Source organism: Anabrus simplex, chromosome 1 (genome assembly GCF_040414725.1).
Source record: "Anabrus simplex isolate iqAnaSimp1 chromosome 1, ASM4041472v1, whole genome shotgun sequence".
In the NCBI taxonomy this organism is placed as follows: domain Eukaryota; kingdom Metazoa; phylum Arthropoda; class Insecta; order Orthoptera; family Tettigoniidae; genus Anabrus; species Anabrus simplex.
This window is the reverse complement of record NC_090265.1, coordinates 1,162,333,554-1,162,477,732: the sequence shown is the minus strand read 5'-3', so window position 1 is coordinate 1,162,477,732 and position 144,179 is coordinate 1,162,333,554. Positions and strand designations below refer to the sequence as shown.

Here is a 144,179-nt window from a genome sequence, read left to right as displayed (position 1 = left end):
AATTGCCTCAATTTATGCTGCTTGTACCACTTAAAGTGTAGCACTCGTCTTACAACACACGAAATAAAATATTGTAGAGAATGTCCTCCGTTTCGCGAGTTATTAATATATATTCTGAATTCATTATTGTTTATGATGTAGTCAGTTATCGATTTTATTTATTTATTTATTATTTATGTATTTCGGAGGTAAATTGTACTATGTCCACGTTTTACGAAATGGCGGTTTTGACATTTGTCTACTGAATTTTCTCTGCTGTTTTATGCGGTGCGAAACACTCCTACGAAAAGAGAAAAGGAACCAAGTCCAGTATACTTCCAAAACAAATGAAAGAATAACAATTTGAGAAGTGGGTGTTAAATAACAGAAAATTATTTGTATTATTATGTAAAAGAAATGTACAGAAATTTCAATACAGGAACTCAACCATTGGCCGGTCCCAAGTCCGGAATGAGAAACGAGGAGGGTTGGCTGAGTTTGCAACCAGCTGCAAAATTGCTACGTGGAAGGTAACGGGTTACTATAACATTATTCTCCCTAGAAAACAAAAGAATGTCTCTCTTTGGAAAACTAAACAATTCCTCATTCGGATTTCGGAGAGGAGACTGCATTGATACAAGATGTAGATAAGGAAGGAGAAGTGTGACTGCAGATTAGGTGAAACAAGATAAGTTAAGAACTGGAACGTCTTCACACTTCTACAGGCTGGAAAGCTGGAAAATAATAATAATAATAATAATAATAATAATAATAATAATAATAATAATAATAATAATAATAATAATAATAATAATAATAATAATAATGGAGTATGGCCACCGGAGAGGCCTGCTACGGGTCTTTTTGTCGTAGAATGCCTATTAGGCGACCTGCATGTCTGTGAAGATGAGGGCCCTACGAAGGATGATTTATAATGCTGAACACATTTACACACACCCAGCCCCCGAGCCAATGGAATTAACCAATTAAGGTTAAAATCCCCGACCCAACCGGGAATCGAACCCGAGACCTTCTGGACCGAAGGCCAGCACGTTAACCACTTAGCCATGGAGCCGGACAGTTGGAAAATGTCTAGCAGGAGATGAAAAGTAATAGACTGGATATATTGGGAATGTGCGAAGTGAGATGAGGACATGGAAGACAGCTTTATGGCCAACTGGGAAAAAAAGTGTAAATGCCGTAAGAAAGCTGCAGGGGAAATCAGTCAAGAACTATAAGAAAATAATGGGTAGCGAAGGCCACGTTGAGTAAAATGGGGGAAAGAATGGAGTGGAGGACTGTGGGATCGGAGGACGGAAAGCAGGTGGATAATGAACCAAGAAGGGAGACAAAATAGGCAAGAGAATCATGGCTGGAAGAGAAGTGAGAAGAAATTGATAGGCTGAAAAAGGAGGAAAATGGATGAAATGATGCATCGAATGACTATGGAGATGGTGTTCGATGGTAAGAGGATAAGAACTGGAATGGAAATACAAGGAAAGAATGATCCGTTACTCAGTGAACTTCGCGATGTGTTGAAAATATTGCAATAATATGGAGAATCTACACAAGCCCGACAAAAGACAAAATAACATTAAGATTGACGATAAAGTATGAGCAATAAAATATGAAAAAGGATACTGTATTGTGTTTTGGAAGGTGAGATGAAAAGGTCATTAAAGGACATGAAGAATCACAAGGCAAGCGGAATGGATAGACCGCCGACAGAAGTGTTTAAAAAGTCTTGCAGACAGAGGTGTGAAAGACATAACATACCTCTGCAGCGAGACATACAATATAAAGGAATGGCCGGATGACTTCCCTTCAACAATAATGATACCAAATCCAAAGAAGAAAAATCCCAAGAAATGCGAGGGTCAAAGCATCCATAGACTGATATCCAATGCAGTCAAAGTATTATTAGAGTATTGGTTAGAAGATTGCATGTAAAGTTAGACAGTTTTATTGCAGAAGACATTATAGTTTTCGAAGTGGTAAGGGGACAAGCGATGGGATGAGAAATGCATTGAGAAAGGATGTTTATGGTGTTCTTATAGATGTAGAAAAGGCATTCATCAGAGTGCAATGGGATAAACTATTGGACAAGCTAGTGAGGAAAGGAGTGGATTGGAAGGATAGACGATTGATCTGGACCTGTACTCACAACAGATGGACAGATTACAGGTAGGGAATGAAATATCAGAGGAAAGCAGAATTGGAAGGGGCGTCAGACAGAGTTGTTGTCTCTTTACCATACTGTTAACGTTTACATGGAAGATACTGTATTGTTGAGAAATGCCTAGATGGAAGCTCAGGAGTACGTATGGTGGCAGGTAACATGAAATGGGTTATGGCTTTTAGTGCCGGGTTGTGTCCGAGGACTTCGGATCTCCAGGTGCAGGTCTTTTTATTTAACTCACGTAGGCGACCTGCGCGTCGTGATGAGGATGAAATGATGATGACGACACAGACACCCAGTCCCTGTGCCAGAAGAATTAACCAATAGGGAACATGCATGATCCGGGGTTTTAATTAAAAATATGCTAATCTGATTCAAAATTTCATGCAGATTTCAAAAATGTGATCAGAATGTACAAATAATAACTCCAAACATGATCAAAATCTAAATTAAAGTACGAAAATGTCACGTCACGCAAGTACGCGATCTCATTGGTCTGACGTCATCGTACAGGTTGACTGAATTAGCAGACGAAATAACACATAGTGTGCTGTGAGAAGCAGGATACACTTTGCGTATTTCTACTTTATGTTAGTGTCTGGTGTAGTTAAATTCGAAGTCTATACATTGGATAATAATCTGAGTGGTATATTTTAGACTTAAAATGAATCCTGCGCAGACAGTGAGGCAGAAAACTTATAAATAGTGTATAGTTCCGATGTGCAATAGCACATCGCATACCATTCCAGACAAATTGTTTATAAATGTTCCAAAGACGCTAAAACTAGGGAGAAATGGGTTTTGGCGAGCCGAAGAAATGCTGATGATATATCGGTAAAGTCTACAGTTTATTTTTTTTAAAGAACATTTTAACGTAAGTTGAATTTGTTTGAATTTTCAATCACTTTTTCATGTCAGCTGTTCTAGTGGTAACACTTTGAATTTTAATGTATGATGCTTTAATTAAATGCTTCAAATACATCTTGGAATATGAAAGTAATAAACAGTGCATTAATTAATGCTGATTATTAAAGTATTCTCCAAACCTAACCTATGTTTTGGGTGATCCATGTCAAGGTAATAAATCAAAGGGATTATGAACCATATTGACAGCTCTAATTATACCAATTTATCTTGGCATGTGACAGTTATTTATGTCTTTATTGAAGAGCTTACATTTGTAAAGAAACGTAGACTATAGCTAAATACTCAATAATATAACAAAAAATAGGCGCGTACGTCATGAAAGAAAACAACGTGAGTTTAACAAATGTATATCTCTACACAAAACCAATGCTTTTCTGATGGGGTTTTATAACTTAACAATGCTCAATTATAATAATTATCATACTATTAGTAAAATAAATAACATAATTGCATACAGGTGAAAATAGTGATGTTGGTGTTTAAAATATTATCCAACTTAGCCTAAGTTTTAGGTTATACAAGCCAAGTCAATAAACCGAAGGGTAAAAATACCGGGCGAATGTAATTAATGTTATTGGCTTTACACCCGCTAACTACTTCTACGGTTTTCAGAGACGCCGATGTGCAGGAATTTAGTCCTGCAGGAGTTCCTTTACGTGCCAGTAAATCTACCGACACGAGGCTGACATATTTGAGCACCTTCAACAACCACCGGACTGAACCAGGATCGAACCTGCCAAGTTGGGGTCAGAAGGCCAGCACCTCAACCGTCTGAACCACTCAGCCTGACTTGTGAAAACTAGATGAAGTCATATTTATCTTTATCATGTTTAACTTTCTCCCTCCACCAAGATATTTAATGTTTCTCTTTCATGGGCCCCGGAAGTGGGTAGGCCAGTTGCCCCAACCATAAATATATATTTTTTCGGGAATGATAGATTATAGACCTATAGTACTATGATCTTTCTTTCCTTCTTTCTTTCTGTCTTAATCAGTTTACTTTCAGGTTTGGTTTTTCCCTCGTATTCAGCGAGGGATTTCACCTCTACCGCTTTAAGGGCAGTGTCCTGGAACGTGACACTTTGGGTATGATGATACAACTGGTGAGGAGGGCCATTACCTCGCCTAGGCGGCCTCACCTGCTATGCTCAACAGGAGCCTTGCTGGAGGATGGGAAGATCGGAAGGGATAGACAAGGAAGAGGGAAGGAAACGGCCGTGGCCTTAGGTGCCTGGAGGAGAAGTGGGAAAATACGAGAAACCACTTCGAGGATGGCTAAGGTGGGATTCGAAACCCCTCCACTCAGTTGACCTCCCGAGGCTGAGCAGACCCCGTTTCAGCCCTCGTACTATTTGTTTTCAACTTTCATGGCAGAGCTGGGAATCGAAACCGGGCCTCCGGGGGTGGCAGCTAATCACATTAACCACTACACCACAGAGGCGGACTAGTACTATAATGCTACCTATATGTTTATGTTAGTGCTGAAATCCGATTTCTCACTCTACTAATGCTGAAAGCACGAAAATGTAATGTTATTCTTTAATATGGGAATCAGTCTAGAAGGAAATGTTGAAAGTGATGTGATTTCTATCCAGGTTCGTTGTTATCCTATTACTATGAGTTACGGTACATTGCACGTATATAAAAGATGCCACTTACAAAAGGTCACTATTTTTCAAGAATGATGATATCTACACATGGTAGATTGTCTGACTGTGCTGTTTTGAACCTTTCTTGTGTCATTTTCAAGTTATTCGCGATCACGAATAATAAACAATCGGCTTTTAGCAACGGCTGATGCACAACGGCTGGTAGAGCTGCATGCGGTACTGGACCGTGACGTCACAGCGCGCCGCTTATGTCAGAGGCCGTTTCACTCACCTTGCGGAAAGGCACTTTTGAACATTTTTTTAATGGTAGAAAACAAGGCAACTTACCACATTGTAATAGATTTACGTACTATTTCACTGGTGTACTTTTCAAAAAAAATATTTTTGAAAATTATGCATGTTCCCTATTATGGTTAAATTTCCTGACCCTGCCGGGAATCGAACCCAGGACCCCTGTGAGGCCAGCACGCTAACCATTTAGCCATGGAGCCGGACATGGTGGCAGGTGACTAGAGTGTATTTGATTTCGGGATGACATGGTGTTGTTAGCAGAGTTTTAAATGGAATGCTAGCAGACCTGAATACAGCAATATGAGCAAAATGGAATGAGAATTAATAAGAACAAGACAAAGAGCGATGTAATAAGCGCAAGGGGAACATGGCAAACATCAAGGTAGACAAAGATAATATTGAGCAAGTACCAGCTTTCAAATACCTAGGAATAACAGATTATATGAGAAGTAGTAAGGAAGTAGAAAATTGGATTGCTGTTGTTAAAGAGCCTTAAACAGAAAAAAAAAAAAAAAAAAAAGACGCAGTGCATACCACCCAACAATCGTAAGCAATAAAGAAATTAAAACAAGGCAGAGACAGCGAACTGAGCAGAAGGAATCGGAGTACTAGTATAGGCCGAGGAATTTCAACCAGAGCACACATAAGATACAGTCCGAATTTGAATCCAATTATCCTATATAAATAATATCTAACTAGGGCAGATTGAGCTACTAAATGAGGAAGGATATACCAAAACATATAGTTTATTAAAAACTAAAAAGAGCAGGTTAAATCAAAAGTCAAGATAAAAGAAACGGATAGACCTGAAATTAAAGATGAGAGAAAATACAAGGTTACTTACTCACAGTCAAACATTTGCTTAGGTAAGATAGGGCTTTCACACGTCTGAAAAACTAACCAGAACACACATCCACCAGAAAGCAGAATTAATCCAACCCGCTTCGACTCATACGATAATCACTGAGCCTGACCAATTCAGATTTTATCGAATAAATGAAAATTTTGTCCCATGAACTTATTTCACATCAATTCATGAGACGGACCTCAAAGAAGACACGCCCCAAATAACAATCAATACATCACGGAATGTCGAAAATTCATTATAACTTAAAGAAAGGGAAACGTGACGTTAAAACAGGCCCAAGCTTGGAGAGAAAGACGTGACCTTGCGCAAATCAAAACACAAAGATAGAAGACACACGAAATTAATAAAAGAAGGTAAAGAAACGAAAAGTTCCATGTTGCCATACATAAATAAATAAACAGAAAAACAAAATATGGAGCCAGGGAGAAGAACACAAGAATATAATAATATGAGGGAAATAAGAAAAAGGAGCTAAATTAAAATAAAAATTATCCTCGGAGTGCGAAAAATAATATGATTTACCATTCATACTAAGTTCACTCGCGACTAGGAGCCATTACACGTAAAGAAATGCAACGCACAAAAAGAAGTCGAACTGTTCTCACAGATCAGGGGATACAATATTGCGGCTGGCCCTAGAATGAGTACTCGTAACCAATGACTTCCTCAAAGGCATCATAACCGAGCTCGATAGCTGCAGTCGCTTAAGTGCGGCCAGTATCCAGTATTCGGGAGAGAGTGGGTTCGAACCACACTGTCGGCAGCCCTGAAGATGGTTTTCCGTGGTTTCCCATTTTCACATCAGGCAAATGCTGGAGCTGTACCTCAATTAAGGCCACGGCCGCTTCCTTGCTATTCCGAGGCCTTTCCTATCCCATCGTCGCCATAAGACCTATCTGTGTCGGTGCGACGTAAAACAAATAGAAAAAAGGCACCATAATAAGACGTAGCATCGCAGATTCCGCCATAACACACAACACATCATTCATTAATCTCAATCAATCAATCAATCAATCAATCAATCAATCAATCAATCAATCAATCAATCAATCAATCAATCAATCAATCAATCAATCAATCAATCAATCAATCAATCAATCAATCAATCAATCAATCATCTACATTTAGGACTGTCGCCCAGGTGGCAGATTCCCCATCAGTTATTTACCTAGATTTTTCTTAAACATTTTCGAAGAACTTGGAAATTTATCGCACATTTACCTTAATCTCATTCGTTTACTTATGTCATTCCATATCAACTCTCCACTGACAGCTCGAAACGTACCACAGAGTCGAGCATCTCTTTTCCTTACTCCGAAGTATTCCTAGCCCAAAGTTTGCAACTGGAGCCATACTCTAACTGTGGTCTTACCAGAGACTTATACGCCCTCTACTTTACATCCTTACTACAACCCCTAAATACTCTCATAACTATGCGAAGAGATTTGTTGCTTTTCTTAACAGCCTCGTTAATAAGGTTACCCCAATGAAGACAATTCCTTACTTTAACACCTAGATACTTACAGTGTGGGGTAAATAAAACGAAGCTTACTTTAACGGCTTCAATAAAATATGCCCGTCACCACGGGAAAAGCACAACATTCGGAATACAGTATAGCCTTACTTACGAAACCAAAGTGTTAAAAAGACACAGGTCATTATAAGTGAGTCATCCCGTTTCTTAAGACTTGAAGCGACAAAATATTAAGTAGTAGGCCTAGCACAAAAATGCGATACTAGAGATTAGGACCTCCATCTTTTCTCTCAGCCTACGACAGAAACCCCAGAGGAAACATAGGAATAAAACCATATCCTTCCACGAGATCGGAATCTTGCTGGCGTCTGGTGGCGGAGAGGCGAAGTAAACAAATAAACAAAGATGAATACAGAGACTGTCTGACTGTGTGCAAAATAATTTGGACACGAGGTTAAGGAAGAGTTTAGCGAAAATCTTTGTGTTTGGAGTGTGGCGCTCTGTGGAACCGAGACCTGAACGCTAAGAAAGGAAGATGAAGGGAGACTTGAAGCATTCGAGTTGTGGTTGTGGAGAAGGATGGAACGGGTATCTTGGGATGAAAGGGTAAGGAATGATCAGGTATTGGAAAAAACTGGTGAAAAATGGAAACTATTAAATATCATACATGTAGGGAAAAGAAACTGGTATGATCACCCGCTGCGAATTGATGCTTTAAAATGGTTAGTAAACGGAAGAAGTGGAAGAGGACGGATAAGATATCAGTTGGTGGACAGTGTCAAGACAGCAGAAGCTACCAGGAAACTAAGAGAACTGAAGACGTGACTGCATGTCTGAATATTTTCAGCTCAGCCAGGATAGAAACATTCCATGATGATTCAAATAGTTATGATTCTTTAAAGGCAGTTATTTGAATACTGGAGGCATACAAAAGCTTCAGAACGCCCTGAATTATGTAATAAATCTTTCTATCATTTCCGTTATTTTTTATATTTTCATTTTTACCGCATCGCGAATAACACTTTTCGTGTGGTTTCAATTATTGTAAACAGCACGTGTTGCCATACTATTCGTTTATAACCACGTCGAACGGTTTGTTGGTTAGAATACAGGACACATTTATGTCCGAATGATATATTATTACATAATTTTGTTCGGTACAATTTTACATATAAACGGTACAGGGTTATTGTTGACGTTGTAATGTACATTTTTCCTCACTACTGAACTTTCAGTATTCAAAACAAGGACTTCAAATATTCGACGAAAGTTGGTGGTATGATTATTTCTCAGATATTCACAGTCTGATTTATACTTGTCCTTTCTCGTCAGAAAACGGAAAACGGTACCTGTTAGAACGACTCTTACAATGTAGCAATTTTCATACAAAAGCTCAGAAGAAAAAACTAGTATATCAAGTTGTTATAAAAATAATGGCGTATGGCTTCCGGAGAGGCCTGATGCAGGTCTTGTGAAGATGAGGATACCGAGCGAGTTGACCGTTCGGATAGGGGCGCGCAGCTGTGAGTTTGCATTTGGAAGATAGTGGGTTCGAACCCCACTCTTGGCAGCTCTGAAGATAGTTTTTTGTGGTTTCCCATTTTCTCACCAGGCAAATGTAGGGGCTATACCTTAATGAAGGCCACGGCAGCTCCCTTCCCACTCGTAGCCCTTTCCTATCCTGTCGTCACCATAAGACCTGTCTGTGTCGGTGCGATGTAAAGCTAATTGTAAATAAATAAATAAATAAATAAATAAATAAATAAATAAATAAATAAATAAATAAATAAATAAATAAATACCTAAGATGAATTATAATGTTGAAGACGCCACAAACACCCAGCCCTGAGCCAGAAGAATTAACTAACGAATCGAACCCAGGACCTCTTAGACCCTGCATGCTAACTATTCTATTTAGCAATGGAGCCGGATTAAAAGAGTATTATACTGTAAAAAGAAAACTGATTCTTTGGCATTATTTCTTCCGCGTAGTGTTATTGAAACGACGTACCTAAACATCCAAATGAGATATCATATGAGGAAGATGTAGTTATCAGCTAAAGTATGTGGGTCCAGGTTTAAGCCAAGCTTTACAGCGCAAGAGATATCTCTAAGGCGCTGGCTCCACACCGCTATAAAGATATTGATGTGCGGCCTCACAAACTTGGGTGATGGACGCGTACGAGGCACATTGCCACCGTAGAGATAAGGCTTGTTAGGACAGCTCATCTGTTAGACTGGGAAGAATCCAGTAGCTTATTCTAAAGCAAACGAAGAGAATATTAATAACAGTATAAAAAAGCCTTTCAAGTTATAAGGTATGAGGATCAGACAGGTAAGCTGTCTCCAACGTCGATTCGTGGGCTTCTCGCAAGCTATATATTTCGAATTTGATCCTCGTCGAGGTCAATTACTCACTAAAAAAATGGAAAACGATTTTAGTACATAATTAACAGGGAAGGAATCTGTCAAATTTTTGACTTCGGAACAAATATTGACTAAAGCGGAAGAGCTTTTTGTAACTAAACACCTGATTTCTTTAGGTAAGTTTAGGTTGCGTAGCAGCTAATTTAGCGTAGACATGATTTTTACCTGCCGTCTTGACGGGCACAGTTAATTAGTGGTTGGCCTTTCATTCCAGAGATAGAGAGTTCGATCCCTGCTGATATTAGATACATTTACATGTGTTTAAAGGCGACAACATCGTGTGGGCTTTGAGCACGTAAAAGAGATTGGTACAACATTCCAACATCTATTTAGAAATGACGTAAATCATATAATAAAATATGGCTGTGTTTTACTCGTCATGTGAAGATATTTTACGGAATGTTACAGTACACATATCATACATCTTCAGAATATGCTATGACTTTCAGTGTACATTCTCCGTCCCTGGAGAAAGAAGTTTCTGTCTTTCTATAATTCTCTATTTGCAAGTATCACTATAATCTCCCCTTACATGATTTCTTGGTCCAATGGTCAGCGTTTGGGCCTTCGGTTCAGCCGGTCCTGGGTTCGATTCCTGGTCTAGTTGTGGATTTTAATCACGTTTGGTTAATTGTTCTGACTCGCGGACTAGGTGCTTCTGTTTTCCTAACTCATTCCTTTTCATATTTGCACAACTCGACACACTACCAACCACAAAAGGAGCACTTAATTATGAAAACCTCTGTCCTCACAGGATTGGTGTCAGGAAGGGCATTCGGTCGAAAAACAGGGCCAAATCCACATGTGCGACACAGGTTGCATATTAAACTTCAGCAGGGTGTGATATGAGTGGTTGAAGAAGAATAAGAAGACTGTGATCTGTTACTTTAGAATCTTCCAAGAGGAGACTAACCATCGTCACCTAGGACTTACCCCTCTTACACTTCATCTCTTGGGTAAGCTTTGCTATTAGCTACTTGCTTTACGTCGCACCGACACAGATAGGTCTTGTGGCGACGATGGGACAGGGAAGGGCTAGGAGTGGGAAGGAAGCGGCCGTGGCCTTAATTAAGGTACAGCTCCAGCATTTTTCTGGTGTGAAAATGGGAAACCACGGAAAACCATTTTCAGGGCTGCCGACAGTGGGGTTCGAACCTACTATCTCCCGAATACTGGATACTGGCCGCACTTAAGCGACTGCAGCTATCGATCTTGGGTAAGCAATCCTCCTCCATTTGCTTCACATGCTCGCATCTCAGAAGCTGATTCATACGTACAGTTTCATCCATCGGGTTCATTCTCAAGACCCACTTTCACAGTAGGCTCCAGGAGTTGATCTCCATGTGACGACGTGGGCGTCGGTAAGGGACATGTTTACCCGTCATTTTGGTTCCTAGCGCGCGAGGGTCGTGTGACCAAACTCTTGCAAACGCTCACTTCTCCATACTGAATGCATAGCGTGAATGTTATGTATTTAATTTGTAACTGTGACGCTTTACGCGGGTCTTATGGGTAATATATAATGCAAATTCGTGCGAATTTTCTAATGGTAGGAATTGTGAAGGATAAATGTATATCTTTCCTATGTGTCGTGATTTGAAAGAACACAATGTTGAACATTTCTTGAAAGTTCAATCAGATTCTGTGGTGGATTTTAACAGTAGACAGGAATGGGATACAATGTATGGGACTGTATCGGCAAAAAGGAAAGAAGAAAATGTGGACGAAGAATTCAATGTGATTTTTAATGCTCTAGTAACAGAAGAATGTAAACTAATAGCACATTTCTTTAATTTGATGTTAATATACTTTGGACTACTGCCTGAACAAATTAACCAATGTTGCAGCCTTTGATGTTTAACAAGGTGAGTTCAGGTCAGAAGTCAGACTATTTCTTCCTTCTCCTGCAACTAGAGGTTTATGTCTGCGATACCATGCCGGCAACATTACCGGAGTTTTCAGGTTTTCAGTGTTCTCCTTTGCTCATTGGTCACTTTACCAACTATTTCAGAGTCACTGGTAACTGCTTTTCAGTGCTAGATGAGAAGGCTCGGACTAAGAAGTATCCTAAACCTACCTTCTCTTTTCTCTTCAAATACAGTTTTTAACTATAAAAACATAACACGTGTTTCATGAATATTCAGTTGGATAAGTGAAAGGAATTATAGATAACTTCATAAACTGACAAGATTCATAACCACTCACCAAATGTCTAAGTGTATTTAATACATAGGACGTCCTTTAAATGAGTAGCAAAGTGGACAAACGTTTTGCAAAATAAGCTTGTTGTGTTCGTTTCGTACTTCACATCTTAGCGTTACTTTTAAAATTTTTTTTTCAAAATAAGGTGTATTTTTCTTATTATTTTGACTGCATTGAACGTTGTATGATATCGTACGGTATCAAAATATGGAAGGATCTGACTTATCACCGTTTTCTGTCTTCAGTTTCTTGAGGAAGGAGTGATAAATTACCACCTCAAAACTCACGACTAAATAATTACAGAACCCATGGAGTACCTCATTTCATTCATTCGGTGGCATCGCGTGCATAGTTTGTGAAAACCTGTCGTACTTATCAGTTATACTACTACTACTACTACTTTTTTTTTTTGCTAGGGGCTTTACGTCGCGCCGACACAGATAGGTCTTATGGCGACGATGGGATAGGAAAGGCCTAGGAGTTGGAAGGAAGCGGCCGTGGCCTTAATTAAGGTACAGCCCCAGCATTTGCCTGGTGTGAAAATGGGAAACCACGGAAAACCATTTTCAGGGCTGCCGATAGTGGGATTCGAACCTACTATCTCCCGGATGCAAGCTCACAGCCGCGCGCCTCTACGCGCACGGCCAACTCGCCCGGTACTACTACTACTACTACTACTACTACTACTACTACTACTACTACTACTAATACTAATACTAATTAGCAAACGTACCCGTGTTTCGCTACGGTATTCTACCTTATGTACGGATTTCTACGTCGATTAATTTACTCGAAGTGAGTAAGATTATATTAAATTGCATGTCTGTTAGCGCTATACCAAAAAACCAAACGGGGAGGGCCCCATACGTTGTTTACAAAGTAAGGTGCGCATTTGGGAAGTTTTGATCATAATGGCACGCCAAATTTCCTACTGCCATTCACAATCGAGCTCGGGAGTTTCTACTATAATGGCAGGCTCACTTGCCAACTGCCATTCACATTGGAGATTGAGAGGTTTCATTATGAGAGGCATCTTTCCCTAATGCCAGTCAAAATGAGTTGGAGAGGTTTGATTATAATTGAGAAATGCAGCGCTATCTAACGTACAAAAAATTAAAATACGGCAATGAGTCATGGGGCCAAAGTTGAAGTTCTCCCCAAATTGAGCGGCGCTTGTGTCGTCTTCTTTGTGAAATGACACCGTTTAGAAAGCAGTTACCCTGAAACGAAAATGTGCACCTACATTGAAGTTTCTGTTGTGAATAGATGGGTAAAATAAATGTTGTAAATAGATGGGAAATAAGTTACCGTGTACTTTACGTAACACACTATTTTATTCAACTACTTATTTTACAAGATGACTACCGCTCAGATCATATATATCAAAGGATATCCAAAGATATGTCTCTCACGGGAAATAGCGTCTTTATCTGTTCATCTCGAATCCATAACATCCTCCCCACCATGGTCAACCTCGAGAGGTATGACCAGCTGAAGAAGCCTGACAATGCGAGCGCTGTCCATCTTGGAGCGTGCAACTGTCGGGGCGTGTGCGTTTTGTTCATGACGTAACTCCACGACACAAGCCTTATTGTACATATGACGTGGTCGGTGATCTTCCTGCAAAAGGATAATGTCTCCTACTCTGACGGCAGGACGTGTTCCTCTTGGGAGTCGTACTTGGTGGAAGTTCTGCAGTTGCAGCAGGTACTCTTTATTCCATCGTTTCCAGAAATGATCCGCCAGTTGTTGCTGGAGCCTGAATTCTTTAATGGGAGAGTTTACTTGTGGTTCAGGTCCAGAAGGTAGTGCAGTGAGTTGTCCGCCGACGAGGAAATGTGCTGAGGTAAGAACATCTACGTCCTCATCCTTAGTGGTCTGAAGTTCAGAGCGGCTTCTATAGATGTCAGTGCCGTCTGCAAACTGTCTTGATCTACTGAGGATCGTCCCAGAGTCTTCCTCAGACATCGCTTGATGGAGCCAATCATCCTTTCCCACCAGCCTCCCCACCAAGCCGCGCGTGGTGCAATGAACTTCCATGTGATGCTACGCTGTGATAGATACTGGTGAGTCTTTGCATGCGAGATCGTTGTCCATAGATCTGACAGTTCTCTGTTTGCACACTGAAACGTCTGGGCGTTGTCAGAGTAGATAGTGTGCGGAATGCCACGTCTTGCCACATATCTCTGTAGTGCCTGTATAAACTTGTCGGTGCTGAGATCTCGGCATAATTCTAAATGAAGCGCTCTGGTCGTCGCACATGTGAAAAGGACAATGTAGCATTTTTGTGCGGCGTGCGCTTCCTTTACGTATAATGGTCCGGCAAAATCAATACCTGTTACCGCAAATGGTTTCTGTGGAATGACTTGCTGCGGTGGAAGTTGTGCCCCAATTGCTTGTTCAGCGATGCCTCGGACCATTTTACAAGGTAGGAAGCGGTGTAGAATCTTCTGAATGGCGCGGCGTGCTCGTAATATCCAGAAGTTCGTTCGGAGTTCTGACAAAACTATTCGCACTCCCAGATGATGCAGGCAAATGTGCGTGTCCCTAATCAGCAATTGCGTAAAGCGGTGATCACCATCAGGTGACGCTGTTCGTGGGTAATTTCAGCATTTTCTAGTCGACCACCAAGCCTCAGAATTCCATTTTCCAGAAAGGGATTGTAGCAACGCAGTTTGGATCCTTCTGGAAGAGGGGCGTTGGTTTGTAGCGTTCTCAGTTCAGCAAGACAGCAGTCGATTTGGGTGACCTGTATCCAGTAGTTGCGTGCGGCTGTAAGTTCTTTAACAGTGAGTTCTCAGTATTTGTGACAAAGGATACGTGCCAGGCGAACTACCCAAGCAGTGACACGCAAAAGGCATACGTAAGAACTTAATTTTGTGCAGTTAATTGTGGGCAACGGCAAATCCACGTGGAGGACCTGTTGTGCAGTGCTCTTCATCTCTGGAAGTGATGAAGGTGACAGCAGATTTCGAGGCCAGTGAGAATCTGTTTTTGTTAACCAAAATGGCGCATGCCACCATATGTTTATGGACTGTATCTGATCTGCAGAAATTCCACGAGATAGGTGATCTGCAGGGTTGTCAGATCCTGGGCAGTGTCGCCATTGCGATGGCGTTGGATAAGATTGGATCTCCGTCACGCGGTTACAGACGAAGGTCTTCCACTGATTTGGATTACTACGTACCCAGCCCAAGGTCACGGTAGAATCTGTCCATAAGATGGCTTGAGAGACGTCACAATCAGTCGCTTTACTGTAATATCGTGGAAGTCGTGTTCCTACTAACGCTGCTAGGAGTTCAAGGCGTGGTAGGGTTACTTTCTTCACTGGAGCTACAGTAGTCTTGATTTACTACAGGCTAAATGAACTTGCACAGCACCCTCATTAACTGTAAGAATATACAAGGCTGCCCCATAGGCTCACTGAGAATCGTCACAAAACGTGGATTTGGATATCTACCTCGCTTGAGATATGTACACAACGAGGCATGCGTACTTGTGGGAGAGAAGAGACACTTGATATCAATATTTGCCACTGAGCAGCAAGATCGGAAGGTAACAGGTACGCGACAGCTGTAATCGCTCAAAGCGTAGCCCTGCCTATCTTAATGTGGCCAGGCGCGGGTAAACGGCGGGAGTAGCCTGGACTCTGGGAGTAGATGGGACTCTCTTAAAGGTACGCGACAGCGTTCATTCCAGTGAACACCCCGACACCAAGTACCCTAAAATATTCGCTTCCGGATGAGTGACACCGGTGTTAACAAGCCAAGTGGGTCGTAAAAGCTGCTCGCGATCTTCAAAATCTGTATCTTGGTCGTTGGTCCATTTGAAATTTTGCGCAGGATTTCGTCCGTATTTATCGAAAAACAATCGCCTGAAGTGCACCAGTTCATGCCTAGAACTTGGGTCTGTGGTATACTGTCTCTTCTTTCGGCCTTCTAGGTGTGTCGCAGCTCAAACGAATTAGTAGCCCATTTTTGCGAGGGGGAGGCCAGTGACCTTCATCAAGGCGGTGAGTTCATAGAAAATCGTGATCACCTTGATGTCATCGCTCGTTCCAATAAGGATGTCGTCCATTAAGGTGTTCCTGTTGATTAATGATGCAGTGTTGGGAAATGATAGTCCTGTTTGTCCGCATGTTCCCTGATAGTTTCAGAGAGTAGGAATGGGCTGCACGTTAGGCCTAAGGGAAAACCGATTTTTAATTTTAATTTATTTAATTTCGTGTGGCTATTTCTAGCCGAGTGCAGCCCTTGTAAGGCAAACCCTCCGATGAGGGTGGGCGGCATCTTCCATGTGTAGGGAACTGCGTGTTATTGTGGTGGAGGCCAGTGTTATGTGTGGTGTGTGAGTTGCAGGGACGTTGGGAACAGCACAAACACCCAGCCCCCGGGCCATTGGAATTAACCAATGAAGATTAAAATACCTGACCCGGCCGGGAATCGCACTCGGGACCCTATGAACCGAAGGCCAGTACCGTTCAGCTAACGAGTCGGACAGGGAAAACCGAGTGAAACGGTAAGTAATGATGCCATTCGTAGTGCGATAATGTCCTTCGTTCTGAGTCACTTTGTACCACAGAAATCTGGTAAGGCCTCTGTCTTTCTCATCGAGAACTAACTGAAGGAATGCCTGTTATATATCAGCGATGACTGCACGTTGGTAAAGTCTGAAACTTAGGAGAATGGCGAGGGTCTATGGTAAGAGATTAGGTCCCATTTCAAGCATGTCATTCAGAGAGTGTGGATTAGCCTGATGAGCCGAGGCATCGAATACTATTCTTCTCTTGGTCGTCCTACACATTTCTTTCTTTACGGCTTGATGTGGGAGGTAGTACATGACGTCGATCGGTCTCGCTGTATCCACTTCTTCCACTTGTTGTTTCTGAATGTAGCTCAACATCTCTAATTATCTTCCTGTAGTGATCACTACCGATAAGGATTTCAACGGAGAGGCCTTCATGTGAGGCGGTTTTAGGATCTGCCAACTGTAGCTTCCGAGCGTGTGTCAATACGGTGACGTTTCGCGGAACACATGGCTGCGGCAAGAGAACGCGAGGACTTTCGAAAGCAGAAAGAGAAACAGTAGTGTTCGTCCAGGCTCCTTTCAAATTCAATCGAACAAGTTTCCGCTTGTTTGAAGTCGTTGGCTTTGACTCAAATGCACATACAGTTAGTTCTTGTTGCCTGATTACCTCTAGCTGAAGATCATCTACCAGTGATTTGGCGATAAAGCTTAACCGACTGCCTGCATCGAGAACACAGCGAGTGACTCCGGTTAAACCCATTGGACCAGTAATCCACATCTGAGCTGTTTGCAAATAAGTAAAAGTGGGTGACATAACATTTAACTCCCCCACCCCCCCGCCTACGGCAGTTTGAGAAGGCGGAGCAGATAAAATCTTCTCATTTTTGTCACAAATTGCCCTATGGTGTGATTTCTTACATTTGGTACACTGTGCTTTTCCTTTCTTGCTGCACTTTGAAATTGTGTGCCCAGGATTTAAACAAAGAAAAGAACGGTTATTTGATTTCACTTTCTGGATTCGATCGTATACGATAGTTATCGTTTTGCGATCTTGACCCCAATGACCCCGTTGTTCACAGAATACGAAGGATAGATCATCGGATGGTTTATTCTTTTTGTGGGGCCCTTTGTCCTAGAATGAACTTCAAATGCGGCTATAGTTGGTAAAACATTACTAGAGCTTAGGGACTCTCCTCGAATCTTCTGTGTAACAAGAGCGCCTTCCACATCTTCTCCTAGGAAATCCATTCCATTAATTGTATGATGTCAGACTCCGGGATCTCGTTTCTTTTGGAATGAATTATCCACCGAGTACAAATGTCGTCAGAAAAGGCTCGGAGAATTGTTGGAGCTAGCATTCGTCCACATCCGTTGACATTTTCACCTAGGGCCTGTAATGAACGAATGCGCCGGTTACATTCTATGTAGGTAGAGTTGAGTGATTCAGGTGAAACACGTGATATTTGTTTAATTTCTTCCAAATAATCGATGTGCGCCTGAATAATTCTGCTTTTATTTCCGTACCTTGCCATTAGTATTTTTTGTGTGTCTTCGTACGTAGATGCAGTCACAGCGATATCGTCGACAACCATCTTAGGCTCTCCTCGAGGTAGCTGCGCAGGAAAATGTGCTTGCTTATTGTCGAGAGGGTAGGGTTTTTATCAACAAACGATTCAAATTTTTCCCAGAAGGGCATCCACGTTTCTACGTTGCCTGCGAATGGTTGTAGTCTAAGTTGGAAGTTTAACAGTGTGAGTCATTGCTGCGTCAGACGTTGAAATAGGGGTACTGTTCAATGCCAGTTCTGCAGTGGTAGTGGACAGTGGACAGTTTATTTTCTATCTCCAAACTAGCCTTTTGAATACCACGTTTTACTTTGTCAATATAATCATCGCAGGTAGGTACGTCAGAAATAAACTCCGAATCTGACAGAAGATCATGAATTGAGTCATCCAGCTGCGTTAAATGTGATAAAGATTCCTGGAGTCGATCTCGGTAATACTGGTAATCGTTAATGGATGTCTCTCTCGTAAAGCTGTCAATAGCCGTGAGGAACAGAGTAACGTTATTCCTTTCTCTTGTCCTCTTTCTTTTCAAGTTGTAAATTGTTGCGGTCGAGTCAGGAAGTCTAGCGGCTGCATCTTCTGTATTTGCCATAATGGCCGTGTAATAAATCCTGATTGACAGGTGCTCGGCCGCTGGGTCTGTTGTTTACGTGAGTAGTACATCGTAGTGGCCCGCAGAGTGTGTCATTCTCTTGAAGTCTTAACAGTCTCGTCGTGTAATACAACGTAGTTTAGTTATTGCTGGTAGATGGCACAAGCATGTAGTTGGAAGCGTCTAGTGTGGCAGTGATTTGATAACAAATGAGATACGAAATTACTATCCTTTATGACGATAGGTTATAAAGTTTATAGTTAACAAAATATTTCTATCAGTCATGCGAAAACTTCAAAATGTTCATGCTAACCTTTCGTATACCTAAAAATATTCCCCAAATATTGTAGTCTAATACTGTAGGTATCCTCATACGTTGGTAATTTCCGTCAATAGCCGTCTTCTTTCGTGAGGTCTAGTGATGATTTCCCAGGGTACCATACATCAATTCACTACACTTCACACATCGTATTTTCGTGTAATTCTGTGCAATACCTGTCTTCTCGTGGGTATGTGGTCCGTATATTGAAATGAAATGTTCCCGGGTTTCGGCACCAAAGTAAATGTTGTGAATAGGTGGGGAAAATACATGTTATAATTAGATGGGGAATAAGTTACCGTTTATCTTACGTAACACACTTTTTTATTCAACTACTTATTTAACAAAATGGCTACCGTTCAGATCATATATAACAAAGGATATCCAAAGATATGTCTCTCACGGGAAGTAGCGTCTTTATCTGTTCATCTCGAATCCCCAACAGTTACCTTCATACTACGATATTTTCCGGGGCCAAAATATTATACATTTGAAATCTTCACTCAAAGGAAAGAGTCTCCAGTGACAAAACGAAATTATGTATATAACACAAGTTGTTTAATATGAAGGGAAGTTTCACATATACTGAAGTTCACGGATTTTACAGAAAATCAATTAAAATAGAATGGAAGACATTTGTTGTCCTATAAATCCCAATTATATTCAGTGATTTTAAAATCATATCATCATCATCATCATCATCTGTTTACCCTCCAGGTTCGGTTTTTCCCTCGGACTTAGCGAGGGATCCCACCTCTACCGCCTCAAGGGCAGTGTCCTGGAGCTTCAGACTCTTGGTCGGGGGATACAACTGGGGAGTATGACCAGTACCTCGCCCAGGCGGCCTCACCTGCTATGCTGAACAGGGGCCTTGTGGAGGGATGGGAAGATTGGATAGGATAGGCAAGGAAGAGGGAAGGAAGCGGCCGTGGCCTTGAGATAGGTACCATCCCGGCATTCGCCTGGAGGAGAAGTGGGAAACCACGGAAAACCACTTCGAGGATGGCTGAGATGGGAATCGAACCCACCTCTACTCAGTTGACCTCCCGAGGCTGAGTGGACCCCGTTCCAGCCCTCGTACCACTTTTCAAATTTCGTGGCAGAGCCGGGAATCGAACCCGGACCTCCGGGGGTGGCAGCTAATCACGCTAACCACTACACCACAGAGGCGGCTTAAAATCATATACGACCTACATATCTAAACCTTCCTCTGGATAAGTATGCTCCAAATATGAAGTTTGGTAGAGATCTATCAAGCCGCTTCGCCATGATGGTGGAACAGACGGGCAAACAGACATGAAAGCTAAAAACCACTTATACCACCTTGAGTTGACCCAAATCGCATAAATATCCAAAAAATTGGCAAAAACAAACAAACAAACAAACAACGAGAGTACAGACAGCGGACCCCCTAGAAATTTATTGATATAGATAAGCTAGGGCTTGTTAATAAGTGCTGACCTTCATTTCAAGATTTACTGCCTTTAAACGGTACGTCATATCAAGAAACGGATTCTGCCGTCAGACGCCTCTTTTAGTCTTCTACATGGCTGGTCTTGCGACATTTTCTCGTATCTCTATATTTATGAGTTTGACTGAGTTAGAAACATGGAATGGGGCGAAATTTTGGTCCAGTGTTCACATATAACTTTTTTTCGGATACTTATGTGTCAGCTTGAATCATAAAGTTTGGCTGACATATGTTCACCGGTCGTGTCAATGTGGGTACCGAATTTGACGATTCTATCTTTCCTATAAGTATGTCAAACCATATCATATACGTGTCAAAAGCACAAAATTAACTTAAAATTGCGAAATGCAGCTGTATATATTGTACTCTTAGGAATGTCGAATCAGCGGTAATCTTCTCTATCAGTCTTCTGCCACGGCGCTCTGTAATAAGCTATACTTATCGCTTTGAGAGTCTCATTTGCTTAGGGCGCGATCGGTTCGGTATTCTTCTTCTGGTATATAAGGATACTAAGTACTACGGGTACTAACACTACTAATTATAATGGACCAGTTTAAAATTTTTACTCAGTTTAATTTATTCAAATCGAAATTAATTAAAAATCAAACAATTTAGTAGGCAAATAAAATCATAAAATGGACTCGGACTGTAAAATAGCTATCAATAGTTCGGTTACGAAATAAGAAAGACTTTTCCATAACCGATTAATTAAACTGAAATTAATTATTGACAGCACAGGCGCGCAATATTAACTAATGACTGACGTAACCCAGTTACCTTTATCTGTAATGCCAAATACAATAATTGTATTACATGAGAGAACTCTGAGCAGTGTTAAAGTTATACCCTATTTAGTTTATTTGGAAGATATCAAAAATTAAAATCATAAAAGGAATTACATTGACTTATGTGATTTGGCACTGCTCCGATAAATAATTAGGAGTTTCCTGAGAACACACTTGAGTTTGGGAGTTTACTGATCCCTGTTACATTATTATTATTATCATCATCATCATCATCATCATCATCATCATCATCATCATCATCATCTGTTTACCCTCCAGGGTCGGCTTTTCCCTCGGACACAGCGAGGGATCCCACCTCTACCGCCTCAAGGGCAGTGTCCTGGAGCTTCAGACTCTTGGTCGGGGATACAACTGGGGAGAATGACCAGTACCTCGTCCAGGCGGCCTCACCTGCTATGCTGAACAGGGGCCTTTAGTGGGATGGGAAGATTGGAAGGGATAGGCAAGGAAGAGGGAAGGAAGCGGCCGTGGCCTTATGTTAGGTACCATCCCGGCATTCGCCTGGAGGAGAAGTGGGAAACCACGGAAAACCACTTCCAGGATGGCTGAGATGGGAATCGAACCCACCTCTACTCAGTTGACCTCCCGAGGCTGAGTGGACCCCGTTCCAGCCCTCATACCACTTTTCAAATTTCGTGGCAGAGCCTGGAATCGAACCCGGGCCTCCAGGGGTGGCAGCTAATCACGCTAACCACTACACCACAGAGGCGGACATTATTATTATTATTATTATTATTATTATTATTATTATTATTATTATTATTAGCATAACAGTAAATATGGTCTCAACTGACCTTTCATGATCTGGTATCGGAAGGATACACAAACAAAATTTTATCCATGAGCATTTCATGATCGCTGTGTTGTCGCATTGGATTCCCTAAGTTATAAATTCACATAAAGAAATCAACTGAACAGACCTGCCTAACAATTACATATTATCATACACATTCAAATGTTTAACCCTACCGGGTTTGCATGATTCGCATACCTTTATCCCCAAATATAAACAAATGTCTTAAGTCTACTGCTTTAAACTTACAGCCCTACTTATTTACAATTCTACAGAGGACTGTTCAGTGACTTAATTATTAAGTTGCAATTTGCTTGGACTGTAAGCGAAATGTTGTTTTAAGGATGTAACCAAGCTGTCTTCCTTCCCTAAGGTTACTGACCTCATATTTACATTAAAGCGTGGGTGAATCCTCACACGTTGACGAAATAAAATAAACTAATTGACAAAATGAAACAGGCAGCTAAACCTCAGTTATTCTCATTCTACCATCTAAATACACACCTGAAATAGAAGACATCCTATCATATCTAACCTATAGTATTTACATCAAGCAGGAAGGTCACGTACAAAATTGAGTGCAACTTCTATCTCAGACGCTCAAGGCACCTGTCATTCAAATGAGTGAATGTCGCCAAAAGTTCTACGTATTTCCCTCGTCACAATGACTGTGGTAATATCTCACCGTGGATGGTGTGCGTGACCTAGTCCAATTTCGTCATATCATGATCACTCTAATAATTTAAACAAGCCCGAAAGATCGCTTATCTTCAACATCAAAGGAAAACAGATTCAAGAATTAATAGGCCTGAAAATACGTCCGTCTGAAGAGATCCTCATAACTTATCCACTACTCATCCTTCCATGACAAAAATTACGAATGAAAAGTCAGTCAAAATTCCTGGACAGAAATAAATAAACATTATTTAACCTCCGTAATAAAAATGTTACTGTGTCATGGATTATTATTATTATTATTATTAACATTATTATTTTTATTCACAGGTGTAATTTTAGAATATAAAATAATTGGGCATCAATTTAACTCAGAATACACCATCTGGAATCCAATCAATATGGATTAAATACTCAGAGTGCGTCTGGATGTGAGTACGGCGGTTTTATCTCATGTATTCGAGGATTTTTTAAGCAGACTTCTGCCTATATCTATTACATAGCGGCTAGTCCCTATTTATTTCATTTCTTATTCTCACGTAGATTTTTATTTTTCGCTTCTTATTTCATCGAAGCTTCATTAATATTCTTTCTTTATTCGAAGACATTTATTCACTAGCTCATCGCTTGTTAGCCCGGGTCATTTCTACTGGTTCCTCAAAGTATTATTTCCTCCTCTTGCGGGGATTTCATCATCATCATCATCATCTGTTTACCCTCCAGGTTCGGCTTTTCCCTCGGACTGAGCGAGGGATCCCACCTCTACCGCCTCAAGGGCAGTGTCCTGGAGCTTCAGACTCTTGGTCGGGGGATACAACTGGGGAGTATGACCAGTACCTCGCCCAGGCGGCCTCACCTGCTATAGTGAACAGGGGCCTAGTAGGGGGATGGGAAGATTGGAAGGGATAGGCAAGGATGAGGGAAGGAAGCGGCCGTGGCCTTAAGATAGGTACCATCCCGGCATTTGCCTGGAGGTGAAGTGGGAAAGCACGGAAAACCACTTCGAGGATGGCTGAGGTGGGAATCGAACCCGCCTCTACTCAGTTGACCTCCCGAGGCTGAGTGGACCCCGTTCCAGCCCTCGTACCACTTTTCAAATTTCGTGGTAGAGCCGGGAATCGAACCCGGACCTCCGGGGGTGGCAGCTAATCACGCTAACCACTACACCACAGAGGCGGCGGGGATTTCATTCTTTCTTATATTTTTTGTTTGTTGCTCGACATTTTCATTTATATCAGACCTCAACTCACTTCTACACATCCGATCGGAACTATATTAGTTCTACTCAGTGTTACGCAAACAGTCCAACACATTTCTAATTTATTTCTTACAACTTCCCAATTATTTTATTTTTGCATGCTCAAACAAATGACGGATCCTCTCAGGGATATCAATATCCACCTATTCCGACGTTATGTTCGAAACCTCTTAAAATTACAACTGAGAGTCAGTTAAATCACTTATACAAATAGCAACGGCATTGACAATTATCATTATTATTGTTGCGATCCATCATTATAAAATTATCATTCGCAACACAACATATTATTATTATTGTTATTATTTGACCTCTTATTATTATTATTCTCAATATAAATTAAAATTATGGACACGGATAGATATAAATTTAGATCATTTAAACGATACAGTAGACATTCCATCACCTTCCACACAGTGAAATCAATACGCGTTAAGCAAATAGATGATTTAATGTTGGGCCCTTAACATTAATTCACGCCATGTTCACAATTCATATTACGTGACCTAAAAGCAATATTAGCTGTCGTCCACGAAGCCCTAAAATTAAGCAAAATAGGCATAATTATCTCTAACGGATGACAGCATGGTCACGGCTATAGTTACGTATTTACACATTAATTAAAACAACATTTCAATGATCTGGTACTTACATTTCCAAGCTACATCAGTCAGGCTATCCCATGCGATCCATGGCACCTTCCTTGGGTCTAATCCATATCAAAGATTAACGTCGTCATCGTGAAGACTGGTGTATATCCAACTTGGCACATTCTACATTCATGACAAACAACTTATTTATACACGCGAAACAGTCTTATTCAACTTAATTTAAGCTCTCATATTGTTGTTTATTCTAACACACTCCTGGGGATGACCTCGTTCTATCAGCATAATTTGTGACACTGTCCCATATTTACCTAATTTCCTATCAGCTGGTCTGATATGCGGCAAATAGGCCCTCTTAAAATCTCCTTCAAATCTGCTACCTTTTCTGACGGCTGGCTGGGAATTACTCTCACTCTTCCTGTTACCGTTCATTGTCCTCTGCTGGTTTGGTCAAAGGAGCTTAAGGACATGCTCGCGCACTTAAAGTACAGGTGACCACACAAGGGATTTACCAAACTGCTCCCTCTTTACCTGCTTAATATTCCGTTGGCCTTTGCAGAATGTTATTATGTCCCCCTTACTGTGTTAAACCGGCTACTTGTATTTGTCCCATTGACTCATGATATCAACACTGTCCTAGTCAATAGCAAGTAATTACGTTTAGGAAGTCCTCTACTGAGGGCCTTTTTACACAGCCATGGCTGCCCGACCTGTCTTGAGCCGAGAGACCTGTGGAGCAGCCAGACACTTCCATGTTGCTCAGTGTCTGTTTGACCAGTGATGAAGACACGAGTGTTCGTGAGTTCGATTATTAAGTTAGTTTATAAACTGACTAGTTAGATGAGTGATGAGTATATGCTTCTCCTTGTACTGTTGATGAAGAAGAGGAGGAGAAGGAAAAGAAAGATGCATGTGCATCCTATTCTATCTTGAAGACAATCTAAATGGTTGTACTATACTCTTTTGAGCATCTTTCTATTTCATCATCATCATCATCATCATCTGTGTACCCTCCAGGTTCGGTTTTTCCCTCGGACTCAGCGAGGGATCCCACCTCTACCGCCTCAAGGGCAGTGTCCTGGAGCTTCAGACTCTTGGTCGGGGGATACAACTGGGGAGTATGACCAGTACCTCGCCTAGGCGGCCTCACCTGCAATGCTGAACAGGGGCCTTGTGGAGGGATGGGAAGATTGGAAGGGATGGGCAAGGAAGAGGGAAGGAAGCGGCCGTGGCCTTAAGTTAGGTACCATCCCGGCATTCGCCTGGAGGAGAAGTGGAAAACCACGGAAAACCACTTCCAGGATGGCTGAGGTGGGAATCGAACCCACCTCTACTCAGTTGACCTCCCGAGGCTGAGTGGACCCCGTTCCAGCCCTCGTACCACTTTTCAAATTTCGTGGCAGAGCCGGGAATCGAACCCGGGCCTCCGGGGGTGGCAGCTAATCACGCTAACCACTACACCACAGAGGCGGACGTCTTTCTATTTCACAGATGAAATTTTCAGTGTTCAGTTTTGAGTCTGAACGTTTGACACTCTTTCAAAAGTTGTTCCTGTTTCTTCTTTTCTCCTTTCTCTGCACGTCCAGTAGCACTTATTTTATCCATAGCGCACTTCCACTTGCCGTCAAGAAAACAGTGCACAGTAGCACGTGGCTATACGTAACTAAACTGTGGCTGCCGGTCTCTGGCTGCCTTGTGTAATAAGCCCCATATACAGGATGAAACGAAATTCGCGCACTCGGGCGTCACAGCGCGACTCATCACATTCCAGCAATAAAAAAATGTCTCTCACAAAAGTTCGTCCTGCGAGTATATCAGGGAGAAAAAGGACGTTGAAGAGTGGCAATCTGGCAACACTGTAACCACGTGTAGGGTAACTACCTCTGTCAGTACATATAAGTCGCGCTGTATAGTTGGTGCAGTGGATAGAGTATTGGGTTAGCATGCAGCAGGTCGAGGGGTCGATCCTGGTTTGAGGCGTGTTTTTTATTTTGTAAATGTAGTCCAGGTGGTATTGTACCTGGTATCTTAATCGCCAACAGCGATTGCAGCGGGTCCTCTAGAAATCATTTGCACTTACACACTACGATCCTAGAAATGCACGAACATTCGTTTTCATTGGTCAGCTTTGAAAGACTCCCTTTCCACGTCGTGGGCGTGAATTTATTCACACCACTTCATCTACTAGATGCGTTACAACGTGTTCAGTGTTACTAAATTTTGTAAATGTAGGATACATGTGACCTAAGAAACGGTGTCTTCATCATCATCATCATCTGTTTACCCTCCAGGTTCGGCTTTTCCCTCGGACTCGGCGAGGGATCCCACCTCTACCGCCTCAAGGGCAGTGTCCTGGAGCTTCAGACTCGTGGTCGGGGGATACAACTGGGGAGTATGACCAGTACCTCGCCCAGGCGGCCTCACCTGCTATGCTGAACAGGGGCCTTGTGGAGGGATGGGAAGATTGGAAGGGATAGGCAAGGAAGAGGGAAGGAAGCGGCCGTGGCCTTAAGTTAGGTACCATCCCGGCATTCGCCTGGAGGAGAAGTGGGAAACCACGGAAAACCACTTCCAGGATGGCTGAGGTGGGAATCGAACCCACCTCTACTCAGTTGACCTCCCGAGGCTGAGTGGACCCCGTTCCAGCCCTCGTACCACTTTTCAAATTTCGTGGCAGAGCCGGGAATCGAACCCGGGCCTCCGGGGGTGGCAGCTAATCACGCTAACCACTACACCACAGAGGCGGACAGAAACGGTGTCTTACTGTATTAAAGTATGTAATGTCCGATGGAAATTAGCATCTAAAAAGTGCGCCTCAATCCAGTATCGAACCCTCGACCTCCTGCATGCTAACCCAAAACTCTATCCACTGCACCACCTGTAGAGCACAACTAATACGTGCTGACAGAGGTAGTTGCCCTACATGTGGTTACAGTGTTGTCAGATTGCCACTTTTCAATGTTCTTTTTCTGCCGGATATACTCGCAGGACGAACTTTTATGAGAGACAATTTTTATTGCTGGTATGAGAGGAGTCGCGCTGCGACGCCCGAGTGCGCGAATTTCGCTATTTTCTCTACGGCGAGTGAATAAATATAGTTTATGAATATTCACATACATTTTTCAATTATCTTGTTGAAAGATCTGAGTAGTCGGTCACTTGGCGTTCCCTCGAATTCGGTTGAACACGCACCCGCACTGTACTGCACGATGGACTTCACTTATGGACCGAACTCAACTGCTCGACTGATGGAAGTGAACGGTTGAAGTGTACTCACGAGAAGTGCTGATGGCGAAGAGGTATCAACGAAAAAGTGCCGATTCAAAGTGTCTCCCTGGTTCGTTTCACGTCTGTTATAAACCTTCGTTCCGACTACGTGATTCAATCTCAACTTCCGGTGATATTACGGAGAGTATAATATTAATCCAATGGCTTCATTAATTTATTAACCGGAGTCCGTGGTTCCTTATTTTTATTGTATCACGGTACGGAGTTGAATGTATGAGTACGATCGCACCGTTTTGTATAATTCACTTGGCGTTGGTTCAATTAAACTAACATCGGCCATTTGCTTGATGGCGGTACTGTTGTTACTTCAGCTATTCACACGTGTAACGTGCCCCCTCAAATAAAAAATAAAAGGAAGAAGAAATAGTTCTGTACCTGCTCATCAGCCTCATGCACCCGTGATCTTCGCCTTCCAGCTTCATACTAAACATGTTCTACGTGCATCGGCTCTTCGACCATGTGACTTGAGACGTCAGCGAACTTTCTCGATGCTCCTCCATGCTTCCTTTCCTACTAGGACATTCCTTTTTCCCTCCTATAAAAACTCGAACTGTTGTCCTCAATAATCAGTCCAGCTTTGATAGCGGTCTAGTGTGGACGGGCTCCGGTTCAAGTGCGTGTTTTCACATGTACTCCTTAAATATCCGTCCATCTGGAATTCATCACTGTGCGAGGAGTGGGTGAGCTAAAAATGTTTATTTAAGCATCAAAAGCAGGGAGCTTGACTCCCGTTTCGCCCTTCAGGCTTGGACTAGGACTCTTCTTCTTCTTGAGAAGTTTTCATTCCCCTCCCGAAGGGCGCGGCGGGCCCCTAGAGAGTTACGCTCTGTCTCGGGCCGGGAGAAGTGAAGAGAATGTTCGGTGTTGTAGATGAGAAAGATGGGTAATGGGGCTATGGTGTTAGGAATGATAGGGGATTTGTGAGAGAGGATGCGTAGAAAATGAGTGGGGTTATACAAGAGTGCCAGGGTGCAGTTGATTGGGGAGGAGTGTGGCGGCGATCTGGTTTAAAGAAATGGTGAAGAGTCTGAGAAGTGCAGCTTGCAAATGCGGCGGAAAGAACAAATGGAGAGAGGAGAAGGCGAACAGAAGATCGATATTGTGGAGGAGGGGCTGGCCGGGTGCGACGTCATGTGGGTCGAGATGTTCGAGGAGGGGAGCGTGAGGGTTCAACTCTATGTCGATGTCTAAAGAGATGCACTTCGTTGATGAGAAGATGGCGGACGTCTGCTTCTGTAGGTAGGTGAAATCGAACCAAGAATGTGGGTCCAGTGGGGTTCTTAATACGAAAAGCTCTGCGTGCCGGGATGCGTGGAGTTCTCGTAGGATGGCAGATACTGAGATGGAAGGGTCTACACTGCGGATAACGCAGCTATATATGCCTGGCTGAAACGGAGTTGGCGCTGGTGGCGATGGTGGAGGTGCGTCAGCAGTCGTAACTGGTGATGTGGCAGGTGCGTCTTGATGCGACTGACGTTGAAGATGACTGGGCATCGGAGGTATAGAGATGCATCGGCAGTTGTAACTGGTGGCGTGGCAAGTTCATCTTGAAGCGGTGGAAGATGACTAGGGTGGTTCGGTGGCGTTAGGAGAAAAAGGACATGATCGAAGAAGGATGAGAAGACGTAGAGGAGGTAAGAGAAACGAAAGGACAGATGCGGATGGAGGTTGTGTTGGTAGTGGTGGTGATCATTCTGGTAGGAAAAGAGAGGATCTTAAATGGGTAAGCCTACTGCCAGTGCGGAGTCAGCCTATATGCTGGCTTGAGGTTGGCGGGAGCTGTAGTTAAAGATGACTAGCCACCCTGCCGAGCAAAAAAAAAAAAAAAAAAAAAAGTTGCGGAGATTGGAGATGCCCTGAACTCTATCTATCTATCTATTAACGTTTTCATTCCCCTTCCTCAAGGAGAGGGGCGGGCCACCTAGAGGGTAACGCCCTCTCTCTGGCCAGGAGATATGGGGGTTAAGGGAGTTGCACGGGAGGAAGAAGGTGAGTAAAATAGGGTGGAGGAATTTGAGGTTGATATGGGAGGGGGCGGCATCTTGCCTAATGTTGCTTTATTAGGGTGTTTATTTATTTTGTTTATTTCATCATTTTTTTGGTTGGTCTGACGGGTGAGTGCTTTTACATAAAGTATGCATATACATAACATGATTTAAAGAAGTGAGTAATATAGAGTAGTTAGAAGATTATGGATGATCCTTCTGGAGAGCAAAATGTGATTGCAAATTGCTGACAATGTGATGTGGCTTTCTTCCCTATCGAAGTGCCGTAGTTCACTGGATGATTCAATGTACATTGAAGAGGAAAATCAGTGGTAGGGACGAGGGATGAGCGACAGGGTTCAGACAAGAGTTTCTGAGGGGGTGAAATAGAACTGAGTATTTAGGCCGGAATGTGAAGTCTGAAAGTGGTCATTGAGGGTTTGGTTTGCAGCAGCTTGTAGGTGCGTTAGAACGAGAGGACGGTGGTAGGGGTGAATATTGTATAGGGCTATAGTGATGAATCGGATTAAATCCTCGACGGTAGGAGAAGGGAAAAGAGAACTACTAGGACTGCTAAGTGAATTAAATGTGCGGTGAGGCGCAACGAGTCCGGGATTATCAGGAGGGGTGGGACGAGATTTACAACTCCGGGCGTAGGTCGGGTGTGCTTCTCCACAGGAGTTACAGACAGGGGGTTGCACAGTGTTAGGGCACTTGTAGGTTGGATGTTTTTGTAGACAGTGCCCGCACTTTCGATTCCGAGCTAGTCACTGGTTGGTGCTGTGAGAGTTGTATGTCAAACATCTTTCGCAGTGAGTAGGTTGCGGCGGGGGTGCACGGGAAGATTCAACTTTGTAATGGCGGCGGTAGATGGACACACCCGAAGCTAGTATTCTGTCAAGATCTGCGGTGGTAGGCAGTAGAATTCGCATCATGTAAGTTGGTTCTGCTGCGTTCCGTATTCGGAAGGCTTTACGAGCTGGGATACCTTCGGAGTGTAATTCAGTGATGACTTCCTCGGTGATGGCTGGATCTATACCACATACCTCACAGCTGAAAAGGCTACGTCTTGGAGGCGGGGACGGAGTCTTGAGCACTGGTTGAGAGAGAAGCTTGAAAGGAGCGGCGGAACCCAGTCGCCGATGGACATAGTGAGTATTTAGGCGGCGAGGTCTGCATTCAACTTGATGACAATACCGTTTGTGTTTGGCCGTATGTCTGCTATTTCTTCTCGGCGCATATTGAACTGGAGGAGGGTGGAAAGGATGTTGCGAGGAGAGCGGAATTGCTGAGCTGGTTTCTCAAGGAGATAGACGTAGGTACCATTTGGTGGGGTCCGGAGAGAGCGTGAATTGTTGTGAGGACGGCGGGCTCCTGAGACTGGAAATGATTCACTGGGAGGAGGAAGAGGTCGTTCAGGTGCAGTTTCCATGCAGAGGGTTGGAGATTGATCAAGGTTAACTTGATGAGTATCTATTGGACTGACCGCTACGCGCCGGATTTGTTTTGCATCTTCAGGAGGGGTGGTCTAGGCAGAACGTTTATACTGAAGACTGTTGAAGTCCCACGTTTGAGATGAAACTCGTGGTAGAAATCTCGCCTGGTATTTGGGATGTGCGAAGGAGGACATGATAGCAGCATGCTAGGCTACGGTGGCGGAGACAAGAGTGACGGATGCAACAGAAGTTGTAGATGGTGGTGGTGACTGCATAGCGATACATTGCGATGCACGTAGATCAATTAGCTGCTCTACGCTATCCGATGGAGACCACTGGTGGAAAAGGCAGAAAGCTCGACAATCCTCTCGGCGAGGTGCGAGAAGAAGATACAGTAGTACGATGCTGAACTTGTAAGATGGGTCCTGAGGTGAAACCTCAATTCGAGCACCACTCAGTCCACCTGTCTAGACACGTTTTCAAGCGACTATAAATCGCCGTGTTAGTTTGGTGTGCGGATGTCAAACGGACTTTAAGACTTATGCAGTGGTATAAACCATCGTTAGAGTCACTGCAGTCGACGAAGGATGTCCTCCCCCCCCAGAACTCTTAATCTTCTTCTTTACCATGCATTGTGTTCGCTCTTTCATTGTGTGAACTAAACATCTGTTTATTTAAGAATTAACTTCGTTGAACACATTGTGCGTGAAGATGTGGTCAAAGACTTGTGTTCTATTTAAATTCACAAAACTTAAACCAATGAACCCTGTTCAAGTGGTTCATTTTCATTTCTACTGTAATAAACTTCAGATGCCTCTCTCTCCCGACCTCTCCCTTTCCTTCCCCTGTTTGTCTTCTTAGGGTAAAATTCTCTTTTATTGGGCATTTCCGATGGATGGACGTGATTTTAACTTAGCTTTGAGGTATTTTATTGTGGCCGATTTTCTTGATCGTGTGATCTCTGTTGATAAATTTCATATCTTATTAAAACACCTTTGTTTTTTCAAGGTTCTTGTTCTAAAATGAATTGATATACTTCTCTGATTCTAAATACATTCTTCTCATAGTTTGTTGAAATTCGTCTATGTTGCCTTTTCCTTTTTTATGGTTCCCTATTAGTCATTATCACTCTGTACCTATCACGGTGTCCTTTGGTTTCCCAGCGTTATCCTTGCACTCTGCCGATACTGTAATCGACCCTCTTTGAAAATGATTAAGCATGACGTATCCATGCATTTGTGGTATGTTGTTTAAAAGCACTGTCTTTAAAAATCTACTTAAATAACTTTATTTTCTGAAGATTATATCCCACACTTATTACTACGCGACGAAGTAACACGTAACACACGTGATCAGTTACGCACAATAATTATTATGCCACCTACGTTGTAATTAATTTAACTGGGTCTACCAAAAGTCATCTTCCCTCTAATATACTTATTAGAATCCTAACTCATGTGCAATCTTTCAGAAACTCATGAGATGGACTCAAATATTCCCAGCGGGAATTTCGGCGGTTAGGAATGGAGAAATTTGATTGGTTGCGCCATTTTTTACGGGGTTTACTCGTCTAATTCCAAAATTTCAGCTATCCTCTGTCCTTTTCGTATATCTTAAGTTTCTCTGTCTAACACAGATGCGAGGAAAATTTACGAAAGAATGTTCTCAAGGTGTGCTAAAGGACAGTTCCCAAGGTGCAGCGGGTGGATGTTTCCAGGCAATAGCTGGCTAAGTGCATTTATGACATAATTGTTTAACAACCCCTAACAGAAAGTGCCTTACCTCTTCTAAGGTGGCTTAGGTCTTCCACGTTGGTGGGCTGCGACCATACTGCAGTCCTATGCTAAAATTGTCGAATGTTACATTAATACACAGAATCTAATGAATGAATATATTCCACCAAATCGCCCAAGGCAATTTGGATGCAATATCGTCAATGGGCTCGAGATACGACAAAATATCGTAGGAACAAAGTTGTAGATCTCTCCAAATTGAACTGCGATTGAGGTATCTGTTTTGTGATACAACTTACCTTTAGCCATCAATTAACCTGAAAAGAAAATCTACAGGCGGTAGCAGAGGAGAAATAAGGTGCAGGGATTCTTAGGTAAGCAGAAAGGAAGATGACTTACGGTGTTATTGATGATGATGTCATCCATTCAGTCGAATCAGACCATCGGCGATTCTGTGAATTAGCGCTCTCCAATTTGTCCAGTTTCACACTGCCTCCTTTAGTTGTACGGTGTTATTACTTAAGCCTAAAGAGGTGAGGCAAGGCACAGGCAGGAAATGAAAGCGTAAAACAGAAGTAGAAGAGAAATAGAATAAAAATTATAGAAATACTAGAAAACACCTTACGATGTTAAATAATGGGCTGCACTCCGCGGTACATTTCAAATTTTAACAGCCACCCTTAGTGCTATTCGAAGACGCTTGTAACTTCTAATGGTATTTCGCAACTATCGCGCAGAATAGCAACTTGACGTCACTCTCGCCTTCCACGCAAGGAACAACGCGGAGTTTAGAGGAATGTTGGCGAGAATGGCAATACGTTACTTCCCTGCTGGCAAGCAGCCAGAGACGTTGCCATGGTAACCGGTAGGTTCGTTGTCGGTCTGTCGGTCACTCAATGCAGAGCATGATACCTGCAGGAAGTAGCCATTTTCTCCGTCATTCGAAGAGTAAGTGAAATTACGCTCATAAAATGATGGGACGTTTCACATATAGTCGTGGGCCGATGACTTTCGATGTTAGGCCCCTTAAAACAACAAGCAACAACATATAGTCCACGGATGTCACAGAAAATCAATAGTACAAGCAAAAATGGAACGAAACTCTTGTGGTTTTCCTATAAACCCCCAGTCTGTTCGTGATTTTTAAATCATATGCATACATAAACCTTCTCGTAGATGAGTATACTCTATATATGACGTTTAGTAGAGTTCTACCAAGCCGTTTCGCCGTGATGGTGGAATAGACGGACAAACAGACACGAAAGCTAAAAACCAATTATAAGGTCTTGAGTTGATCTAAATCGGACAAATATCTAACGCATGGACAAAGCAAACGAAATTGCAGACAGCGGATCCCCTACAAATTTATTTATATAGATGATAATAATAATAATAACAATAACAATAACAATAATAAAACTCCTTTATTAGTAAGGTACTTTTCCTCATATTTATCCAGAAAGTATATAGTTTGTATATTAAAAGGTAAATTGTCCACGTATCTTACCTTTACAACAGCCATCTCGAGTAAACAGTACATATACATACACATGGTACACTACAACGTATTTATGTTAACATTACCGTTTTCACTGTTAATAATGTAAAAGTAATTTAGCATTAAGTTAGTTTTGCACGTGTTTGCTAGCGTAGCGTAGAGAGAAACTCTCCTTACCAAAGGAGAGCATGTGAGAACCAAAATGGCGAGCGAGCTTATCCAGTCTTTAGAGAGCTCAAAATGTCGGGGAAGGCAGGTCCGGATATTCTAACGAGAACCTTCTCGACCCCTTCAGAGTAGGCTTCCTGTGACTTAGGCAACATTGTCTAGAGACAACTTGTGCCGATCACCGACTTTCCCACCTTCGTGACTTGTCATGATCTCGCACAAGGAAGTTAGTTGCGTCTAGCTAGGTGTTTTTTTTCCTTCTTCATAAAACATTTACACATTTGGCCACCTGTTGTCCATGTAGCATTTGAGATATTTCTGCATGAACATAAAAATCATATAGATGTTAATGAAATAGAATATGAATCACTCTCAGAACCAGATTCTGAGAGCTGCAAATATTCTTTCAGTAAATGATCGGGCATCGACAAAGAGGGCGAAGCAGTCCAATTCATATGACCATTCACACTGTTCAAGGGAGAATAATTGTATCTTGCAACGGGATTCATGTCGGGTTCACTGTCATTATCAGTAGATCCACTGCCACTTGAAGAATCGCATGAAGATGATGGCAGAATACCTACAAATCTTGTTCAATTGTAGACTGTTTTCATACTCAGGGGAATGTCTAGACGGCCTTGATATTTCCGGCTGCGACTGCTGTTGTGAGTGAGAACCGAAAATTCCTGCATTTCCAAATCCGATACTTGGTGAATCATCCATTCCTATGACTGGCAAGCTTGGTGGCACGGGAGCACTCCTTGGAGGATTACTTTGTGGAGGCGACTTGTGCTGTGGACGGGTTGGGCTATGTGTATGATACGGAGGTGAAGCGCGAAGAGGAGAGTGACGAGAAATGCATCCAGATAGTGAAGGTGCTGTTTGATGAGATTTAGGTGAAGTTTTCTTTTTGATTTTTGGGCGTTGCTGAGGGGCGGAAAGTTTATCTGGTAGATTCTTAGAAGGCATCTCAAAAGCAACACGAGAATTGGGATGAGGAAATGGTGGAGTAACCTTCGGCACCATCTCCATTCTAGTCTTCTTAACTTATACATTATTACTTAACTTTTCCAGTGTTATCTCTCCAGTTGTTCTATCAATAATAAGCAGACTTTCTTTCTGATAAGGACGTTGAGAACCTTTAAATACTGTATGATATATACCAGCAGCATCCAGATGAGGAACTGTCACTGTCACCTGGTTTCCTGAACCAACATCCACAGTCGCCACTTTACTGAGATCAACATTTGCATGCTTGAAGTCATACCGTATTGTATGGAAAGATGTAGATTTATTGTTTGAAAAGCTAGGTCCCAGCTTGAGCTTACGAACTTCTGTCCCCAGGCCCAACTTATCAGCCATAGTAATCCTATTAATACTAGCAAGTTGGTAGCTCTGTCAATGATTTCTAGGCTAACAACTTTGTGGCAATCAGGTGTTCACAGATGGTTATGAGAAAAGTTATTTACGAGAGGAAACATCTGCGAATACACACACTTGTTTCTCAGCTGACATGCACAATTTTAATTTATTAAACACAACAAACCCTTTCAACAACGTTCTCAAAATACATTATAACTGCTCCACTACACACCGCTCTATCCATCATGGAGCCGCAGAACATCTACAAATGTTCACATTACCGTGGGATTCAAAATTATATAGACTCAAGTTTAAACTCCCTTAAATGTTGAACGAGTAGGTCAATTATAATTTACAGTAAAATACCAACAATTTTATCTCCTTCTTTTGGACGTCTAGAATTGGTTTAAAATATGTTTCAGTAGGCCCTACATTAAACGCCGCAGATATTTTAACATCAGAAAAGGAGCATGTTTTTTAATTTTCTACGGACGAAATTCCAATTTAAAAACACGAACAATGAAACTTTACAATGAGATCATGATGAAATTGTAATAAAAACATAGCTCCAAGTATTATTAACACTATTTTCAAATTGAAGATTTTATCTTCATTAATAAAAAACGTTGTCAATTTAGTCAAAGAAAAGCTTTCTCAGTAGGCCTACCGAGAACTCTCCAATTAGTATTATTATAAAGTACAATTACAGAAAATGTAGATCTATGCATTGATTACAAGTCTAATTTTGATAGAGAAAGAGAATGACTGTTCAGTAACACAGCGATGATCGGGCTCACCCCAGAGTGCTATGTTGCTGAGTACGGTTCTGAGGACAGCACTACACAGTACTCCCTACTGCTTGCTGCCAGTTTCCCATGAATTACATCTTACCATGGATTTTTCAAGTCACTGGCAGAATGAGAGTTGTGTTCGCACGTTGTCAAGATGCCACCGATGTCACTATTTCCTGAAGGATAAATAGCAATGACTTTGAACGATACTAGTTTCTTTAAATTCGAAGATTTTAAAGCAAACGATATGAGCTATTCTGTTTATCACAAGGTTTTGGAATGTCTCGGAAACACGTATGGTTCTGTAAAGGAGATTGGAGCATCAGATAAATAAGACGAAGGAAATCGTGCGCTTGTACATGGAACGAGACTACGTAAGGAGGAGACGCCCTACAGTCTCTTTAACGAATTTACTCTTGGATGTATATGGAGAAGTATAAATTATTATTTAAATACGATTGTCCCTACAATTGAAAAATCTTGAAGAACGGCTATTATAAAGTATGGGTGAATCCACAGAAATGTCCAGATCTACACTGGTTTCCTCGTCTTGGACTTAGGGAGAGCTCTCTGTTGGTACACTCCATGTCTGGTCCGAATTGATATTTAGATGGTGAAATCGCCGACTTTCAAAACATTTGTTGCCAATTATCAGTGTTCACAGACAGCAGTGCGGAGTATAGCGCTGTGTCAGAACAGAATTCTGAAATATACGGCGGGGGGATAGAGATGAGAGACTGACTCGTTCGGTTTCTGGTGAAATGGATGTATTGTTGGGAGATCAGAAGAATGCACATGCCCGGTGAGGCACGGGGCGAAGGGGTTTTCACCAGCAGAGCCAGTGACGCAATGGTTACCATAGCAACTCCTCTACTACCCAGGCGACTTTATATTATCTTCTACTGGCAGCTCTTCGCTCTTGTCTGTTATAATCCAGCAAACTGCAAAGTGTGAGTCAATCTTTTCGTGTAGCAGATAAGAGCAGATAAGAGCCGATCTGTCTGGGCAGAACAGAAAGTTCGCGCTTGCATTCTTCTCATCTCTACGTAGTATAGTCCAGGCATACGTATGTTTCAATACCTTGCATTTGGTCATTTTAAAAACTTCGAACACCATGGAACTTTAGCCTTAATCACCATAAGTGTATCTCAACTTTGCTGTCATGCGTAAGATATTATATTCAAAGATACACACATCATGGGATGAAATTTACAGCCAGAAATCAATATGAAGCAAATTTATAAATTCTCACCCCACATAACTTTGTCCCTAAGAGTCATAGAACAACCGTTGCATTACCAACATCTCGGACTCAGAGAGAACTCTGTGTTGGTACACCCCATGAGGGGTCAGAATTATTTAGATGGTCAAATCGCCAACATGTAAAACCTTTCTTTTGCAAATTATCAGTGTTCGCTGACATCAGTACGGAGTATAGCAGTATGTCTGAACCGTAGGCGGCAACACAACACTAAGAGGATAACCCGATCGTCACTGTGTTAAATAATCAGCGAACAGCCTCTCTCCCTACAAAGTTCTATATAAAATCAACGCATGGATGTTTCCAAATTTGTTCTTTATAAAAACACTAATTAGAGCGCTTGTAACGACGCGAAAGTGTGACTCCATCCGAGTTGCCGGTACTGAGAAAAAGTATGTTCACTGCACTGGTAGCAACTTTTTAATCAATAAAGGCTAACGTCTGTATTTTTATAAGCTTGCTAAGAGCCCTGGAGCTACGTTGTATTCAAATTTGGTTACGGTCAGGTGGAAAAGTTTCATTGCACGTGATTTTAAACTGTAGGTTCGTCAGTAGAAGGTCGAAAAGCAGGTTCTATTTCCAATCCCGTCTAAATATCTGGAACATTAAATGTACGAAAATAATTCTATATCACCTCTAACGTGGTGTATTTTAAGTTCAGATCGGTCAACTCGTTCAATATTTATAGAGATTTAAACTCGAGTTCACATAATTTTGAATCCAATAGTAGTCACTAGGTACAATGACGAAAGTAATGGGTATTTTGGATCTGGTGCTCTAATTGAAGCTGTCCGATACTGTCCTGAATTTTGCCATTCTTCCAGATCTTTTCTTCAATGAGCCTGTGTATTTCTTCAAGGGAACATCTGAAAATAATTATAAAACATCTCTGGGTATTTCAGTATTACAGGATGACCAATACTCACCTCCTGTTTCTTCTTCTCTGCAAGAAGTGTAGTAAGCAGCAGAATCGTGACAAATTCCTCGAGTTCCATCATTGTACTGAGAGAAAATCGTCTCAACATCCCCCTCCCCCACACCAAACCCCTCCCTAATACCGAGAGTAATCAAAGATCGAATTCCATGCTGTACCATAGATAGAACTGCCATGATTGAAAGATAAATAGAAGTCGCTAGCTAATGCTCACGGAGCCTGAACGGTCTCTGCATGCCTCTCTGGGGCTGATCTAGATGTTAGGCCCCTTTAAACAACAAGCATATCATCATCACCATCACCATCATCATCATCATCATCATCATCATCAGCGTGCCAGTGTTTTCAAACTGACATGTGAGACGGTCGAGTCACCAAGAGACCCGGGTTCCCAGCCACATATGAACTCGACTCCCGGAGCTTGATGTGTAAAGGGCTTCACTCGACAATCCTCTTTTATATAGTTCTGCCATTGTTCTTATCAATTTGTACCAGCAAACATTCTCGCTACTTCCATATCTTTTTTTAAAGCTTAGATATCCTGATCCCACCCAATTTTCACTCCCGTACAAGAAAGTCGGTCTGGAAACAGAGCTATGTAATGATAGATAGATAGATAAGAAATGGGTGAGCCCTGTTTTCGCAGAGCTCCACACGTAGGTCTATGAAGACCCTTTGTGCCCCTTGAACGGGTTTGCCTAGTCCAGCCCTAGTGCTCCTATAAAGGATACCAGTGTCCGGATTTTTGGCATTCCTGATGTCCTCCAGGCTCACAAAATGTGAGCCCAGGAATCGATGTCTAGTGCTTGCAAAAGCCTCGCACTGACATAACACATGCGCGGAGGTCTCCTCCTCCTTACCGCATCTTCTACACACCGGATCCTGGGTGATTTTCATGATGTGTAGGTGTCTCTGTAAGGTATTGTGGCCTGTTAACAGTCCAACTAGCATTCTCATTCTGGTCCTATTCAAATTCATTAGGACCTTTTTATAGCTTTGACTAGGCCCTTTGATAAGTTCACGTGCCTGTCTTGCTATGGTTAACCTCTTCCAAATATCTAGGTGAGACTGGTTTATCCATTGGGATATTGCCAGTCTCACACTTCGGAGTGACACTCCCAGGAAGGGCTCTGGTCCTATGAAGGAACCCATTGAGCCCTGTTTCGCTAGTTTGTCAGCTTCTTCATTTCCACTGATACCTGTGTGCACAGGAACCCATAATAGGGTAACTGAGCTAAGCTCACACAGCTGATCTAACATCCTTTGGCATTCCCATACCAGTTTTGATGTTGTTTTAACTGCACATAGTGCTTTTAGCGCTGCCTGGCTATCACTACAAATAGTGATATGTCTTCTGTGTCCAGGCATATTCCATATATTTACAGCACAGGCTAGTATTGCGTATACTTCAGCCTGGAAAACAGTAGCATATTTACCCATAGGAAGGGAGAGCCTTGTCTTAGGCCCCCAGACCCCGGCGCCTGTGCCCGTCTCCGTCCGCGAGCCATCTGTGTACCACGTACAGCCCCCAGACTTAAGACGGGCCCCAGCGTCCGCGGCCCACTCCTCCCTTGTGGGTATCACCACTGTAAATTTATAATTCAAATTAAAGCTAGGCTTCATCAGATCCCCGATCATCATTGTCATAGGGCAAGTCTGGTGAAGCCTTGTAAGAATAGAGGCATGACCTCTATTCGGGTTTTTGAAGGACCATCCTCCGAGTGACCAAAGGCGATAGGCACTCATTCCCGCTATTACCTTAACATATAAATGTAATGGGGGAAAACCTAGGATGGCCTCCATTGCACATAATGGTGTAGTATCCAGTGCCCCTGTTATTCCTAGACACGCAAGTCTTTGGACACTGTTTAACTTGGAGCTCACAGTTTTACTCTCTGAGCCTGGCCACCAAACTATAGATGCATAGGTGATCGTGGGCCGTACAATGGAGATATAGAGCCACTGGACCACCTTAGGTCTTAGGCCCCAAGTCTTCCCGACGGCCCTGGGACAGGCCCACATAATCTTGCGAGCCTTATCCACCTTATGATCTATGTGTTTCTTCCAACTCAGTCTTGCCTCAAGGATTACCCCTAGGTACTTAACCGAAGTTGTCTTAACTAATTTTTTCCCAAATAGGAAAGGCTCTGACAGTCCGTCTAGCCTCCTCCTCTTGGTAAATACCACAAGCTCCGTCTTATCGGGATTAACCGACAAGTCTGTCTCGTGGCACCATCTTTCCACCCTACGTAAAGAGCTCTGTACGAGTTCGGAAACCGTACTGGGGAAATTTCCTACCGCCATCAGGCTTATGTCGTCTGCATAGCCTTGGGCGTATATTCCTCCAACATTTAACCTGGTAAGTAGTTCATCCACTACCAGACACCATAATGTTGGTGATAATACTCCTCCCTGTGGACACCCCCTGTCTATATTAGCTCTCAACATTACAGCGTTGAGGGTAAACAGAACTTGACGGCCCTGCAGTGAGGCCATAATCCATTTTATGAGCATGCTGCTCACTCCTCTTCTCTCTAGACTACGTTCTATGGAGCCCAAAGATGTATAGTTAAAGGCCCCTTCTATATCTAGGAATACAACCATGGCAAGTTGTTGTTGATCCAAGGCACTCTCCAGCCTAGAAACCAGCTGGTGCAGTGCCGTCTCAACCGACTTCCCTGGTTGATATGCATGCTGGTGAGGATGCAGGGGACAGTCTCTTAAAACTTTCTCCCTGATATGTCTATCCACCAGTCTTTCCAAAGTTTTAAGTAGAAACGACGTTAGACTAATGGGTTTATAATCCTTAGGTCTAGTATATGAAGACCTTCCGGGTTTAGGTATAAATACCACCTTCGCCTGACGCCACAAGGAGTACACGTACCCCATAGTGAGACAGGCTCTAAAAATTCTAACCAGGTATGGTATAAGGACCTCTCCCGCCTCCTGAAGAAGCGCCGGGAAGATCCCATCCACACCTGGGCTTTTGTAAGGGGCAAAGGATTCTAATGCCCACTTAACCCTTCTTGGGGTGACAATCTTTGCGGCTTCCCTCCAGCCACTTTTATCGGGTCTGAAGGATCCGCTCGATTCCACCTCACAATTCGTGATTACCGAACCTGGAAAGTGGGCATTAAGCAGTAAGCTCAGGGTCTCCCCCTCCGTGGATGTGTATCCACCAGAAGGAGTCTCCAGTGAGCCCAGCCTTGCCCTTCTATCCAAGGTTAAAATTTTATGAAGCCTTGCCGCTTCATGTTGACTTTCAATGGAGTCACAAAATTGTCTCCAAGATTTCCTAGAAGCCTTTTTGACTTCTGACTTGTACCTTCTTTGTGATTCTTTGCAAGAATCTAGGCTTTCTTGATCCTGAAGTTCCCTGTATTTATTCCAGAGCCTTGCTGTATTTCTCCTCAGGTGTTCAAGATAACTATTCCACTTGAAGCTTCCTGTTACTCTCTTTGCCTTAACAATAGGGCAGTTTAATTCATAAGAGGTAACCAGTGTCCGTGTGAGAAAACTCACACTGAGCTCCAGCTCCTCTTTGTTTTTAATTATGTTTGAGGGTCCTCCCTCCAGTCCCCTCCTCACGTCCTCCCTAAAAGATATCCAATCGGTTCTTCTAGGGTTTCTGTAAGACGGGATCTCGATGGAGCCCTCTATATAAAACACAATGTGTCTATGATCTGACAAGGAAGGCTCCAAAGAGACCTTCCAGTCTTTAAATTCCTGCATGATTCCCATGGAACCCAGGGTAAGATGTATGATCCCTTCGCTCCTATTATTAATGAAGGTAGGGGTATCACCAATATTCATGATCTCAAGATCAGTTGTACATAGAAATTCTATGAAGTGCTCTCCCCTTCGGTTTGTATTTTTGCTTCCCCAAATGCTATGATGAGCATTGGCATCGCATCCTACTACGAGGTTTAATCCTTGTTTCCTACAGTATATCACCAGTCTCTTGAACTCCTCCGGCGGGGGTGGAGATTCAGAGTCTCCTGGGAAATATGCAGAACAGACAACCAAGTCTCTTGGCTGTCCGCCCTCTTCATATCTCATTAGGACTGCTACCAGGTCTCTACTAATGAAACCCGGTATAGCCCAAGCGTTATGATCCTTAACTAGTATACATGCTCTAGGCTTCTCCTCTGCTATTCCACTGAATAGCGTGAAACCTGCACATTTTAGTCCCATGATATGCCCCTGTCTAAGCCAGGGTTCCTGTATCAGGACGACCGAAAACCCGCCTTTCTGGATACTTCTATTAAGTACCCTAGAGGCCGCTATACAATGTTGTATATTTGCTTGTATGAAAGTAATCATTCTTTACTTTCATAGAATACTTTACCTTATGCGGTCTCCGGAACTTGCAGCTCCGTCTCCCGCGATGGATCCTGGGGCTTGGCTGGCCCCGGTTCCTGTCCGGGCTCCAGCTCTTTGCCCCTGCTGGTCTCGATTTTTTCTGTGGTGGGGTTGGTCCTCTGCTTATCATGCTTGCCCTCCACCAAGGTGAAGGTAGCCACATGCACCCCGCAAAAGATCTTCTTCCCCACCACTTTCTCCACATCCCTGGAGTCCATGCTGACCACAAGGCGGACACCTCTCTTCTTCTCCTTGCGGTCGTAGACCCTCCAGCTGGTGGGATTTAAGCCATGGTTCTGGCGAGCCATTCTTCCCAAAAGGACATTATTGTCCTTTGGTTGTCCTGGTATCCAGACCATGACTCTCTTGTAGGAAAGGAGTTTGTCCATGCCCACAAGCTATGTAATGCTAATCTAGTGTAATAATGATAATAATAATAATAATAATAATAATAATAATAATAATAATAATAATAATAATTCATTCTTACCCGTATGATACCGTTGATAGCAACCGTGAGCTTACTGTATTAGTTTTGGTGATATTATGCAACAATTCTGGGAGAATATACTGTACATCCTTTTTACTTAGATCCACTTGTTATATTTTGTATTTCCTAGCTGGCATTCAAACCTCTTAGGATGGTTCATAACTAACGTCGCTTTAGTCTTACAAATGCTAATTTTCATATTGTACTCGCTGTGTTTCCTTTCAAACTCCAAGATATTCGATTATAAGCTTTGGACGCGGTCTGCCATTGAGACAAAGGCCAACTTATTACTACATTTCTATCCAACGGAACCACTGCCTGCCATTTTGTACCTTTCAGTAAATGTAAACAATGAACAATAAGGGTGAAATATTATCTTTGTGTAACTCCCGTACATATACTGTATTTTTAACCACCATTTTATTCTACCGTCAACTACGAAACACTGTGCCTTGATTGTCAACATATATGCCTGTTGTTCTGTTGTTGCCTGCACGTATAAATTACCGATATTTCTTTTTTTTTTTTTGCTAGGGGCTTTACGTCGCGCCGACATAGATAGGTCTTATGGCGACGATGGGATAGGAAAGGCCTAGGAGTTGGAAGGAAGCGGCCGTGGCCGGTGTGAAAATGGGAAACCACGGAAAACCATCTTCAGGGCTGCCGATAGTGGGATTCGAACCTACTATCTCCCGGATGCAAGCTCACAGCCGCGCGCCTCTACGCGCACGGCCAACTCGCCCGGTACCGGTATTTCTCTTTTCCTGTATTATAATGATCGCATACGTCATGACTTACTGTAACCGTTAATCTGGTTGATATCTCGAGCAAGATCATCTTGTCTGCTCTCGTAAACGCTGCTAATATGCTACATGTCGCGAATATACAATGTATTGTGGCATTTCTTTCCCAAACAATTGAATGAGTTCTGAAAGGTTGGCCTGCACTTTATCGTTGTTTGATTCATTCTTATGTAGTCTGATTGGCAGAGAACGCTCAAGATGATTTCTGCGGGGAAAAGAGCGGGTGGGTGAATGATAGACTCTGTGGGGTACTTAAATAATTTATTTGTCAATAACTAAAATACAACTTTTATCTTTTACAGTACTTAAATTGCAAATGTCTTCACAAAATAATTTGACATAAATATATCTTCTGTCTGAATCTGATGAATGTACGCTGGCTTCATGTGATACAGCCTGGAAAGAAAAATGTGTTCTGCGTCATATTTATTTCTACTCCTTAGTGGTGAGAACATGATTTTAAAACACTCAGGCACAAGCAAAATCACTTTGATATAGTTTTTATTTGTTGTAACAATAGTTCTGGTGGAAAAAAGTCGGGATCCTTGGTGAATTGTTCGTGCAGTGACCTTTGATTCACAGTACCCTAAGTTCGATTTCGGGCCTGGTTAGGGATTTTAACCACGATTGGTTAATTCCTCCAGATCAAGCTGGGTGTTTATGATCATATGTATACACAATATTCATTTAGACACAACATATCGGCAACATTACTAACCACCACAGAAACACGCCATACTGAATACATACCTCCAAATGGCGTTGGCATCAGGAAGAGTATCGTGCTTTAAGAGTAGGCCTAATCCACATTAGTGCCGACGGCAGAAAACTGGGGAAAGGGCTAGAAAAGTCGTAGACATTACGGACACAAAAGAGGTTTAATTGATTACGATTATGGCTCCAGTGTGTTTAATCATCATCATCATCATCATCTGTTTACCCTCCAGGTTCGGTTTTTCCCTCGGACTTAGCGAGGGATCCCACCTCTACCGCCTCAAGGGCAGTGTCCTGGAGCTTCAGACTCTTGGTCGGGGGATACAACTGGGGAGTATGACCAGTACCTCGCCCAGGCGGCCTCACCTGCTATGCTGAACAGGGGCCTTGTGGAGGGATGGGAAGATTGGAAGGGATAGGCAAGGAAGAGGGAAGGAAGCGGCCGTGGCCTTAAGTTAGGTACCATCCCGGCATTCGCCTGGAGGAGAAGTGGGAAACCACGGAAAACCACTTCCAGGATGGCTGAGGTGGGAATCGAACCCACCTCTACTCAGTTGACCTCCCGAGGCTGAGTGTACCCCGTTCCAGCCCTCGTACCACTTTTCAAATTTCGTGGCAGAGCCGGGAATCGAACCCGGACCTCCGGGGGGTGGCAGCTAATCACGCTAACCACTACACCACAGAGGCGGCCAGTGTGTTTAATATTAAGTATAATTTGTCAGATGCGTGCAATGTTTAGTCAATTGTAACATATCGTCAGCCATGAGGCTATAGTAGTTTACTAAGCAATCATGTTCCTATCTTTTCCGTAACTACATTTCATAAGATATCGAGAAACTGTGCGCATACATTCTTATACTAGACAACTGTACCTTAATTAAGACCAGGTACGCTTTCTTCCCACTCCTAGCCTTTTCATATCCCATTGTCGCCACAAGATCTATCTGTGTCGATGCGACGTAAGCAAACTGAAAAAAAAAAAAAAAAATTAAAAAATCTTATATCTGTTAACTATTTACAATCGAACAGATCAAACAGTCTCTTTCCTAGAATTGTTTCACTTTAATATGAGCTGGAGAGTGTGGGTTAATGACTACAGTCTCCCGAGCTGAGTCTGACTCTTTTACTTCTTCGTCTGACCTATATTGATCAACTCTTTCTTTTCCAACACAGCCTTTAGGTCTTTAGCCTATTAAAGCCCTTTCCTCCACCTCCGCTGGGTTCGATTATCACCTTCTAAAGTCCTGATTGGCTTCCAACATATATCTTCAAGATGTTACGATTCGTTTACCGGAAATACATTTTCTTCCATAATTATCTAGTTACGTCCACCCCTGTGGTGTAGTGGTTACTGTGATTATCTACCACCCCCGGAGGCCCGGCTTCGATTCCCTGCTCTGCCACGAAATTTGAAAAGTGGTACGAGGGCTGGAACGGGGTTCACTCAGCCTCGGAGGGTCATCTGAGTAGAGGTGGGTTCGATTCCCACCTCAGCCATCCTGGAAGTGGTTTTCCGTGGTTTCCCAGTTCTCCTCCAGGCAAATGCCGAGATGGTACCTAACTTAAGGCCACGGTCGCTTCCTTCCCTCTTCCTTGCCTATCCCTTCCAATATTCTCAACCCACAACATTCCCCTGTTCAGCATAGCAGGTGAGGCCGCCTGGGTGAGGTACTGGTCATAATCCCCAGTTGTATCCCCCGACCCAGAGTCTGAAGCTCCAGGACACTGCCATTGAGGCGGTAGAGGTGGGATCCCTCCCCGCGTCCGAGGGAAAAACTGACCCTGGAGGGACAGAAGAAGAAGAAGAAGCTGGTTTTCATCTACTAAGTTATCAAATCATCATCATCATCATCATCATCATCATCATCATCATCATCATCATCATCATCAACTTCGTGGATCCGAGTATCGGTCAGGAAGTCGAAAACATTGAGAAATGCGACTTACATCTGGAGATGCTCATGGCCCTGGGGTGTAGCCTACTCGGCCTACAACAAAAATGGTTTCGGGTTAAATTCTGAGGACAAATGCGGCCGGTCATCTCTGTCCCACTTAGAGTCGAGGATGGTGGAAGTCTTTCCATCCATTTCTCCTTGGGCTTTTTATGGCTTGTACGGAGTGCCGGGCTACCCAATAGGCAGAGCAAGTTGGGGCCAATGGACCCCGCGCTGCTGGGCGCCCAAAGACAGCAGATCACCTGATAAAGTACATTGTGTGGATGTGCAAACTGCGAATAAGTTTACGAACACATTTTCGAGTTGTCTGAATTACAATGGCGAGCGGTCTTTTGTCTTTCACACAGTTCATGAAGTGTAGATGTGAAGGATGAGAGGCATGCAGCTCGACACCTGTTGCCATAGTTGACACATAAGGGTGCCCCTAGTGACCAGCTTTACTGTTCAAATTACCTTCGGTGTCATACAGACTCATTCTTCAGTGGTGATTATTTCTTTAAAAGGAAGTTCAACTAGGCAAACATCCTCTGTATAACACTAATCAGACGGAAAAATGAAAGGGACACTTCTAAAAATGAAGGTATCGGCCAAACAAAGGCAAGAACCACGAAGGGCGTGGAAATGAAAGACTCCCTAGGTATCGAGTGCTCTAATACCATCGGGGTCGGAAAAGAACAAGAGTTGACCAACGGAGGTCAGATAGGATAGGTGAAAGTGAGAAGCCTGGCACAAATAATTGGAAGCAATGCCTGGACTCAGCTAAGGGCCCCATGGTCGCCAATCCACGCTCCAAAGTTCAGATCCCTTGGGGCCCCTTTTAGTCGCCTCTTACGACATGCAGGGAATACCGTGGGTGTTATTTTACCACCCTTCCCACAGAGTGACCTCACACTTTAAAACAAAGTGCAATGAATATTTCAAAATATTATGACGGCATTGAGAATTTATAGGAGTTCCATGATAAGAAATGCTTCTGCTGAACGGACATTTTTCAATTAAGACTAGACTACTTAAAGGTTGTCATCGAACTTCAGTGACACAAACACAACTAAATTCTCTTGTCATTACTTCTACTAAATATGACAGCTTGCAAAATGAAAAATAAAATAAAGAAAATTTGTTTTTTAGTGGTGTATTATATTCCTTAACCATGTTAATATTTTTCTTCTAAAGTAACTGGAATTTTAAAGTAAACTTAATGATTTGATAGCTTTTTACTTTTTAACTACTGGCATTATTTCATTATTTTCTTTTGCATTAGCTGTTTTATTATAATATGGGGATGAAAGACTTGGTAGTGAACCGTTCCCATCCATCGATATCACAATGCCAGACTCAGTCGGTTAGAGCTTCGTGGTTACGTTCGGTCTGTGGGCGAGAATTAAATCTAACTTCTATAAAAATAATCACCAATGGTGTATATGAATGGGAAACAGTTGCATTTGTTGTGAATAAGAGACAGATAAAGGGGTAAAAATGGATTTATTCACTAGAGCACATAATTAATATTCATTCTATCGAAATTCTACAAAATACAATAAAACATGACGCAAACTGTCATAATAAAAGTATAATGTGCCGTGCACATTAAGAACAACTACATATTACATTACTAAAAAAAATTTCGGTCCAAATACCGAACAAATAATTATAAAAGCACAAAATATTAAATCTTGGCCTGAATTACATCTTTAATTCTCGACAACGCCGCCAAGTGAATATGCCGATTTCCCCGAGGGGAATTTCGATTACGACCGTCCACAAGCTATGCTTCGACAAGAGAAAATCACGTTAGTTTCATTCCATAATCCAACTATTTACATATACAAAATCATTAATCCTGATAAGGGAAAATCCAGGGATCCTAACTTATATACTACACAGATTCTACTGACAGATCCGATCTGTCGCAAACAACCAGCCTGAAGCTGCATACCACCAGAGAAAATTAGCTCCGGGCTAAATTTAAGAGACAAAGATTAATTCGTCAAGACACAACACACTGACAACAGATACGACAAGGCACTCCGATACAAGGTACATAAGTATATAAACACAGCTCCTGTAAAATAACAGCATAATTACAATATAAAGAAAATATGTACATGCAGTCAGAGCACTTCCTCATCACCAGGTCATTAGTGGCACGCCCCTGTCCACCAGGGCGATCAGGACATTCCCCTTGGACTAGTGGAAAGTTTCACTTTTCATGGGAGCGGAACCCAGCTGGAAAGTGATTCATACTGCCTCGCAAAGGACTCCAGGCAAACGGGGTGCAGGTAATTGCTTCCTTCACGGCTATCCCAGCCAGACTTGCTCACACAACAAAAGAAGGTTTCTCTCTTAAATACTGCTGCCTTATTATGTAAACTAATTATTTCTCCCGATTATAAAATCTTCTATGACAACAGAAACATCTCTTCTTCACCTTTCAATACATATGCCGCAAAAATCGCTCTCAAGGAAGACGTCACACATGGCCTTCCGTCTCAGCGGCTCGGGAGTTCGATACTCGACTCTGTCTCTTTACTCTGCGGGCATATCCAAGCCCATCCTTGTTTAAAGCAGCTTGCCCTGCTAACATCCCTTCCTTGCCATGTTTACAGGCATTCAAACCCATATCTGACTTCCGCGTCATATATCAGGCGATCTCAGCCTCTCAACCCTCGCAATAATCTCCACCCCGATCTACTGTCGTCTCTGCTCATTAGAAGAACCTAACTACCCAACGAAGACGTCGTGGCGTTCCTGTGGCAGCGAACATATATCTGAAATCGCGCACAGATCAAATATAAGAGGCCTACACTGGTCTTTACTGATAATTATTCCACAAAGAGAAGGCGGCCTGGCCTCGTCAATGATGAAACTATCCACCTTCCTAACACTTAACACACACACCTAGGAATGCTCTGATAGGATTAAAAACAATGCATGCACACACACTCCTAACTTTACCTATTTACAACCCTTTTTCCCATAACTAAACTAACCATGAATCACTGCAACAAATAAGGGCACTAGCATGCTGCCCTGTATCTCCCACTGATTTATTGACAGTAAAATTACTCATCGTTAGCAAATTGACATTGACCGTTAATATTACCCTAAAAACTGGATGAAACTGAATTGACCTCAAATGTTACCCACATGCTTAAAAATCTGACATATCCACTTAGCTTTGTTGTCTTCGGCAATCACACCATCTGCACAACTGCAGCGTCAGGAGATTACTCGGCCATCATATCCTCTTTGATGGCGTTACAAAAGATATGAATTACACATGTAGCTTCCATGATTGTCCTTGCAGATAACACTCCTACAATGAATGGAAAACAGGTTAGCACTACACTTGCTCAATTGCATACGCGCACACTATTTAAGGAGATATTGCTTAGCACACATAATTGGACAAAGATTAATTCCTTGATCAGAGTCGTAGTCTCATGGAATGCGCCCCGGATCCGTCCGTATGCAAGAGCAATTGCGATACGATCGAACACGTTTTCTCCGCGATCGCGAAACCGACCCGAAACGTTGGCGTGTAATACAGCTAATTAGTTCACGACAATCTTCCCGGTATGCACAGCTATCGTCCCTTTTATTTACCGCGTTCACACATACGTGGTACCTACCGCACTTGATGTAAGAGCGAAGCGTCACACGCGTAGCGGTAAATACACATATACGGACTTATGACTCCCGTAGTTATTAAATGTAACTCACACCAGGGTGATACGTTTTACTGTAGTCTGGGCACGCTTCTATGTGCATAATATTCATATATCAATCATGAAGAAATAACGTCACTGTAGCACTTTGATATCGGACAAAGAAAATGGCGATCTCGACTGGCGTGGAGACTACCTTCTGTACCACGGACACCTCACGAAAGACAGCCCGCTTCCCCAAGCCACTGTTGGTTTTATGGACCCACCCGCGTCGTTCCGAAAAGAGGGGGTGGCCCTGTTGGCTATAGCGCGAGGTTTCAACTGCTTTCTCAGGACAAAGCCCACAACCGTTATAACCTATCCACACAAATATATATGTAGAAGTTAGCCGATGAATGAACAGATAAAGAAGTCTAAATTCATTTACTACTCATCAGGCGTATCGAAACCGTGGAGCAGGGTTATTTATCAGATTTCACCCTTATTTCTAATAGGTCGGCACTGCGATGATCGAAGTTAGCAACCCCGCGCAATTCTCTATGACTCGCTTTCACAGCTCGCGATTGGCTCTTTTCAAACTCGCCGCACGTTAGGTGACGCTGCGACACTCCCACAGCCTCGTTCAAACTTTCAAACCACAGGCCGATTCAAACCTGCTTCCGGCCGCTCTTCCAGGGCGCGGCCCAGCACAAAGCCGTTTGCTTGCCACCTCGCAAACAAAATCTTTCAAATTTAACGCCTCCACAGTGTTGCGCACTATGCAAATAAAAGTCCCTGGGGCAATGTGATATGTTTCAGTAGGAAGTATTTATCAAAGAGGCCCAGAAGAGGTCAATTGCCTATGGGACCATATAACGTATATCTATATCATTCACTCCCTGTACGGAGCCAACGGACGAAGCCGTATTGAAACACCGGATCCCGTGAGATCTCTGAAGTTAAACAACATTGGGCATGGTCAAGATTTGGATGGGTTGCCACGCGCGGGGTAACGGAATGGAGGTGCGGAAAGGAACTGGCCACCCTACCGTACGTCAACTCCGGCTCAGGCGCACCTCTGCGGAGATTCGGACCTGCCTTCGGGCAGCATACACCCTTACCTTACCTGTACGGAGATGACTTTGCTTGTTTTTCACATTGCTAACACTTGAAGTTTAATGTCTAGTTACATAGTAAGTTATTAATACTTTCCTCTTGAACTAACTGTCAACCACGTCTTGATAAGAGAAACTTACCTGGTCACGTTGTGCAGGTCACATGGGGTGGAATGATGCAAGTACAATTAGCTTCGCTCCCATTCAGCTTCTCCCCTATTTTCAGCTCAAGCTTACCGAATGTACATTTGGACTCTGAAACAAGTACGTAACAAATAATAATAATCATAATAATAATAATAATAATAATAATAATAATAATAATAATAATACCATATTTACACGAATAATCCCTGCCATTGAATAATCCCCGCACCACAATTTCGTGCCTCAATTTTTTAAAAAATGTTCAGGTATTATTCGCACAAATAAGACACTACTACTACTACTACTACTACTACTACTACTACTACTACTACTACTACTACTAATAATAATAATAATCGAATGGCTTCAGGTATCGTCTGCAATAATTTTAATTTTACGCCATCTGGCTGCTTGCTCGTAAATGTCAAGGTTCCGTTTTATTCTAAACCTACCACAGTACATGGCAGAGTAAAGCGAAACTTTTTTGGGTGTCTATGGCTGTTTTTTAATGAATTTTGTCGGGTAAACACCAAATGTGTCACCAGGGATCTTTTACTGTACATGCCGACATCGCACGACATGGTGTCGAATGGACTTTCTTCCACCTTTCACAAATTGGACTAGCTCTGCCGGGTTTGAACCCGCTATCTTGGGATATGGAGGCCAACATTATACCGCTGATACACAGAGGGAATAATAATAATAATAATAATAATAATAATAATAATAATAATAATAATAATAATAATAATAATAATAATAATAATAATAATTTCTCTTAGACTGCTAATGTCTTTAAAGCAGTGTTTCCCAAACCGGGAGTGGGGGGTGAGATTTTTACAAGGGAAGGACAGACAATTTACTGAGAAGGAAAATGGGACACGCGATCTGATAAACAGATAAATTAATATACCGCGTACGACATTAAAACTTGTGAGTGACAGTTTTCTTGCAGAGTTGGCAACAATTGAAAAACAATCTTCCAGTCTTGTTTCTGAGTGCCTGAAGCACACGTTCACTTCCTAAAGGCAAATTGTTGTTTTTAAAAAGTCAGGAAAATTGATATCAGTAGAAATATATAATATTAGGTAATTTAGTAATATGTCTATTTGTAGTTCTCATCACACATACCTTGCGATTGAAGGAGCAGCATGATAATGACACTTCGTTGACCTATGCTCATTTTTATTTATTTTAATTTAAGCTTATTTCTTATTTTTGCCACACATGCAAGTTTTTGTGAACATTAGTTACTGTACTTCTGTGAATATGATTTTGAGAAATATTTTAATGACTGTATGTGTGTGTGTACGAGGGGGAGGGAAGGGCATGATAATTGAGGAGCTTAAAAGGGAGGTACCAGCTAGAGAGGTGTGAAAATCGCTGTTTTAGAGAAAATTGAAGTAATGTACTTTTAATCTGAAAGAGGTTCTTAATGCCACAGAAAATATATAAAGTGTTCATTGTCCAACATCCTTTCAATTGGCGGAGCGAGTATATTATGCGCGATTTAGGTCACAGAGCTGTTACCTTGTCGGGAGATAGCAGGTTTGAACTCCGCTACCGGTAGCCTTGAAAATGATTTTCCGTAGTTTCCCCATTTTCACACCAGGCAAATGCGTGCGATGTACCTTAATTAAGGCCACGGTTGCTTCCTTTCCAGTCCTAAACCAGTATAAAACATACTTTACAATTGCTGCGAATTTTAAGAGATTATAGCGTGTCGGAAATCTACTCCACAAAAGTTCCGTAACGTGTTGAAAATCAACGATAGTGATATTCAGACTAATAGGTTGCCACCGACGCCAGTCAGGATCGAACCCACTACCATAGAGCCGACTGCTTCACGGACAGACAAACATGAAATGGTTCAAATGTAGAATTTGGTTAAAATAGTGAAACATCTAGAAGCCGACTAGACGATAAATAATCACAGAATCAGTCTTTTAGGAGGATTACCTTCTACCAGTACTACATATACATTATATAAAGCAATATTCTGCAAATTGCTCGCAAGGCGATATTGTTTCACAGACGAAATTGATCTAACCATACGTTACTTGCGGAGAAATGAACTAAAGAGAAGCATTGAGTGATATCGCAGACAGTGTCAAAGCAAGGACTGGGTAGTAGCAATGGGCGATTTCAATGCGAGAGTTGGGAATATAACTGAAGGAAACGAAAAAGTGATAGGTAAATATGGGAAAGATATAGAAGCTAATAAGAATGGGAAGCGTTTACTGAATTTCTGTGCTAGTATGGGATTAGCAGTTACGAATACATTCTTCAAGCATAAGGCTAGTTACCGCTACACAAGGGAGGATTGGAGCACCAGATTCATGACAGACTATATCACAACCAAATTTCAATTCATGAAATATGTCAGAAGTGTGCGGGTATTCCGGAGAATTTTCGATGATACAGACCACTATCTGATCTTTACTGAACTAAGCATCTACAAACGAGAAAATTAGAAGTGCATGGATATGATTACAGAAATTTCCGAACAATAGACAGTAAGCATGTTCAGTATATAGAAAGAGATTGGGTAGGATAGAGGGATGCTGTAAGGATCTAAGGGGAGCTGGAGTCAGAGGATGGAGGACGAAAGCAGAGGATCGGGACACCTGGATGCATGTTGTTGAGACGGTCAAGGCTGGAACGCGGCTGTAAAACCAAATAAGAAGAAGAGGGATGCTGTAGTAAAAACAGCAGGGGCATGCCTAGCGACAACTATGTGTAAAGATGGAAAAAGCAAACATCTTCGTGTAATGATGAAGTAACGGCATTTTGTAAACATAAAAGTAGGGCGTATCAGAAATGTCTTGAAACAAGGGCTGGTGCAGACATGGAGTTGAACATATATGAAAGAAAAAAGAGCGAAACAAATATCTGTTGAATAAAAGAAAATTCATGTGAAGATTTTGGTAATAACTTGCAAAGGCTAGGTCAAGGAGTGGGGAACCTTTCTGGACAGTAATAATCTTGTTCAGGGAGGGAAAGGGACATGAATTTGGGCAAATCAGGTGAACTCAGAGCAGATCTCAGGGAATCACTGGGCAGGTGGAAGGAATATTTTGGAAATATTCTCAACGTAAAAGGAAATCTTTCTGTTGACGTTGCGAACAACAGAGCAATTGAGAGGAAGAAAATGATATTAGTGAAATTACGCTCGAGGAATTGGAAAGGATAATAAATAGACTCCGATGTCATGACGCAAAAGGAATTGATGAAATTAGACCTGAAATGGTGAAGTATAGTGGGAAGGCAGGGATGAAATGGCTTCATTGAGTATTAATATTAGCATGGAATGTTAGTAAGATACCTTCTGATTGGACAAAAGCAGCAATTGCACCTATCTATAAGCAAGGGAACAGAAAGTATTCCGAAAACTATCGAGGTATTTCATTGGTACCAGGCAAGGTGTTCACTGACATTTTGGAAGGGAGGGCGCGATCAGTGGTTGAGAGAATGTTGGTTGAAAACCATTGTGGTTTCAGACCACAGAGGGGCTGTCGGGATGAGATTTTCAGTAGGCGCCAAGTAATTACAAAATGCTACGAGAGGAATAGACAGTTTATGTTTATATTTCTTAGGTATGGAGAAGGCATATGATAGCGTATCGAAGGGAAAGATGTTCGTCAAAGGCATTTACGTTGTATATTGGGCTGTGGTGAGAATTGATTGTAGAGTGAGTTCTTGGTCCAAGATGCAACAGCGGTATGCATGGCTGTAATATTTCACCTTTGTTGTTCATATTTTATGTGGTTCATCTAATGGAAAGTATCAAGTGGCCGGGAGGGATTTAGGTAGATGGAAATGTAGTCAGCAGTTTGGCCTATATTGACGACTTGGTCTTAATCGCAGATTGTGCTGAAAGCCTGCAGTCTAATATCTTGGATCTTAAAACTAGGTGCAACGAGAATGATACGAAATGATATAAGTAGGTAAGAAACTTAGGAGAATTGAATGTCAAGTTGGGAATAAGAAGCTGGAACAGGTAGATAATTTCAAGTATTCAGAATGAGTATTCTCCCAGGATGATAGTATAGAAAGTGATTATGAAGGCGCAGCGAAGCTAATGCAGTGCGTTCGTAGTTACGGTCAACAGTATTCTGTAAAAATGAAGTCAGCTCCCAGACGAAACCATCTTTACACCAGTCTGTTTTCAGACCAACTTTGTTTTACTGAAATGAAATATGGGTGGACTCAGCATATGGTACTCATAAGTTAGAAGTAACAAAGGTGAAACTAGCGAGGTTGATCGCTAGAAGAATAGGTGGGAACGATAGCAGGAGTGTACTCGAAATGATGAGTCAAATGGTAAGTTAGGAATGAACTCAGGTGATGAAGTTGTACGCATAAACCGGCTTCGATGTTGGAGTCATGTGAGGAAAATGGAGGATAGGTTACCTAGGAGAATAATAGATTTGGTCATGGAGGGTACGAGAAGAAGAGGGAGACCAAGACGGCGACGGTTTGACTCAGTTTCTAATGATTTAAAGAACGAGGCTAAGAGCTAGTTACAAGTAGAAGATTGTGGTAGCGCTTAAGATAATTCACAGAGGCTTGCAGATCGAACGTTGAAAGACATAAGATTGTTGATTTTTGTAAGATCAGAAACAAATTTGAAGGCATTTCCCTACAACATTGCTCAATTACGGGTAATGTCTTAGCACGGGTTCGATTCAACCCCATGGAAAACGCATTTTCTTCCTATTCTTTGAAGTAACGTTTACGATTTGCAGCTCTTAAACTAGTTTGCTACATCTCACTGAGATCTTCCTTTATTACTCTCCTTTATTATAGAAATTCACCCGTACTGTGAAAGAACATTCATTTTCTTCTTACGCACTCACTGCTATCTAGTAGCAATGAGAATCAAATATTCCACGAAATATTGCATGTAGGTATGTACAGATATGTGCAATACCACACCGTGAATAGTTTCCGGTCGTTTGATAGAGAATATTTTGTTGATTTATGAATAAAATTCATGGTTATTGATCGAAGGAAGCAGTGGTCGTCTTAGAGATGGAATGCATTGGACCTTTTAGGTCGCCATTTCGAATACCCTCTTGTTATTCTAACCACCTGTTTGTACCATGAATCATTCCCTCTGCTTTCCAGTCTGTAATGGGGGACATATGCAAATTTGCACTTCATTAACAGAACTATTGTAACTCAGAGTTTTAAAGATAACATTATAGAATTTGATATGCATGCTTATGCGTGTTCTGGGCATATATGTGCTAATTTTTGTGGCGATCACTTAAATAGTTCCTAAGCTAGGAATATTTGAACTTTCTGAAACATGTACCCTTAAAATGTACCCTGTTTAGAAAAACATCAAATTCTAAGTCACCAAATTTGGCACATAATATCTAAGAAATTGTTTGAAGATATATGTGGAACGAATGTCTGATATCTTATTTACTTTTATTTTTAGAGCATTTCAAATATGTATGTTGTTGGGTATTCAGCCCGAAGGATGGTTTGATCCTCTGCAGCTCCACCAACAGCTGTCATAAATAGCCTAGGTGTCACTGAAGAGAAACACTAGGAAAATGAAGAGTGAGGTAGTTTCCCGTTGATTTCCTCACTGAGCAGAAGTTGCTATTACATATCAGTCTGCCAAGCCCACTGAAAATAATGCACCAACTGACCCTATGAGCGATATTTTCACACCATTCATAACAGGGACTGGCTGATGGACTAAATTAGGAAAAAATATAGTGATTTGTTACCCCATAAAATCCGAAATATTTTCTTTAAATTCTTACTTTTCCAGGAAGTTATTTATAATAATGGTTTATAGATGTATACCAAGTTTCATCACTGTATCTAGAAAAATGTAGTAGGAAAGGTACATTAAACTTAAAAAAATGTAAGTTACGGTAAACTTGAATGAAAGATTTGAGATTGTTTATATTGTTTTACCATTCATCTAAAGAATTAGTGCAGACCATATCCATATTACTCAGTTTATTCTTCCTCCTCCAGCTGTTTCCTATTTGAATTTCTCATTTGATGAGCTTTAGTTTCTAATTTCATCATTGTGAAGTCAGCTGTAATAATTCGCCTGTCATCTATGTGATCCTCCCTACATTTCCATTGTTAAACACTAAACAAGCATCATATTCTGCTATTTGGACCAAATTTGAAGAGACAAATACAGCTTTGGGGCATATCTTCCATATAAGGGAGTTGAAACTTTCGTTAGGGTTCTGGGTTCCGCCGTGCAAACACTTCTGTAACACATCGGGATTGGCCAGAACCATAAAGGAAGTTTTTACTACATTCATGACAGCTTCAGGTAGATTATGCTTTTGGTAAAAAGTAGTGCCAACTTGATCAGCTTGTTTGAATTTATAACATGAAATAGGTTATAAATAGGATTTTGGTCAGTTGACAGTTTGTGAAGATAAATGGCCCAAACAGCTCTTTGCATGTCCTTCACATGTCCAGAGTTTTATCTTATAGACTTACAATAATATACATGCAAAGTGTGTATTTCTTTATCAGTAAGCCTATTAGCACCGCTCAGCGGCTTGCCATCTTCAAGTTTTTGACCCCTGAGTCCCTTCTTTAATTTTAAGTCTCCCCCCCCCCCATTCTTTTCAGAATGTGTCCAACACATTCTAACTTTTCAATCTTACAATCTGGTGCATAAGGTTCACATTCTAAGACAGTTTTGAAGGAACTGGAGTCACCATAAACAAGGTATTTCACATACCTGATCCCATATTTTTCAACACTTCTTTGAAAAATAAGTTTCATCCCAGCTGGCTCCATCCCACCACTGGCACCTGAGTAACTTTTACAGCTCACATTTTTATGTTCACTTTGACATTTCCTCTCTTCTTCTGCACTGTCGCATTTTTTTACGGGAACAAACACCACATAACTTGCTCATCACTTGCAGATCAAGTATTTTGCCAGTGTCAATGCTGATGACTGATGAAACACCATAAAGTGATGTGTGTCCACGCTTCATCCATGTACCATGTCAGTAACTGGAACATCAGATTCAGTTGTTTCCAGATCACTGTGTAGGTTCCCAGCTTCCTGCACTGATGATGTCAGATTATCCTCAGATTCTTTCTCAAGGGCACCCAAGAGTTCTCTGTTTGTATGAGGGTACCTTGAAACTGGGGGTGGGATGTTCATAATTTCACAAAACAAGTTGGTACCTTCCCTTCCAACACCTAAACACCTCATTTCATAGCACAATCTCAGGTTTACTTCACAAGTCCAGTTATTAACTTCAGACGTTCTACAAGCAATATCTGACTGACAGCTGTCTCAATACAAATGGGTATTACTTCAGCCCGACTGTCATCTTATTTGTAATGTTATGAATGAAAACCTAAAACCCTTGTTCAGTCTTTGACCGTGTCAGGGATGTAAATGAATGAAGCACATATAGGCTATTATTACAATGGGGTCGTCACTCCCAAAGTGATTTATTAATGACTGATGAAGGCTATGAAATGATAATGGAGAGTATTAATAATTAATGTTATTTGCTTTACGTCCCACTAACTACGTTTACGGTTTTCGGAGACGCCGAGGTGCCGGAATTTAATCCCGCAGGAGTTCCTTTACGTGCCAGTAAATCTACCGACACGAGGCTGACGTATTTGAGCTCCTACAAATACCACCGGACTGAGTCAGGATCGAACCTTCCAAGTTGGGGTCAGAAAGCCAGCGCCTCAACCGTCTGAGCCACTCCGCCCGGCAATGGAGAGTATTGCTGGAAAGAAAAATGACAGGATAAACCTGAGTACCCGGAGAAAAATCTGTCCCGCCTCCGCTTTGTCCAGCACAATTCTCACATGGAGTGGCCGGGATTTGAACCACGGTATCCAGCGGTTCGGGACCGACGCGCTGCCGTCTGAGCCACGGAGGCTCTTTGTAATGTTATATTAAGTGGAAATTAATGAAATCTTACTTGGAGGGCATCTCAGAGGAGAGATGTGTTCATTGCGATATCCAGGAACCCACCAACCCGTCCGAAGAAGTACATTTACTTTTATAACCTAATGAAGACTGTTACACGCCATTTTCATTTCTGAAGTAGCTAATTGCATTCCTATTGGCCAATGTGAAGTGACACGTGATATCGTTCCCGTCACAAATGTTAATCAAAATCCGTTACCAACCCCGACCAATGGTCTTGTCCAGATCCTATTCTAACCGTCCGCACGGCAAGAACCAGTCCAGACAAATCGTGTTTCCACACGAAAGTAAACGCCTACGCCCCCAGATCCCCTTTCCTTGTCCCTCCAGCTATCGAAGCACCACTCACTCATTAGTTCCTAAATACTGAGCACCGTTTGACAACATCCTTCCCGAGAAGGTTGCGAGCGTGTAAACAAACGACAATCGATTCGCGGGTGTGAAAGACAAACGAGAATCGTTGAGCCGTGTGATGGTGGTGGTGGTGATTATTGTTTTAAGAGGAAGTACAACTAGGCAACCATCCTCTATATAACACTAAACAGAGAGAAAAATGGAAGGGATCCAACACTTCGAAAAATGAAGATGTCGGTCAAAGAAAGACCACGAAGGGCGTGAAAATGAAAGACTCCCTAGCTCTCGCAAACCTAATAGCGTCGGGGTCGGAAAAGAACAAGAGCTGACCAAGTGAGGTCGGATAGGATAGATGAAAGTGAGTAGCTTGGCACAAGTAAGTGGAAGCAATGCCAGGACTCAGCTGAGGGCCCCGTGATCGCTAACCCACACTTCAAAGTTCAGAGCCTGGGGCCCTTTTAGTCGCCTCTTACGACAGGCAGGGGATACCGTGGGTGTTACTCTACCGCCCCCACCCACAAGGGGATGAGCCGTGTGAAAATCTTGACAGCCGGACTGAATTAATAATTACAAAATGTAACCTACAGACTACATCAATCCTCTCTTCGTCATCATATAACCTCAAATTTCTCGCACCACATTTAGCACATGCACAAGCTGAACGAAAAACTTCTGACAGAATCCTCAAATCTATGAACCTAAACCCACTTGAGGATTTATCTTCCGTCTTGTATTCATCGAACGAAATGCCTCAGCAGCACTGGATTTCTTGTTCGAAATACTACGAAATACTACCTTGCTCTGGACCTTGCCCTGGTACATTCGATTTCTTTTCCGTAAACCGAGAATCATGGCCCTTTTATACTTTCCTAAAAACTCTACGTTCACCTCGAGGCATACTGTTACTTTGGATAACACAGAACTCACAAAATGAGCACTTGGTAAATCGTTTATAAAACCATGGCAACACATGTATATAAACACATTGTCAACAAAAGAACCGGAAGAATGCGACAGCCATACTTTTCCATAGCCTTCATGGTGACACGTTACCGTGGAAGACAGACCGACACGTGGAAATTCTCCGTAAGAGTAATGGAAACAAAACTATTCCTACAGAAGTGGGCGTGGCAGTTTACAAACAGTTACAGATAATCATTTTTCTCACATTTACAGATGGCATTGAACGGTAATATTTTGGAATTAAAATCCTGACATTTTAAGATATATTATGAGCAAATGAAAAAATTGCTATTTTTACTCATTTTTACGTACGTCCCCCCTTTATATGAGAATATCATTCCATGCCGGATAAAAGTGATCGGGAATACGGGTGGTTGGCTTTAAGGGGTTGTCATGTGGGGAAGTTTCGCTGCAATATTCCCACTACGTAAATTCATTGACTTTTGTTCATACTCTTTGCTGACGTGTAATTTTTTAGCAGCAAACTTCGCAGCTCTAGTACCCTGCATGAATTACCAGTATCTGACAAAAACCGGCCAAATACCTAACTGGACAGCGCTGGCGGTGCTGTGGTTGTGAAAAGCGTGCTTTAACACATAAAAGCCGAATTTCCTGGGTAATTCTTACAATTACAAGGAAAATGCATATGATATTTTTTGTATAAACCTGAATTTTAAGTCCACAAATGGGGCTTTATTCGGTGATTGGATAAACCATTTGCCCATATTTTTTAGCGGATAAAGCATGTGTAATTTCGGTACATATCTACGTATTAATGACCGCTATTTAGAAAAGGTTAGTTTCCTATTGAAAAATTAGAATTGACCGGCATTTGAGCTGAATATCTGAGTTATATCCATATCGAATTTCAGCTTATATGAACCAGTACTTTAGGTGTTATTCAGCGAGGAAATAAGAGACATTATCTCATTTTAAATTATTACGTAATTTCTTTAAACATTTTCGCAAATATTATATTTTCAGCTCAATATCTTGAAACAAATCATAGCAGAACGTACCCATCGTTTAGTCCTATATGTCTTATAATTAAATCATTAGATCTTAGTCCAGCCGTAGTCTCTGTGAAGTCCTACTTTTCTTACCCTCCAAGGCCCAACCCATTATTCTCCTGGTTAATATATACTCCTCCATTCGTCTCACGTGTCCCAACTGCCAAAGCTGCTCGATACATACAGCTTCATTCATAGAGTTTATTCCTAACATACCTCTTATGTCACCATAGCGAATACCCTCTTGTCATTCTTACCACCTGTTTGTACAATGACTCATTCCCACTGCTTTCCAGTCTGTTACTTCTAAATTTTGAATAAGATATCCTGATTCCACACAGGTTTCACTCCTGTACAACAACGTTGTTACAAAACAAATCGATGTAAATATATAGTTTCATCCGACAGTCAGGGAGCCACTGTTTGCTATATTGGTATCCACAAAGGTATGCCAAAATATGTAACGTTCTTGTGTACCTTCTTTTAGTAATGCTTGAAGTGTACATCCTACGGCTATGTGTTGGGTATGGATATGTTTTTAAATGTATTATGAATCGAATTTCATATTCCTATTGCGTTTCAAAATGTTGAAGTAAAATATAACAAAATCGTAAGTATCTTGCTAGTTTTATATATATAAATAAGTCATAGTCTCCTTTGGATCCGATGAAGGGTAGGCTACCTGATTGCGAGATCTGGGACCGGAAATAAGTTGATTCACGGGAGTTTTATAGGTTAAGGAAAAAGTCATAGTGTATTCAGTACAATCATAGATGAGGCAAACAAGCAGATATGCTATCCCAACCATCCTTTTGCAGTTTTGACATCTGATTTGAAATTCGGCAACCATTATCCCTTTAAAATAACGTATTAAGTTTATTTTGAATTAGATGAACATTCACATTTCCACACCTTAGAGAATTTGGTAAGCATAAACAAGGTGTAAACTCACCTGACGTCGAGTCTGGTACAGCTGAAGAAGAGACAACCAGGTCTTCATTCTTGGCTGCGAAGGGAAATGAATGGAGAATTAATGACATAAGAAATGTTATAACAATAAATAAATAAATAAATAAATAAATAAATAAATAAATAAATAAATAAATAAGGTAGGAAAGTAAAAGAAAGACTGGTTCAAAGTGGTCTGAAGACAGAAAGAAGAAACATAGTGAACAGATGAAAGCGTACTGGAAGAAAAGGAAAGAACAAAGAAGAAGGAATTGAAATTGGCACGTGGTCCTCTGGTGGCCCATTCGAAAGAATAATAAATAAATAAATAAATAAATAAATAAATAAATAAATAAATAAATAAATAAATAAATAAATAAATAAATAAATAAATAAATAAATAAATAAATAAATAAATAAATAAATAAGTTAAGCCTCTAAGAGTAGATCAACAAGTAATATAGTTTCACAACAATCTGGACGGGTGATCATGTTAAACAGGAATAAATAATAGGCCAAGTAAACTGACACAAGAATGTTAGGAACCTGAAAGAGAAAGAAACATTTATAGGATACATAGTTTATGGAGTTGGTCGACAGAGAGCACTCTGGATATCGTCAAATATTTTCATAGTAATCCAGTCCTTACCCAGCAGACGTCTCCAAACAGTGGTGTTGGTGGTAACTATTGTTATAACGGTAAGTACAACCAGGCAATAATCCTCTCCTAATATTAACCTTAGGAAAAAAAAAGAATGAAGATATGGGCAATATAGATGTAAGAGAGTGAAAATGAAAGACTCCGCAAGACTCGCAAACCTCAACCCCTCGCGGTCGGAGTGAAAAAGAAATAATTCGGGTTCGAATGCCAAGGGAGGTCATATTTTCAGATTTTTCGTCTTAAAATTACAACCGCTTTAAGTAAAGCCCAATTTCCGGCATTGCTCGATAGACGCCAAAGTGCTGACGGTGTCTCTTGTGTGTTGGCCGTCCTAGCGGATCTGGTTATCATGTATTTCCGGACAGCGGGATGAGTGTTCAAATTCTTTAGACCGTCGTCTTCTAAAGGGAGAAGCAGGCAGAGAGAATAATGGCTGGCAGTTCTCCGAGACAGTCTCTTGTACTACACTACATCATCCTTTCCTTGACCTTAAAATGATGTGTTCAGGAAAACACACTAATTGCTCTGTGAGATCAGCCACAGTGACACTGAAATTATTATTTCAAATTCTGGGCCGGGCCTCGTAGCTCAGATGATAAAACTCTGGCCTTCTGAGCCCAAGTTGGCAAGTTCCATCCCAGGTCAGTCCGTTTGTATTTGAAGGTGCTACAGTACGTAAGCCTAGTGTCTGTAAATCAACTGGTTTGTAAAAATAACTCCTGAGGGACAAAATTCCGGTACCTCGATACTTCCGAAAGCCGTAAAGGTTGTTACTGAAACGTGAAATCAATAACATAAAAATTAATACACATTTAAATCCTGGCTGTTTGAGATGTTAGCCAGCTCCATGCCTCTCTTTTACGGGGAGGCTTCCGGTTGGATTTCCGGTCAGTCCAGATATTTTAATTTTGGACTGGGGAGCTGGAACGGGGTTCTCTCAGGCTCATGAGGCCACCTGATGAACTGGCTGATTAGGGAAGCAGTAAAAGCCAAGCAATAGGAGAGTGTCGTCACGCTGACCACGTGCCACTGTGACATCTGCATGGGCAGCTGCTGTCCAGGTAGGCCAAGGCCAAAACTGGCCTGTTATTTCTTTCTTAATTTAAAGTACTTCTAAGTAGCCCTGATGCAGAGATAGCATTTTTTCTTTATTGCTGGCGGTATACTCACAAGCTTAGGCAGGAAGACGATGGAATGCGAAAGAGAGCTGGAAAGAAAGCTGACGGGGCCGTGCTGCTGGCAGTACCAGCAATTCCGTGGTGTGAAAACGTGAAACCACGGAAAACCGTCTACGGACTGCCGATGCTGCGGTTCGAACCTACCATCTCCATCACAATTTCCCTATCTCTTTCCCTCTCTCTCTCTCTCTCTCTCTCTCTCTCCGTCTTCCTTATACTGACTATGCCACACCGTCACACATCCAACTAATGATGTGTGCATCTTGCATACATAATCACAACAAATAAGTATGGCAGAATAGTGAGGGAAATTGAATCGAGGTGTCAGAAATCTTGTCCTGTGACAGTAATCGCTAACTGAAAGTGAGTTTGCAGACCAAATTTTTCTAGCATCACTCTGTCGTTTTCAAGGAGAGTGAAGGCCGAATTATTTCAGTTCCGATATTTATCACATGTTTACCACTAGTAGACACGATAACTCGGGAAGTAAGACATGACTGAAGCAGATAATTGCTGGTAACAGAAGGTAGGAACAGATGGAACAGTCAACTTTATTGTTAAAAAATATTACGTTAGACAAACCGGTGGAGTGTCCATGCTCTTTCACACGCTACGACTATGGAGCCAAGCTCTGAATTCGGGAGGCGAGTGATTTGAACCCCATCGACAGCTGTGGTTTTCTGTGGTTTCCCATTTTCACTCACACGTAAATGATGGAACAGATGGTACGTCATAGTCTACACCAATCAATCAATCAATCAATCAATCAATCAATCAATCAATCAATCAATCAATCAATCAATCAATCAATCAATCAATCAATCAATCAATCAATCAATCAATCAATCAATCAATCAATCAATCAATCAATCAATCAATCAATCAATCAATCAATCAATCAATCAATCAATCAATCAATCAATCAATCAATCAATCAATCAATCAATCAATCAATCAATCAATCAATCAATCAATCAATCAATCAATCAATCAATCAATCAATCAATCAATCAATCAAGCAATCAATCAATCAATCAACCAATCAATCAATCAATCAATCAATCAATCAATCAATCAATCAATCAATCAATCAATCAATCAATCAATACTGATCTGCATTTAGGGCAGTCGCCCAGGTGGCAAATAACCTATCTGTTGTTTTCCTAGCCTTTTCTTAAATTATTGCAAAGACATTGGAAATGTATTGAACATCTCCCTTGGTAAGTTATTCCAATCTCTAACTCCCCTTCATATAAACGAATGTTTGCCCCAATTTGTTCTCTTGAATTCCAACTTTATCATCATATTGTCATCGTTCCTACTGTTAAATACACCACTCAAAGTTATTCGTCTACTGATGTCATACCACGCCATCTCTCCAGTGACGGCTAGGATCATCACTTAGTCAACCAGCTCGTCTCCTTTCTTCTAAGTCTTCCCAGCAGAAACTTTGCAACATTTTTGTAACGCTACTCTTTTGTCGGAAATCACCCAGAATAAATCGAGCTGGTTTTCTTTGGATTTTTTCCAGTTCTTGAATCAAGTTATCCTGGTGAGGGTCCCATACACTGGAACCATACTCTAGTTGGGGTCTTACCAGAGACTTATACGCCCTCTCCTTTGCATCCCTACTACAACCCTAAATGCCCTCTTAACCATGTGCAGAGATCTGTATCCTTTATTTACAATCATATTTACGTGATTACCCCAATGACGATCTTTCCTTAAATTAACACCCAGATACTTACAATGATCCCCAAAAGGAACTTTCACCCCATCAACGCAGTAATTGAAACTGAGAGTAGGCCCACTTTTCCTATTTGTGAAACTCACAACCTGACTTTTAACCCCGTTTATCATCATACCATTGCCTGCTGTCCATCTCACAACGTTATCGATGTCATTTTGCAATTGATCACAATATTGTAACTTATTTATTACTCTGTACAGACTAACATCATCTGCAAAAGCCTTATCTCTGATTCCACTTCTTTACACATATCATTGATATATATGAAACCATAAAGGTCGAATAATACTGTCTTGAGTAATTCCCTTCTTAATTATTACAGGGGCAGATAAAGCTTCACATACTCCAATTCTCTGAGTTCTATTTGCTAGAAATATAGCAACCCATTCAGTCACTCTTTGTCTAGTCCAACTGCACTCATTTTTGCCAGTAGTCTCCCATGATCCACCCTATCTAATGCTTTAGACAGATCAATCGTGACACAGTCCATTTGACCTCCAGAATGCAAAATATCTGGAATAACCTTTCCTAAAACCGAATTGACTTCTATCGAACCAGTTATTAATTTCGCAAACATGTCTAATGTAATCAGAAGGATAGCCTTCCCAAAGCTTACATGCAACGCTTGTCAAACTGGCCTGTAATTTTCAGCTTTATGTCTATCACCCCTTCCTTTATACACAGGGGCTACTATAGCAACTGTCCATTCATTTGGTATAGCTGCTTCATGCATACAATAATCAAATGAGTATTTCAACCCATTGTCTTTAGTATATCCCCAGAAATCTTATCAATTCCAGCCGCTTTTCTAGTTTTCAACTTTTGTATCTTATTGTAAATATCATTGTTATCATATGTCAATTTTAATACTTCTTTAGCATTAGTCACCTCCCCTATCTGGACATTTTCCTTGTAGCCAACAATATTTGCATACTGCTGACTGAATACTTCTGCCTTTTGAAGGTCCTCACTTACACACTCTCCTTGTTCATTAATTTTTCCTGGAATGTCCTTCTTGGAACCTGTTTCTGCCTTAAAGTTCCTATACATACCCTTCCATTTTTTACTAAAATTTGTATGACTGCCAATTATGCTTGCCATCATGTTATCCTTAGCTGCCTTGTTTGCTAGATTCAATTTCCTAGTAAGTTCGTTCAATTTGTCCTTACTCCCACAGCCATTTCTAACTCTATTCCTTACCGGGCGAGTTGGCCGTGCGCGTAGAGGCGCGCGGCTGTGAGCTTGCATCCGGGAGATAGTAGGTTCGAATCCCACTATCGGCAGCCCTGAAAATGGTTTTCCGTGGTTTCCCATTTTCACACCAGGCAAATGCTGGGGCTGTACCTTAATTAAGGCCACGGCCGCTTCCTTCCAACTCCTAAGCCTTTCCTATCCCATCGTCGCCATAAGACCTATCTGTGTCGGTGCGACGTAAAGCCCCTAGCAATAAAACTCTATTCCTTTCCAATCTGCACCTCTTTCTTAGTCTATTTATTTGTATATTATAATAAGGTGGGTCTTTACCATCCCTTGCCACCTGTAAATGTACAAAACTGTTTTCACATTCCTCAACAATTTCTTTAAACCCATCCCAGAGTCTGTTTACATTGTTATTTACCGTTTTCCACCGATCATAATTACTTTTTAAAAACTGCCTCATGCCTGCTTTATCAGCCATATGGTACTCCCTAATAGTCCTACTTTTAAAATCTTCTTTTCTATCACATTTGTTTTTAACTACAACAAAAACAGCTTCATGATCACTAACACCATCTATTATTTCGGTTTCCCTATAGAGCTCATCTGGTTTCATCAGCACCACGTCCAGGATATTTTTCCCTTCTAGTTGGTTCGGTCACTTTCTGAATCAGCTGTCCTTCCCATATTAGCTTATTTGTCATTTGTTGGTCATGCTTTCTGTCGTTTGCATTTCCGTCCCAATTGACATTTGGTAAATTAAGATCTCCCGCTACAATCACATTCCTTTCCATGTCGTTTCCCACATAGCTGATTATCTTATCAAATAATTCTGAATCCGTGTCAGCGCTACCCTTTTCCGTTCTGTACATTCCAAAGACATCAAGTTGCCTGTTATCTTTAGAAATGAGCCTTACACCTAGAATTTCATATTTCTCTTCTTTAACTTTTTCGTAACTTACAAATTCTTCTTTCACCAGAATGAATACTCCCCCTCCCACCATTCCTATCCTATGTGTATGGTACACACTCCAGTTCCGTGAGAAAATTTCTGCATCCATTATATCATTTCTCAGCCATGATTCAACTCCTATTACAATATCTAGGATCACACGACAATCAGGTAATGAATATACTACTAAACTATAATAATACTTAGTCGTATTATATTTTTATCCTATTACCCCCTAACAGAATGAAAACTGTCGTTGATTACTGAATATCGAAATGAATACACAAGAATTACACAATTCTAAACTGCAGTTAAGCCTACCTTACTACTACAACAACAACAACAGAATTATAGTAAGGGAGTTTCTACAGAGATACTTATACTACACAAATATTGCACAATAATAAATTAAGCACGCCAATTACTAATAAAATACTGCAATACACTACAAATATCTAGCGGTTTACCGTACACAAGGATCCACACGAATATAACTGTCAAGATTCTATCTAATATGATATCTACACTACAATTCACAACTGAAATGTAGTTACATGATTATTAGAGTTGGGGGATTATTACAGTATTATTTTTCCTACTACGCGGCATGGAGATTAAAATTGCCCTTACTGTAAACGCTTAAAAATAAGATTTCAACAATAATTTCTCAAAAACTTCTGTCAAAACTATGCTGGAGACTTGAATTAAAATTATCGGGTTGTGGGAATTTGATTATTAATTTTTACTCGATGAATAATCGGAGGTGCGAAATACAAAGTACAAAGTACGCCGGGGACTTGGGACCACAACTAATCGGAATACAGTAACAGTTCATTCTTGTTTTTTTTTCTCAACTACTCTATACGCTTTGTTCTAGTCGGAATGTAGCAAACAATTGTCAACAATCCTAAGACTGTTATGTAATTCTCCAGTGAAATACCATTTGCGCTCCTTAACTTTTTCCAAAAAATCAAACTTTACATGCGTATCGTGTTATTTGATTAAATACATTATTTCCTTTGTGAAAGTTTTAACGGATATCTAAACGAAATACCGTGTCTGTTTTCTGCACGAATGTAAAATCTGCGGAAGTTACAACTCCCTATAATAACCTGTTTTTAAGTATTATACTAATGATCCTACAGATATTTACATTTTTAAAAGTTGATATCATTACCTAAATTATTTTCTAAACCTAAATTTGAAACAAAGTACACCTAGTTAGCCTAATTAACCTACAACACGTAAACGACCGTATACCAACTGAACTACTTATTATAACATTTACATTAATATAACTACTATTAATTTATACCAATAAGCACTAAACACCAATATATAAACAGCACTAAGTGGATTACACACACACAATACATTTCAGTAGGTTTTTACTACTTTATCAGTACGATAATACAAGATCACTCTCAACAGCCACAGTCTACAAGCGCGTCCAACAATGGAGTTGGATGGAATTCTATGGGAAGCTATCAATATTAATGGAGTTTATGGAAGAAAGAAAGTATAATTGGCGGAGTCAGCAAAGATGATGCATCTAGATGTGTTACGAGTGAATGAAATTCGGGTAGGGGAGATAACAAGGAAGATATAGGAAATGTTAAAGTACCATTAAATGGTGTTAACAAAAGGAAGGTAGGACAGTACATCAAGAATACTATTCCACGCAACATGCTTTCTGTTAAGTCTGTACATGAGCGAATGATGCGGATATTTAGCAGTTAGAGGAATTAGGACGAGAACTGTTTCAGTCTATTCACAATGTGAGGGTGCAGAACATTGACGAAGTTGGCAAGATTTATGAAGCATTCGGTGACATCGTAGTAATAAGATAGTGTTGATGGCCGATTTCAATGCAAGATTTGGAAAGAAAGTAGTTTTATTAAATAATTTGCTTTACGTCGCACCGACATACAGTAGATACTTCTTATGGCGACGATGGGATAGGAAAGGGCTAGGAGTTGTAAGGAAATGGCCGTGATAATAATTAAGATACAGTCCCAACATATTCCTGGTGTGAAAATGGGAAGCCACGGAAAACCATGTTCAGGGCTGCTGACAGTGGGCTTCGAAACCCCTGCCTCCAGAATGCAAGCACACAACTGCGCGACCCGCACCGCACGCCCAAGTCACTCGGTGGAAGTAGAAGTGAAGGATACTAAAACGTATGGGTAAATGTTGGGAAGATATGGAAGATAATATAAATGAAAAGCGCTTACTGTACTTCTGTTCTAGTCTGTGCTAGTATGAGGTTAGCAGTTACAGCTGCATTCTTCAAGCATATGGCTATTCACCACTACACATGAGAAGGTTGGGGCACCAGATCCGTAATAGACTCTATCATAAACGACTTCGAATTCAGGGAATCTGTTAAAAATGTGTGTGTATTCCGGAGAATTTTCTTTGATACAGACCACTATCTGATCTTTAGTGAACTAAATATCTCTAGGTCAAGGGCTGAAGGGTGAAAAATCTCCAGAACGAGAAAATTAGACAGAAGTACATGGATATGATTAGTGAAAAGTTCCGAACATTAGACAGTAAACTGGTTCAGAATATAGGAAGAGATTGGGTAGGATACAGGGATGTTGCTGAAGAAACAGCAATGGAATGCCTAGGGATAACTAATATATATAAAAATGGGGAAAATTGAACATTTCGATGGAAGTATGAAAGGAGGGCAGTTGGTAAACGTAAAGCGTATCAGAAAAGGCTCCATACAAGGACTCATATAGACAGGGAAATGTACGTAGATAACAGAAGCAGAGAGAAACATCTAATTGTTTATTCGAAGACGAAGTCATGGGAAGAGGTTGGTATCGACTTTGAAAGGCTAGGTCAAGCACCAGGGAACCTTTCTGGACAGTAATAACGAATCTTGGAGGGAGAGAGGGAATGAATAGCGTTTTGGGTAAATCAGGTAAACTCATAATAGATTCCAAGGAATCACTGGACAAGTGTAAGGAATATTTTGAAAATCATCTCAACATAAAATGAAATCTATCTACTGATGTAGCGAACAACAGAGTTCATTGGGAGGAGGACAATTATGCTAGTGAATTTACACTCGAGGAAGTTTAAATGATAGTAAATAGACTCCGATGTCATAACGTAGCAGGAATAGATGAAATTAGACTTGAAATGGTGAAATATATCGGAAAGGGAGGGGGATGTAATGGACTCATAGAGTAATTATATTAGCATGGAATGTCAGTAAGGTACTTTCAGATTGGATGAAAGAAGTAATTGCACCTAACTAAGCAAGGGAACAGGAAGGATTGCAACAACTATCGAGGTATTGTATTAGTCAGTATATAGGGCAAGGTTTTCACTGGCAGTTTGGAAGGGAGGATGCAGTCGGTGGTTGAGAGTAAGTTGAATGAAAGCCAGTGTGGGTTCAGACCACGGAGGGGCTGTCAGGATCAGATTTTCAGTATATGCCAGGCAATTGAAAAAATGCTATGAGAGAAATAGACAGTTATGTTTAAGTTATGTTTCGTTGATCTTAAGAAGGCACATGACAGAGTACCGAGAGAGAAGGTGTTATGGGATTAAGTGTAGATTATTAAAATCAATCAAAGGCATTTATGTTGACAGTTGGGCTGCAATGAGAAGTGATGGTAGAGTGAGGTCTTGGCTCAATGTATATACAGTGTATTTACACCTTTGTTGTTGATAGTTTACATGTATCATCTACTGAAACTTTTGAAGTGGCAGGAATGGTTTCAATTAGGTGGAAATGTAGTAAGCAGTTTGGCCCATGCTGATGACTTGGTCTCAATGACAGACTGTGCTGAAAGCCTGCAATTTAATATCTCGGGTCTTGAAAATGGGTGCAACGAGTATTATATGAAGATTAGCCTTTCCAAGATTAAAGTGATGACAGTAGGGAAGAAAGCTGTATGTGTATGTTTAGTCCTCAGCCCGAAGGCTGGTTGGATCCTCAACAGTTCTGCCATCAGCTGTCATAGATGGCCTAGGCGTCACTGAAGAGGCGTACTAGGGAAATGAGGAGTGAGGTAGTTTCCGTTGCTTTCCTCACCGAGCCAGAAGTTGCTATTACATATCAGTCTGCCAAGCCCACTGAAATGCATTCACCAACTGACCCTATGAACAATATTTTCACACCATTCATAGCAGGGACTGGCTGCAGTAGGAATGGCATTACTAGCATCACTCATACCTCAGTCACTTTCATTTTGTCAAAGCCAGTGATAAAGCTGAGACAGATCAATGAAAGTAACAAAATTGCTCTAGCCCACACCAGAAGACATAGTGCACTGTAAACAATAGGTCCCGCCAGCAAAGAAGAGAACCGAATGTCAGGTTGGATTACAAAACTGGAATAGGTAGATCATTGTTCAAGTATTTAGGATTTATATTCTCCCACAATGGTAGTGCAGTAAGCGAGATCGAATGAAGTTGCAGCAAAGCTAATGCAGTGAATTCGCAATTGCGAACGACATTATTCTGTAAGAAAGAAGTCAGCTCCCGGACGAAACTTTCCTTTACCGACCAAAGTTGGGTGGACTATGGATATCTTATTCATATGTTAGAAGAGAAATGAAAGTAGCGAGAATTATAGTTGGTATAAACAGGTGGGAACAATGGCAGAAGGGTACTCGGAATGATGAGATAAAGCCTAAATTAGAATGCACTCGATTGATGAAATTGTACGCACAAATCGGCTTTGGTTGTGGGGTCATGTGAGACAAAAAGAACAGTTTACCTGGGAGAATAATGGACTCGGCAGCGAGGGTAAGAGAAGTAGAGGGAAACCAAGACGACGTTGGTTAAGCACTTGGTTTCGAATGATTTAAAATAAAAGGTATAGAACTAAATGAGGCCACGGAGCTACTTACAAAGAGAGCATTGTGGCGGCGTTTAGTAAATTCACAGAGGATACAGACTGTTCGCTTGGAGGCAAAATAGTCTATAATGATGTATGTAAGCATGGATATATGTATAAAATTATTTGCACTACTTACGACAGCGCCAATCACGGGCGTAGCAAGTAGATGGTTTGAAGATAGGAACACATCCCCCTTGGATGTCTGAGGCGCGAAATAGAACGTAGTTATAACCTGAAAGTGTGCACCATGGCTCTTCTAAGGTACCTGTATGGCAGAAATCAAAACATTATATGCATTGTATTATTTCGATTTTAATTCACAATCATTTAATAATAACAATAATAATAATAATAATAATAATAATAATAATAATAATAATAATAATAATAATAATAATAATAATAATAATAATAATAATCCTACAGCATCATACACCATCGGATAAATAGACCAACACGCCAACGTTTTTGATGGGGCCTCTAGGGTATTTTCTGCCCTTTAAAAATACGCTACTTCGGCCAGGATCTAAACTGTGAACTTGTGATTAAGAATCGGCCAATCTAATTGTCAGAGGCGGCCATTAAACATCTATTACATTTCAGATCTGCAAGAATGTGAGACAAATGTTCGTTCTTCTTCTTCTTCTAGCGCTTGTCCCACACCTATGGGGTCGTGGGTGCGAACTGTATTGCACATGAGGATTTGGCCCTGTTTTACGGCCAGATGCCCTTCCTGACGCCAACCCGTTGTGGAGGGATGTAAAGACTATTACGTATTTCTGTGGTGATTGGTAGTGTGGTGTGGGAATATGAAGATGGGAGCGTTAGGAAGAACACAAACCCCCAGTCCCCGAACCAGAGGAATTAATCACGGGAGATTAATATCCACGAGTCGGCGAGGAATCGAACCCGGGGTCGTCTGAAGTGAAGGCTTCAATCCTGACCATTCAGCCAATGAGTTGGACATGAGATAAATGCTTTATCAGTCACTAAATATGCAGTAATTATGCGTACAAATTTACTTTAAGCTCCAGCATTACTAATGTAATAACAATTGTTTCATTTCTTTCAACAGCTGAACAATTCATTATTTTGTCACAATTCACTTCAAGCTTAATGATAGTACCGAGCTAGTTGACTACACGGTTCGACCATATTGCTGTTAGATGGTGGTACGAATGGCATAATCATCAGCCCTGAAGATGTTTTCCGTGGATTCTGCTTTTTACATCACTTCACACGGTTACTTTCTTCCTAAACCTAACAATTTCCTATCTAGTCGTCACAAAAATATCTGTCTGAGTTGGTGTCGGCCTAACGTTAAACCACTAGCATTAATAATAATAATAATAATAATAATAATAATAATAATAATAATAATAATAATAATAATAATAATAATAATAATAATAATTGAATTGTTATAGGTCCACCTCTGTGGTGCAGTGGTTTGTGTGATTAGCTGCCAACCCCAGAGGTCTAGGTTCGATTTCCGGCTCTGCCACGAAATTTGAAAATTGGTTTGAGGGCTGGAACGGGGTTCACTGAGCCTCGGGAGGTCAAATGAGTAGAGATGGGTTCGATTCCCACCTCAGCCTTCCTCGAAGTGAATTTCCGTGGTATCCCACTTCTCTTCCAGGCAAATGCGAGGATGGTACCTAACTTAAGACCGCAGCCGATTCTTTCCCGCTTCCTTGCCTATACCTTCCAAACTTCCCATCCCTCCGCAAGGCCCCTGCTCAGCATAGCAAGTGAGATTGCCCGGGTGAGGTAGTGGTCCTTCTATCAGTTGTATCACCATGACCCCAAGTCTCACGCTCTAAGACACTGCCCTTGAGGCGGTAGAGGTGGTATCCCTCGCTGAGTCCGAGGAAAAAACTAACCCTAGAGGGTAAATAGATTAAGAAATTATTTGCTTTACGTCGCACCGACATAGGATAGGAAAGGGTTAAGAGTGGGAAGGAAGCGGCCTGTACGGTACCAGCATTTGCCTGGTGGGAAAATTGGAAACCACGGAAAAATATCTCCAGGGCTGCCGACAGTGGGGTTCGAACTCACTATCTCCCGGATTCAATCTCACAACTGCACGCCCCAAACCGCACGGCCAACTCTCCCGGTACATACATACATACATACATACATACATACATACATACATACATACATACATACATACATACATACATACATACATTTTCATTACGAACTGTTATGCTTTTCAACGTTCAGTCCACAAATCTCTTGTTATTAAATCATTGAAAACTGAGTCAAACAGTCGCCGCCTTCTGTTAACCTCGATGACCATGTTCATTAAACTCCAAGGTAATTTCTTATTTTTCTTTCCTTTCCTACAAGTTGCTTTTCGTCGCACCGACACAGATAGGTCTTATAGCGACGATGGGATAGAGGAGGGCTAGGTGCGGGAAGCCAGCGGCCGTGGCCTTAATTAAGATATAGCCCCAACATTTGCATTGTATTAAAATTGTAAACGACGGAAAACCGTCTTCGGGGCTGGCAACTGTTGGAATCGAACACCCTATCTCCCGAATGCAAGCTCACAGCTGCGCGCCCCTAAAACTACACGGCCAACTTGTTCGGTTCTCCACGGTAACCTATCTTCCTCTATTCACTTCACATAACCCCACCACTGAAGCTAGATTATTCGCACAGCTTCATCTATCGAGTTTATTCGCAAACTCAGCTATTATTTATTAATACTGTATCTATTTTTGGCATTTATGGTAAGTTCACTGAACCAGAACAAAGTCAAAATTAATAATAATAATAATAATAATAATAATAATAATAATAATAATAAGAAGAAGAAGTCGTATGGTCTCAGCTTTCGTGCGCAGGCATTTTGTTTAGTCAGCTGCATGCCAGTATCGTTTTAATCTACCTAATGGCAGGGAAACACATCTCTGTTACGTGGCCTGTGGCTGAGCTTTCTTTACTTTTGTCGGATAAACACCAGAGATATTTTACGGCATGGGGTACCGAATGGTTTCTTTTCCGCCCTGCCAAAAATCCGACAACCTCTCCCAGGCTTGAACACGCGATCATGTTATCCGGAGGTCGCGCTAGTCTTTGTTTATCGCAGTTCGCAGATGACACCGGGGCAAGCAGCGGGCACGCCAGTGGACTGAGTAGAGTCATCACCAGGGTATGGATTTTTAGGTGCTCACCTTTTTCGTTAGGGTAAATTAAGGCTGTTAGGAAAGATATCACAGTGTGAAATTTTGTTTCTAGTTGCGAAAAGGGGCATTTTTCACGCACCTTTTTCCCTTTTTAGGGTCCTTTATCCCTTTTTTCCCCAACCACGCCCATAATCCACTTTCCCCCCATTTTTCTTTTAAGTTGAATTCCAATTTATTCTATAAGATTTCTAATCAATAGCTGCAGTCGGTTAAGTACGGCCAGTATCCAGTATTCGGGAGATAGTGGGTTCGAACCCCACTGTCGGCAGCCCTGAAGACGGTTTTTCCGTGGTTTCCCCATTTTTACACCAGGCGAATGCTGGGGCTGTACCTTCATTAATGCTACGGCCGCTTCCTTCCCAGTCCTAGCCCTTTCCTGTCCCATCGTCGCCATAAAACCTATCTGTGTCCGTGCGACGTAAAGCCAATAGCAAAATAAAAAAATTAACGTCTGCTCAGCTTGCTGTGTACGTGCGAATAGTAAGCCTACCTCTTTCAGTAAACATCGCGCGGGAGTTGAAAGCACACCTGCAAAAATGGAAAATAATTGTGTGTTCGACAAAACCCATTTCTCTAGCTTTACCGCTATAATGTTGCTCGCAATAATACAATTGACAATGAGCGATTCTATCCCACCCGAATCAGTGAATGTGAGTTTATTACTGTGAGAGACGTCATCTGTTCGCATGGAGGCGGAGGCTGGTGACACAGAGATATCAGCAACCGCACCCGCGTAGGTCCGAGTATTGAGACTGCTGTTCCAGCACGAATGTAACATTCTGGTAACTGTCGCGCTGCTGTAAGAGAGTGTGGACGGCAAGTGAGCGAGTGAGCGCAAGAGTGAGTTGTGTGATACATGCATTGAGTTAGCAAGTGAATTGGTGTTAGCACTTGGTTACATTACTGAACGAGTGTATACTACTAAATTTTACCATGCCAAAGGTGTCCAGGTGCCGGCCCCGTGGTGTAGGGGTAGCGTGCCTGCCTCTCGCCCGGAGGCCCCGGGTTCGATTCCCGACCAGGTCAGGGATTTTTCTCTCGACCTGAGGGCTGGTTCGAGGTCCACTCAGCCTACGTGATTAGAATTGAGGAGCTATCTGACGGTGAGATGGCGGCCCCAGTCTCGAAAGCCCAGAATAACGGCCGAGAGGATGCGTCGTGCTGACCACACGACCCCTCGTAATCTGCAGGCCTTCGGGCTGAGCAGCGGTCGCTGGGCAGGCCAAGGCTCTTTCAAGGGCGTTAAGTGACGTGGGGGTAAAGGTGTCCAGTGCCCGATTTATTGCTCTGGCTCAGGAATTCAAACAAGATTTCATAGACTCTGATGGAACTGGCATGGGATGTACTATTTGTGATTCAAGATTTTTGTTAGATGAGAAGCACCAGCGAGATTGCACCAAACTACACATTTCCATCTCCAAGCATCAAATGAATAAGACTTTTCAAGCAAAAAGATCGCGACAACCTCTATTACGAAATGCGTTTCAACAGAATTCTTCAAAAAGCTAAAACTTGAAGGAATTAAACATTGATTTGTGTGAAGCTCTTACACAAGCAGGAATTTCACTCAATAAGGTGAACCGTCCAGCCTTCAAGGAATTTATTGAAAAATACACAAAGACGTGAATGCCCGATGAGAGTACTTTAAGAAAAACATACATGGAGCCTCTTTACCAAAAAAACCATACAAAGAATCAAGGAGAAAGTGTCTGATTGCGATGTGATAATCATTGTGGATGAAACTATAGACTCAATGGAACGATATGTTTTGAACATTTTAGTTTTTCCCTTAGTAGGTGAGAACGTTAAGCCCATGTTGTTAAAAATGCATGAGCTGCAGAAGGCGAATTCCAGTACAGCAATGCAATCAATTATGGACTTCTGCCAACATCTCTGGCCTACTGGTATCGAGTTCAAAAAACTTCTTATTGTGGTTACGGACCAACATCCATACATGGTTTCAGCTGTTAACCAACTGAAACCTTTATTTTCTAAGTTGAAGCATGTGATATGCTTGGTTCATGCCCTTCACAGGGTTTGCGAATCTATAAGGAATGAATACGACATTGAATATCAATTCATCTCTGCCCTGAAGAAGATTCTGCTGAAAGCTCCGAGTCGTGTTGTTGCCTACAGGGAAACCACTGGCCTGCCCTTTCCAAATTACCCGGTCATTACTCGCTGGGGCTCGTGCTTTGTATGTACTGCTATGTTGTGTGAGAATTTTGACAAAATTAGAGAGTTTGTGCTTTCTTTGGATCCAGCCGACGCAGGCGCATTTTCCAAGGCAGAGCAACTTCTGTTACTGAAGGAAAAAGAAATAATTCGCAGACAGACTATATTGTGTCCAGAGTTACAAGTACCTGAATGCAGTTATTAAACGATTAGATGAAAAAGGTCTGGAAAAGGTAAAAGAGTGGGACATTTTTAATTCCGTGAGGGAGAAGTTAGATGGCTTTGCCAAATACAAACTTGAGTCCAGTCTTCGGAAGAATCCAGACATTGAGGAATTCGCCACATCTGTAGAGTTGCCATTCCGAGTAAATACAAGGTTTGCCCCACTGGTTTCTGTGGATGTCGAAAGAAGCTTTAGCATCTACAAAGACATTTTTATCTCCTAATAGAAACAGACTTACTTTTAAAAATGTAGAGATGCTTAATATCTTGAAGTACAACGGCTTTATGTTTTTTCCTTCTTTTGATGAGTGATAATTTGATGTACTTGCTTGAAATTCAATAAAATAGAAGAGAGGAAAGATGAATCGTTGAATTAGTTGAATAAACCAGCACCTTTTGACCCTTTTTAAAAACCTTATTTGAGCACCTTTCCCTTCCTTTTCTTTTAATCTGAAATTTGCACCAAAGAATCCTAACCCTGGTCATCACATATAACCGACAAGACAGGATGAGTTTTAGAGAAGAATATGTGGGTGCTACAATTAAAAAAGAAAGACAGGATGAATTTAGACTGGAATGTGTTGTCATCGTTCAGAGAATAGCGACGTTGGAGCGAAAGGAATCACCTATCAACTATGACCAGCCAAGTGACTGAGCAGTCAGAGATTTAGCGCACTACTGTGCCTGGCGGATGACGGAGCACCGGATGTAAACAAGCAGCAGTTCTTGGTATGGCCACGCGCAATCACATTCTGAGTACACAGTAACTTCTTCGCCAGTGACACCAGTATCTAGGAGAGATTTATTTTATTAAATCATCCGTCACAATTTGGGTTTGCCACAAGAATTTGAAAAACAGTTCAAATGAGATTAATTTCTTAAGCCATCAATTCTAACAAAATAAACTATCTCCGTAAGTCAAGAATTGCTCTTAAATTTTAAGTGGGAAGCATATTCCTTCCTCACTTATTAAAGTAAAGGGGATACAAGTATTTTCAATTCCGTAAAAGAGTATTATGACCTTTCATTGACCTGTAGCAATATGTCGGCCGGTCATTGAAAGTCATAAGTGAAATGAAATGTGTATCAATGACTTGGAAAAAGGTGTAACGTGTCAATATGCGGCTTACGCGCATATTGATAAAAAGAACCGATACAACTCGTAAGTGTAGAATAGACATGATGGATGAGAGCCGGTGGATCGAACTCAAGACCCCGTGGTACATGTCGAATTACGTCAAGATCAGCTTTATTTACAAGCAAGAGCTCAGTACAATGTCAGCATCAGCTGAGAAGAATGTGGCTAGACATGATATCTAGTTTGAAGTTGTATAAGGGGGCCATGGATTAGCATGAAACTTCATATGGCAAATCATCTAATGGGCCCGTGCTGACGTGTTTCATAGTAAGAAGAAGAACAATAGTGTGTGTTTTCCTTTAGCAACTTCTATGATGAAGGTTAGAGTTGTTATTCAGTTCCTCAAATGTCAAAAACACATGTATAGCTAGCATAGGATTTCTCTGCTTATGGAAAGCAACTTATTATTATTGTAAATAATAATGGAAGGAGTTCGTGTTTTACTTACTGATTACTGTATGAAGGAAGATAATAGAAGCAAGCTTAAGGATCTGGTTCTGTAATTGATAAACATAAAAAATAAGCCCAGATATAAGTTATATAATAGCCAAAATCATTTGCAAACCTCGAATTATATGTTTCCTCAGGCCAGTATCAAACTGGAATAGTGAAAATACAATTAGTGTGAAATTGTATTCCTAATGATATTGTTCAAGTTTCAGGTGGCGGCCGGAGATGTTAAATCACTATCTGACCAGGGAATGTAAATGAACAACATGAAGTGCTAAACCAATATAGTGCCCTGGCGGACTCAGGCCTCTGCCGGAATGGACGGAATTACAAAAATGATGATTAAACCGCTGCGGAATTACCATGAAGAAGCCAGATAAGTTATTGTACTTGTCTATCTTTTGCTTTCCTAGAATGCTTTAGTAGCGTTAGTCCTTTTGTCAATGTCACGTAGGTGACAAGGGTGTGTTAACTTGAACGATCTAACAGATTTTCGGTTGTATTTGTCGGGTTGCGATTGATCATACGTGGGTAAATAGTGTATGCCGTCAATTACCGTGGATGAGACGTTTTACTGCGTTGTGTCCGTATTATTTATCGCTGTGAAACAAAAATAATATCATTTACTACAGGTAAGTTGCAGTGTGACAGTGTGTGTGTGAAATATTGGTGCGTGATCTTGGTATAATTCCCATGATGTGATATGTATGTTCATTAAGGTGTATTAGGTAATGTTCATGTATAATGTTGATAAGGCTCTTCCTTAATATTGCTTGTGCAGTTAGGATGTGATGAGTTGTGCGGTATACAATGTGATGACGAACGTAGGGTCGTCATAAAGCGTGGCGGACACGAGATAATTTAGGTTGATTTTTATGGTTTGCGTGTCGAATTATATTGAGTTTCGAGACGTGTTAAGTTGTTAATGGTGTTGTTAATAGAATTTCCGCCGCATATTTTGTGAAATGATTGAACAAGCTAGTCCAGCGTTAGGCATTGGTATTGAAGAGAGTCATCAAGTACATGAATTAATAAATTAAGATTCGTAGTTGCAAGTAACGAAATGTTGGAATGTGCGCACGGTTAGGGTCTTAAAATGCAATTCAATGATAGTTATGTTTAAGATCAGAATCACCTATTGCGATCGATGTACATGTAGTAGATGCTTGTAGTAGATTCATGCTGTAGTAGCATTTCAGCTGATGGTGAAGGCAGACCTCGACGCAGTCCAGACTGTACCAACTTATATTTTCATGCCAGTAGATAAAGATTCATTTCAGGTGCAGCCAACAGCTCGATGGGTGGAAACGACGTGCATTTTACTCATTTATGTGTATTGTGTTGCTATGTGTGATCATTTATAAATGCTGAAATCTGTTGGGGGGTTCAAGTTAACTGATATTTAGTTAGTCAGATAGGAACAATGATAACTATGAAAGGCAAGGCGGAGTGGACAGGTACAATTAACATTTGCGACGACGAGTGAATGACATAATATGACCCGATAGACTTTGATATATCCATAAGATTCTACGTTTCTGTGAATTTGTGTTAAATAATTGTTTCCGGTTTATGATGGACAATGCAAGATGGACTCGGTCCTTAGTTAATGTTAATGAATGCATATGATTTATTTTACGTTGTTCATTTCAGTTGTTCATATTCAATCAATTGATTTTTTTTAAATTAAAATGTGATCCTTCCAATTTCTGTTGCGATTTATTTGAAAACTTTGCCTTAGTGTATAATTTACATTTTATGATTGGCAGTATCTATAGCTCAGTCGTCGTTATCTGAATGTGACCGAATACTCTTCGAAGGGCCATGCCCTGAGTGGAGTATCATGCGAACCTTCTGTATACTAGTCGGCAAATAATTTGATAGTTCATGGTTATCTACAAACCACGGCGTCCACGAACGGTCACATAGTGTATTAGTGTTTTTGGTCGCCCACCGTTGGGCTGAGTATTGACGAGTGAGCAGGTTAATATATTATATTTTGATTGTCAATCGCGAGGCATTGAACGAAAATAATGATGTATTTTGTCCGCTCGATGATGATGCGTATAGTAGGCAACGGAGCGATGATGGTAAAGACTTAGTTTGGCAATGAGAAGTTGGAAGGATAAATTAATCAGGGTCAGATTATTCGTTCATTCATGTGAGTATGGTAATTATTCGGTCATTTCGGTATGAGCTTGGGCTCGTCAGGGCTTAATCAGTGAATTTTGTGGCTGCTAAAGCAATAGTGATAGGTTAGGTGATATTTGAGGAACGTAGGATAAAGACATTTACTGCTTGAATATCAGTGTTATTAGTGATGGCGTCATTAGCGCAAGTAAAGTTACTGCTAGAAGAGTTAGCGGGTAGATTGACGAAAGTACAGGAATCCCAGGAAACGACCGTTAATGAAATGCGGAAAGAAATTAGAGAGTCGCAGGGAGTCGCATTAAAAGAAATTAGAGAGTCGCAGGGAGTCGCATTAAAAGAAATTAGAGAATCGCAGGAAATGTCGGCGAGCGAAATGCGAAAAGAAATTAGAGAATCACAGGAGATGACCGCTAATGAGGTGCGAAAAGAAATTAGAGAGTCACAGGAAATTGCAGCTATTGAAATGCGAAAGGAGGTTAGAGAGTCACAGGAAGCAGTGGCAAATGAGATGCGAAGAGAAATACGAGAAAGGCAGGAGGAGACCAGTAGAGAGATTAAAGAGAATCAGCGTGTTGTTTCAGAATTAGTCATGCAGAACTCAAGGGTGATGCAGGAAGAAATATCAGCACTAGGGTCGCGAATAGCCGAAATACAGGCGGACATACAGGAGGACATGAAAAGCTTGAGAAGTGAGGTGACAGTAGCAATAAATGAGAATAGAAAAGAGATTAACGAGAGGTTCACCGAACTTCAAGCTGAATTGAAGGTCAACGTGAACGATATTCAAACACAAGTTGACCGTGATATTAATGAATTAAAAGAAGAAGTAATTATTATGCAAGGGAAAATTATCGAATCGGATACTAGTTGGGACGATAAGTTTAGGAAAGTGACTGAAAATATTGAGGAAATCAATAGAGGAGTTCATGAGGAGATGGATACGGCGAAAGAACACATTAATAGTAAATTTCAGTCCATTATTGATGAGACAGATAGAAACAGGACCCAAACGGATCAGCAGATAAAGAAATTAAGTGACGAGTTGGAAAATGTACAGAAGAACATTCAGAATATGAGGATTGATTCTGAGACAACCAAGAAACTTGTGTTGACGACTTTGGAGAAACAGTCATCGGTCGATAATGAAAGGAAAACTGAGCTAGACTATCAGTTTGAAATACCGGTATATAACACCGACAGTAGTGAGAATAGTGTTGCGCATACAGCGAACGGAACCCAAATAATAAATGTAATACGCACAAACGAAGATAGACCAAAAAAGTTCACCGGAAATATAAAGTCGGGAATGACTCCTCGAGGGTTCATTCGAGAAATCGAAGAGTATTTCCGCGAGGCAAAAATAATGCCGGAGAGGCAATTAAAGGCAGTGGAACGACATTTGGACGGAGCACCACTGATATGGTACAAAGCGTTCAGGTACATTTTTGAAGACTACGCCGGATTTAAGAGCGCGTTCTTAGAACGTTTTTGGGGAATCGACGTTCAACAAAATGTCAGATTGGAGCTGTATTCAAAAAAATATTCTCTCAGCGGACCGAGTTGTTTCTCGGACTATTTTACCATGCAGTTCCACCGTTTGAAAGAGCTTGACTCACCCCCAACAGAACTCGAAATGGTGCGAGCCATAATTAAACAATTTCCACCTGATGTTCAACGGTTGATGACAACAGCGAACGTACAGTCCGCGGTACAAGCAGAGGCAATTTTGAGGCAGCTTGACAGCACAAACACGCAAGTCGGAAATAGAATAATAAGGCATGTAGATCCAGTGGTAAACGTCGCAACGACAGTGGAACAGGAAAATGAATGTCGGGGGAATAATCAATGCTACTGCATGAGGAGAGAGAAGCAGGAGAGACATGATAATTCAGAAGACAACCAACGTGACCGGAGATGGACATCATGTCAGAATGGTAATGGAAGATATCCACGGTTTAGAAGAGGAACACGTTGGGGTTACCAACGAGATAGATGGCCGTACCGGAGGAATAGAAGTCAAGGAAGGATAGGATATAGAAGTGAAAATCAAGAAGGAGACGTTGACCAAGAAAAGAGGAAATACGTAGAAGAATTAAAACGCCAACAAGAGACTAAACGTTGGGAAGAAGCGATAAGGAGTCAAGAGATGAACGCAGATTGCATTGGTGCGTCGAGTCTCGAGTATCAGCGGCAACAAAGAAAAGATGCTGCAGACCGGATGCTTAATCCTAATGCAACCTCATTTGATGATAACTCCCACGAGAGGAATGGGGTGAAAAAAAATACGCCAAATTAGAATTTAAGGAGAATAAGATAGATTTCAAGCAGCAACTGAATGAGCAACGTGAAGGGGTGATTGGAAACATAGAATCTTGGGAATTTGAACCCGAAGAGTTGTTGGAAGACCGCCAATTGGGCGAATCTGAAATTAAAAGAGGACTTCCGGTCATATGGGTCACAATATTAGGTATTAAAATTTACTCGTTGTTGGATACAGGCGCCAGTATTAGTATTATTTCAAAGGTATTATTAACAGAACTCCAACGCAGAGCACGAGTCCCCATAATGCCAGTAGCCAACATAAAGATAAGAGGGGTTATTCCAGATAAGGTTGCCAATTGTAAGATGCAGACGTTCCTTCCAGTTGAGATTGGCAAAGTTACATTCGAACATCCATTTTTGGTAATGGATAGGATTCAACATAATGTAATAATTGGATCAGATTTCATTAGGGAAAATAATATTATTATTGATTTAAATAGAGAAGAAATCCGTATCAGATCTAACGATGGAGAACAAGTACATGTTTCTGCTAGAATCGAGAATAAGAGTGTAGGTGAACTGCACAAAACTATGAACGTCTCGGTAGAGGAAGCCATGCGGATAGCGAGATTGCAAAGTACTGCCGAATTTTCTGTCCGGAACGTCATTGGGCATGGGCGACGTTTCTGCCAACAATTGCGGAATGTATTAATGACACTTGGCATGAATCGATTGATAATATCCCCAGCGTTTTGCATCTGAACCGTTATCCTCAACGTCCTTGGAATGAGATTATTAAGAGACCCATGGATGAATTACCCCAGGCTGGAGAAAATGTTCGACGAGCGCGGCTACGCATGGTGAAACAGGCGGAGAAGAGAACGAAGAAAATGAGATACAGAAACTTCCGGAAACCGCTAGAAGTTGGGACTTATGTGTTGATTAAGAAACCTGTTTCTTCTGACCCTAAAGCAAGGTTCTTTTCAAAGTTTGCTCCATTGTATATTGGTCCGTTTAAGGTTATAGAGGATCTGGGCAATAATGCTTATAAGATTCAGAGCTTGAATTCTAAAAATATGTCAATATTCAATTCAGCAAATTTAAGACAATATTATTTCCCTGTTACTAATGATGATGAAGAAGCCAATCTCGTTTTTGAGGACGATATAACAGACGATACCTTGAGTGGAAACGATCTCACGAGCGAGGAAGTAGATGTTCATAAAGTTGATACCAATGCATACTTCTGAAGATGAATGATGAGACGTAGCAAATAAATACACGGGTTTTGATCTGAGTGATAAGCACGAGTTGTTCGGAAATGAGGCTTGGAAGTATTGATATTTTAAGAAAGGAAGGATTTAGCCAGTCAAAGACTGATATAATAAGAAATTTCTCCCCATGTTCGAAATTTCTTCTCCAAGTAGAGGGGGAATATGACCTTTCATTGACCTGTAGCAATATGTCGGCCGGTCATTGAAAGTCATAAGTGAAATGAAATGTGTATCAATGACTTGGAAAAAGGTGTAACGTGTCAATATGCGGCTTACGCGCATATTGATAAAAAGAACCGATACAACTCGTAAGTGTAGAATAGACATGATGGATGAGAGCCGGTGGATCGAACTCAAGACCCCGTGGTACATGTCGAATTACGTCAAGATCAGCTTTATTTACAAGCAAGAGCTCAGTACAATGTCAGCATCAGCTGAGAAGAATGTGGCTAGACATGATATCTAGTTTGAAGTTGTATAAGGGGGCCATGGATTAGCATGAAACTTCATATGGCAAATCATCTAATGGGCCCGTGCTGACGTGTTTCATAGTAAGAAGAAGAACAATAGTGTGTGTTTTCCTTTAGCAACTTCTATGATGAAGGTTAGAGTTGTTATTCAGTTCCTCAAATGTCAAAAACACATGTATAGCTAGCATAGGATTTCTCTGCTTATGGAAAGCAACTTATTATTATTGTAAATAATAATGGAAGGAGTTCGTGTTTTACTTACTGATTACTGTATGAAGGAAGATAATAGAAGCAAGCTTAAGGATCTGGTTCTGTAATTGATAAACATAAAAAATAAGCCCAGATATAAGTTATATAATAGCCAAAATCATTTGCAAACCTCGAATTATATGTTTCCTCAGGCCAGTATCAAACTGGAATAGTGAAAATACAATTAGTGTGAAATTGTATTCCTAATGATATTGTTCAAGTTTCAGGTGGCGGCCGGAGATGTTAAATCACTATCTGACCAGGGAATGTAAATGAACAACATGAAGTGCTAAACCAATATAGTGCCCTGGCGGACTCAGGCCTCTGCCGGAATGGACGGAATTACAAAAATGATGATTAAACCGCTGCGGAATTACCATGAAGAAGCCAGATAAGTTATTGTACTTGTCTATCTTTTGCTTTCCTAGAATGCTTTAGTAGCGTTAGTCCTTTTGTCAATGTCACGTAGGTGACAAGGGTGTGTTAACTTGAACGATCTAACAGATTTTCGGTTGTATTTGTCGGGTTGCGATTGATCATACGTGGGTAAATAGTGTATGCCGTCAATTACCGTGGATGAGACGTTTTACTGCGTTGTGTCCGTATTATTTATCGCTGTGAAACAAAAATAATATCATTTACTACAGGTAAGTTGCAGTGTGACAGTGTGTGTGTAAAATATTGGTGCGTGATCTTGGTATAATTCCCATGATGTGATATGTATGTTCATTAAGGTGTATTAGGTAATGTTCATGTATAATGTTGATAAGGCTCTTCCTTAATATTGCTTGCGCAGTTAGGATGTGATGAGTTGTGCGGTATACAATGTGATGACGAACGTAGGGTCGTCATAAAGCGTGGCGGACACGAGATAATTTAGGTTGATTTTTATGGTTTGCGTGTCGAATTATATTGAGTTTCGAGACGTGTTAAGTTGTTAATGGTGTTGTTAATAGAATTTCCGCCGCATATTTTGTGAAATGATTGAACAAGCTAGTCCAGCGTTAGGCATTGGTATTGAAGAGAGTCATCAAGTACATGAATTAATAAATTAAGATTCGTAGTTGCAAGTAACGAAATGTTGGAATGTGCGCACGGTTAGGGTCTTAAAATGCAATTCAATGATAGTTATGTTTAAGATCAGAATCACCTATTGCGATCGATGTACATGTAGTAGATGCTTGTAGTAGATTCATGCTGTAGTAGCATTTCAGCTGATGGTGAAGGCAGACCTCGACGCAGTCCAGACTGTACCAACTTATATTTTCATGCCAGTAGATAAAGATTCATTTCAGGTGCAGCCAACAGCTCGATGGGTGGAAACGACGTGCATTTTACTCATTTATGTGTATTGTGTTGCTATGTGTGATCATTTATAAATGCTGAAATCTGTTGGGGGGTTCAAGTTAACTGATATTTAGTTAGTCAGATAGGAACAATGATAACTATGAAAGGCAAGGCGGAGTGGACAGGTACAATTAACATTTGCGACGACGAGTGAATGACATAATATGACCCGATAGACTTTGATATATCCATAAGATTCTACGTTTCTGTGAATTTGTGTTAAATAATTGTTTCCGGTTTATGATGGACAATGCAAGATGGACTCGGTCCTTAGTTAATGTTAATGAATGCATATGATTTATTTTACGTTGTTCATTTCAGTTGTTCATATTCAATCAATTGATTTTTTTTAAATTAAAATGTGATCCTTCCAATTTCTGTTGCGATTTATTTGAAAACTTTGCCTTAGTGTATAATTTACATTTTATGATTGGCAGTATCTATAGCTCAGTCGTCGTTATCTGAATGTGACCGAATACTCTTCGAAGGGCCATGCCCTGAGTGGAGTATCATGCGAACCTTCTGTATACTAGTCGGCAAATAATTTGATAGTTCATGGTTATCTACAAACCACGGCGTCCACGAACGGTCACAGTATGCATAGAGACTTGATAACTTGCAGTGTAGAATATGGTAAGGAACAACCCTGCTACTGTCCAGCTATGAATTAGGATGAACTAAAGTATGGCAGACATGGCAGATCGGTCGCCTTCTTCTCTTCATCAACCTGGAGAGTTTGGTTAGGATCTTCCTCAAAGTGTATTGTGGGGTCAAGGACTACCCCAATATTATGCCGTGGGTAGATGGCGATTATGTCGACTCATCGATTAGTCATCTTCAGAGACGAAGGACGTCTACATGTACCTCCTACTCTCGTTGCCGAATAAGTTCAACGATTGCCGATGAGGCTCTCCCTTCCGACAGAACCCCAACACATGTCCAAGAGTTCCTGTCTCATTGTAGTCGGGATGACGACAACTTGTTATGCTGAATCACCTACCAGGAACAGATGGCACAACGCAAAGGTTACTGTAACTGACTCAACTTTATTCGTATTTTTGTCACAAATTAGCCTTTTTTTGTTAACCAGAACCGTATTTTGTGGCTCAGCTGCCGGTAAGGTGCAGGCAAGAAAAGTTGGTGTAACGTAATTCGGTTGGAATTTGAAGTCTTCGCACGATAGGAAGTTATTGATGGATTTCGTTGATTTAAATATCAACGCGTGGTAAATATTCTCCTCTGTGAGACTAGGTGAGCCAGGTAGGAGAGGTGCTGTGCAGGGAGTGGGAAGCGCGCGGAAATTAGGAGTACAAGTTTGGGTGCAGAATCATATTCGAGAACGAGTTGTGATTACGTGCAGTGTCCAATATTGATACAATAAACGGCCTTCGTTTGCTGAGTAAACCTATTTTCTCAGATGGCGTTATTTAACCTTTGAATCACTAAGCACGTGCTATCCTATGTATAATCTGGCTTATGAGCGTACCGGTGCGTTTAGGAGAGTTTTGTCTCGGTTAGTAAGCACAAACATGTACGATCCCTTCTACAGTACGACATCTGGAGACGTCTGTCTTTCTGATTTGATGTTATTCATCGATGCAGAATGAACAATGGTTTTGTATTTCAACGGCTATCTCGATTAGTCTCAAGTTTTGCATGTTTTAAAAAACAATAATGGTGAGGTCAAGTCGTTCGCTGATTGAAGAAGAAATGACAAGTGCCCTGTCAGATACCGACGAGAATAATAGCAGTAGCCTATAGACTTTGTCAGCAAACAGTTGTGAAATGTGAGACATTGGAAAGCTAATTTTGTATCTTTTGCAGAATACAGGCTTGAGGACAAATGTATTTGCAAGATATTTAGGCATACAGAGATTAGTTTCATAAAACGTGAAAAATATCTCGGGAGAAGGGTAATTTTCAAATGTTTGAAAACTAGTCTTTAAAGAGTTAATCAGATGTTTCGGTATGGGTTTTGGGAGCATGAAAACACATTTTAACTGAGAATTAGTGAAACATCGCGTTACCATGGCCGATTGACTCAATCGACATTGAAGCAACGTGTTCAAAGTGATAGAGCGGGTCAAGAAACCCAGGAAAAGTTCGCTATGATTGGTTCTACTTTAAGTAGACCAGAATGTGCAGGAAATGCTAGAAAGTCGAGCGCGCGGAGGCCGTTCGACCGCGCACTAGCTCTGCCGGCCCTTCCACTGCTCACCTGTCCAAATGGTGTGATTGGCAGCGAAGAAAGTATCGTGGTGAATCCAAAAACATGCCACTCAAAGGCAAAGGAGGTACAGCGAACGCCAGAAAGCAGTGCGTAGAGAAGCGAGCGTGACGACCCAGCGACCGACTACAATTCCTCGACCATGAAAGCTAGATGTTGTTGCGACGTTATTACGCGAAAAAACTCACGGCCGTGTCAGGAATAGAACCTACCAGATTTTTGGTATTGTACTGTAGTTTACTTTCACTAATTGTTCGAGAGTGGATACAAATATTTGACTTTTACCTTCACGGCAATAATTGTACATATCACTGTAAAGAGCCGCTTACATGCTGTATTTGTAATAACTGGATATAAAATAGTTGGATGAATATCTTCATTTCTTACTCTGCAAAGGAAGAACACAATATGGCACTTTTGAGAGAAAACAAGAGTACACAGAGTATTTTATACCAAAAAGAGTAAAATATTGTTCAAAGTAGCATGTCTGATCACACTGGTTAGAAGCAATTTCTACCCTGGATAGTGGAAGGAATGTCGAAATGGTCCATCTATGTATTAGTATTTACAATATACTGGATAGTAAAAAATCAAGTTGTGTCCATCACTCACCGTTAAATCCTTTTTGACAGTTGCATGTCACACATTCGAAGTTGTCTGGACTGAAATTCATTCCCTCGTAGTATGTATTACCTCCATATTCGCATCTGGCAAGAGATGTATCGTTCTCTGAAACAACAATGTGATGAAATGAAATGTCGTATGGTTTTTAGTGCCGGGAGATCCCAGGACGGGTTCGGCTCGCCAGGTGCAGGTCTTTCTATTTGACACCCGTAGGTGACCTGCGCGTCATGATGAGGATGAAATGACGATGAAGACAACATATACACCCAGCCCCCGTGCCATTGGAATTAACCAATTAAGGTTAAATTCCCCGACCCGGCCAGGAATCGAACCCGGGACCCTCTGAACCGAAGGCCAGTACGCTGACCGTTCAGCCAACGAATCGGACAACAATGTGATGAAGTTATTTAAAAGAAACATATTTTGTATAAATAGTCATGCGAGTTGGTTCATTGCTGACCCGCGCTGTAGGGGTAGCATTCCTGCCTCTTAGGTGGAGAACCCGGGTGCGATTCCAGACCAGGTCAGGGATTTTTACCTGGATCTGTGGGCTGGTTCGAGGTCCACACACTCTACGTGATTACAATTGATTAGCTGTATGACGGTGAGACATCGGACCCTTTGTAGAAAGCCAATAATAACGTCCGGAAGAATTCGTCATGCTGACCACACGACACCTCATAATCTGCAGGCCTTCGGGCTAAGCAGCGGTCACTTTGTAGGCCATGGCCCTTCACTGCTGTTGCGCCGTGGTGTTTGGTTTGGTTTTTAGGAGATCTTTCATTATAGTTTTACATTATTTTCAGTTCCACGTTCATTCGACATTCTCTCGTCGTTTAGAGCCACACTAGGAACATACAAAATAACTTAATGATGATACCTTGTTTCTCCAATATTACATAATTCTTTGTCTAGCAGTTTTTCTTCATTCCTCTGGTCAGTTCTTAGCGTTGGCGTTTTCCTGGAAATCCTAGAAGTTGACTATTAAGTCCCTAAACAAAATTTGTCTGTTATTGTGCTTTGGTGTAAAAGTTGATCGACTGTAGACCTTTCTTGGTCTCATGGGACCACGTGAATGTTATTTTATGTATCAGATCAAGGAATTAAAATACGGTAAGTGTTTTGCTAGTCCACTGGAATCCATTCTCTACAAGTGCCCATAGAACAATGGGCTCCTGTTTCTCATGGAATCTGTAGTTTTATCAACGTGAATGTGTATATTTCTTTTCTATTTCTCAATCCATATTGAACTTGTAATTGTTTAGCCCAGGAACTTTCCAGATGATTTTCCTTTCTTTCTTCTCTACTTCATAACGTTCACCAATTTTGACCATATCCGAACATTCAACTGCATTGAAGCATTCTGGTATGATTATTATGCCGTAATATAATATTATTGCTGCTCTAGAGACAGATTTCTTGATGTACAGAAATCTAGTTAGTTGCAGTGCTGTTTCCCGTTTTCTAAACCTCCTTTGGTTGCCTTACATTTTCTAACCTACTACGTCCCTGGCTGCCGAGATGTAGTGTTTACAGTGCATTATGTCTTCTGGTATGGCCTAGAGCAATTTGTTACTTTCATTAACCTGTCTCAGTCTCATCCGTGACTTTGTCAATATGAAAATGACCGAGGTATGAGCGATGCTATTAATATCGTTCCTTATACAGTCAGTCCCTGTTATGAAATGAAAACGAAAACCTACAACCTGTTTTCTAGTCATTGACCGGGTCAGGGATGGAATGAATGAAGCGGATATAGACTATTAGTACGATGGGGTCGCCACTCCGAAAGTGATTTATTAATGACTGATAGATGCTATGAAATGAGAGTGGAGAGTGTTGTTGGAATGAAAGATGACAGGGAAAACCGGAGTACTCGGAGAAAACCCGGTCCCGCTTCCGCTTTGTCCAGCACAAATGTCGCATGGATCGACCGGGATTTGAACCACGGTATCCAGCGGTGAGAGGCCGACGCGCTGCCGTCTGAGCCACGGAGGCTCCGTTCCCTGTTATGAATGGTGTGAAAATATCGCTTATACGGTCAGTTGGTGCATGCGTTTCAGTGGGCTGGACTGACTGATGTGCAACAGCAACTTCTGGCTCGCTGAGGAAAGCAACGGGAAACTACCTCACTCCTCATTTCCCCAGTATGCCTCTTCAGTGACGCCTGGGCTATCTGTCATAGCTTTTGATGGAGCTGTGGAGGATCAAACCAGCCTTTGGGCTGAATACCCAACATACGTACATTCTGACCTACTAAGTTCGATTGTTTCTTACTGAATATATTTTCAACCTAACGGCCATTTGGCGAACTACAGTAAATTGCCACATGATTAATAAAAAGTGAGATGGGTAATTATTTCAGTGTTTAATAATAATTTCGTGTGGCTATTTCTAGCCGAGTGCAGCCCTTGTAGGGCAGACCCTCCGATGAGGGTGGGCGGCATCTGCCATTTGTACGTAACTGCGTGTTATTGTGGTGGAGGATAGTGTTATGTGTGGTGTGTGAGTTGCAGGGATGTTGGGGACATCACAAACACCCAGCCCCCGGGCCATTGGAATTAACCAATGAAGGTGAAAATTCCCGACCCGGCCGGGAATCGAACCCGGGACCCTCTGAACCATTCAGCCAACGAGTCGGACATTTTAGTGTTGATTAACTACGACATTAAGAAATACTTTTTGTTGTTGTCATCAAGAAGCAAGCATTTGTTATTATTCATACTGAGATAAAATGTACAAGTGAAGGACATCCGTGGAGCTGAAGCAATTTGAACAGAGAATTAAAGTAACAATCCATTGTTAGAAGAAGCCATCATACTTACGACAGAGTGTGCCTTCAGGACAACAGCTTCCAGGGCTGAAGTTTTCATAGCAGCCTTCAGGGAACTCAAAGACAGCACCGCAGTCAATGAGCACAGAGCACTGGAACCAGATTCTGAAACAAGAAAAGGGTAACTTTAGACAAGTTCGGAAGGTGCTATAATAATATTTTGACATAGATGGACAAAACATATCTCTGGAACAATAAAATTCACTTGCCCGAAATATTTATCACGCATAGTGCATTTAAGGAGCAACTGGTAATTTAATTTAAGTGATATCTTTATAATTGCTTTCTTGAATATTTTTAATCCTGCAGGATTGGGTTATTAAATACCTCTGAAACGATCCATGGCAATAATCTCAATAACTTCTTGATACATATTTAGAATGGGTGGGGTGAAATGTGATTTGTGATTTGTGATTTCAAAAAAAATATGTTTCTCACTACAATTCATCAATAGAGTACTTGTTAATTCTGTTTATACCGAGCTCGATAGCTGCAGTCGCTTAAGTGCGGCCAGTATCCAGTATTCGGGAGATAGTAGGTTCGAACCCCACTGTCGGCAGCCCTGAAGATGGTTTTCCGTGGTTTCCCAATTTCACACCAAGCAAATGCTTAATTAAGGCCACGGCAGCTTCCTTCCCACTGCTAGCCCTTTCCTGTCCCATCGTCGCCATAAGACTGTATGTGTCGGTGCGACGTAAAACAACTAGCAAAAAAAAATTCTGTTTACTACGTTATTTTAGAACGTGGTGGTGGTGGTGGTAATCTGATTTAACAAATTAACTTGTTTATCACCACATTTTATTTAAAGGAGACTATTTTGTCGAGTTTACTACATTATTTCATTTTCTTGAGTGAAAATGTTTTATTTTACTACATTTTTAGGTAAGATTGGTGTAAAACTATCAGGGAACTCTGGCATAATTTTAAATGAACTACCGGTAATGGACCACAGGAAATGTACTTTGTACAAAATTATTTAAAATAGGTATAAGGATTAAAGTTAAGGTATTCAAATACCACGCTCACTTTACAGCGTCAAATTCAAAAAGCTACAACATGAAGACTAATAGAGATATCAACGAGAAGCCCTATGATTTAAAAAGAGTACTTAAAAATGATACCAATACTTTCCCTAGGTACTTTTAGTGCCCCGTTAAATATTTTCTCCTCAAATCGTGGAAATTATTTCTCAAATGGAGAGATGGCCTTAGGTCAGAGTTGTGGAAGCTGTAAACATGTTCCTGACTGTCTGACTAAATTTACAAACATTATAAAACTGCATTTAACTTGAAAAATCTGAATATTTGCATTTAGAATGGAAATTCTGAAAATTAATATTCATTAAATAAAATACACACTCGTCGGACCTTGTACTCACACTTACTTGTTACCTGCTTACTTACACATACGTTATTTGAAGGGCGCCAGCTGCCACTCAGTGCAGCAATAATAGAATGAGACTCTTGACTATCTCTAGGGTGTGGGGTAATAAGCTTACTTTTGACAACATACCATATAAGTTCTGGGAAAAGGAGATTGGCGTTCGGTTTCCCCATTAATTTTGAGGTTAAGATATTTTACTGTCAATGAAATGAAACTATGAATTCGTTTGATAGAACAATATATATTCTTTAAATAATATATCAAAAATAGTGAGTCTTGTTGCGATAAAACAGATGAGAATATGAAATTATGACATTGCAACTGAAAGAAACTAGGCATGAATTTGAATTCTTCTTGACAGGACATTTAACAATTTATACGAAATATTTCCCTCACTGATTCACTTGACTGTACCTTCAACACTTTGAGTGTAATTACGACGTAATCCTTTGATCTGGTGTTTACTGTAAATGTGTCACGCCTAACTTAGTGATACATCCTTGTGACTGCTTCTTCTCCATATCATCTGACTTCTTTGTAAGTCAATATGGTATCTCCTCATGGCAGGTCCAGGGTTGCCCTCTCTGACTCCATGGTAAGCCCTTGCGTCCGTGTCTTCAACTAAGTGACCGACCAACCTTTGGCCTCACTCCCTCAATGACGAATGATTAATGGCTCACTGAGTCTTCTCCATCTCTCGTTCACACTCGTTGACTGACCGACTGAGGCCTCTTCATCTAGTAGACTTCTTCACTGTACTGCTTCCGTTTAAGTAATGACTGACGCTACAATATGCACCCACCTTTTATAGACGTTGGTTGACACAGCTACGTAACCTCCAGAAATAACGATGACATACTCCCACAACGCGGCAAATATTACATATAGTTGTGAAACCGCCGCCGGCTCGCTGGGTTTCTCAAAGAAAGTGAGCTCAGTGCTAACTAAATACGATGACGACATCTAAGTACAATCCTGCAAGCGACAAGCATTGCAAATTGAATTGAACTAGAATTATAACAAAATATCTCACAGATAAAATAATAATAATAATACGGACATAATAATAATAATCATAATAATAATAATAATCATAATAATAATAATAATAATAATATACATATTATCTTGTAACGGGATTTGAACCGTTACAAAGCTGTTACGAGATCGAAGCCCTGAACCCTTTCTGGTGAGATATAGTGTTTAAAATGCAATATGTCTTTCATATGGTCTAGAAAAATGTCTCTCGTTGATCTACCCCAGTCTCATCCTTGCCTTTGATAGCACGAAAGTGACTGAGGTATGAGGGACGATAGTAATATAATGCGAATTATGTAAAAGTGTAGCACATATGGTCGGTTAGTGTGAACATTTCACTGGGACATATTCTGGTTCTATGAGGAAAGCTGCGAAGAAAATCACTCCTTGTCTCTTTCGTACGTCTAAGCTGCCCATGACAGCCGACGGTAAAGCTGTTTAGGATCCAGCCAGACTCCGGGATTTCTAATGATAAATAAGAGTTCACTGCGCTCAATTTGTGCGAACAATTAATGGAAAACGCGGGTGTTACTCATCATGAATGCAAGAGGCAAGGATGTTTGATATTTATATGAGTTTTCGATTTACCAGGTTTTGTAAATATTCATCTCACTGACAAGTGAGGTTTTGAGGAACAATTTGATCATCTTAACGTCGATTTGTAAATGTTGGTGAGCACAATAGCTTTCTCCGGAAACTCCCGTCGAACGCAGATATTCTTTTGGGACACACAAACTTTAAATTTCATATATACTGCATTTGGAATTATAAAAGTATTAATGCACAATGTTTTTAAGTACCCACGGATAAGCCCATTTTATACCAAAGATTGTATTAGGTAGACTATGAACTTTATATGATGGGAAAGTAAAACACTACACATCCAGTATACGCTAGAGAGAAGCTTCAAGTTATGTGAGCTCTGTAAGCGAACGTTTATTGGGCTTGATAATTTGTCATGCTTCTTTCATTTGTGTGAGACTTAACACACTTACTTCCAGCAAGATATAAACACCTCCGAAACATGTAATAGTCGAACACATCCCCCCTACATGTGTTGGTATAAGGAAGGGCATCCGGCTGTAAAACTGGATAAAGTACACATTGTGACACAGAGAGCAATCACGATCCATAAAGGTTTTAAGATGATGCGATGGACAAAAAGGAAGAATTGAGAATTCAAAGTACGTGAACATCTTTGAGAGCAAGACATGCTTGAATTACATCACAGTTGTCTTACGTCATACCCGACGTTATTCGAGCACCCGAGAACTAGGGAGTCTTTCATTTGTACGCCTTTCGTGGCCCTTGTCTTTCTTTGGCCGATACCTTCATTTTTCGAATTGTCGGACCGCTTCAATTTTTCTCTCTGATTAGTGTTAATAGAGGATGGTTGCCTATTTGTACTTCCTCTTAAGACAATAATCACCACCACCACCACCACCACCACCACCACCACCACCATCACTTCTTATGTCATAAACACTCACACGCCGTTGTCCTGCACAGCACATTCACATGTATCAGTGCACATTTGATTGCTCTTGAAAGTTTCTCCCTTCTCGTAGGTTGTGTTCTGATACCTGCACTTGCCCCCACCTGGGTTAATTCTCTTCACCACATCATCTGTAAGCAACACCATTATCTAGATCAAACACAATTCCAACGTATATAAACATTTAATTTGGAAACTTGTTGTCAGCACTAATACAAAGAGTATGTCGTAAAGTCCACCTGTACTTCTGCCATAAAATCTGTAGGAAACGTACCTCAGCGTACGTTACTCTTTCTGGGATGAGACTGATGTTATTTACCTAATGTTTGCTCTTCACAAGAAGGCGAATTCACAAGCAACATAAAGGGGTTTAAGGTGCAGATTCTTTATAATACTTATTACGGACACCAACACGGTACATTTGATTAGCGAACTACGAGGTTATGGGCGTGTGCTTAAATTACGGTGAACATATTAACAAACCTGCATTTATCAAAATCCTATCATTAAAATAACCTAAGGAAGAGTAAGCTATCTTGACTAGGACTGAAAACGACTTGTGTGATTGTGAAGTCAGAGGTTATTTTTAATATAAAATATCGGAATTTCCTTTAACAGTGTTTATTCTGGGATAATTTAGGGGACATAATCTATGAATCATTAGAAATGACAATTTTTATAACAAGACTAACATACCACAGTTGTAGCTGGCTGGACATGGTCCATCTCCCTCAGGAATACAGCCTATATTTCTGTAATAGGCCCTCATTGGCACGTTATCACAATGAAGCAGGTCCATGTCCGAAGAGCGAACTGAAATGATAAAAAAATATTATATAGCTTTACAGAAGAATTAATGTAATTGTAGTTACAATAATTTTACAATAACTAGGATTATAAGTATCAAACTACCTGGAAACTAAAGTCGGGACCTCCGAATAAGACGCATTTCCACAACAAGTGCCCTGCTACTATCTGCCTATCACTGAGTATTGCAATTTGTGATACATCATATTTCATATTTTTGAAACCTCAGGAGAGAACATTTTAACTTTTCACAGGCATTTAGCACGGTCGTTTTTAGTGAGAGTAATATCATCAGGGGCTGTGCTCCGTATATTATTATATTATTGTTGTGTCTATACTATGACGTCACTGAACTCTGGGATATCACGAAAGCCATTAACGGTAAGATACGTTATTTCACTACAGAATGCCTGGTTGAACAAAAATAAATGCATTATGAGAGCTAGGATCCCCTGAAGTAAGTACATTTTCTGCTGCCTGATCACCGTGAACTGAGTAATACAGTCTTTTGGGTATTATACTGAGTATTGCAATTTGCTTCCTATATTGGTGTAGTGAGTGCTTTTGAACACAAGAATTGACGAGTGAAAAATATTTCTCATGGGCAGTACAAGGAAATATATTTAGTGAAGACTGATTGTTCTGAAGCAAGACAGTATTGTTCAAATGACGCCTATTAAATCTCTCCCAATTTTTATGGTAACTGAGTTAAGTTTTTTGCAACTTCAAAGTAGTTATATTTATTCCTTATACTGAAGCTATCAGGTTTCCGAACGTTCATTATCGCGCTGCGTGGTATTCAGTCGAAAAAATTAGAAGTCCACATGATATTAGTTATTTTAATAAGATTAACAGGCTGCAATTAAATACAATTATCTGAACTACATGCCGCACCGTATCTGGCCCGAAAAACCGGCCAAAACTCCATGTTTAAAATACAAGTAATAATCGGAATGCATAACTTCCTGCGATAGTCCGACAGATGGGGCATTGCTACGGCAGTGGTTTGTCTGCGTATCGAGCACCGACAAGCAGGTCTGTAGTTACGTCTCGCGTGCAGTGCATCTGAAACTTTTCTACTGGCTTGATATCACTCTGCGTTTGTGACTGTTGTAAAGTGTGTTATGACGTGAAGTGGGGTGAAAATCGTTATGGATTCCAAAGATCCGGGTATGTACTGTTAATTAGAATTAATTTCATTCATATTATTTGCTATGAGTGTAAGTAATAAGTAGGGCCCTGATTTCTAGGTTTTAAACTATTTTACTCCTTGCTAGCTAAACTGCAGTATTTTAACTTACTTATCCATTTCATTGCCAATGGAGTAAATTACGCGACTCTTTATAAAACCTAAAAATAACTAAATAAGACGTTAAAACCTAAAAAAACTAAATGTGCTATTCAAGACAATATTACGTTATTTTGAATTAGATGTACCAAATATTAATGGAAGTGATGATTTTTTAAAATAAGCATTATGCACGACTTTTTGAAACGACTTCATAGTTTGGAACTGGAAGTGGATTGTAAGTATAACTAATGCTAGCGAAATAAAGGTGGTAAGATACTATTCCACCAGGGTACAGCACAAATCAAGAGGCAACCCCCTGGTGTTCACTGGCCTGTATCTAGCAGGTACAAGCCCGCCTAACTTGCCAGATTCAGTGCATCTCTCATTGTGTAAGGTCGACTACCGCCCGCTACTGCGCTGTTTACTGTTTACCTCTATACACAGACAGCGACAGACTAAAATTAATTTTCCCTATAAATCAATTTATTATTAAAGGCAGTTTAAGAAGCTTACGCATCTCAGAAGTAGCGATGCCTAAAGGCAAGTAATCTCGAAGTTGGTTGATTCGCCAGTGGATTGGTAACGATCCGGACTTTACTACAGATAGCAAAATTATATTTTGTCAAGTCTGCCAAAAGCAGGTAAGGAATTATTTAGCATTCCTCCAATAAAAAATCCCCTTTACTGTAATGAAAATCAAGTTTTATAGAAAATTATAAATGAGTTAAATATTATGGGCTCTCATAAGACGAATGCTGCAAAGCGAACCTCAGATGATTAATAGCACAGTACGCGCAATTTTTAGTGATACCTGGTTTTACGAAGGTGAGGAATAAGGAGGGAGCTCTCCCATTTCCAGTAATACTGCCAAATTGAATGGAAATAAAATCTTAAATGAATCAAAAGTATAATCGATTGATCGATATGAATTTTCTAAACCTTTATTATCTTAGCATGAATTCTCAGACATATCACTTCCACAATCACTCTCACAATCGTCACTGCTATCTGTAGTACTATTAATTACAATCTCGTCCACGGCTATTTCCATGACACCGTCGTGCCTCCAGTATACCCCTCTCAGTTCCTTCACCTTTCTGCAATACCCCTCCCAATCTGTGGCAGAAACTAAATGGAATGCCCCAATGGTCAGTCGTCGTAAGTTAACTGCTGACATGTCTCTCGTAATATTGAGTCGTTTGAATTTGCGTTTTACTTTTGCCCATGCCAATTCAATGGCGTTCAGATCACAGTTGTATGGGGAAGATGACGGATGACGTGACCTGTTTCACCAGCCATGACGTCTACAGCATAAATTTTATTGGGAGGCCTGTTTTTCTCACTCATGTTCAATCCTAACCTATATTTTGGCTTTGCTGTGTAAACAACAACATACTAGTACGTAAAGTGTACGCCAGATGTCTCACGGTGATGCATAATCGATTCATAGTTTGTGTTTCAAAGGTTGCCAATACGAATCTCGAAGATTACCGAGTTCTATTGATTCAGCACTAGGGAGCTCAGTTATCACTAGAAGTTGTGCGTACTGTACTAGGAGTCCACACAAAATGAAAAGTTGAGCGAATTTACCTATGTAAATTTACCTCGTGTATACAATAAACTATAATTATTTTATTTACGTATTTTTTCAGGTGCCATGTGACCAAAAATCACATTTTGTGCAGCACAAGGAATCTACAGGACAAATCAGCAACAATGCTATAAAAAAGGGAGAAATTTTCCATCGCACCAGCCACTAATTTCCAATTTTCCTGGCACTTCAACGGTGGATAATTTTAATATCCGTTTATGTGAAGCGCTGCTTTCGGCAAACGTGCCGCGGAATGCACTACATAATCCTGTGTTGGAGAAATCTCTTGAGGACATCAGTTGCCGTAAGATACCAGACGAGTCCACGTTGAGAAAAAGTTATTTGGAAAACTCTACGAGAAAACTATCGAAGATATAAGAGGTGATATAGGTGATCGTTACATCTGGCTTTCGGTGGACGAGAGCACAGGTAGTTGTGGTCGATATATCGCAAACATTGTGGTAGGTAAATTAGATGCCACAGAGCCTGATAAACCTCGTATTATACTGTGCAAGATGCTCGAAAAAACGAACCATAGCACCGTAGTTTGCACCGTCCGAGATACCCTTCGCATTCTTTGGCCGAGAGAAAAACAGGATGACAAGTTTTTACTTCTTTTGAGAGACAGTGCGGTATATATGACCAAAGCTGGTGAAGTATTGAAGAGTTTCTACCCTAACATGCTGCATGTAATTTGCATAGTCCATGGCTTACACAGATTGGCTGAAGAGGTTAGAAATAATTTTCCAGGAGTAAGCAGTATTGTTTCTTCTGTGAAAAAGGTGTTTCTTAAAGCTCGTAGCCGCATTCTCACATTGAAGGAAATGTTGCGTCAAACTCCTCTTCCTCCCGAACCCATCATCACTCGTTGGGGGACATGGCCCAATGCAGCCGGATAGTATGCCAGTCACTTTGAAGACATTAAACATGTTATACATTCTTTTGATGTCGATGATGTCGATACATAGAGAAGGCTCAAACAGTTCTCACGAACAAGAACGCTGTTTCACTTGCCTTCATTAGGGCACACTTTGCTGATCTTCCTGCAGCTATTGAGCGTGTTGAGTCGGCATCGTTGCCATTAAAAGATGCAATATAAGTTGTGGACTCCATTTCGAGGAAGGAAATAACAGGACCAGTGGGTGCAGCTCAAGCTTACCAAAATTCTACAGCGGATCCTGGATTTTCAACAATGAGGAATGTGTCTGCAATACTTCAGGGAGCAGAAGTTATTGACGAGGTACCATGGTGCCGAGAGCTATTGCTCCAATGAAGTTTCCTCCAATGACTTCTTGTTGTGTGGAGCGTACATTTTTCTGCTATACGAATATTTTGAGAGATAACAGAAACAGGTTTTACTCTGCAAAATCTGAAAATGTTGTACAATGTAACAGTAAGTGAAAACTGTGTTCTGAACTTCTGAAAATGTTTCTTGATGCATTTGAAGTGACAAAAATTTAACCTACATGAACCATTTATTGTATTTACGCATAAATATACTTTGTTATTTTTAATTTCAGTTCGTATGATGTGTTTGAAATGCTTTGATTAAGCCATTCTGTCCCATATTTAGAGAATATTTTGAAATAAGTCGTATAGTTTTGTACTAGCGAGGCGTGAAGGTTACAATAAAGTACAAAAAAGTTTGAAAGAATAGTACAGCTTTAGTAATGATTGAAATGATCATTAAAACTATTTCAGGAGGATGAAAACTAAAAAACTATTTTGGGCAATTAAAAAACTAAAAAGTGTTCTTTTTAAGAACCTAAAAATCCGGGCCCTAGTAATAAGCATATTTACATTTACCTGTGAAGAAAATGAAATACTCCTTATAAGTACAGCATTGTAAGCCTTTTTACATAGTTCAGAGTGCTTCCATTCATATGTTTTAACGCAGTGGGATAGACAAATCATTCCTCTGCAGAAAATATAAAAAAATAGCCACTGAATACCGCAGTATGGTTTTGTACGATTTGTTTACAAGAATTATGTGCCAGTTATAACCAATGCCATTTCCGCAGAGAATTGTTAAACATTTGTTTTATCCGAGGTTCTTCTAAATGCGTACTGATGACTAGAAAAGGCCTCTATGTCCTTATGAAGAGATGCTCTGAAAACGATTTTGTAAAATGATTTGATTTTATGGAAAATTCTGTATTATCAGATCTTACCTTCTCAAATGCTGAAAAGAAAGTATTTTGACATAAACAATCTTATATAAAGTCACAGTTAAAGAAAAGATGGCTAGCTTTACACAAAATTGAAAGTATCCTCTTAAAAAAGAACCATTATTGGCTGAAAAGTACCATTACAATTCCATGTTGAAAAATTCGAGTTGCTAGGCCATCAAACTCATTCAGCGAATTCAGTAAAAGGCTTAAGACACAGCTATTGAGAAGCAATTTTGATGCCACAGAATTAATGTATGCCAGTCAAATGAAGCTCCGAGACTCTGCAAATGTTTAGGCGTCCAAAGCGGTTACAGATATTACAGACAAGCTTCATGCTTCGGAGTAGTCGCAGTGACTTACAGGACAAGAAACGACTTTCACATATCCAAGCTTTGTCAATCTTTGTGGAAGCTCGCTGAACAGGAAACAATACTAAATATTCCGAATGGCTGATACGAATATCTATCCCAGTTACAGTATCCTTCAAGAAGCTAAAATGCAGTGCTACCGTGTGACTGAATTCTATCAGGTGACTGCCACATATTGCGGAGGTTCAACTTCAAGACTTGCTTAATCACATATGTCCGCGACTAATAGTATATTTATAAGAAATATTAAATGGTCCTCCATATGATCACATACAATCATTCGAACATTTTCTAAATGGGGTTGTGATGGTTCACAGCAAATTCAGTTTAAACAATGTAAATACCAGCAGGAGATATTTTTCAGATCCTGAAATATCAATAGATATAACAGGTGTAGATCTGCAACTCATCTATCGATTCAGGGTTATTCTAGAAGATATATCCAGTGGACATCAAATGGACATACACAAATTTTCCGCTTATACTGTTGAAACTGCAAGACTGTATGTTGATTTATATCCATGGCATCCTATGTCTCCCTCTCTACACATGATTTTGGTGCATGACCTAACTGTCATTGAACATGGCCTCTTACCCACAGGCAGTTTATCAGAAGAAGCAGCTGAGGCCCGCAATAAACACTTTCGCCTGTACAAAGTATTGCCAGGAAATTCTCACGCGAAACATGCAAACTGGACATAACTGACAGGCTACTAGTGACATCTGAGCCATTAATAACAGGTATGAGACCGAAGCCAAGGAATAACAGCGAACCTTTCTTGAAAGAAACATTACATTTACTGATCTAAAAGTGCAGGATACATTATAAAGATCCCTCAAGCTGAAAATGATGATGAAGCGGAGTCCCCAATAGAAACAGACTGCTCCGATAAACAAGACTGGAAAGCATCATCTGAATAATATATAGTATTGTAGCTAAGACATAATGAATCTCATAAAAATCCCATTGTGTTGTTTTATTCTTTGTATAATATATGTACCTACCTTATTATCCAAACACTATGTTCTCTACGGTCTCGCGGTACAGAAAGTACAATAAAATAATTTTGGCCAACTTTTTGCATTAAATACCCCTATGTGTGGCGGTTCAAATGTCGCAGTCTAGAGTTTAGATCCTGATGTAGAGACGTGAAGTCAGAAGATGTTCCGTGAACAGATCGTGGTTAGGGATTAGTTAAGTACAGTTTATATTCGCTGTTTTATATAGAATTTTTAGACTGGTTTCACGTGTTAATATCTTACACATATGTTTTGACAAGGGTGACGTACAAGGTGTATGCATAAGTCTCTTCCGGTTACACTAAGAGATGGCGCCAGTGAACAGTACACAGCGTATGAATTTGACACATACGTCAGTTAGTTCGTCTGACATTAACCTACTGTGCCACTTCACCGTTCTATATTTGCATCAGTAGGAACAAAAATGGAGTTCAAGCCATTAAAAGGTCAATGTGAAAGCAACTAACATCGGAACGAACCGAAATGATAATCCTTTCAACCGGTAGTCACCGAAAGAACCATACTTAGAAGGCTGTTAAAAAAGAATGACAGAAGCGGATTATTTAAACCAATTATTAAGAAAAAAGAGACTTCCATTAGAACATTCTTCACAATTCAGTACTACTGCGAGCAAGACAGAGTCGAGCAAAGAAAGGAGCCAGCTTATCAGATTTAAAGATCAAATAATGACGGAGGATAAAATCCGCTGCAGCCCGCTCAACGTCAACTTTAGAGATCAAATAACTGCGCGATATTTAAAGACCAGCAAAAGGAGTTAGCAAGTCTGGTGCAGCAAATACGTCACGGCTGGACTTAGACGTTTTATATTTGTCTGATACTGCATATCGTAGACAGCAGAGTCCAACCAGCTGTCAAGTGCATTTCTAATAAACACGGAGAAATCACATTCGCTCAGCAAGCGAGAGAGTTTTTACCAATAATAGCACAATTAGAACTACTATATTGAGGCTAATCGTCCCAGAGCACATTTTATTCTGATATCATTGGCATTGCAAAACGAAGATTAATTGTAAGATGACAACACTAACTAAGACATTGTATTATTCTGTTCCAAACGTACCCGAGACCACTATGATGTTGTAAAAGACCAAGACAGAGACTACTCCGACTATGGTGGCGCTTTACGAGGTTGATGACCCAGGAGGATTGAAAGTCAGCTGAGAAGACGAGATGGACCCGATTACCCAAAGCAGAACCATGGAGCGAGGCCTACCATTCCCGTTGACCAACAGCGAGATGGCAAACAGGGTCCAATAAGCAAAGTTAAGTCCCCTATGAGTCGTTTTTCGTAAGTAGAAACCTTTATTTTTGGCTATGCGTTGATATGTTTTGTGACATTGTGCGTGTGTATAATACACTGACTGACAGAGCAAATGCAACACCAAGAAGGAGTGGTCAGAACTTTATGCCAATTGCAGGGTAGACTGACGTCACTGAGGTATGCTCATGATGTGAAATGCGCCGCTGTGCTGCGCACGTAGCGAACGATAAATGGGACACGGCGTTGGCGAATGGCTCAATTCGTACCGTGATTTCTCAGCCGACAGTCATTGTAGAACGTGTTGTCGTGTGCCACAGGACACGTGTATAGCTAAGAATGCCTGGCCGCCGTCAACGGAGGCATTTCCAGCAGACAGACGACTTTACGAGGGGTATGGTGATCGGGCTGAGAAGGGCAGCTTGGTCGCTTCGTCAAATCGCAGCCGATACCCATAGGGATGTGTCCACGGTGCAGCGCCTGTGGCGAAGATGGTTGGCGCAGGGACATGTGGCACGTGCGAGGGGTCCAGGCGCAGCCCGAGTGACGTCAGCACGCGAGGATCGGCGCATCCGCCGCCAAGCGGTGGCAGCCCCGCACGCCACGTCAACCGCCATTCTTCAGCATGTGCAAGACACCCTGGCTGTTCCAATATCGACCAGAACAATTTCCCGTCGATTGGTTGAAGGAGGCCTGCACTCCCGGCGTATGCTCAGAAGACTACCATTGACTACACAGCATAGACGTGCACGCCTGGCATGGTGCCGGGCTAGAGCGACTTGGATGAGGGAATGGCGGAACGTCGTGTTCTCCGATGAGTCACGCTTCTGTTCTGTCAGTGATAGTCACCGCAGACGAGTGTGGCGTCGGCGTGGAGAAAGGTCAAATCCGGCAGTAAGTGTGGAACGCCCTACCGCTAGCCAACGCGGCATCATGGTTTGGGGCGCTATTGCGTATGATTCCACGTCACCTCTAGTGCGTATTCAAGGCACGTTCAATGCCCACAGCTACGTGCAGCATGTGCTGCGGCCGGTGGCACTCCCGTACCTTCAGGGGCTGCCCAATGCTCTATTTCAGCATGATAATGCCCGCCCACACACTGCTCGCATCTCCTAACAGTCTCTACGAGGTGTACAGATGCTTCCGTGGCCAGCGTACTCTCCGGATCTCTCACCAATCGAACACGTGTGGGATCTCATTGGACGCCGTTTGCAAACTCTGCCTCAGCCTCGTACGGACGACCAACTGTGGCAAATGGTTGACAGAGAATGGAGAACCATCCCTCAGGACACCATCCGCACTCTTATTGACTCTGTACCTCGACGTGTTTCTGCGTGCATCGCCGCTCGCGGTGGTCCTACATCCTACTGAGTCGATGCCGTGCGCATTGTGTAACCTGCATATCGGTTTGAAATAAACATCAATTATTCGTCCGTGCCGTCTCTGTTTTTTCCCCAACTTTCATCCGTTTCGAACCACTCCTTCTTGGTGTTGCATTTGCTCTGTCAGTCAGTGTATATCGAAGTGTAATTACATGGATGTAGGTATTCATCTGATGTTACTGTCAATCCCATATGTAGGCGTAATATACCAGTGAAAGCCGTTCGCAACTTTATCAATGTGGTGTGAGAGAAAGTAATAGATATTGTTAATCATTATCAGTGAAGTGTTAAAGTGTAATATGAGTGTCAATATACATGTGTGATGGCTTAATCGGAATGGCAAGTTAAGAGATCGTATTTAGGGAATGTTTACGACGAAGTATAGTAGAACAGCTTAGTATTATGATACGCTTTTTTTTTTGACACTATGACGGTAAGAATAATGTTTTTATATGTGAAGGTTATGGCATATATGCATCGTATTTAATGAGATGGGTGCTTGTAATGCATTGATATGGATATTACGTGATATTTGGAATGGTAAATGGTGAATGAAGTAATAATATAAGCGGATGTTAAGTTGTGATGGTGATATTTATTTTTATTCAAGAGGTTGGTCATAGTAGTCTTCTGTGAGATGATATTACGTGCAAATTTTGCATTCTAAGATATATTGAAACGTACTGCTTTCAATTGCTGTTTTTATTCCCAGATACATTCAAAGTAGGTTAGGATACGATCTAAATGCCATCAATACAGTATTGTTTTGAATATGTAGGATCATCAAATGAGCCAAGAGGCTAGTAATGATAATATTTAGGCCTTCATGAGTTATTTATGACCACTTTCAAGTACTCTCACACATGGTAACCTAATTCCTGATTTTATGTGAGCATATTGACACATCACTGGTGACTTAGTCATTCATATACGGATTTTTAGATGAAGGTAGAGTCTTCTAACATGCCAGTTTTTCCACTTGTGGTATAATTTGTTAGAAATTTAATAAAATACACTTGGCAATGCTACATTCAGCCAGATACGCACTTAAATTGAATTTTAACCATGGACTAAAGTAATAATTATGAGAATTAACCACATAAGCTATATGATAGTATTAATTTGAAATCAATCACGACTTAGAGCGGACCTGAATTTGCTTATATGGAGATCAGATCTTATGAAACATGAAAAACAAAGTGAACTTTCAAGCATATTATTTAACTGAAGTCCTTAGAAAACAGATATTGCTTTCCCATATGATTTTCTACTGTGTATGGACACAGATATTAGGTTTAGCACAAAGTGACATTCGTTTCACCAGTCATATTTGAGTTAAAGGTTAAGTGACAGAACTTTAAGTGACTTTGAGGAGCAATTCAGCTCAGAGAGAAGAGATTCCAAATCTTAATGAATTATTTATTTGGCAATTTTCACTACGTTCTACATTCTGTTTTAAAACTATAATCTGAAATGATGTATATAGTAATGAATGTAATTTTCTTTTCATTTTTAACCAATTGGATGCATCTAATTCTTTCAACACTATTCAGTTTTTACTTAATTAATATTTTTTTAAAAATTTTTCAATTGATTCTTCGAACATTATTTATATATGGCTAGATTTTCAACAGTCCAAGGTATTAATGAATCGATAATTATGGCCTAGATTTCAGCTATTTATTACAAGTTTTTCCAAACTTATTTTTTTTATCTCAACTTAACAGTAACTGATTGAGATATTTATAACATTACGAAGCTACCTACGTTGTGTGAGACATTTTCAACGATATGTTAGGTAACATTTCCTTAGTATTTGGACTGAATAGTCAATAAAAGTTGAATAGTGAAACTCCATAATTCTTTTAATGCCTACTTAGTATAAAAACTAGATGTAAGACTGTAATAACTCATTTGTAATTGCGATTTTCGTTGGTGACACATGCGAATCAGTTGAAATATCGTATTGACCTGATATTTGCGATTAATTTTGGCGACATGCAAGTATGGTATCCGACTGACAGCGTGGTGGAGACGTCCTTCTGTGTAGGTTGAGATTTACCATAGGCCATCGGCGTACTTTCTCAAGCGGAACCCACAACCCGGCAACATTAATCAGATAGAATCATTTATCAAGAGCTTGTCTGGAAATGTATCCTCACCTGGACGCGGGAATGGTGCACTACCAACACACACAAGTTGAGTCCACCAAACACTAGCACCTGTGTTCTATCGTTCAGTGATTATTTCGACGTTTGTGCCTGAAAAATCATTTGCCGCACGCATTGCTTTCCTTATTTAATCAAAAGAAAAAGGATGTGGAAAGTCATCGTTTGCTGGTAGAAACATGTGGTGAACACGCTCCATCTACTGGGACATGTGAGACATGGTTTCGACAATTTAAATGTGGTGATTTCAATGTGAAAGACAGTGTATGAACTCTTGAAGCCCGGCGAAACCATTAATGCACGACGCTATTGTCAACAAATGATTAATTTAAATCACCCATTGATCTAAAGACGACTGGAATGGGCCAGAAGACATGGCAAAGTTGATTTTGTTACACGACAATGCGCCGTCTCACACAGAAAATCCAGTTTAAGACACCTTGAAATCACTTGGATGTGACATCCTTCCACACCCGCCGTACTACCCCGACCTGGCGCCATCTGACTCAAACCCCTTCGCATCAATAGGGCACGCACTCGCAGAGGAGCACTTCAGCAATTTCGAGGAAGTTGGAAAATACTCTACGAATGGTTTGTCGCAAAAGACAAGCAGTTTTTCTGTCATGGTATTGAACCCATGACCTTTGTGCCCTAAGAACATTATGCATAAATCGACAATCATTTAAAAGCTGGATTCTTGATAGCATGGATTTGACACGTGACGAGGGGGTGATTACCTTCGGTCCCACGCTCTGGGGTACGTGACGTCAGCCACACGTGTCAACGGCGGAAGAATCTCAAGTCATTTTTGTGAACTATTTCAAAGCGCGTGTACATGGCGTGAACCAAGCCAAGTCAAAAAAATATAGTGCCTATCAAAGGAGGTCAATCATCTCACAAATCGAACCCGTAAAAGTTTTAAATGTCCATGAACACTACCGCCAGAAATGTAGCAAGCATGTAGTCACTTTCAAAACTCTTGAAATTACAGTTTAGGTAAGTCAGAAAATTTATAGAAATTTTCTTGGCGGCAAAGGGAGATATCCGAAGAGAGGGGGTAACTGCTATAAATACGAAGGGACGCCATGACGAAGTCTCCTTCTCCGGCATTTGTGATACAAAGCGGACGAAAAATTGTTGAGCTACTCTGCGAAATCAATCAACGAAAGTAGACTGAGTTCAACTGCAGATTTTAGCCATTGCGGCTAGGTCTTGACTCCGTGAGGAGATAGTTTTCTTGAGTGAAATAATTGTACCAGATAGGACGGTCAAAGTACTGAATAAATTCTAATGTGATTAAGTAATTCGTGTGCGGAAATAATTATAATCCATCGTGTGCACTCAGCAAACAAGTGAAGGGTATTTTCTTTTTTTTTATGCTTTATTCCAGGAAACCTGAAGAAACATAATGGTTTGTAAAGCCATGAATGTAAAAATGGCTAAATAAAATGCCAGGGTCGCAGGTGAGCCCTATGACGAACACTGGCGTGACTACATGAGGTAGGTGACTTTCCATCTTACTACCTCTTATATCTTGTCTCATGATCTCAAAAAGTGTATTTGAATGGGGATATACGACGCAGTGGTCACCCTACTAAGTTTTGTAAATGTGAGAGTACGACTAAAAGAGTCATTTGTTTCATTTTCCACTTGGATAAATTTTTGAAGTCTTGCGAGTGCCGTATAATGTTGTAAAAAGTTATTGAATAGGGTTTCGAAGTGATATCACGTCCAATGTAGATCGTCATCCGTGTGAAGTGTACTGCCTATATTTTGTGATGCCAAATTAAGATGTTCAGTCGACGTAAAATTTTTCTGTCTGCAATTTGACGTTAATAATAATAATCCATGGTCACTCATTTTCTTTTTTTCTTTGCTAGGGGCTTTACGTCGTACCGACACAGATAGGTCTTATGGCGACGATGGGATAGGAAAGGCCTAGGAGTTGGAAGGAAGCGGCCGTGGCCTTAATTAAGGTACAGCCCCAGCATTTGCCTGGTGTGAAAATGGGAAACCACGGAAAACCATCTTCAGGGCTGCCGATAGTGGGATTCGAACCTACTATCTCCCGGATGCAAGCTCACAGCCGCGCGTCTCTACGCGCACGGCCAACTCGCCCGGTCACTCATTTTCAATCGAGTGGAAGCGCGCTGTCGGGTGAGAACCTAGGGTGATGAATTTGGTCACGGAGAGAAACGTTTTTCTATGCCCATTTTAAACTGTGTCTGACTGACAATAAAAAGATCTAGTAGAATGTTTCAGTCATTTTGTTCATAAAAATCAAGTTATTAAATACGATCTCATTTATGCGAAGTTATTCATGAGTAATGCATTGTGCCATATTAGACGTCGAGATTTCTAGTAAGGATTTTATTCCAGTTCTTGGTCGATGATAATTGTGGAGCTGGGAAACAGAGGTTAGTTTTGTTGAGATGAGATGTGCGAATCAGGTTAGAGTCCTGTCATTGAAGCCGGGACACGGAAGCCCGAGGAATGTTTTATATGAGTTGAGATGAGATGTGCGAATCAGGTTAGAGTCCTGTCATTGAAGCCGGGACATGATAGCCCGAGGAATATTTTATAATGTTGAGAATGGAAAGAAATTCATAGAAATCCATAGCGGTATTAATTGGCGACGCGTATAATTAGTGTGGGCATCTTGAAGCATAATCTGTGCATTTTGTTGGTTAGAATATCGTATTTGTTTTATTATGTCGGCGGAGTTTAAAGGGAGCATTTTGAGAAGTCAGTCAGGTAGAACGAACCGGGTGTTTCATGTAACTGCCAAGCGAACTTGGGGGGTGAGAAGCCTCAACTGTGATAACGGGACAGGCGTGGAATTGAGATTGTACTGTATTCTCGGCCAGGGAAAACGTTAAAATGCTGGATTTAGTTGAAATTCATAGCCGGTAATGATCTGAGTATTGTGAAATACTGTAATTGAGGACGTAATGAACATTTGAAATCACGAACTTTGAGTATAAGGAACAGAGTAACCAAATTCAGGGTTGTCCAAAATATAGAGCGATGGTTGTGATGATCGGTTTGTCTGTGAGGGGTGTGCAAAATTCATAAATGGTAATGACGAGATATGACATCGTAATTATATGGCGGGTTGTTTGGTTTGTACGTAGATTATTAGGATATCCAAGTGTTAATAACGGTTAGGACTAGATTAGATTTTAAAAGTGTGAGATCACGAGACAAGATATATAACTGGACATGAATTATGTAACAATTCTTTTCCAGCCAGATAAACATCGCAATATTGAATTCACATCATAGCTGCGCAGAAATTTGTGAAGAAACCAGAGTCCGCGGAGATACAATTTGTTGTTCGTTAACATTTCGTCAAATCATTCAAAATTTATTTAATTATTAAACCCAGTGAAACCGCATTTTGAAATAACTTTAATCAAGCGAATAACTTGGAGATGCATTCTGGAAATTTTAGATTGTTTTTCTGGGGGAATATTAAAATATAAAGTAACGTTTAAGGGGACATATCCGAAGGAAATGGATTGTACTGCCACAAAGTTTGTGTATGCATTGCTATTGTTGTAATTATTGAACTTTGATTGATTGAGCAGTGAATGTGCTGGGGATAGTAAAGTGGAACTTTGGTCATCAACCGATGTAACAATTGTGTTTAGCCTTCAGCCTAGAAACTTGGATGGTCAGGGGGTCATCAACCTCAGTGACTTAGATTAGGGCCATATGCCATTGTAGCATCATTTCCTAGCGGTCATCATCCACAATGACTTTAAAGTAACTTAGAAGATTAGATGTCGGTCCATGACATAGACGCAGGTCACATCGATTCAATTAAGGGTCCATGCCGTAGAACCACTGTGTGGCACACACCAATTGGACGGCCTTAATTATACCCAGAGTCCAGAGTTCGTGTTACGAGGGCTGGACCATAACGAATCACTATGATGGTACATGTGGTCTCACATGGAAGCCGAATTTAAGGATTTCCAGACTTTCCTTTCTTAAATGATTAATAATTGAGACAATGGTTTCTAGTATGAATGCCCGTCAGGCAGTTACGTTAAAGTCTCACACCAGTGTTCTGACGTTTATGTAAAAATGATTGTGGTATCCAGTGGACACAATTGACTTCTATGATACCATTGACATATCAAATGCTTCAAAGTTTCCTGAATAAATAGGAATCTTTTAAACAGACCTTTCATTCCAGTAGATAGATTAGAATTACTGAACCCTACCTTTACCTCAGCAAGTGACGAAGAACCCGATACGGCCCAAGAGACAGATCTCATGAGCTTTGCTGGTAGGTAAGAAAGGTAGGTATCCCTCATTATGGACCTAAAGGGTTCAGTATTCATTACTTTCCTGAAAGATGGGCGAAGTGTGTAGAAGCCGATGGTCAATATTTTGAATAAACAAAAAGTGAATTTCCCTTGAACATTACATGTTTTATTTACCAGAAAATCTTATGCACACACCTGGTATAACGTCTATATCTTACAATAACAGGTCAGTCAGTCGTGTATGCTGTGACATAGTAATGAAATATTGTGTGAGACATCATAAAACTTTTCGTGGTAAGTTGTTATTGAAAACTAGCATTTTATCTGATTGATCGTTTACATAGAGTGAATCATTTAAGAAAAATATAGAAAAACAACCGACAGGGAATCTGTCACCTGGGTGACTGCCCTAAATACAGATCAGTGTTAATTGATATGAGGCAACTGGATGTGAAGTAACTTAAGCTTGTTTCATAATATTACTTGAGAGAATAAGAATTGATATTTAATCCTCAAACTGTGTGATCGTCTCGAATTCCACTACTGGGGTTGACTTACATAACTACTGTACTACAAAAAAAAAAAAAAAAAAAAAAAGAAGCAATCCACGTTCATTTCAGTACTGAAAAGTGAACGTATTATGTTGCATTATGATTCGAGGCAATCCAACTAGTGAATAGTATCTGACATACCAAAGTAGAAACGCCTTAACATAGTAATGAAGCTCTCTCAATAATTACATATAGAAACCGAATAATATTTCCTATATATATCAAATTACAGAAGGACGTGTATTTTTTTATATACTAAACATTTTTAGTATTTTGCTAGCATCACCTTTTAATAAGTGAGCCTTACCACCGAGTTTCATTGCAGCGATAGTCATGGAAAGAGAAAGAGTTCGGGGGCGTAAACATTTTGTCGGTAGAATCAAGAATAAGCCTATAATACTAAGCAGGGGTTTAGCTAATAGGACGGTGTTACTGGGGGTCAGAAGATACCGACGGATATTGTCACAAAATAAAATATAAAACTGACAATAAACAAGTGAAATCGACTCTTTCGAATATTCACAGAGACATAATTGTAAAATCAACACATCTCTTGAATTAATTTCTAAGAAGCCTCAAACGTTGGATTTTAGATTGTAATCTGAACATACCATTCGCCGTAAAACTATTCGCCTTGATAATATTATTTTTGTTCTGTATTTTGATGTAAGATTTTGTACTGTACCGGAACTGCAATATGAATATCAACACTACTTGTATAGTGGCCTTATAAGGACACTCATCCATGCACGCACAAGCACCCTCCCACCCTATCGGTCGACCCTGCCTACACTATTGCTAGTAAGTGGACTATTGGTTCAGTGCAATGGAACGCATGCATTGCCTTCATCTCCATACAGTTATCAAAATATCTCATTCCTTTGAATACCGATGACATGTCCTGTACTACAAACATCTGTAGCGTTTGTCACATTCGATGAGATCCACGGACGTCGTTCTACTTCCCTTGTCGGTTTTTGATGCATGTATTTCAAGACCTTTCAAAACAACTAGATCAAATCTTGCAGTAAAACTACGTGTTCGATTCGGCAGTTTGAACTTCAGTGCTCAGTTCATTGGGTACTCTTATACGTGAATCAGGGCATCGGAGGTTTCTCTCTAAAGAGTCTCTCCAACGGTAGTTATCTTTCTAATTTGATTTGTCAGGAATTGGTGATTGTTGCTTTATGAGGAAGTACAACTGAGCAACCATTCTCTCTTAACTTTGATCGGAGGAAAATATAGAAGAGTCCCCACTTCGAAGATTGAAGGTATCGGCTAAAGAACGAGAAGAACCACAAAGGGGGTGGAAATGAAAGGCACTTCAGGCCTTGGAAACAGAATACCATTGGGGTGATAAGAGAACAAGAGTTCTTCTTCTTGTTATTATTAACAAATACATCGTAATTGGGAAATACCCCAGTGGAGATGATCTCCTACAGTGGTGTGGTAATAAATTAAAGTTTTATTATAATGAACTAACAACAACAACAGCAGCAACAAGAGTACAACAAGCAATTCCATGGAAAGAAAATATTACAAGAAATACTATTAGCTGAACATTCTAATAATAATGTTATTTGTTTTACGTCCCACTAACTACTTTTTTAAGGTCTTCGGAGACGCCGAGGTGCCGGAATTTAGTCCCGCGGGATTTCTTTTACGTGCCAGTAAATCTACCGACACTGGTCTGTCGTATTTGAGCACCTTCAAATACCACCGGACTGAGCCAGGATCGAACCTGCCAAGTTGGGGTTAGAAGGCCAGCGCCGTAACGGTCTGAGCCACTCAGCCCGGCAGCTGAACATTCTAAATCCAACATGGTCATATATAAATTTACACACAACTTAATTATTTCCAGGGCTTAACACTACGGCTTACTACTAGCTTGACGTTACAAGTGATAAAAAGTAAAGTAAAAATATAATTACCCAACAACAACAACAACAAGAAGAAGATACGGAGGTAAAGGTGAAGAACCTGCTACAAGAAAGTACAAGTAATGTAAAGTCTCATGATCACCAAACCACACTCCTAAGATCAGAACACCTGGGGGCCTCTCTTAGTCGTCTCTTACGATATGTATGGGCTACTGTAGGTGTATTCAACCGCCCTAACTCACACAGGGAATGTTTGTCAATCAATCAATCAATCAATCAATCAATACTGATCTGCATTTAGGGCAGTCGCCCAGGTGGCAGATTCCCTATCTGTTGCTTTCCTAGCCTTTTCCGAAATGATTTCAAAGAAATTGGAAATTTATTGAACATCTCCCTTGGTAAGTTATTCCAATCCCTAACTCCCCTTCCTATAAATGAATATTTGCCCCAGTTTGTCCCCTTGAATTCCAACTTTATCTTCATATCGTGATCTTTCCTACTTTTATAAACGCCATTCAAACCTATTCGTCTACTAATGTCATTCCACGCCATCTGTCCGCTGACAGCTCGGAACATACCACTTAGTCGAGCAGCTCTTCTTCTTTCTCTCAATTCTTCCCAACCCAAACATTGCAACATTTTTGTGACGCTACTCTTTTGTCGGAAATCACCCAGAACAAATCGAGCTGCTTTTCTTTGGATTTTTTCCAGTTCTTGAATCAGGTAATCCTGGTGAGGGTCCCATACACTCGAACCATACTCTAGTTGGGGTCTTACCAGAGACTTATATGCACTCTCCTTTACATCCTTACTACAACCCCTAAACACCCTCATAACCATGTGTAGAGATCGGTACCCTTTATTTACAATCCCATTTATGTGATTACCCCAGTGAAGATCCTTCCTTATATTAACACCTAGATACTTACAATGATCCCCAAAAGGAACTTTCACCCCATCAACGCAGTAATTAAAACTGAGAGGACTTTTCCTATTTGTGAAACTCACAACCTGACTTTTAGTCACGCGACAAACCAAACCAAACCAAACCCCATGGCACTACAGCCCTTGAAGGGCTTTGGCCTACCAAGCGACCGCTGCTCAGCCCGAAGGCCTGCAGATTACGAGGTGTCGTGTGGTCAGCACGACGAATCCTCTCGGTCGTTATTCTTGGCTTTCTAGACCGGGGCCACCATCTCACCGTCAGATAGCTCCTCAATTCTAATCACGTAGGCTGATTGGACCCCGAGCCAGCCCTCAGGTCCAGGTAAAAATCCCTGACCTGGCCGGGAATCGCACCCGGGGCCTCCGGGTAAGAGGCAGGCACGCTACCCCTACACCACGGGGCCGGCGTCACGTGACAACCTTATACAATTAAAAGAATGTAGGTAAGCTGGTCAGATCTAAGATTGTGGTTATGTGCTAGACGTTGAAAATAGGCCTTTCTGAAAACGATCTTGTTGGTGTCATTGTGTTTTCAGTAGTCTTAACAATAACTCCACCAACTGGGGTTCCTATCTACCAAACGTTCCTGTAACGTTTGAAATTTTCTATTCTGTTTTTGTTAACCCTCTACTGCATGAATTATTTTTCGTTTTCGTTTGGTGAAGAAAATTTCAAGTTTTAATGTTCAACATACGCTCAGTGTATTACATGTACCAGCAATTCTTAACTGGGGCTAATAGCTTAACACTCATATGTAATGTGGATTGCCATAGTTGAATATATATACGATTTTTCACGATTTTACGCTAAGCTTTTAACATTCAAAGACCGAACATTACTACCTACCGGCCATGGGTACGTACTGCAAGGCGCAAGTACAACTTGCAGAACCGTAGGTCGGTAATGTCTTTGAGGTTGAGCCAGAGGTACTCGTGAAGCCTGTGGTAATATGATGGGAAGGGCCCACGTAAAATAAACGATGGTTGGTTCGCGTGGATGTTGACGGGGTGGAAGGAGTACCTTTGGTTGTAGGGCTGTTTCGTCTTATGTTATGTAAAAAAAAAAACATCACTGGGATATGTGTTTAATTGATTGTACAGTTGAAGGTGTGCCGTAAAACTACCTCTGTGTACAATATTTATCCATTTATACAGGTGAAAAGTTATTTGTTGCCTAAAGGCAACAGTATGCAGTAGAGGGTTAATCAAACAAACAAATACAAGGTGGCGTGAAAGTCAGTTTCCCCTTCCACAGTATATTATTATAGTATACTACTTCCGGACAGGCCTGGCACAGGTGTTCCGAGTTGACACCGTATAGGTGACCTGCGCGTCTGTGAGAATGGGGCGATACCTAAAATGAATTCTAATGATTAAGACAGCATAAACACCCAGCCGCCGAGTCAGAGGAATTCATCAATTCAAGTTAAAATTCTCGACCCGGCCACGAATCGAACCCGAAACCCTTTAGATCAAAAGTCAGCACTTTAATTATTTACCGTGGAGCCGGGCATAATAATAATAATAATAATAATAATAATAATAATAATAATAATAATAATAATAATAATAATAATAATAATAATAATAATTGTGGCGGTGGTAGTAATTACTGTTTTAAGAGGAAGGAAATATTTTTTTTGCTAGGGGCTTTACGTCGCTCCGACACAGATAGGTCTTATGGGACAGGAAAGGGCTAGGCGTGGGAAGGAAGCGGCCTGGTGTGAAAATGGGAAACCACGGAAAACCATTTTCAGGGCTGCCGACAGTGGGGTTCGAACCTACTACTATCTCCCGAATACTGGATACTGGAAATATGGGCAACTGTTCCTTAATTACTCCAATTAGAAAGAAAATCGAAGAGGTCCGATACATCGAAGCATGAAGTCATCGGAAAAAGAAGGTGAAGGGCCACGAAGGGCGTGAAATAAATTACTCCGCAGGTCTCGATAACCTAATACCTTCTGGGTAGGAAGAGAACACGAGTTGACCAAGGAAGGTCAGATACGAAAGGTGAAAACGAGGACCATAGAACAAGTAACTGGAAGCAATACTCCCTTATAACGAAATACCTGTAGATGGTTTTCGGTTATTAGATGTAGGTAATCGAACTGTTCTTTCCTATAAATACACCTATTCGAATGTTAGTTACCGCCGCTGATGTCCTCCATTCTTGAACAGTCCCAGCCTTGGGGTAAAGGTTGATGCTACTCCAGGTCGATTAAATCAAACAAGTTTTTTTATAAACCGACCTGGGTTATTTTATGGCCAATGTTCAGAAGTCTGTGAGGCTCAGCTATTGGATACGTGGTCACCAATCTACGCTCCCGAAATGAAAGTCCCTGTGTACAGTTTCGGTCGCCTTTTACGACATGCAGGGCATACCGTGAATGTATTCTACCACTTCCATTGATAGGAGAATATGATTAGTGTCTTAACGGGCCAAATATCCAGGTCTTACCCTACAGTACATACTCCCTCTTTAGATTGTTGAAGAACTGATAAAAGGAAATGATAGCAGAGTGTCATCGTCTCTGGATTCTCACCCAGATAGTCGTGATTTGAATCCCAAACAATGCACATGAAAGTTTTGACAATGAATAGATTCCTCGCAAAACTGTCCGTTCAAGGAGTTTTTTTTACAATTGGCTTTACGTCGCACCGACACAAATAGGCATTATCGCGACGATGGGATAGGGAAACGCTAGGAATGCGAAGGAAGCGGTCGTGGTCTTAATTAGGTACAGTCCCACCATTTGCCTGATGTGAAAATGGGAAACCGCGAAAAATCATCTTCAGCACTACCGACGGTGGGGTTCGAGCCAACTATCTCCCGGATGCAAGTTCACAGCTGCGCGGCCCTAACCGCATGCCCAACGCGCCCGGTGATTCAAGGAGTAAAAGTCACGGTATCAACAGTCATGTAAATCTATCTTTGCTCTTCACATTACATAGGCTACATAACTATAGGCTACTCCTCATTATTACATAGGCTAAGAGTAATTGACAGGTATTAGAACAAATTTCATTATAAGAAATGAATCGAATTCATAATCTGTCGTCCGTCCCTTTATATCTGATTTTAAATCTTAGTAACTGACACACATAATTTTCACCGAGGAAACTTTAATATTGTGCAAACATCACTCAAGTTTTGATGCCATTTGTATGATTTTGCTTATACAGAAGACCTTCGTTATAGCGATATCGGTTGCAGCGACACGTCGTCTGTAGCGTCAGGTATTCTTATCGAATATCTAATTGAAAACGTGTTTCTGAGCTCTGTTTAATACGAGAAACATAATATACAACTATCTCGTACGTAACGTAATTTAAAACCCCACTTTGGACCAGGATTGCCGCCGTATGGGAATTCTACGAACTGAAGATATAAATGGCGCCAAACTGAAAATGAAGTCGATGGCAGTCATAATAATTTTCCGTTAATTGAATTTCTGAAAAACAAAAAAAAACAAAAAAAAAGGACTGTGGTATTCTATATCAACATGACTCTAAACATAAGCAACAATAACAACTCAGGCACAAACGGACGTCGATATTATAACGGAAGTGATGAATAAGGCCCACAGTGACCATGAAAGGGATGAAGAAGAAGGACCATCCCGAGTGAGTGATTTTTAGAAGCCATCAGATTTGTGCACAGGTTCTAAGATACTGGGAGGAAGTGCAGTGTCATTTTGACGCAAATTACGGACATAGGACGTAGTGGACAAGCTGACAGGACAAAAAAATAATGCTCCTTATTATTCCTAAATGAAGAAGTATGATGAGTACTGCACATATTGACCTTGTATGTCTTAATGAATATCATCTGTAAATGTAGCAGAAAATATTACTTCGGGCATTGTGAAGATATCATAAACTAAATGTGTTTTGCTTATACACCCACAACGTACTGATCCACTATTTCGACAACTGTATTCTTGTTCAAGTAGAACATTCTACGATGAACGCTTCAAAGCTAGTTTCAGTGGAACTTCTGAGTGAATCAAACTGTAACAGCATTTTCATCACAAGTAGCCCTTATCTCTGTGTTCAAATTATCGAGAAGAAAGACCAATACAGTCATCAGGCTTTTCCGCCTCAGTGTCTACATATGACAAATACAACATAATTAGTTTCCCAGCAATTGTGCTTAGAGTGTATTATCAAAGCTACTTCACAGGATGTTGAAGTGGGCTGGCAACAGTATAGCATCTGCTGTACAATTACCGGTATACGTTCTGTGTGGAGATACCATTTCAAATCCGAGAGGGATTTGGTATAATTCTTATTGGTACAAAAGACCTTGGTAATGTGTTGATCCTATGAACAACTCAATTACAGGTCGATTTCCGATTTCAGAACATTACATGGGTACACCCTATGTACACGAATCGTTCCAACATAAGAAGACATTCAGGTTCTACAAATTGAGAGACCTGACATTTAAATGGCGTCATTCTAAGATACATGTAACCAAAAGATGTTCGAAATTTTTTTCTTCCTAGAAACAGTGGATTAGGTTCCAACTTAATTCATGCAAAATTTAAGAATACATTTTCATTTTTTTGAATTTCTGGATGATATTAAGTGCACAAATTCGTGGATACTAGGCTCATATTCCTTGATCTAGTCTTATCTTTTTCGTGTTGGAGAATTGGAGGACTAGAGAACATACTAACATACTTCTATACATTACTTTCCATGGCCCTTCGCCTACTGCATCAAGCCCTCCGTATTATTGAGAATTTGAGGTCCTTAGAGCTAATGACCTTAAATGAGAACGTTTAATCATGAACGAACGAACGAACGAACGAACGAACGAACGAACGAACGAACGAACGAACGAACGAACGAACGAACGTGTGAATGAATGAATGAATGAATGAATGAATGAATCAATCAATCAATCAATCAATCAATCAATCAATCAATCAATCAATCAATCAATCAATCAATCAATCAATCAATCAATCAATCAATCAATCAATCAATCAATCAATCAATCAATCAATCAATCAATCAATCAATCAATCAATCAATCAATCCATCAATCGATCGATCGATCGATCAATCAATCAATCAATCAATCAATCAATCAATCAATCAATCAATCAATCAATCAATCAATCAATCAATCAATCAATCAATCAACGATACATGTGGTCAGTCGTATGATTTCAGTATAAGTGTTCAGAAACGAAACAGGAAATAAAACATGATTTACTGAACATTTTCCGATAGGGAACCTAGAACGTGAAAAATCAGAGATATGGGTTTAAACATGCCTATCACTAATACCGTTTCCGGGTGCGGCGGAATCTCGTACGCCCATGTATTGCTTTTACTGAGGTTGGTCGTCATCATTTTGAACAACTGTTGTGAGGTATAAAATGGTACGTTAACTCAGGTTCGAAAATGATATGTTACTGTGCAATAATAACAAAAAATGATATAAAAACTAAATTAAATAACCTGTAAGTAACTTCAAATAATGTAAAATCTGAACGTAAAGAAATATACGTAAAAATGAGTGTAGATAATTCGGAAAACCGAAGACTAACAGTGATAGACATGTTTAAATCTATTTCTTCTTAAGCTAGCTTCTCACAATCTAGGATCCCTGTCCCAAAATGTTCAGTAGAACGACCTTTTTTCCTATTTAAAATTTTCTGCCTTTACTGAAACGCCCTGTGGCTGGGAAGGCAGGTAATAAATTTAGATCAAAGAGTAACTTCATGACATGAATCACACGTAAAGAAGCACACTAATGTTAGTATAATATATGTATAGTACATCAGCTTGGTGACATAAAAACAGAAAGAATGTGCTACACAATTCAGAACCCGTCTCATTTTAAACGACTAATGTTAAGAATGTGGTCACTTACTGGTGGTGGCGAAGGCCAATAGTATTACGCAGGACGTTCGCAATGCCGACCTTGCCATGACGGAGTGCTGAAATTACAATGAAGAGAATATAGCTTTGCCGCTGCTTATGAAAGGGACGGGGGCCGTTGGATGGAAGGAATCCTCCTTTTTTCTGCTTAACTCTCGCGACCGCCGCTAGATGCGCTAATGTGTCTTACCAACACACTAACTACCAACCGGTTTAGAGTCTAGCAGATTGATAATTTACACAATAGTACGTCCGTAGGAAGGCTGGTATCTCTGAAGATCAGCTGTACAGGGAGGAATTGAAGATGGTAATGATGACGACAGAGCTCATACGATTCAATGCTCCGTCGTTTCGTGTTACTTGCTGAATTACATTTTTTTAAAGCTGCTTTACGCCGCACCGACACAAATAGGTCATTTGGTGACGATGGGGTAGGAAAGGCCTAGGAGTGGGAAGCAAGCGACCGTGGCCTTAATTAAGGTACATTCTCAGCATTTTCTTGGTGTGAAAATGGGAAACCACGGAAAACCGTCTTCAGGGCTGCCGACAGTGTGGTTCGAACCCACTATCTCCCGGATGCAATCTAACAGCCTCGCGTCCCTCACCGCACGGCCAACTCGCCCGGTGCTGAATTACGACGATAAGAGCAGGCTGAAGTTGCTTCGTCCATGAATACTCTGGAATTGTAATAAAAGCATGTTAATGCTCGATACGTTTCCTTTTTATTTTTTATTTTTAACTTTAACACTTTGTTCTGAAGTATAGTAGAATTGTCTGTGCGTGGTTTACAATTCACAAGACGTATAATTGCTATCATGTTGAATGATTGTAATTAATAACAACAACAACAACAACAACAACAATAATAATAATAATAATAATAATAATAATAATAATAATAATAATAATAATAATAAATGTAATTTTGAAATGGACAAATAAATAAACGAAACATGTAATAAACAAATAGATGTACTTTACACACTTCGAAGTTATACTTAGAGTAACCATGGTTTATGATGTGTGTGATCATGGCAGAGTATACAGCTGTTAATCAATCGTTCTTGAGTCGCTGTTGACTAGATAGGTTCTCCGAGAAGGAATTTTATTCTGAGTTTAAATACTAATTCGAACACTCTTCACTTCCACAACCTTGAGTACAGGTTCGATCACTAATGAACCATGTTACAAAACAAGTTTAGATAAAATTTACGACAAGTCCAGCTACCTTTGCGGATTATGTCATATTAAGAGTCGTTGTGAGAGAATTACTAATGTACTTGAGAGAAAGTGTTTGGATTTTCCATTATCTTTATAATTATATCTACCGTCACTGGTGACATCTGAGAGCAGGAAGTTGCGATCCCTGAGATGCATGTTGAGTAGACGGTGACGTTCATTGACAAGGTGGTGGAAATACAAAGGAGATGGTAAACAAGATACTACTTGCCTTGAAACTTGAGACAGCACTAAGTACAACATTCCAGGAACTTCGATCACACTGGAACTGAAAAGGGGAGGTGGAAGTTTGTCCTTTAGGAATTCTTTGATGCGACGGATGCTAACGATATTGAGTTGTCGTAATTCAATATTCTGAAATACCACCAACCACAGCTGAAATCAAACCTCACAATATTGTAAACACAAGGTCGACGACTGACCGATGATGATTACTGAGATCATCATCATCATTATCAACATCATCATCAACATTATTATTCGTTTCTTTTCCTAATGTTTTTACGTCGTACCGACTCAGACAAGTCTCTTGGCGACGATGGAATAGGACAGGGCTAGCAAGTGACCGTGGTCGTAATTAAGGTACAGCCCCAGCAATTGCTTCATGTGAAAATAGGTAACCACGGAAAATAACCTTCAGGACTCTCGCGGGGTTCCGACTCACCATTCCCCAAAATTAAGCTTACAGCTACATGGCAGGACTCCCGCGGGATTTCGACTCACCATCCCCCGAAATTAACCTTACAGTTACGTGACAAAAAGCGCGCTGCCAACTCGACGGGTATTTTTAGTATTATTTTTATTGTTCTTCCCGTTGAAGGTATCCTGAAGAGATACATGGAATGTAATATCTTTGTATGCATGCTCTATGGTAGAGGACTGGCCTTGTAAGGGCGCTAGAATAAATAAATAAAATTAATTAAATAAATAAATTAATTAATCAAAAGTAAGTAAATAAATAAATAAATAAATAAATAAATAAAATGGAGAATCAATCTTGGCAATACAGAGTATTACCCTCAACTGACGTCGTAGACTGTTGTAACTTAGCTGGCTTGTGGTGCCAATTTGATCCCAAGGTTATTGTGAAGGCCAAGAGATAAATGACTAGTCCCATTTTACTCGAGCTACATTTGTGAGGTTGTTATGAGATAAATATATTGTATTAAATATTTTAAAAAACGAGAAAACATTCACGTTGATAAGCATTACTTTAATGTTCTGGAGATATATAGTATAAAAACTGGCGTACTGTATGATATTATAAAGTTGTAAAGTACAAACAATGGAGCTTCAAAGAAAGAAATAAGCAGCAACAAATGAAAGTTCGAAATAGCCTATCTACAAAACTACCAACAGTGAAGTAAAATATTTTTTCTTATGGACCCTTCCATTCTGACCGAAACATAACAAGGAGGAAGAGCAGGAGGATTCTTGGACCATTTAAACCTATTTCATATAAAATTGACTTACAAGCGTCTCTTCGGTGCTTTCCTGACTTCCACATTGCGCTGAATATCTTCACTCTCCAGGTCTTGTTGCATTCCATTTGGCTTCCTCCATCACACGATCCGAATTTCTTTCATTCTCAAGTGAAAACTAGGCTTCTCTGTCAACTTCGTATCAATGTCTTTAATTTCCGCTTTGTCTGTCTACTTACACATCGACACTTTTCAGTCTGAATAATCGACAGTAGTAGTTTCAGAACCGCCTTTATCATCACGTGATCACCACTCGAAGTTTATTCTCGCCTAACAACTAAAGTTCTGAATCATCCTCTTTCGTACGTCGCATGTCCACGATATTTTCGGCTGGCTGGCCCTCTTCTCATCAGCTACTCAGTCGGCCCAAGGATAATCAAACGGCAGACGCCTAGTTGGCTGTCGCCTCCCTAATTCACCATGAATACCCGTCTCATCATTGGTGTGGACACCGCTGTCGCAGAATATAACATTTTCGATGCACTTCGAGAGTCCGGCTCCCCAGTCCGTGCTGCTCTGCGACTCCGGGATCGTACCACTAATGGAATGTCAACGGAGGTCTTGGCCTACTTCAGAGATTCAGACGACGCGGCAGCCTTCCAAACCAGCGGAGCAAATAACAACGGACTACTTTATGAAGTCGTACCCACTCCTGAATACATCCTCCAACAATTGAGCTCTCATCCCCGCACTGTTCTCAGCGTTAATCCATATCCACCTCACACACCTCCGCAGTCCCCACCGCCCCCCACCTCCATTACGTCCACAGTAACCAATACTACTACTGCTACTTTCACCATTTCTGCCCATACTTCCCCCTCTACTTCCGTCCTTACTACCAATACTAGCCACCCCTCTCTTATCATGTCAACGTCCACCACCTCCCTACCTACCACATTACGCAGTCCCCAGTAACCCTCTGCCAACCACACGGGTGCCACCGTCGCAGCTCAGCCAGACTCCCAAGGTCAAGCAGATGCTTCAACTCCAGCCCAACGGCAGTTTCCATCTCAGAGCTGTGTCATCCGTGGCATTGACCCTGCCATCACCGAACAGGATATACTGCAAGAACTGCAACTGGCAGGCGTCCCAGCCCGTCGGGCGTTTCGTATCTTCAACACCAACGGCCCGACTTTCATGGTTCGTCTACAACTCTCATCTGCTGCCGACGTAGACCATCTACTCACCACCGGCGTCCGTTTCCGCAGGCGAACCTACCAAATGGAACACTCTCGCTCCCCACCCCGTACCGTCCGCTCCCCTCCTCGTAGCCCCCACCTGCCCCGCCACCCTCCCCGCCTACGCAAGCCATCTACCGACCTGCCCCACAGCCACCCGTTTTTCTACCGCCCCTCCCCATAATGGACCTACTTCCCCTACTCGCCACCTCAATCACCAACATTACCACGACCCTCTATTATCTCATGTCACAATACTACCCTACTTCTTACTCCACCTTTACGCCGAACCTCCTCCCCCCCTTCGCATGGTACCAGCTCAATATCTGTGAATTCTTCTGTCACACTATGTAACAATCTATCCTTTTCCGAGTTGCGCGCCCGAGATACGTAGCTATGTAAATAAATTTCTCGTCCCTCTTTCCTCGGTGTTTGTAGGGGTTCGCTTGCGAGGGGTGCTTTGCGGGTCCTCCCTGGGTCCCGGCTTGCTGTCACGGTGTCCCTGCGCCAATTCAATTACTGTCTTCCTGCTCTGGTATGTACGACACATAACCCCTACACCTTAATTTTCTTCTCTGCTTCTTTTTCTTTATATACGGCCGAAGAGCTCCTCGTTGAGCTGATGGCCTGTCCCTCCTCGTGTGAGGATAGGGAATGAACTAACTTACTTTGCGTTGCGTTGTTCTGAATCAACAATGGCTACTGGCAATCTCTCGTTGCATAGTATAGCGACGTAAAGGTTGACTAGACTGTGTAGTATTTGAACATTAAAAAAATTGATAGTAATTTTATTGCTACATTTTTAACGCCGCACCAACACATCGAAGGTTTCGGCGACGGAAGGAAGGATGGAAAAGATCAGGAAGGTAGCGGCCGTGGTCTTAATTAAGGTAGAGCTCCAGCGTTTTCCTGGTGTGAAAACGGGAAACCTCGGAAAACTATCTTCAGGACTGCAAACGGTGTGATTCGAACCCACCGTCTCCTGATTGCAAAGTCGTTGCTAAGCGACCATACCCTGACGGCCAACTCGCTCTGTTGTCATAACATTGGATAAGCCTATGTGAACCCACAACAACAGTTGAGGGATAAGTGCAGTTCCTTTGGTGTCAATGTTAGTACTGTTGCCCATCACCAGGTCAATATATTGCAGCTAAGAGACCGAGGACACATCAGGGCCAAAATCGATTACTTATTATTTGATTCTGGTGATGTCGGAACTGGGGGGAACCCAAAATATATTTGTAATGAAGAACCCTACAGAGGAATGACGTCTTCCAGAAAGCGCGAAAGGGAAATAGGAACTGTTTACAGGAGTACATTTCCTAGAGCCTGAGAATTGGCTCATATTGAGTATATGCTATTTTTATTTTTACTCACAAGAACAGAAAATTAAGAAACCTTAATAATATGGAAATACTAGAAGAAGAGTTCGAGATTAGACACAGTTCAGCAGAGTCCACCAATATCAACTACAAATGTCTTCTGTGCCCGTAATTCGCCGCTGTCGCGACATGTCATCAGAGTAGCTTCCTATTCATGTGGGTCAAGGTTGATTCTCGAATCTGTGATGAATTTTTAAGGAGGGTTAGGAGTTAATGGGCCAGAATGCACTTGGTTTCAAATAACACACCCTCGGCTACGCGAGATGAGGTTTTTCCTTAATAGAAATCGGCTATCAACCTATTAGGTCGTTTTACGTACATGTAGTACGTGTTGAAGAGATGTTAGGTACAGAACAGAAATGGCCAAGCGGACACCAGTGGGATCCCAAACCACATCCTCTCGATTTCGCGTCCTTTGCTCTACTTACGTAACACGACCTAATAGGTCGAAAGTTGATTTCAATTACAATGCGGTTGTAAAGATTCAATATCTTTTCATAGTATCAAACTTTTTTAAATTTACAATTTTGCCGATACAGACGGGTCTTATGGCGACAATGGAATAGGAAGGGAGTAGGATGGAAAGGAAACGACCATGACCTTAATTATTACGGTAAAGCATTTGCCTGGAGTGAAAATGGTAAACCACGAAATAACACCTTCAGGACTGCCGACAGTGGGGTTCGAACCCACCATCTCCCGAATGCAAGCTGGTATCTATATAGTCGATATGATACTTGGCATTCTGTCTGCAAACGTTTGCTTCTATTACTGACAATCTACTCGCCAGTACACACACTGGGGTCATACAGATTATCGGAAAACTTTAGTAAATATAGAAAAATGGAGACGATTTTCGTATATAGTTTACATACATGCATACATACATAAATACATACATACATACATGCATAAGTGCATGTGGGAGGCATGCCTGCTCCTTGGCTGAATTCAAAACCCGGCCGGGTTGTAGATTTTACCTGTTTAGCCTATGTTTCATTCCACATATAACAAACCACACTACCAACCACCACATATGCACTCAATTGTAAATATATTCCTCCGCATAGAATTGGCGCAGGAAGGTTGTCCTGTTGGACTAAATCCATTAGGAAAAGGGTCAGGAATAATAATAAATTGAGATATATGCGAGCATGATATTCTACTGCAAAGTCACTGATTTCTCAACAAGAGGGATGCAGTTCGAATCCTGGTCCATGCATGTGGGATTTTTGAACATATCCCCGTGGTCCGAATTCCGCGTAAAACTAGAGATCTCCTGGCTATTATCAATATATCAACAGTTACGCAAAACTACACGACTACCAGCCACATGTGTAAAGTCAGTCTGCAATCTTCTGTGAATTAACTAAGCTCCTGCACAAGCAATAATTAGCCGTGTCGTGTTTTTTCATTCCTATACTTCCTAGCTTTCAATTGTGGAAAGTTGAATCTAAGCCTCTGATCGAGTCCAATCTTCTCCTAGGTAACCTAACAACCTCCTTTTGCTTCACAATCCCACCAACGAAGCCGATACGTAGGTACAGTTTCAGCCATTGCGTTCATTCCTAACATAGCATTTATATCCTCATTATGACTATACTCGTGCCATTGTTCCCAGCTGTTTGTGACCGCCTCTCTAGCCTCGGCTAGTTCTAGACCGCTTACCTTAAAATGACTAAAAACCGAGTGTATAACTGCCATCGTCTAGATCTCAGTCTGCTCTCCTTACCCTCCATGACCGGGACCATCATTCTCCTAAGTAACCTATCTCCCTCCATTTACTACACTCTACTCAACCACCGAATCCGGCTGAAACGTAAGCTCACGGCACAAAATGTAGTCACTCTAGTTTGCACGCACAGATGGATCGTTAAGCCAGTACAGATTAGTGGCGTGCTGTTTTCGAACTTGAGACGGGTACCCAAGACGGAGTAACATGTGCCTTGCTGCTTATGCAACCACTATCACGCATGAGTGGTGCGTGTAAGCCAAGATGCCCGAGGTTGCTCCAATTCGTTCGACAAGTCATGTTCGAAGCGGAGGTTGCTGACTAGGAAGGATGACCTTGCCAGCTTTACTGACGTTGCAAGCAATGTGGTTAGTCCAGATATGAGTAAGCCGTTGTTTACAAAGATCAAAGGTCGGGATCTCGGAGGTATAAAAGGGTGGTGGAATGGTTGAATGAGGGTTGCCGTATGCAGAGATGGTCTCTGCCCACAAGTGGCCATAGTCGGTCCGTGGTCCGACAGCTCTGCACTCCGACCGGCCAACCAACAGAGGGGCCGGTGCACACCGTCGGCTGTCCGTGTTTTCCAATTCTCCTGCTGGAAGGAACATGAAATTAGTCTACCTACTCTGTCAGTAATTGGCAAACGTACGTTGTGCATTCCAGCAAACAATGTAAGCAGCGAATGAAACTGTAGTAAATCTGGAATGTTTTTAACGAGTCTTAGGATTCCGCTAGACCCAAACCAAGTCAAAGACTTGTTATTAATTCATGACAATCATGACAATAAATAATTAGTTTGTAATTAATTCCCAATTTGGAACTAGACTTTGTGCATTTTCCGTGTCTCCTTGGATAGAAAATCTTGAGCAAGAGGACTTTTAAAATTAAATTTGAGTTTTATATTTAACTTCATGTGATGTAATGATTTATTGTCCGACTCGTTGGCTGATTGGTCAGCGTACTGGCCTTCGGTTCAGAGGGTCCCGGGTTCGATTACCGGCCGGGTCGGCGATTTTAACCTGCATTGGTTAATTCCGATTGCCCGGGGGGCTGGGTGTTTGTGCTGTCTCCAACATCCCTGCAACTCACACACCACACATAATACTATCCTCCACCACAATAACACGCACTTACCTACACATGGCAGATGCCGCCCACCCTCATCGGAGGGTCTGCCTTACAAGGGCTGCACTCGGCTAGAAATAGCCACACGAAATTATAGTTATTTATGACTTATTAACTTGCAAGGTTTGTATGAAATGTATTTGGTATGTCTAGTAGTAAAATATAGGTCCATGGCTTGTGCTTTAATAATGTGTATTTAGTTTCCGGATATAAAGCAGCGAAGTACGCTAGCCAGGAGGAATACACGTGTCATCATGTGAAATCCATAAACCACTTCTCCGACAGGAGTGATAATTACTACATTATTTCCAGTTTTTCTTATAGTACAAGGCAGACCCACCTCAGTACAGTGTAGAAACACAGTTGAAAATATGAGATTAACTATTGACATTATCATACCCAGTCATGAGTCCTCCATTGTGGCTAGAATTTTTGCACTAGCCATGTCTCCTTGGACAGAAAGCCTTGAGTAAAGAGGACGTTTAAAATTAATTTTGAGATAATTTTTTTAAGATAAAGGTAGGCGAGATAAACATGGCAGAGTGCGGCTAAACAAGGACGAACGGAGGCGAGCACATCTACCTGTGACTGAGATAGCGCGTGAAGGAGCGAGTAGGAAGGGACATCGCTCGCCTCGCCTCTGGGAAGCGGTCATGGCCATCCTCGACAAATATGAACCGAGCATAGAGGGTGTTTTGCATGACGCTAGCGCAGAGAACGAGTCCCGTGCTCAACCGCACGCGCACTCCTCTACATTGATGTTTCAAGCGGACAGTGTACGTCAGCGTGGGTAGATGTAAGAGTGGCAAACAGGGGTAATCGTGTTTGGCCCTGCCCATGGCCATATGGTTCGTGAAGTTGATGGATTCTACAAGTAGTGGCCACAAAACACGACGTCAGAATTGTGGTCGGGAAAATTTCCTGAATGAGAGGGACCGGAGAAGCGTTTCTCAGCTGGTGAATCAAAATCGCTTCCAAACCCGACAGGAATTGCTTCAGTCAGTAAATGAAGGCCCATCCCAAGCTGTTAACGACAGAACGTTGTGACTGAAACTGTATGCAATGAATATTTGGATTCGGTTACCACGCAGGAGGCCAATTCTCACACAGGCACATAATGCTGAGCGTCTCCAATGGGCTAGAAATCATCGAATGTGGACAGTAGCTGAATGGCGGAACATAATGTGGTCTGACGAATCAGGTTTTTGCCTGTATTCCAATGACGCACGTTGTCGAGTTCGCCTAAGGCCAAATGAAGCACTTCATCCCGGATGTGTACAAGGTCAGGTTCAAACGGAGATGGGTCTGTGAGGTTTTGGGAGTGTTTTTGTGTCACGGATCGGGCCCACTCACTGAGATGACGACTAACATGAACCGGCATTACTATTTAAACTTTCTGGATGATCAGGTGTTGCCTTTCAGTCAACATCTGCATGATAAGCATGCTATTGATTTTTCAAGATGACAACAGCGAAATTCATCGGGCTGGGCGCATTTGTGACTGGTTTTATGAACACACTGCCACTCTATTACATATCGATTGGCCTGCAATATCAACTGAGTTGAACCCCATTGAAAATCTGTGGGACATGTTGGAACAGCGGGTAAAACGCCGAGATCAGCATCCCCGCAATTTGGTGGAAATTCGCGATCAAATCTTCAGCGAGGGGCTTAACCTGGATGCGAGGTACCTGCACAACCTTGTGAATTCATTTCCTAACAGAATCCAGGCGGTTATAAAATCCAGAGTTACACGGTATTAAATGATGATTGTAATGATTTCTCGAGGGGTGACAATTTTTTGTTTTGTGAGGTCATTGCTTCATCCATCGAGTTCATTCCTAACTAAGTCTATCTCTCCTCATTGCGAGTGTACTCCTGCTATTATTTTCACCTGATAATACAGCCGTGATTCTCACTACATTCTTTCTGTTACTCCCAGTAAATAATAATAATAATAATAATAATAATAATAATAATAATAATAATAATAATAATAATAATAATAATAATAATAATAATAATGAGGGTGGATGGCATCTGCCATGTGTAGGTAAGTGAGTGTTATTGTTGTGGAGGATAGTGTTATGGGTGGTGTGTGAGTTGCAGGGATGTTGGGGACAGCACAAACACTCCGCCCCCGGGCCATTGGAATTAACCAATGAAGGTTAAAATCCCCGACCCGGGTGGGAATCGAACCCTTGAACCTCTGAACCGAAGGCCAGTACGCTAGCCAACAAGTCGGATGTTATGAATAAAATCTGAGTTCACTCAGGTATAACGCTCGTTCAAGAAGTAGGTATGAAAACAGAGCGATGCAAGGTTAATTTCGTCTCAGATATCAGTTCTTTATTACAGGATATCGATGGTTACAGCTACGTACTACGAACACCTCTGAGAACCAAAGTTCGGTTATGACCATCCTTGACCTTGACTGAGCTGCAAATCCCAGAGGGGCAGATAAATGCCAAGGCTGTCTTCATTACAGAAGAACTTCGAGCAAGTCACGACACTAGAGGTTGATTAGATATCCTTCTACAGTGAAATCATCGAATAATATGAAATGGGTATAATATGAAGTGGTCCTATGTAGTTTTATATAAATTAAAAACGTGTGCTCATGACCCTCAGATACTTCCTAACTCACACATAATTTAGGTGATCACGTGTCACGATGAAACAAACGCTCGAGTTGTAGATTGTACGTTAGTGATACACACCAAGACTATAATTATTCCCTCCTTGAGTTAAAGCAGACAAGGAAGAAACGTGCCGGCTATCAACAATAAAACGTACTCCTTCATTTTCAATTTACGATTTATATATAAATTTTCGTATTACTGTTGTTTGTATACAATTTAGCTAAAAGAAGTGGGTGATTTCAAACAGACTACTTGTGATGCGCAGTATACCAAGTATACCAAGTGACACTGAATAAAAGTACAGCAAAGCTTTGTGTTCAGGGCTGTTTTTTGGGGGTCATGGTCTTATGTGAAGATGTAGGTATCTCTAAGACCCATATTGTTCACACTCTGTGGAAGATGTGACTTTACTATGTTGATATAAAGCCTGCGGTCCATGTTGCTTCACTCACTCCTACCTCACTCGCACTCATATATCCCCCCCCCCCCACCACACGAGCAGAGATCCTCCACCATGTTTAACAGTGGCTGAGAAATTTTGGATTTCCAGTTCATGATTCTTCTGTCGCCATATCCTTACCCTTCCGTTGGATGCAGATATATTAAATTCACTTTCATCGGTAAATATTACCTTTTTCCAGAATTCGTAATTCGTAATAATTTTTTATGTGACTTTTGGCATATGCCAGTCTTTTGCGTCTGTTCACCTTGGCTATGTATGGTTTTCTGCGGGCTATTCGGTTGTATTCAACCTCATGAAGACTGTTTCCCATTGCGTGTGGATTGACATGTTTTTCCCCGTTTCCTGTTCCACCTCTACAGCAATCTATGCAGCACTCAATTTGGGAACTTTTTTCACTTTTGTCACTATTTGACGTTTTTCAGCCTCAGTCATAGTTGAAGGCAGACCTGTTCGTGGTTTGTTTTTGTATGTTCTTGTTTCATAATACCTGTATATAACAGTCATAATGGGTCTACTTATTACTTCAGCTATGTCTTTAAATGTTTTGTCGTTTTTGAAGCATCGTACTGCTATCCGTCGTTCTTCCTCGGTCGTGTCCTTGCCTTTTCGTCCCAAGTATCTTCTGATACTCGCAGTTTCATGACAAAAAGAACACTGACCACGGCACATGTACACAAACTGAAGGAGGGTGAATCATCGAATGAACTCGTTTTCTTGGTATCTAGTATGCCAGACGAATATTTGTTTGACCTCCAAGTGGAGTGGGCTATAACATTATGTGCCATTATTAGCAACCACCAACAAGTTTGGCTATTTATCACTAAAAGGCGGCCAATAACATTATATAAAACGGAGACATTGGAAGTCAACTGCTTGTCGTTTTCAAATGAAATATGGATTAATGTGACATAGCGGAGAGGACGAATACTTTTTTGAGACATTGTACATGAAAGTAGCGGGAATGATTGGGAACAATAACAAGAGTGTACTCGACATGATGAGGTAAGGGTAAGTTAGGAATAAACTTGATGGAGAAGTTGTAGTTTAAACCGGTCTCGATCGTGGGGTCATATGGGGAGAATGAAGAAGGTTAAATTACCTAGGGGAATAATGGACTCAGCCACAGAGGGTAAGAGGGGAAGAGAGGAAAAAGGCGATGATGGTTATTCTCAGTTTTCAGAGGTTTAACGATAAATGGGTGGAACTAAACGAGGCTACAAAGCTGGTTCCAGCTATAGGATTGTGGAGTAGTTTATTTATTTCGGAAAGGCTTTCAGATTAAACGGTGAAAGGCAGTTTATAATAAAGATGTAGGCCCATGACTGTATATATGTTCGTATGTACCGGTATGTATACAGTTAAAAGCTTGCATTTACTTTATCTATTATATTCCAGAAGTAGCGAGCCTCCGTGGCTCAAACGGCAGCGCGTCGGCCTCTCACCGCTGGATACCGTGGTTCAAATACCGGTCGTTCCATGTGAGATTTGTGCTGGACAAAGTGGAGGCGGGACAGGTTTTTCTCCGGGTACTCCGGTTTTCCCTGTCATCTTTCATTCCAGCAACACTCTTCATTCTCATCTCATAGCATCTATCAGTCATTAATAAATCACTTTGGGAGTGGCGACCCCATCGTACTAATAGCCTATATCTGCTTCATTCATTCCATCCCTGACCCGGTCAATGACTGGAAAAGAGGTTGTAGGTTTTCATTTTCATTCCAGAAGTAACCAATTTTCACATGACATCACTTGAAGTTAGCTGAACATTTGAGGTCTAATTACACATATTCGTGACGTCTCAGGGACGGCTATACACAACTCTCAGTACTGTTTCAGTGGTTGGAATTTGAGAAGGACATGGAACTGGCAGTGATTGTTGTAATTCTTCAAGGAGAACAGCGTCAGGTGAAGAAACAGAAGTGACCATATGGGGCACGACAAAATAGGTAGATGGAGGATTTATAACCCAGTAGAAGGAGCTAATTGATGATGAAACGAAATGTATCAACATTATTTTTAACATTTTATGATAATTTTGTCGTATAACTCAATACGACAAAATTAAGACTTATGTATAGGTTATCTGCTTTCATTTCTTTTCCTATTATATTTCACATTTCAATTCTGAAAATTCTGTTCATGTACTTTTACTGGAATAAATCACAATAAACAAGAAAATTACGAACCAGTTCAGTAAATTATTTGTAATTCATTTTTGTTCGCAAACACCCAGAAACCTCACACACAACACGTCTGTCCAACCGGAAAAATATCGTTGGTGACGATTCACAATGTTACGGAATGGAGACTGAGCAGATACTCGGACATAGAATACGGGACTTCGTCTAAAATGTGGGGTTGCTCCAGTCAAATTTGTATGTATGTACTTACGGGATCGGGTGTGAAGCGAGTTAAAGCTTCGTAGCGAGTTTTTACGAGCGGATGCCCTTCCTGAAATCAACTATTTTCAGCGGAGTTAATGAGAAGAAACGAATGACGCGTTACTCAAATTTAAAGGAACCGTCTTCAACATCAACGGAATTGACGAAATTTCACGGAACTGACCGGATACGACATTGGCACGCCATGAATTAAAATCCACATCGTGTTTCCAGTCATTTGACCAGTTAAGGAATGGAGTGAATGAAGCTCCGTCTAGCGGCGAGGATAGGAATTGTGTCGGCTGCCGAAGCCTGTCACATTCCTCTGGATTGACACGCCATGGATGTATATAAATAGACTTTTATGATTCGCCTACGGATATGTGTAAATATAATTTTAAGATTCGTCAGTAAGTCCCAGTATACACAAACTGTGAAACCATTAAGTAAGGTGTTGTAAATTGTTGAATATCTTGATTTCTCAACTGGGTTATAAATTCTCCATCTACCTATTTTGCCGTGCCCCATATGGTCACTTCTGTTTCTTCACCTCACGCTGTTCTTCTTGAAGAATTTGAAGTCTGCGGCGACTAAGAAGAGGGGGACCAAAGATGATTTGGAGTAGATCGGTAGAAGAGGAGATTCAACTGCTAAGTTTGGAGATATGAACTGCATATCTCAGCATAGAAATAGGTGGTGAAATTCAGCCCTGTTCTTTTTTCTCAAGAATATAAGCAGACAAGTAAGTTACTTTTAGCGGATATTATATTTATATCAGTTGATTTAAATATTCACAGAAGTGCTATTTACATATTTAGGAACCATACTTATAGACATTGAGAGCACTGAGCCATAATGAAATTGACAAACTTAGCAATATATCAACGTATGTACTTCCATATAATGAATCTATCTTGTAATTGGCACTCTCTGTCATCATGGCGATCTGTAAATGCTGGAGAAATGTTCTGAAATAAAGTATGTGATTCATGGATCGGAAGACGATCTGTAGTGGACTGGAAATAATAAACTTTTCTGATTAAATATTTGTGATGAATGTTTCTAATACGAACAGAATGTGTTTTCAATTCAGGTACGCTTTTTTGGCTGCCGTGGGAGGATTCTTAAAAGAGCGACACCCTAGTGACTCTCAACTTGGGAGCAGGGTGTGTCAAATGCAGGCTCTAGCATTGTTTCCACTTTCTTTTGCCAGGGTCCTAATTTTCCCCTTTTCTATCTGACCCCTGTTGGTTTAAAACTTGTTGTCTTCCATTCCTACGGTATTAGTAATAAGAGGTCTAATATGCGACTTTTATTACAACTTTTTCTTTCCCTCTCCCATACTCCCATTTGCCGAAGGGCTCATCGTCTGTGTAAACTTCCTACAGCGATAACAACTATCGTACCAGCAGTTGAATGAAAATCCAGAGCCTGTTTTCATTCATTCAACCAGATCAGGAATGTAACGGATGAAGCCCCATCTAGCGGCGATGATAGGAATTGTGCCGGCTACCGGCAGTTCAGAAAGGTGCAATAGAAACGGGGAGGATATTTTTTTGATATTCGTACAATTGAAACGTACAATCGAGCGAATTGGCCGTGCGGCAATGGGCTCACAGTTGTGAGCCTGCATTCGGGAGATAATGGGTTGGAACTCCACTGTCAGTAGCGCTGAGGGTGGTTTTCCGTGTTTTTCTTTATTCACACCAGGCAAATTAATTAATTAAATAAATCCACGGCCGATCCTTCCCACTGCTAGTCTTTTCCTATCCCATCGCCGCCGTATGACTTATCTGTGTCAGTGCGACATGAAGCCAATTTAAAGAAAGTAATGTACGACAATATTCGTACATACCGTACAGTGATTTTCCTTTCACTTTCGTTTCCATAGGAATGCTCCTGACAGGTGCGGCAACCCAACATACTGTGGCGTTCGTGCCTGTCAGGTGCGGCAACCCAACATACTGTGGCGTTCGTGCCTGTCAGGTGCGGTAACCCAACATACTGTGGCGTTCGTGTCTGTCAGGTGCGGCAATCCAACATACTGTGGCGTTCGTGCCTGTAGGTGCGGCAACCCAGAATACTGTGGCGTTCGTGCCTGACAGGTGCGGTAACCCAACATACTGTGGCGTTCGTGCCTGTAGGTGCGGCAATCCAGCATACTGTGGCGTTCGTACCTGTCAGGTGCGGCAACCCAACATACTGTGGCGTACGAGTCTGTCAGGTGCGGCAACCCAACACAATGGGGAGCATACACCTGTCAGGTGACGCAAACAAAACACTATACAGTTTTCTTTAATTTTGCTTTACGCTGCACCGACGTAGATAGGTCTTATGGTGACGAGCAAGCAACACACTTCGGAGTAATTACCTGGTACAAACATCGATTTTCATGCGTACGCACCTACATTTTCTAAAAAGTTAATTTGTTACTAACATTTATGACATTTGAGGACAATTAGTGTTGGGGATATCACTTGTAAATACAAACACTGAATCACTTCACTTCGTTACGGCTGGAATTTTTTATTATTACTATAAACCAATTCAAAGAGATTACAGATTATAATACACTTATTCACCGTTAGAGTGTGTACGAGTCCTTTTCTATGAATCTCCAACATCCTCCCCACCCTGGTCTATCTCGAGTGGGATGACCAGCTGGACAGGCCGTGTCACATGGTTTCCGTCCGAGGTGCGAAGAATAACCGTTCTAGTTCTCCCGTCACGCCCTTCGCGTAATTCTTCGACCCGTGCTTTATTCCACATGTGTCTTGGGCATGTATCCTCTTCTAGTAAAACTACGTCACCGACCCTGGTTCTTGAGCCGTGGGCTCGGGGCTGGCGATCTTCGTGAAAATTCCGTAATAGTAGCAAATACTCTTTACTCCAACGCTTCTAGAAGTCGTGAGTCATTCGCTGGAGTAGTCTGAAGGTTCTAGCAAGATCTCGTCTAGTGGTTCAGGTCCAGTGGTATCGTGGTTGAGTCGATCACAAACGAGCAAGTGGGCTGGAGTCAATGCACCACCATCGTCATCATGTTGCGTCAAGGGTCTTGTATTTAATACGGCTTCTATGCTGGTTAAAACAGTCCGTAGCCCTTCGTCATCAACAGTGGAACGTCCGCAGACATCGCTTGGTGAGGCCGATCAATCTTTCCCAGCATCCTCCCCACTAAGCGGCACGTGGGGCAATGAACTTCCATGTTACCTTGCTGGGCCATAGTGGTGTGTCCGTGCCGCTGTCAGTTCTTTCCACAAGTCTGTTAACTCTGTGTTCGCTGAATGTAATGTCTGAGCGTTGTCGCTATGGATCGTGTGTGGTATAGCACGTCGGCTTATAAACCTCTGCAAGTCCTGTAGGGATTCGTCTGTTGACATGTCACTGCACAGTTCCAAATGTAATACACGCGTTGTTGCACAGGTGAATAATGCAATGTAGGCTTTCTTCATGAGGTTGCCAGAAGTAACATACAGTGGTCATGCGAAGTCTAGTCCCGTTACTTCGAATGGTCTCCAAGGACGTAGACAATCCAGGGGAAGTGGTGCTTCTAATTCCGCCGGCTCCTCCGGTGAACAATTTTACACGGAAGGCAAGTGTGTAAGACCTTGATTGTTTGGCGTGCTCACAAGATCCAGAATTCTATGCGTAGTTCATTTAGGATAGCGGGGACACCTAGATGGTGAAGTCTTATGTGAGTTTGTTTCATCAGAAGTTTTCAGAAAGCGTGTGAGCTATCCAGAAGTATTGGGTGCTTTTCGTTGCTCGAGATGTCTGCGTGTTGTAGCTGTCCGCCTAGTCGGAGGATACCACGTTGTAGAAATGGATTGTAGGGAAAGATCTTCGACGCTCGTGCTAGTGGAAGATTATTCTTCAGGGCTTGCAGTTCAGAAGCAAAGCATTCCTGTTGAACTAGCTTTATCCAGTACGTTCTTGCTTCTTCCATTTCTGAGGCTGTGAAGTTGTGGCAATACTTGGTTTTCTCCTTCAAGCATTTCACGAATCGTAGAATCCACGCAGTAACTCGTAAAAGTTTCCAGTATGTACTAAATCGTGAGGCAACAAACAATGGTTCTGGAGTGGTGGTTGGAAGAACTTGAGTGGTCTTCCTTTCCTCGGTTAGACTCATATTAGTGGGGGTGACATCTCTGGGCCATAAGTAGGAAGGTCCATTCAAACACGAAGGTCCGTGCTACCATGATTCCAAGGACTCTAGTTGGTGTGCTTGAAGTCCTTTAGAAAGGTGGTCAGCTGGGTTGTTGATTCCTGGACAGTGTCTCCACTGACTGGACATGGTATGAGTCAAAATTTCAGTCACCCGGTTACAGACAAATGTCTTCCAACGGTTGAGATTACTTCTTATCCACCCTTATCCACCCTTATCCACTCCCGTATATACTGTATTTTTAACCACCACTTCATCCTGCCATAAACTATCACTGCACCCTGATTGTCAACATATATGCCTGTGGTTGTCTGCATGTATGTTTGTTTAAATTTTATCTTTCTTCCCGTATGAAGATCCAAGGGAAAGCGATGAGAGTCAGAAAGGATGACTTTTCAATAAAATGATTTTAAAGTTCAAAACAATGTGTAATGTAAGAGTGTACATGAACAATAAAAGTACTTGACAACACTATTCTAAAACAATATGTTTATTTCCTTGACATATTAAAATGTTATGTACTTTTAAAAACACTTCATACATACTTTCAGAGAGATAGACGATGAGAGTCAGTAGACACGTTTTACACAAACGATCAAACCAAATTGTCATTTCACTTGAGTTTTTCCAACATTATTCTCTTCTTAATTTCACTTTTAAAATTAATTTAAGACTTAGATTGAGTCAGTAGTTTTCTCTGAAATGTTTCAATCAATCAATCAATCAATCAATCAATCAATCAATCAATCAATCAATCAATCAATCAATCAATCAATCAATCAATCAATCAATCAATCAATCAATCAATCAATCAATCAATCAATCAATCAATCAATCAATCAATCAATCAATCAATCAATCAATCAATACTTCAGTTTTCGTAGCAAAATATTTCATCAAGTTGAGTTTTACGGTTGGCCTCGCCCTAAGTTTGGCATGCTTCTATTTTTGCATTGCTTTAGCAAAGCATTAGCCTACTTTTAACTGTGCAGCCTAGCAAAATGAATAGTTTTGGTGTAAAACTAGAAACAGCAACATTGGATGACTACTACACAAGAATATTATGTGCAACACTAGGTTACAAATTTGTTCTGGAAGTTAGAATAGGTGACAATAATTTAGACGAAGTTTGATTAGGTTGAAATAAACTTACCAACAATCTTCATCAATTTCGTCATCATTGTCAACACGAACATTGTTACCGGTTGTCATAATGCTGTCATAGAATCATTGAGCTTCGGTAGAAATAAACACCTTAAGCTGCTGCAAATCCTTGAACTTGGCATTGGATAGACGTAAGCTGCTTCTGTAAAGATCTTCAAGTTGAATATCAAGGGCTGGTGACATTTCAATGGGTTTGCGGGGAAGTTTGGATTATTTTCTTCCTTTAGGTGTTTTTTGCTTGGATCCTGCTTTGCTTCAATGAAGTTAATTTTTGTAAATGCCCCGTTGTACGACTCTTTAACTGAGATGAACTGAGGCTCATCCTTGTTTAAACGCACTTCCGTAACAAGCCTGGATTCCAAAGAGTACTTATTTCCAAACTTAAGCTTCTTAAAAAAAATTGTAAACCCTTTAAAAATGTTTTCATTGCATTTTACAACTTAAAAAGGGCTTGATTTAGCTTCAGCACTCGCAATAACACTATCCCAAACATCAAGGCACTTCAGCATATGACTTTTGGTTTATTTAGCCCATATTTCGGTCACACTCTGTGTAGAAGTGTCCAAGGATCATTCTTACTGAACCTAATCGTTTCAAAATATGCACTGCATAGTAGGCATACCTAAACACAGTGAAGCTTTTATTTTAGCCTGCATATTAGTCACAGAAAATTGCCAAATCTCTCACTTCAGGTTTCAAAATATTCGTAATAAAGTGGTTGAGCATGGATGTTACTTCATCTGCTCCTTTTTCTCCTCTGCTGTCATCGTAAGTATAGAAAACACTTTGCTGAGTACTCATAATATGGATGTTTAAAGGGCAGTAAGACGGTTGCCTTCTATAGTAATCATCATTCGTTGATATGTTAGGGGCATGTAAGTTTCTGGAAGACCATACATATTGCCTCTATACTTTCAGATTTTTGGGAAGCATTTCTTGCTGACTTTTTCCACTCATAAA

At 41.1% G+C, this 144,179-nt stretch overlaps 1 protein-coding gene and 1 pseudogene across 2 annotated transcripts; both read right to left on the bottom strand.

Moving 5' to 3' along the window:
- Positions 1–35,014: 35,014 nt before the first annotated feature.
- LOC136858357 (ell-associated factor Eaf-like) lies at positions 35,015–36,041 on the bottom strand (annotated as a pseudogene).
- Positions 36,042–44,933: 8,892 nt separating this feature from the next.
- Positions 44,934–124,363, bottom strand: LOC136877086 (uncharacterized). 2 transcript variants are annotated; one of them, XM_067150907.2, is made up of 9 exons: positions 124,260–124,363; positions 99,334–99,450; positions 98,633–98,768; positions 94,714–94,826; positions 91,877–91,993; positions 74,239–74,367; positions 63,502–63,555; positions 52,255–52,368; positions 44,934–45,078 (listed from the first exon to the last, which is right to left on the bottom strand). In XM_067150907.2, exons 1-8 carry the CDS (start codon positions 124,315–124,317, stop codon positions 52,259–52,261), a joined length of 834 nt encoding a protein of 277 aa, XP_067007008.2. In that variant the 5' UTR covers positions 124,318–124,363; the 3' UTR covers positions 44,934–45,078; positions 52,255–52,258. The 2 variants fall into 2 exon arrangements, with proteins under 2 accessions (XP_067007008.2, XP_068084692.1); XM_068228591.1 differs by lacking the exon at positions 44,934–45,078 and adding an exon at positions 50,398–50,667.
- Positions 124,364–144,179: the final 19,816 nt, after the last annotated feature.

Excerpts from the sequence above, each read along its gene's own strand:
- LOC136877086 (XM_067150907.2), bottom strand. The coding sequence starts at position 124,317 with ATGGCAAGGTCGGCATTGCGAACGTCCTGCGTAATACTATTGGCCTTC. Across the intron at positions 91,994-94,713 it reads TCCTGAAGGCACACTCTGTC|AGAACGATACATCTCTTGCC; the intron begins GTAAGTATGATG and ends TTGTTGTTTCAG. Across the intron at positions 74,368-91,876 it reads CTGTCAAAAAGGATTTAACG|GTACCTTAGAAGAGCCATGG; the intron begins GTGAGTGATGGA and ends TCTGCCATACAG.